Here is a 142,850-nt window from a genome sequence, read left to right as displayed (position 1 = left end):
CAAAATGAGGAAGCCAAGTCACTCTACACTGAAACAGCTACTACCAGAATCACAACCCTATCTACAACACACACTCAAAAATTAAGCTTAAAACATACACATAGCACAGCCCAGACAGAACCTTTCATTGCCACCTGGACCTTACCTTGCTGCCAGACACCAATGCTGTTGAAGTAGCCTGAGTGGTTAGCCTCCATACCATGCTGAAGCCTCCATCCAGCAGCTTTCCTACCAGCACACACCTCAGTGCTACTGTGCTTAACTCACTCCTCTAGCATGAGCCTTCCCTTTTAGGATGAAAAGGAGGGCCTGGGCTTCTCTCTGATTTCCTCTCCTCCAGTGACCCCAACTCACAGCTGAACTCAACTCCTCTCCCTGACAACCTGAGCCAGGTGGGGGTGTCACAGCCTCCTCCTGCTCCTTGACAAGGAGCTGACCTCTTTGCACACCTGTTCCTCCCCCTATATCCTTTCCACCACCCTTCCCCTCCACCCCAGGTTGATCTCAAGCACAGGTGGGTTCATGGCAAAGCCAGAACAAGCATCTCATAAAGACACAGCTTTGCACAGAAAAAGAAATCAAAGGGAGACCTAGTTTCTCTTTCACTTGAATGATATGTCTATGAAGGGAAAGAAGATTCTCCCTTCCCTTCTCCCCAGCTGAAGCCAAGAGCAACATGAGTTCCTCCTTCCCTTCTAACCTGTTCTAATAGCTGTGCTTTGCCTTGAATGGTTCCTGTGTAGCTTTGGTTGTTCTCCACATTGCTGTAATGCTTGTAAGATCCCCTACTTGTCCCAAAGAGAAGACAAGGTTTGGTGTGGGTGTAAAAGTCTGGTTGCTGTTGACTGTTGCAGGATTCGGATGACAAAAGATATATCCAAATATACAGAGCAGAAGGCCAACTCCACCACATGGCTCTCATGATCTCCCGCTGCAGACAGTAGGGAAAAGTCAAGACCTAATTTATGTACTGATTTTTCAGCCTGAGAATTTCCATGCAGTCATTTTAATTAACTTTAGGCCAGACCAATCTGGTTTTGGAGCTGGACAGACTCAGTTACTACCCACACAAGGCAACCAATGTATGCAAGTGTGTGGCCAGTGACTCTGCAGACTGGCCAGTGGGTTCAAGCTTCTCCTTCCCAGGCAGGTTCAGAGAAGATGATGGGGTCTGTCTCTGCAGTCCAAGATACTGCACCATGTAGGACCCAGACCAGATGGCAAGCCAGATCTGAGCTGAGCATGCTTTGTACAATGGCACCAAGCAACTCACACAACCTTGGGAAAACCTTAAAACCTGCAGACACCAGAGGTGACCAACAGTAAATAATGAAGCGAGCAAGTTGGCAGCAGTGAGCCCTGGGAGAAGTCCCCTGCTTTCCAAATGCCACCTGCCTTCCTGATGCAGCTGAGCCAGTACAGCCTCCCACATTAAGATTCTACCCTGTGAGGCCAGGACATGGACATCACTGGTGTTAGCAGAAATATACCAGAAGTCCTACAGATGTTCTCAGGAACCTTTCTCACAAGTCTCCAGTACCTCCTCACTAGCTGTATCTCCTTGGTACTGCAACCCAAGCAGGTGTTTTTTTCAGCAGGGTTGTACTTAGTCTAAGGATGCTTTAGGCAAGTAACTTAGCCACTGGATAGCTCCCAATCCACAGATTTGACAAATGCACATTCTCTTCCATCATCCAGGTCATTAATGGAAATGCTGAACAAAACCTAATCTGGCACAGATGGCCCTGAACTTCACTCACAGAGCCCCTTCCTTTTCAACAGTGAACCATAGATAATACTCTCTGTATAATAATCCAGTGGGTTTTGTACTTACCCAATGTCCCCTCTCCATCACACTTGAGCCCCACTTAAATGGCAGCCAGGGCTCTTCTTCACCGTGCCCCTGCCCTATAGCGGAAAATCAGATTACTTTGACCAGATCCTGTTCTTGACCAGTCGATATGACTCCCACTCACCCCTGCTGCTTACAAGTAGTGTGGTTACATGTTTCAGTATTTTTTGAGCCGTGGGTGGGAGAGGAGACTTATCTATTATCAGTTCCTGGCTTTGGACCCCAGCCTCCATTTTAAAGAGGGGTTACAGAGCTTGCATTTTACAATCTTTCTGTGCTTCACTGTTGCCCAGCAGGTAACAGCAAGTATTTCTGGGATCCCTTCCTGTGAAGTTCACCACATCCAGACGGTCTGAAAAAAACCCCCAACAAACCCCACTTTATCCAAACACTCTCTTATTTGTGCTTTCTTTATTCAAGGCCAGGCTTTTAGCCCTCGTGGCTGGCATGGCTTGTGCTCTCAGTCCCTATAGCTGTCTGCAGCTGAAGGCTGGCATGGCTTGTGCTCTCAGTCCCTATAGCTGTCTGCAGCTGAAGGCTGGCATGGCTTGTGCTGTCAGTCCCTATAGCTGTCTGCAGGCTAATGCAAAGCGCACCCAACGGTTGGGTTTCGTTGGTGGCTGCCATCAGCGTTCTCTCGTTGCTGAACAGCAGCACAACACTGTCCTTGGTTAGTGTCTTAGTGGCAATGCAGCAGAGCGTTGTTTTCTCGCTCGGTGCCGGTACCACGCCCCTCGAAAGAGCCCCCCATTGCAGCCTGGACGCGAACATCCACGCTCCTGCTCGACACGGTACGGACTGGGACCGGGGAGGCAGGTGGCAGTTAAGGGACGGATCTGATTTCTGCCTCCATTGCCTTCCGGAGCTGGCCACAGCCAGGCAGGGAAAGGCCGGACTCGGGGCGCGCTCCCCAGCGCCCGCCGCCGCGCTGAGGCCCGGCCCCGGCGGCGCCGCGGCGGGTGAGGTGCTGGCCCCTAGCGGCTCCGGGCCCCGCGGCAGCGGCCCGGCGGGCGGTGCGGGGCTGGCGGCTGCAGCGCTCCCGCCCCGAGAACGGGGAAAGTCTCCGGAGAAAATCGTTCGGCTCTCCCGGTGTCCACCGGCTCTCCAGCCCTGCTTCGCCGGTGCTTGTAGCCTGGGGCTCTGCCTCCTGCCGCCCTTGAAGTCTTTCTCTTCGCAGGACGTCTCCTGCCTGGCCGGTGCCAGAGCTGCAGGGCCGCACCCCGGCACCCCGCATCCTGCCTGCGTGCCTCCGGCCGCCCCTAAGCCACGCTGCTCCCGCTGCACAGGGCTGGATGCCCAAAAGCGCCTTCGGTGGGGACCACGGCTCAACTAATTGCTGTCTGCACCTTCAAAGTAAAGCAGGGCCAAAACAGAAAACAAACACAAGGTACGACCCCTCCAAAACTGATCTGCTGGGTACTGCAGCTCCCCAGCAACACAGAAGAAGGACGTTTATTCACAGAGTGCCGCGAAGAATCATCTCCACAAAGCTTCAGGAAAACAGCACCAACCTGAGGACGGAGGATGCTGTTGTTAGCTCCCTGAGCTCCAGCACACACTGCCGCTTTCCTCACACCCACAGCTCAGCACTCCAGACAACTTGCCAAACAGCAGCAGCAATATAAAACACAGGAGAAGTCAAAGTTGTGCCCTACCTAGGTCTGGGCAATTGTTATTTGTTTAGTCAGAGAGAAGGGCATGGTGAAGGGGCAGATGCTGGGCCCATGATGTGCATTCCTCAAGAAGAGAATGGGGCAGGTGGGCTGAGTCCTCCTGGCAGTGTTAGGAAGGGGTACCCTTATTCTGAGGTAGGAACGTGACCATTTAAAAAGCTGCAATGCCTCTTGGAGGGGAGGAGAGGGTCCCTACAGTAGACACCCAGCAAACCCTCCTGCTGGGGTGAAAGTTGTTTCCCACCCCAGCAGCCTGCACAGACAGACCAGCAGCAAAGAGCTCTTCTAGAGATGCAGACCCCTATCTCCAACACCCGGCTCTGGACCAGCTGTTGATGACTGCCTGTGGCAGGAAGCAGAGACAGACAGAGCCTGTGGGACACCTCACTGTTGCTAACCCTCAGGACAACACAGGATGGAGATGGAGGAAGCCACGCTTCCCTCACAATTCAGAACAAAGGTCAGGTATGAAAAAGGCATCAGATAAATTGATCCCTACATGACAGCATTTATCAGTCATTTTTACACATCGCACAGTGGCAGATGTACCCTGAGAGGAGCTGGCTCTGGGACCCTCCTGCCCTCAGCCTCCGGGGCTGGCACCACAGGCAATGCCTCACATGCTCTGCAGGGCAGAACTGTGCCCTGATCAGCTCCCAAGGTCTGAGGCTGGGGCTAGTCAGAATAAATAGATTGCTTATCATCATACAAAAGTACACTCAGGATAACAGCCACTAAAGGTTCGTGAGATTGAATTAATTGCACTGCAGAGGAAGAGGAGAGCCCGGGCAGAGCCCTTCATGACTCACTGGATAACGCCATTGCCCAGAAGCTCGTTTTAGGTGGATCACAGGTATGGGAAGTAACATTTAAAGCTTTCTGCCAGATCAGCGTTTACAGCAGATCAGGCAAGGCCATTGTTTGGGCTCAGTTCACAGTCTTGGTGCTGCTTTGCCAGCCGTATGTTGTGCACCTCTATGAGCAGCAGCTGGGATTTGGCTGCAGGAGGCACCAACGTGCATCTCCTCACCCATGGCCCTCCTGAGGAGCTCCAGGGAGTGTGTGGCACTGGGGAAGGACCTTACTGAGTCCCCCCTGGGGCTCTGGGTCAGAAACCTCCCTCCTCCCAAGGGATCCTGTCAGCTGAAGCCCAGACACCAGCAGGGACAGTACTTACCCCAGCTCTAGGGGAAGGGAGCTGAGGGAGGGACAGGGACTGAAGGTCAGCATCACTGCCACACTGGTAAAGCCCAAACTGGTGTAATCTAGAGAAGGAATGCATCCCAACAGGGTTCCTCCTGCTGGCCAAAAACCTTGAGGCTCACATGTACTGTGTCCCTGTTTGAGGACACAGGTTATTTTGGGGGTTGGAAGATGACACAAGAGGGAAGTTGTTACCCCTCTTGACTGGGTGGAAAAAGGACATGCAGACAGCTCTGCCTGTCCTGGGAATCAGAAACGCCACAAAGTGCTAAATGTCTGTCCAGCATCTGGCCACAAAATGCTCTTTAAGTAGCCCCCATTCCTGTGCTACTCCAAACTAAGAGGAGAATCTGAGGTCTAGAAATGGAAGAAAGGACTTGTGCAAGGCCACAGTACAAACGTGTGACAAGATTGGCCCCAGGGCATCTGAGTCCCTTGGCCCACATCCTGCAGTCCTACTACCAGTGTACAGAGCCAGAGCAGGATCTTCATCGCAGCCCAGGACAAAAGCAAGAGGGGCACTGGACAAGATAGGGAATGGCTCCTCCTCTCCCCATGTTAGCCATGTGTGCCTAAAAACAGGAAGTATCATATCAAACAGAAGCAATTGCTAGTTTGAAGGGGAAGAGGAGCTCTGAAGGAGCCTTACAGGTTTGGTTCCAGGTTGAAAGACTCCTCTTTCCCTCTTTCCCCTCCCTAAACAACCTGGAAAAAAAAAAAAAACAGCAGGGATTTCAGAGTTGAGTGCTGTTCCCACTGGCAACCTTCCAAAGCTGCCCCCCACACACAGCAGCAACAGGTTTGGGCTCTGCTCTCCCACCTTCCCCCAGAATTGAGGTCCATGGAGCGGGCAGTGCTGTTTTGAGAGGAGTTTCCCTACTTTTTCCCCAGCAGACATGTGGCATGTGCAGGACCCCAGGGGTCCCTGGTAAGGTGAGGCACAAGACAAATTTGAGTGATGCAGAGAAGAGGAAAAAGCAGAACCATGATTCCTAGGTCTCCACCCCCTCTATCCTGCTATCAGCCTGCAACAACCTGCACCTCAGTCTGGCATGCCACACATCAGAAGGCAGACTCACCAAAGGCCAATGCAAAAGTTCATCTGAAGGCTGTCATCCAGAGTCACCTCCCCATCACGCCTGTCCCATCAGGGAACCATGCTCCAGACAGGAGTGAGAAGGTTCCCCTTTCCCCCCCCCTCTCCCTCCCCTCCACCCCAGGCTCTCCTTCCCTCTCTGGTTTTACTCACCCCCTTTGATTTCTGTGTGCTCCTTGGCAAAGTCTTGAAGACGTTGCAGAAGAGCACCAGGACACTGATATATATCATGGTTGAAAGGAAAAAAATGTCGAGATGGTGTCCCAGACCTTATCCTCCACCCAGGTGATGATCAAGACATTATTATACATAATGTATGATCAAGTATTATTACATATACCAGCATCTGTGAAAAAGTGATTGCCATGGCAATGGAGCAAGATACCTGGAAGCCTGCAGCTTTCTTGAAAGGTAGAAGAGAAAACATGGAGGGTAAACCCCAGCAATCTGACCTGCAGAAAGAGCTGGGGGACACCCTGGCCCCATCCCCAGTGCAGAGCTGGGTAACCTCTGAGCCTGCCTGGAGCTGCAGTCGGCTTCCTGCCTCACAGGTCTGCTAGCACAGGGGCACCCTCTGGCACCTGCCACCAGAGCCCCTGTCCGGTCTCCAGCAAAGGGGCTCTTAGCTCTTTGGCCGTTAGAGGGGAGCAGAAGCCTGCAAAAGTGCAGGGAGGCATTCCCCAAAAGCAAGAGCAGGCAGGAGGCTGGCTGCGCTCTATCCTGACACTCCTGAGCTGGTTTTTTTGAGAAGCAGGGCTCTCAGGCCCAAGGAAAAGAGAAGATCCCCTGCTCCTTGCAGGCAGCCCGCCTCCCTTTTGCTTCCCCAGTCTCAGGTTAGCTGCATTTCCTTGCAAGACTCGCCCAAATAGGCTGATACAAACAACTACGGGTTAACACCTGCACCGTGTGAGAGGAAATAGCTTCCTCGCAGCTCCCCACGTGGCACTTTACTGGCAATCGTTAAGAGACACAGCTCAGCAATAACATCTCCTCTTTACCCTGGCAGCTACAGCCATAATCAGCAGCCCTCATGCCTGTACCAGACCCTCGCTGTACAGTGCTTTAGTCCTTCTGATGTTTCCCAAACAAGGCAAAACCAAAGCAGATCCACTGAGTGGGAGGATAAGGACTTTCAGACTTAGAGTCCTCCCTAGTGCTCCAGGTTATTTCTTGCTCTCTGACCTAGTTGCTTTTCCCAGTATGAAATGCCGCCAAAGAGAAAAATAATCCAAGAGATAGGAATGTCCTAAGGGTTATACAAAATGATAGTGACATCAAGAGCTACTAACCCACAGATGTCATAATCTTTAGTCACCCTTCAGATCAATGCTATCACACCTCTAAGCTAGGGATTACGAATCCCACGTGAAACTCTAATGATGAAAATCATCTCTAAGGAGCTTTGTTGTTGGCTTTGTGGTAGCATGTACCATTTACAAATTCTTTTGTTCTTTAAAGCCTAAAAGTAGGCCAACAGGTGTTTGGAAACAGCGATTAAGACCAGGGCGTTAAGTGAGCAGCTGGGATTTTGCCTAAAGTTGTGGTTATGCCTTCAGACTTCACCTTGGAAGCAACAGTTGAATACCGTGCAGAATTCAGAGAACTAGTCAGTTTAAGTCATCAGTATCTGTTTTCAGAGCTTAATAATTTAGAGGCTGAAGGAGACTGGTCTGACAGCCTAACAAGTTCTTGAACAAATGCACGTACAAAATCCTATTGAAGGACTTCTGATTAAGATCGAAGCTGTCCTTTAAACAACCTGATCAGCTACATCTTTATCAGAAAAGCTCAGGCTGAAGTTTAAGCAGGCAATCATAAGTGCACCTATTTGTGTTTTCTGAACAGTTCACTGAAGAGAGACCTCATACAAAACAACAGTCAGAATTTTTCAGACAGGACAGGTTTTGTGCTTTAAATAAGAGTCAAATAATCCATAGAATGAAAACAGCATGTTTACATTAACCAAATTGCCATTGTGATCTGTTGCCTACGTGGGTTATGGTGTCTAAGAGCTCTCCATCCTGCATTCTCAAACATAGAAAGTGTCTTCTTTGCCACTTCATCAGTGTCCTGATCCAAAGTCCAAAGTCACCTGTACTCAGAGTCAGCAGAAGTTACACCAACACCAGACACACACAAAACATAATCTGTTTCCTCCAGCTGAAGTCTCTCAAGGCCGCAGAGTCTTGGTCTATTCACCGATCCCAGGTAAAGTTGAAAGAGAAAAACAGTTCAGCACTTTGTAAAACCCACTGGCTACAGAAGTGGGACTAAAAAGCTGTTCCTGTAACCAGAGCTGAAAGTGCTGCTCGTTTCTGCAAAAGTAGAACAAAATAAAATAATCAGCATTCATCCCGACTTTCTCAGGGACTATTTCATCCCTGGTAAAGCTCTGCTTGCTGCAACCAGCTACTTGCCTTCTTTTTTTGGGTTTTTTTGCAGCTTTTTGGAAAACCCCTTGTGAGAGGGGTGAGGGCCGGGAGGGCTTTGGAGAGGCCTGTAAATGAGAGCCCACGCTTCTTTACCCAGTGCATACTTTTCAAAGAGCAGACATCAGTTATATGGGGCTGCCCTCACCTCATGAATGCCACTAGTTTTCTATAATTCCTCCAAGCTTCTTCATTGTCTTGGATTTCATAACAACAAAAAGCCATCTTGTTTCCTTTAAGGTACCATTAAATGGTTCTACATATCACCTTGAGCACGCTCACCTCTCCATGATAAGCGGGATCACGCTGGTCTTCATGGAATACCCATGACAAAAGAAAACTCAACACTGCAAAGCTCTGTACTGAAACATCTGAGCTTTACATCAGCACGTGGTTCAGACCCAGAAGAGCTTGCCTTACAGGAATACATACAGCTGAATTCAAAGGAAACAGGAATTAAATTGGTCAGTAGCATCACTACTGTAACACTGCTACATATTTATTATTAAATAATAAGCTTTCCTTAAGAAGATCGCTACAGAGCCATTACCACCACAGATACTACCAAGTGTAGCTGTAGGAAGCTGAGTAGGAGCCAGCCCCAGCTGTGTCCCACCAAGAGTCTTTGATAGCAGCAGACAGAGTAGTCCTGAACGGACTCAGCTCAAGAGTGAGAGGCATCTCACCCAGTCACAGTCCCCTGAGCGGGAGAGAAGCTGCTGAGAAAGGAAGGAGGGGCTTCCTGAACCCTAACAGACCCATCAGCTGTTTTGAGCAACTGGCTGCCATCAGCTGTCCTCACAGGCATGGTGCCCAGCTCCTGGCCAGCCAGCTGGTGCAGAAGCAGCCATGGTGTGTAATATCCCTCTGGTGTTTACAGGCGTTCGGGGAGTCCTTCCAGAGCACGGCTTGGGAGGGACCACTGGTCTTCCTGTCGTTTGAGATCTTGCCTTGCTCAAGTGCCTGGGAGAACAGCTGCTTTCCATTGCAGTGCCCTCAGGACTGCCTTCCTTTGGTCTCGGGGCGAGCAGGGACTGCTACGAGTGTCAGTGCACTGCACGAGCTTCTCCCACCCTGCAGTCTGCCTGGCCCTGTCAGGGAGCTGCTCTCCTGACCAACTTGCTGTCACGCTGGGCTCCCTGAGCCTTGCAGAGCAGCTGGTCCTTCCTGCACCCCAGATGGGGTACCCATTCACATGTCCCCCGAAGCACTCTTAAGATGGTACTCGTGATCTCTAATTTATGCTACATCCCTCCTCTCTGGAAGGCATTGATTTAAAAGCCTCAAAGTGTCAGTGCAGCCACTAATGCCTGCCAAAAATTCATTACCTCACTGTCCAAAAGTTTTTGCTCTATTTCCAGGTGGAATTTCTCTCATTTCCCATACCAGGAGGGGCCACAGATCACTGGAGGAGCTGCTGCTGCTGCTGGGTCCCCACACAGTGTGCCTAAGCTGGCTTCTGCTGCATGCCACCCACAGAGAACTCCCCTGTGCCACCACACCTGCTGCATCCCACAATTCACCTCCATCTCCCACCCCTGCCAGGAGAGGGGGAGTATTCATGTTTGTACCACTTCTGGCTTGTGTCACACTGTCCCTTACACACCTTGCTGGGAGCTCACGCTAAGCTTAGCAGCTGGCCTTTCTCTACTAGGAATGAGGAACAGTAATCTGCAGACTGATGCTGGGGAGAGCAGTGCTTTATTTTGGAAAGGCTCTTCCTGCATGTTGCCCCTTGGGCTGACACCACAGCAGCAAACATCTACTGCCTGGAGAGAACTTGTAGCTCGCAGAACCTGAAATACTCCAGCTCCTGCAGTGCAGCTGGTGAGCCAGGTAGTCCCCACTGCTGAAATGCAATTCACCCCTCCAAGGAAACCTCCCTCCACAAATAAACTAGGGTTGGGAACTTGGCACCGTTCTGACAATTCTCTGCTCCAGGGGTATTTATCAGGAGTGCTGCTGCAGGTGAGCAAGCCCTGCTGTGCAGCTCCACCTGCTGTGATACAGCCCGAGGGAGGTCCCTGCAGGGACAGGGGGACTTGCCTGCTCCAACAGGAGCCTTGATGGAAAATGTTGGGGACTGGGCATCCACAGAGCTTGCACGTATTCCCTTCCTCCATGGAAAGTATCTGCAACGTCTAAGCATCAGAGAAGGGCATTGCCCATCATCTCAAGAGTGTCAGAGATCCATGGGCCAGAGCCACACACAGGTCCTTTCATCAGCCAAAAAGAAGGGTTTCCTGGCACAGAGGTGCTCTTTGCTCACTGTCATTTAATGATGGCTTTCCTCTCAGCCAGAATGATTTCAGCTCACCTGCAGAGGGAGACGGCTCCTCTATTAGCCAAATTTTGTTGACAGAGTTTGGTGCTGCCACCTTACCAGACTAGTAAAACCAGCCACAGAGCTGACGTGTCCCTACTGCAGTGCAGGGACAGGCTCTCGGGTAGGGATGCTGCCAGGGGGACATGTGAGGACCCTCCCACAGACAGAAGTCCTGGGGATGAAGTCGCAGTAGTTTATTAGCTGTTCACAAGGCCCTGGAGGAGACCAGCATTAGAGGCAGTGGCAGGCCCCACCCTGTGCTCCAGTGCTGGCATGGCTACTGACTCTGGCCTAAGGAAGGGTTGCAACAGCAGCAGTGTGAGCTTATGGCTTCACCCCTTCCCCAGCACCAGCAAGGAGCTGCTCCCAGGGGAGGTGCTGGCCCCAGCACAGGGTTTGGGTAGAGCTGTGTGGCTGTTGCCTGGAAAACACACTAATTTGCAAACCCAGGATGTCTCAAACACTGGGATGGTTCCCTGCTTGTAGGGCTGCTGTGCCTTGTGCTGAGCAGGTTTGTGAGGAGCTGCCAGGGCTGGACAAACCCGAAAAGCTGGCTCACATGCACCCCAAACATCTCCCTGCCTGCAGAGCCTCTCAGGGCCCTCACAGGGAGCTTTGCACACAGCAGCAGGGCTGATGGTGTTTTGGTGTCCTGCTTAGGCTCCCCCGTGCCTTGCCAAGAGCAAGGCGGAGGGCAGAAGGCAGCTTTGCACTGTGCAGGGCTCAGCTGGGGTGCAGATCTTGGGCGAGGCTTCTTCAGTCCTCTGAAAAGCATTGACTCATGTCCTACTTTTCCTCCGGGGGGGGGGGGGGGGGGGGGGGGGGGGGAAGAAAGGCTGCTCCCTGCTTGCTGCCTCATAAACCACAGTCTTACTTTCTCAAGCTAAGCCACAGCCCCACCTGCCCACCTCAGTGCCTGGGACAGGGGAGGGCACACAGGAACTACAAGGCACCTTGCCCAGAGATCAGATACCAGGCTGGAGGCAGAGCTGCCTGAAGGACAAAACTCACTTATGTCCCTTGCCCCATCAAGGCTCTTACCTCATGTGGTGAGCTACTCATAATTCATAATTGAACTTAGCAACTGGTTTAAGGCTTTGCTATACTTCTGCATTCAATACTGAAAAAAAGGAGCAAAGAAACAGCTATGTGTTTAGTAGGAAGAGAGAAGATTTACAGAGGACAGGAATAAAGCTGGAAAAGACAGAGGAGCCCTCATCTTTAATGAGTGTATCCAGTTACTTCCAGAAAGCCACCCCCCTCACTCAAAGAACAGCTCCTGGCCGTTTCTAAGCCTGTACACAGCTTTTCCTGCAGAAGACCCTTTTCATTGCAGGGATACTTTTTGAATACCTACTTCTTACTCACAGGATCCTTGGGAAGGTTTGCATGCTTTACTGTTTTAAAGGTAGTTCTCACCAAGTTGTTGAATCCTTTTAGGTACACTATGTATACCTTGACTCCATAGATAGATATGCTTCCAGATTCACATCCCAAGCCTTCTTCACTGCAGCCCCTCTGCAAGCAGAGAGTTGGGGAGGGTTGTTGACCCTCAAAGGCAGAGTTAGGTATGGTTCCAACCCAGAGCATCCCAGAAGCCCAGCCAAAGTTGCTGTTCACTAGGCTGCATATGGCAATGAGCCTTTCATCTGGAAAGGAAAACACATGGAATAGCAAGCAAGAGCAGAGCCTGGAAACATGAGTAAAAGCAGCTGTGGCAGTGATGTTGCTCTTCAGCTTGTGCCAGCACAGCTATGACCCCAGCTGAGAGCATGAAGCACAGCTCTCAATCCCTGGCATGGGGCATCACCACTTGGACTTTCAGCCAATACTGTAGGTGAGTTGTGCAACTGCACCCAAGCCTTAAAGCCAGAGTGAGCAGAAACACATTGGTGTGGAGCAATACCATGTCCCCAAGCAGGGCAACGATATGGCTCTTCATCTAGAAATGAGTAGGTGTTTATGTTCTTCAGAAAGAACAGAGCATGTTGCTTCTATGGCCCATTGCCTATGACCAGATCTCCTGTGGTCCTGGAACTTGGAGATTTTATCATCGGTTTGGAGATTCCATGGGCATGGGTGTGTGCCATACCCTGGCAGAAGAAGAAAGGCACTGCCCGAAACCCTGTGGGAAGTCCAAAACAAGGTGCTGACAGAGGTCTGTTGGCATCCAGAGGTATGTGGAGACAAAGTATGAGCAGTAGGGATCCAGAGGTAGGAGCACTGACAAGAAGAAAAAGCACTTTAATCTTGCTTGAACAACATCCTGAGAGAACTACCACACAGGGGAAAGAATATAATTTTATTTAAAATAAATAATAATTTAGCTCAAACAAATAGGACTGCAGAGGGTTGGTGGAAGCAGGAAGAACAATATTTACCCGCAGAACTTAAACCAGACCTATTTCATTCTGTAATAGATGATACTTCCACTGCCCTTCCCTGTCTGCAGCTCTACTTCAGGTCCTCACCTGCACAAAGAAATCCTGACTCTTGGGGCGCTTTGTAACAAGGCAGAGGAGAAACTGTCTGCCACACATGAAATGCCATTCCTACCTCCAGAGCCTCCACGGAGATCCAAAAAGCCAGAAGAGCAACACCAGCATCTAAACCAATGTGCAATAAAAAGGGAACAACTTGCACTCCTCCCTGGAAGTCTACCTACCCATGCCCCATTCCCAGCACCCTGGCCAAGTGCTTCCACCCATGCCTGAATTTGTGCCCCCGCCCACAGGTGCTGTGCACAGAGGTGTGCACGCAGGGCTTTGCAATACTCCGCCCTCCCCCCATCTCGCCCAGGCCTGCTGATGTTTCACCTCTCTCCATGCCTGCGTGCCGTACATTTCTTGGCACAGCAACAGTTCATTTCACAGTGACAGGATGTGCCCTGGAACACGCCGAGCTGCTACTGCAATTTCTTCTCTTCTGTGAGGTGGCCTTTCATGCAGTTGCCATTCTGATACACAGGGCTGGCCCCCTTGCTTCTGCACCACACCACAGAGCGGTAGAGGACAAATCCAATAGTGGCCAGGCACAGCAAGAGAAGAGCCAAGATATCCAGGCAGAAGTACTGGTACAAGGAGAGGTCATAGACAGCAGGGCGAAGATATGGTGCCCCATTGTGACGGAGGATGTACTCCAGCCAGTACACTGTCCTGTTGAGAGCATGCATTGGTCTGTCCAGGTGCAGAGCTGAGATGAGCTTGGCCGCTTTTCTGTAGCTGCAAGGAAAGAAGACAAGAAGTTACTCTTCTGAAAGGAGCTTCATAGCTGAGAAGCGGTCCGAGATGCTTGGGACTTGAAGGCACCACTGGATGATACCTTCAGAGTGGCAAGTTTCATCCACAATTCTCTTCCAATCTTCCTCTGACAGCCACTCTGATGGCACCTGTTAGTCACAGCAGCACAAGCCAGAGAGCATTGTACTTTGTGTGCTGTTAACAGGACTGGCAGTTCAGCTCCCTGCTCAGCAGGTTCATGTGGATTGTGGCTTTCTACAGGGAGTTTGCACCCAAAAACCTCACGTAGCATCAAGCAACAGTTGCACACTTGATGACTGGCCAAATCCTTCACCATACCAAGCTGAAACACCTTAACTTACACTGTCAGTAGCTGAGAGCTCCTAGTAGCTAATGAACAAGCAAGTTTAAAGCAAGCCCTCTGACAGCATTTCTAACACGTGCACTGCACATGTCCTGTTAGGAAGAGGGAGTCACAAATCCCTGCTGCAACAGATGCAGGAAAGCAAAGAGTACCTGGTTGTCAACGGAAGGAACGCTACCTGCAGTCCAGTCAGTGCCTGCACTGTTTCTACAGAAAGCTGTTTGGACAAGACCAGGAAGATCCCAAGATGAGGCTGTGATCTCACTTTCCCTAATGACAGGCTGGCAATAAAAGGAGAAGAGACTTCTGCCTCAGCATCTCAACTTTCTAAGAAAGTTAGTCAGAGCCAATCAGGACTAGATCATGTTCTAACAGCAAGTGCTGGGAGATCCTTCTCCTGGACCACATCTCAGGATTTCAAGGCACTAACATGCCTGGCCAGCTAAGCACCATTTGAAATTCTGCTTGGTCCAGAAGCTACCACAAGCTGTGTAGGTAGGGGTCAACACAAAGACACACTGGTCCCTTCATACAGTCTAGACCAAGGAAGGGACAGATGCTTTCAGATGTCTCACCTGGGGTCAGAGATAACTCTGACAATGGCCTGGTAAAGATCCTCTTCTTTTACTTGGCTCCAGTCCATGAGGATACCCATGCCCTTTGCCTGCACTCTCGTCATGATGTCAAACTGGTCTCCATAGAAAGGAAATCCCACCACTGGCACACCGTGATAAATTGCCTCAAATATACCATTCATCCCGCAGTGGCTGACAAAGGCTTTCACGTTGGGGTGACCTGCAGGCAAAGAAATGGCAGCAGGTCAGTGCCTTCTATGCTGCAACAGGGCTACTGGTAGCATCCTCAACATACAGCATTGATGTATGTTTAGGTAAAGCCAGGCATACTAAGCAGAGAGGATATTGCCCCTTAGGAACACACCTGGCTTTTGGCAGCCCAAAACATGTTGAGTAGTGCCTGGAGGAGGGGGGAGATAGGGACCAAAGTGCAGCTTCAAGCAGGGGCTAGGCAAGGACCATGCTTTGTAGAGATCAGACTCGCAACAAGCTGCAGACCTAGATGCATGCAGGTGCTGTTGTCCTTGTATGCCTTTGCTGTGGTTTGGGCTAAACTCCAGGGATGTTGCTAGTGGCACACATAGAGCCCGGTCTTACCTAGCAGGTCGTTCTGGGGCAGCCACCCCATCATCAGCGTATTCTCACCAAGGTTTCTTGGCTTCTCCCCAAAGTATCTGTGGGAGGAGATATGGGGGGGGTGGGGGGGTGGTGGTGGAACGGAAGAGAGACACACACAGGGGACAATTATAAATTCAGTCAGATTAGAGATGGAAAGCAAATTCTGTGCTTTGAGGTGAATCACCACCACCACCCCCCCCCAACATTAATTTTCATCCAACTGAAGTTAAGAGGAATCCCATTCCCTCCTCACCTCCACACCACCCTCTGCGGGAGGCGAGCAAACGCACCAGCCATCTTCTCCACCAGGTCGTTGGGAAGAGCTCGGATCCCAATGCCAAAGGAGACAACAACAACACCTGCATCTGCTGCTTCCACCCAGAGACGCAGACCCTGCGGGTGAAACAAACACAGCTGCCTTGAAGTCGTGTTGGAGAACAGCCTTCCCCACTCACTATTGCCTCTGCCTGAAGAAAGCTCTCTATGGAGAAGATGAAGCCAAATCCACCTGGAGCAAAGGTATGTGTTTTTTACCAGGCAATGAACTCAAAACCCACTGTGATTTCTTCACCCAGCCAGGCAGAAACTACTTGACCACCCTTTGGGCTTGGGAGATTGCAGAGAGGTGTCCAAAACTTGCAGTTCATAGTGTTCCCTACAAAGGAGGCAATGCAGTTACCCTTTGGCAAGGGGGGCTCTGAAAACAGGCCCACATAGGAGTGGTCAGAGCAGAGAAGGAAATTGGAGCAAGGGGGCTGTTTTCCATCACCACTAAGGCAGAAGGCCTGTCAGGGTCTGCAGCAGTAAGCTGATACAACAGACAAAGCATCATGCAAGGTCAGCAGCAACGTCTTGCTAGAGATGCCCCACAAACTCTCCAACGTCCAAAGCTCCTGGAGGTGGCAGGAGGTTTTGACATCTTTCCAAGCAACTTCTACCCATCCTTGATAGCTTCTTGCAGGTAGCAGGTTTAGTCACTGGGCAGAGGTGGCTACAGCTCCATCAAAACACAGTCGTTTGTCCTTAGTTTAGAGGCTACCTGTAGCGCTACATGAACAGCTGTGTACCTATAACACAGTCCATACTTTTTTCAACTGGGGCCAGAAGGCTGCAGGGAGAAGTTGTCAGCCACCACAGCTCCTGTGGAGCAAACACAGACTATTCCCTTTTTATGCCAGGATGGGCTGAGCCTATGATCATTGTGGATTCTGTCCCACTTCAAGATCCCCACTTGTCACACTTGAGCATTTTAGGGAAGTTTCATAAAATCTGTCTTTCAATATGACTAGTTCATTGAAATAAACACTGTACAAGAACATGAGGCAAAAAATTCCCGTTAAAGGAGAAAACCAGGATGACTAATTCAGAATATCTTATTAAAAGTAGTCTACAGGTTGTGAGTGCGTGTCATAGTACAGAAGAGTTACAAAGCACATTTTAGTGTTACTCTCAAGCAATATTCATCCTTTGTTCTATGCTTCAGGTACTCAAACCTATCTTTGAAAAAAAAAAAAAAACAGCACTAAACTAACCCAACAACAAAGAATCAAAAAGTTTTCAACTAAGGGACTTTGGTTTCTCCAGTCTCTTGACTTTCAGATCCTTTAAGCAATACAACCACTAAAACTGTTAAAGAAGATAAAGTGCTAGTTTTACTTTTCTAAATAGAATGACTCATTAACCAAATTATTACATTATCCATTATAATTGGGCCTTAACATTTGACTCTCAGAAACAGCACTGAAGTTGCTAGGGAAGCACAGGTGACCACCAAGAGTTCTCACCATCTCTCAAATACATATTTATATTTCACTGTGTCCTAATTAGAAGAACTCACAAACACAGTGTTTCAAATATGAGGAAATAAACACCTTAATTACATAACTCTGCTCCAGTTCAGATGGGAGATTCCTTCAGCTACACCTAGACCTACAGAGGCCCTCTCTTCTGCTGGCATCCCATAACCTGGGAACACACATGCCTGCCTGCCAGCATGACAGCCACCGCCTACTGCAGAGCTCCAGACTTATCTCCATCATTCTCCCCTTAGGCACCCTGGGATCAGTTCTGGGAGCTGTGAAGCACATGAGTAATGCTGCAGCAAACAACTCCCTTCTTTACAAGGCAGGTGTGTACGTGGCCAGATTGGACCAAGCAAGTGTTTTGCAAGAGCTGTGAGGTAGCCACTCTTTGATACAGCTTTTGGAGCACCCTACGTGCGTTGCATTACCTGCACTCTGTGCCACATAGGAAAGGGTGATGTGCAGACATACACATCCTAAAGTACCTGACATCACTTCTTCCTCTTCACTGGAAAAGTATTTGCACCTAATTTTTTTTCCTCCTCTATTAAAGCTGCCATCAAGGATCTTGACAGCCCCCTGATCTTATCTGGTTTGGTCCCTTAGTTGGTTCACTAGGACAACCCGACTGCCCAAGCATCATTATACAGGTGTATTCCCTCATAAATGTGGTAAGGCAATAGGAGAAACAGCAGACAGGTCCTGCTGTGTTCCATATCATCTTTAGTTGGAGGCTTTAAGAGCTTGTCCCTCGGAATTTATTACTGGGGATATGGAGGTACAGGCCAGAGAAAGCCTCTGGAATGCCCAGCGAGTTCTCCCTCAGGGATGGGCCTTGAGGAAAAAGTAGATGATACATTTCAGTTTTGTAGACTTTGGGATTCTACATTGAATTTGATGATGGAACAAGCACAGCTCTCCCCAATGGGTTCTTAAGACTACAAGCTCAAGGCCAGAAACACCCTGAGAGAAACAGGATTAAGGAGGAAATTCTGGATTGACATAAATCAGTGATGAAGCAACAGAGACTAATTGTTCTCCCATTTCTGCTTTGAGTACAGGAATGAACAAACTATTCATGGTAAGTCTCAGGGGCAATGCTGCCAATTTAGGATACCACACACCACACGGACAGTGAAGTCCTCTTCAGGGTGGACAACTTAATTCTGCATCCTCCCGGCAACTTCTGAGTCCTCCATGCTCCCGGTCTCCCTGCTGCAACCAAGCACCAAAACATACCAGCTTTCCAGACTCCTGAGGTGTGAGAGCATCTACAAGACTAATCAAAAGTAGCTTTGCACTGAATAACTCCTCAGGTTAATGTACACTCACAGCTCAAAGCTTTCCAGCACTTACCACTGCAAGGGGCTTTGCAGGCTCAGCAAGGATTCCCCCTGTGAAAATTACATGGGGGAGCGTTGGCCGGGGGAAGTCCAGCACCACATCATTACAGAGAAAGAAGAGGCTAGTTCCATGAACCAGGTCCAACATGGATGTCTTTGGCTCCACTCTGTGCTTCTCCATGAGACGTTCAAACTTGGGCAGGATGACCAGCTTTGTGGCCACACGAGTGATCATGTAGACTATGAGATTCCAAGTCCTACCCAAGAAGCCCATCCTGTCTGTCATCAGGGAGTTGAACTCAGGGACATAGGCAATGGGGGAAGTTGCACCAATCTCTGCTGGGAACCAGAAGCCAGTGGAGATCACAGCATATTTGACACGGAGAATGTGGGCCAGGATAAAGCCGCACATCTCATTGGGGTCCACCAACAGCAGGTCAAAGTGCTCATGCTGGAGTTTCTGCAGAAGCGTAGAGTTTCCCAGCACTAGGTCACAGTTTTCCAGGTACTTCTCCAAAAAGGAGAACATCTCCAGAGAGGTCATCTTCCCTTGGAATACGCGCTTTATCTTCTCCTGCACCCAGGCATCTGCGCTCTCTGTGCTGAAGATACCCCAATACCTCTGCACACGGAAGCCAGGCAGGTAGGTTTCCACATCCCGACCTTCATGAAGTAGCAGCACAGGGTCATGGCCCTGGTCAGTCAGTGCCTCAGCCACTCGCATGAAGACTCGCAAGTGGCTGTCAAAGACTATGGTGGGCATGATCAACACCTTAGCACCATGAGATGGCTCCAGACTGAAGGTAGCCACGAGGAAGAGAAGACCAGCAGAGCATGATAGCACCTTCATCTTCATCACTGCCAGGAGAGAAACATGCTGTTAATATAGTATGAAAAGCTTAGTCAGGCATATGGGTAACTAGCAACTGGGATTGTAGCTGCAAGCCAGCAGCTCACAAACTGGAAGATGAGACAGTCTGAAGTTCATTGCTAGAAAAAACAAACAAACAAAAAAGCCCCCCCAAAAAAGCTCAGCAAAAATAATGAATAGCCCCCTCTCCACCCCAAAGTCAGATATCAGGCTGTATCAGGGGAGTTTTCTAGAAATTCAGAACCTCTTCTCTGTCCTGACCTGCTCCTAAGGCTCACAAACCAGTAGACTGACCTGCAGAGAGTTAGAGAGGGAGAACATCTGGAGGAGCTCTGCCAGGTCACAGCACCAGCAGAGGCACTCACTGCTCTATCCCCGGTTACCACTACAGAACTGGCGCAGCTGGATTTCATTTCTACTTCTGCCCAGCCAGAAGGGCTGGTTCCCTCCAAGCCCTTGATGTCTGCGCAGGCTCGCTGGGAGGCCTGCAGAGCCTGGTGGGAATGCCAAAAGGCATGCTCTGGCTTTAGCCCTTAAGGCTGGCAAGCCACCCTACTAGGCACAGATGGGCTGGGAGTGAGCCCAGGTCACAGCAGGCCCCTCCAAGAGAAGCCACAATCCCAGAGAGTGCAGCTGGGCTTTGGAAAGAGAGCTGCTCTGCTGTGGTTCAGCGGTGGGAGGATGGGGAGGTTCTGGGCAAAGGGCTGGGAAGGGAAAGCGGATGCCAGGGTGCTGATGCACTGGAAGAAAGCAGACTCAGAAAGCAAACCCAGAGATTACATGTAACACCCGTGGCACACTGACACCCCTTAGTCACACTCCTACGGCCATCGTCCCATTCCCAGTTTGGTGAAACACCCAGCATTTCTGTTGTGTAAGAGGTGTTGCTACATCACTGGAAGCGAACGCGCCTCACCCACACCTTACATTATTTTGGGAAAAGAATTACATGATAATTATTTGGGAACAGTCAGAAGCAGAGCTGCGTCCTGAGGACCCAGTTCAGACATGCTAGGGAGGTTGGGTGGGGGACAAATTACAATGGGAGCAATTATAAGTAGATTTTGGATGGCCCCACACACTAAGCCTCAGGGGGGCTGCAAGGATAGGGTAGACCAGAATTTGATCCAAGATTTTCTGCCGGCCTCTCCGCTATTGCTTGATCAATTAAGAGGCAGGAAACAAAGTCCTTGGTACACTCTCCCTAAATACAATCTTCAAACTCCCCTCAGCCTGATAACGAGTGGGGGTGGAGACACAGGAGAGTAGATGTGTCCCTTTGTCCCCATTGCTTTCCTGTCCCATGGGAATGGGACGGAACAGCCGCTGGCTGACATCCTCCTGTTTCAAAGGCACCTAGTGCTCGGACTCCTACCCTTCCCACCCAGGGCCAACTGGGTGGCTGTGCCTGCAGGAGAAGCATGAGAAATGCTGGAGGTACCAGGGAGGTGGCTGGGCCTACAAAGCAAGAGCTCCAAGAAGATGGAGAGGAAAGGAGATGTGCTGGAGAGAAATAGTGCAAGCAGCCCTGTGAGGAAAGTCAGGAACTCCTCAGCATCCTGCCTCCCTGCCACAGGGAACAGGTTGGCCAGTGCCAGCAGCACTGGCCACCATGGAGCTACAGCCACAAAGTCAGTCTAGGTCTCAGCTTACTTGAGAGGCTCAAAGGGGATTTATCCTGCTCAACACCAGGGAAGGCAAAGCATTTGGCTATGACATTGCACAGCATCCAGGGTACATAGAGCTTCCAGAGAGAGAGGGAGGGATGGCAGCCCCTCACTGCTGGTCTTCTCCAGGACAGAGAAGAGCTCAGGACAGGCTCCATGGCAGGAGCAGGTATAGGCTTGTTCTGGGGCAGCTGGTGGGTCATACACATGTGTATGTTGACAGAAGCAGAAGAGGTGGTTTTATATGTGGGGTGTTTTCTCATTAGGCAACAAGTAAAAGGTGAAGAAACAGCAAAGGTGAAAAGAATGGTTATTTAAACAAATAACTTGTCACCCATCTTCAGAACAGGTCATACCCTGCCACAGACCTAACATGCTAGGCACTGCTGGGACCCTGAGCAGCCTACCAAAAGCCTAGTGAGAAGCACTCAGTCAATCTCAGTACTCAGGCCAGAGGCAAATGCTGACACAGACTCACAGACTGTTCTTGGCAGCTTCATCCTTTCCAACCTCAGGAGCAATCCCTAAAGGTGCTGGCTCAGGAACCCCTTCTCCCTTCCCAGGCAACGAGGGAGGCTGTAAATCTTCTTAAGTGGTGGGAGGATGCCAGGCTGCAGGACCTTTTTTCTTACCCAAGCTCGATACTTCCAGAGCAAATCCCTGCTCTGTCAGCACCCAGATAGGTACCCTGGCCAAGGAACCAGCTCCAGCTCTAGGATGCATCAGGCAGGTTTTCAACCAGGAACACCCCTGCCTTTCAGTGCTCATGGAATACAGGGAAGGCAAAATTACCAGCTTAAAGGGCAGCACTCTGTTGGCTCCATCCCTTGTTCAGGAACTAGTCACTGTTAGGATCTCAGGCTGACAGCAGAGAAGAAAGGACGCCTAAACCTTACGCACACAAGGGCTACATGAGGAAGGGCTCAAAATCCACCTGCTCACCTCCCCTCTTTACCTTTTTCCAACTCAGGGCACGTAGCTGCAGCCACAAGTTTTGCAGCAGAACTGTCCAGAGCTCTGCCTGCAGCATAGGGTACTGGCTACTAGAGCTCAGCTGCCAGAAATCCAAGTGAATGGCAGATACCAGGCTGCATGAGAGAGCAGAGCAGACAGGACCACCTCCTCCTTTGTGATCTGAAATCCTGAGCTAGAGGCTAAATCAGATAAATATTGCAAGAAACAGCGTTGCCACTGAAAGGGGAAGGCTTGTAAAGGGACAACGCACCCTTCCCTGCTGGCATGACAAGCACTTGGTAAAGCCGTGCAAACTGGCTCATTCACACAGAGCGATCACCCGAACACTGCAAGTGACACTAACAGCCAGGAGGGAAGGCTCAAGAAAACCTTTAAAACAGCCCGTTCCAGGGAGGCTTCATGTTTCACTGCTGCAGCATGCAGAGCAGGCATCACTGCAGGAGCCAGGACCACCAGAGCCTGCTGCAGGAGGGGTGGACAGGGGAAGCCCTCACCTGACTGCCACTGCGGGCAACAGCATCCCCCCTGCCCTTTGAGCCTGGCCCCCATCAGCTGCTGGGAGTTTGCCTTCAAAGCCACAGCAAAGCATTCAAATTGAAATGGGGTGCACCAGAAAGGGAGCAGAGAGAAAACCTCTCTCAAACTTTTGAGAAACCTTTTACTGAGGTGGAATTTACCCCTTGATTTTACCCTATTTAACATGTTTGACAGGGTATGATTTTGATATCATTAGATTACATTTAGTGAAGTAATTGAACAGCTACAGTTCTAAAGATAGAGGGTTTTTTTAATTCAGGTGTCCTTTATTAGGTTAAAGTACTAAAACCTCTGACTACCAGCAGCTTAAGCAGAGGCCCATGAAGAAAGGGCAGCAAACAGACCCCACTGCAAGGGCCCTGCCTTTTACACCTCTCCCTCTCCTGTAATATTTTACACTGCTTGTTTCCTGCCAAGCACCAGGAAACCCATACCCATGGGACTGAATTATTTCCCTTGCTGCATCCTAGTCTCTATCCACCTCTTGCACACAGGAAGAAGTAGTGTTTTCACTGTAAGCTTCTCCAGAGTTAAGAAAGCATCGCAGTTCATTTGAAGCCAAAAGGAAATGGCATCTTGGCATGCTCAAAACTCTTCCTGGAATAAGAAGCCAAAGTTTGCCTCACCTGCTGGGTACGACCCAGAAAAAACAGGACCATCTACAACTATCACGTTGATGACAGCCAACCCAGCTGTAGCTAATTTATGGAAGCCAAAACTCCGTGCAGGCAGGCAGGTATACAGCTCAGAGAGCAATTCTGCCACTGCAGGAACACATCACTGGAAGCAGGAGCTTCACAGGATGATCTCTAGTAAAAACCTAGAGGATACAATGCTGTATAAAGTAAACTTAGCACAGAATATGCTGAAGCAAGCAAATCTAGCAACCCATCACATACGACTCAGTGCTTGGTTGGGCTTCTATGCTCTGGTTTTAGGTTATCACAGACTCCTGCTTCACTAGAGTCACCTGGGTAAATACCACTAATACTAAAATACTAATATTAGTATTATGACGTATGAATATTAGTATGACAGTACACTAACAACAGCATCAGTATTTTAGTACAGAAAATAACAAGCAAGAAAAAAAATCCTTTCAAATATAAGCCTCCCCAGGCAGCCTACCACCCTGAGTTTTTTAAATATTGTTCACACACAGAGTGAAGGGTGTGCAGATGGTCTGCTCAAGACAGCATCTTTCTAGCTTTGTTCTTTCAACATCTTCATGGCAGCCCACAAGAAACACAGAGAATGAAGAAAGCCCAGATCCCCACAAGCCCAAATGGGACAATCACAGCAGCAATCAGGTCAGCATGAGAATAACTCATACTTTGACCACACTCAGGGCTACTGCTTCCACACAGCGGCATCAGAAGTGCCCTGCTCATCCTCATCCATTTTGGACCAAGACTGATGTAGTCCCCAATCAGTTCCAAACTTCTAGGACTTTGGGCCACCTTCAGCATCCTTCTTGGATCATCAGAGTTTTATAGAGGAAGCTCTAGAAGCAAGGTGGAAATCTGTGGGCCAGCAGAAGGTTGGCAGTCCATAGTTTACAGCCAGAAAGCTATGGTACTAAAGGAAATGCTGGTCCACAACAACTGAGAAAAGCATGTCAAGGCATTTGACACTACACACATCTTCAAGAACTTGAGCTGGGGGATGGAGTGAAACACCACACATCAGCTCTCCCACCTGGCCTCTCACCATACATTAAATCTGCCTAAGTGGTAAATGAGATCGCCCCCACTCCATACCCACAGCCTTCCTGGTTGTCTCCTGGAAGGGACAGAGATGGTTTGTGACACTATGGTCCTCTGCAACACCAAGTTCTTCCGGACAGCCATTTCCCCTCACTTGCAACACAGTTGCAAGACAGAGCAATAGCTCCCTGTGAGCAGTCCCAGGTCTGCTGTGGCCAGGCGCTTCAGAACCTATTTGTCATCCCTGGATGCAAGAGGCAGAAAGGCTCAGGGCCATTACCAAATATTCATGTGAGCCACAGGGCTTGAGGTGAGAGCACACGACAGTTCAGTGCACATTTTGGACTTAAGAAGGGGTTATGTCTGTGCAACAGTCAAGTTAAACAAGTTCTTGAGACTGCAGAGGAAACTGGAGAGGTACAAGTGAGCCAGGCTTTAGAGAAGCAGTCAGTAGGGGTGGGGAAGAAAAGTCTTCCATTTATTCCCCTGTCCTTTCAGCTCCTTTCTGCAGAGAAGCACCACATTAAAAGAAAGAAGTCATTAAACACCCCAGAAGATTGTGAAACCTTGTGTAGGAAGCACTAGGGATTGATAAAGTCCTGACAGACAAGTCTGATCACATTTGACAAAAATTACGGTGGCAGAGAAGGCAGAGGTGAGTCTTCTCTCCAATAAAACAACTGACACCCCCACGTACACAAAAACCACCAACCCACTCCAAACAGCACTTCGGCTCAGGGCACACCAGAGGAGCGGAGGAATGAGACTTGGCTGAGCTGCCATAAACAAGGGCTGAGGAGGGACGCTCGGGAAGGTGCACGGCAGGAGAGGGAAGACTCCCGAGATCTAATCTCCTCGAGGGAAACGAAGCAAGTTACACAAAAGCGCGTTGAGCGTTTGTTCGGGTGCCAGGGCTCTGATCCTGCAGAGTTAAGCAGATGCTTCACCCGTGCCCTTTGGTAGCCCTATCGATGTTACCCAGGCTGCTCACACACGCGTCCTGGCGGAGCCAGGGCCAAGCTCACAGCTCATCCTGGGTCTCTGTCCTTCCCAGCAGCAGAGCAGCAGTCCGGTGTCTCAGCCATTAGCTCAGAAAGTTCAGTCCACCCCTTCAGCGTTCACCGCAGCGCGACCAGCGAGCCTGCGGCTGCTCCCGCCCGCACCCACCCTGCACGCCCAGCCAACGCAGCCGCGCAGCCCACCCGCTTCCCGCGGCATTCGGGCGGGACGGCCGGCGGCGGGGCAGACGCCGCAGCCCCCGGCCATGCTCGCACCGGGACGGCACCCAGGACTCACCGCGGACGCCGCGACAGGGAGGCGGCGGGACTGGGAGCCGTCCCGGCGGGAGGGAGGCTGAAGAGCGCCGGCCACGGCTGCTCCTCTGCCGGCTTCTCTGGCCGCCCGCCCCCTCCGCCACCGCACCTGCCCCACCGGCAGCGGAGCCCGCACCCACCTGCAGCGAATCCCGCCGAGAGCGCGGCCCAAGGCGCAGCGCAGGGGTGCGAGACGATAGGAGGAGAACAGCCACCGCACCCCCGTCTTCCTCTTTCAAGTCGGGCGGCGGCGGGCGGGGCCAGGCGGCGCAGCCCCAGCCCACGGGCCGTCCCGAGCGAGGTGCTCGGCCGCGCCGGGGGAGGGCGAGAGGGTCGGCAAGGGAGCACGGAGAGCAGCAGGGGAGCAGCCCCACCACCGCTCCGCAGCCCGAGCAGGCGGGGAGGCTGCGGCCGGCAGGTGCCGCTTCTGGCTCCGGCCTGGGCAGTGTGTCCGAAGAGCGCCAAAGCATCTCTCCGGTGACCGGTGCTGGACCCTATTCGGATGCTCACCGGGCCAGGACCCCCCGAGGGTGCTGCACACACGTTAGCACAGCAAAACGGCAAGGACCGCACACGGGGGAATTAGGAGGCTAGGGACAGTGTCCCAGGGCACCCGTACAGTACAGCACATGCCAGAGGGGGGATGTCCTGTTAGTCCAGTTCCAGCATTAACCACAGCTGAAACTGCACCAGTGATGCACACACAGGGAAACCAGGCCTAAGCGCTCTGCGAGGCGTTTCCTTTACACCAGGAGAGCAGCAGAGACGAAGGTTAAGCCTCCCTAACAGCTGCAAAAGCTTGTGAAGGACGCAGTTTTTCCCTAAATGTCAAGCACACGGAAGAGCGTGTCACTATGAGTTTCACAAAGCATTTCCCTCCTCCAGCAGTTGAGGAGCTTGCTCAGTGAGGTGCTAATCTCCAGCAAGACGAAAGCCATTCATCGCATCTACTCCTGAAACATCAGACAGCATGACACCAGCCCCTACACCAACACATTATCTGGCAGATGTTAATGGTTACAGGGCAGCTGACAGCCCAAGCCACCTGGTGATTCTGTTCACCCCAACCTTTCCACAGATGTGTGGCGCACAGAGTAAAAATATTTCTATTGATGTTTATTTTCCCTGCACACAAGGTGACAGAGCAGGAAGTGATTGCATGGGAGGCAGAAATTACTTCTAACCGTAACACTTTAGTTTCTTATTCCCACTGGTGCTACCTAAGTGATATTGACAGCTGCTGTACAGCTGATGTGCCAACAATACTGGGCAAGACCTAGTGAGATATTCTGGTGTAAAGGGACTCCAGCAGCATGTTTGTACTGGTCTCAGTATAAATATTCTTCCACATATTTCTCCAGATTTCTTGCAGTCACTCAGCCATCTGCACAGCGCACCTTTCATTTCTGAAGGCCCATGACATGCACATGAGCATGTAATGGAGACAAAAATTCATAGACAGGTGTTGTGAGACTTGCCTGTTAAATGTCAAAAGACAGTGCTACATTACCCCTTCTCCTTTCCCACCCACTATTCCACACCTTAAGCAATCAGATCCACTCAGATTACAAAGGCAGCAATCTTTATTTTCTGAGATGTTGGTAAGCTCACACTTAAAATACCCTCAAAACATACAAGTTTAAAAATTTTTTTTAAAAGAGAAAAGAGGAGAAATGACAAGTCACAATCAAGATGATGCTCAAAACCCCAGCCAGAAAACACTCTCTTCCCATCTTCCTTTGACCTTGTAATAACCGTGGTGTCCTGGGCCCCTCAGTACCAAAGTGATTGTGCAAGCCAGAGGGGAAGTCCTGAAAAATGCTCATTGGAACAAGTTGCAGCTCATATATATGGGGGTGGCTCATCAAGTCTCATCCAACCATCAATTAGGTGACACGGCTTTGCACACAAATGTATTTCCTGTAACAACAGGGTTCTTCTCACTGTCACCCTTGGGGAGGGAATGGAAACATGGAAATCAGGCCCAGCATAACCTCTCTTGGTGGCTCAGTTTTACGAGATGGGGTGAGCAGTTCTCATGTGCGCTCAATTAATTCTGTGCCACAAACTACAATTAACCCACCTAACAGAAAAAAGGGGTTGGGAGAACCATTTTCTACCACGTGAGTTGCAGCAGAAACAAAGGGGTGGTCACACAACCAGAGGGGAAGCAAGCTCTCCTCTTAACAGCAAAGCTGTTGTTATCTTATCTGTTGCTCATGAAGAGTCAGTTTAGGCTGCAAGTTACTGAACTTGAGGCTCCCCACACCAAACGCAGCAAGCACTTGAAACTTCAGAGCACCACGTTTTATTTGCCTTAGTGCTGTGGGGAAACTGGCACTAATCTTTAACAGGATTAACAGATGGAAAACAGCTCAAAGAGCAAGTGACCCAACCCAGAAATTTAAGGCATCAATGATACATTCATCTTGACTCCTAACAAACTGCATGGCACATTGCTGGGAGTAGGCGTAAGCTGGTGTGTTTTATGTTCAGAGAGAACAAGGAGTAATGCCACACTGCACTCAGAGCCCCCAAAACCAAAAACACAGCAAAAAGCAGAGCTTGGTAGAAAACAGGGCCTTCTCTCCTCTGCTTCATTACCCATTCCCACCAAGCCAAGCATCACAACCTCCAGGCATTCAAGAGATTCTGTGCGTCTCCACTCCCCGCCTACATTCCCAATGAGTGTTACTCAAAGGGCCACAGCACTACTACAGGCCTTGGCCTTTCTAGCAGCCCCCAACTTGCAACTGCGAACACCACAGCTACTCAACTAGTCAAGTGTATTGATTGAGACTCAACTTCTCTAAGTACTCTGGTTAGTGGCCTCAACAGAAGTGGAAGGAAGAAGGGAAGAATTTATTGCAAGGTGAAACCATAAAAGGAAACAGAAAATAGGAACCTGTCACAATGCAACAGTGAACTTGAAATGTCAGGTGTGAGCGGGGATTACAGCCAGAGGGTTCAAATCAGTTGTTGCTCTTACAGTAAATAGCTGAGGGCAAGTTACATGACTTGCCATTTCACAGGTATCAAGAGTTAAACTGACTCAGAAAGTAGAAGGTTAAAATACAGGAGAATGATTTCCTTTCTTTTAAACGGGCAGGAAACAAATAAAAAAAAAAAAAGAAAACCAACACAACAATCACTGCCAGCCTTTTAAAATAAGACTGTATAAAATTTAAGTCTTGGAGGTCACCCTTGTGGTGCCAGTAACAACAGCTCAAGGACGGTTCCAAATGAAGAGCCTAAACCAGAATTAGAAATAAAAGGGGGACCATCAACCATTCTCCCACATGCCCACACTGGAGCTGCCTGCCCCACAGTGGGCTAGGGGAGGTAGCATTCCAGACAGGCTTGACATCCATCATGTCCACATGCCCACCCAAACCACTATGGTGAGCAGACAGTTCACAAGTTCCCAAGGAAACATTCTCAGTCACTTTCAAACTTGACGGAATTAACTTGGGTGGAGATAGTGCCCCCACGGTAGCTGCCTCGTTTCTTCTTTGTCTTCTCATGGCGGAAAGATTTGCCTTTAGTGAATTTGAGGATATTGTTAGCCTTCTCACCCCAGTCACCAGCTGCTCCTTTCTGTGAGGGAAGAATGGGGAGAGAAGCGTAAAGAGAGCGTAAAGGCCACGCTTTGCATTTCATCCTATCCAGGCAACACCAATACTGTAACACCAGAGCTGATACCGCTCTCCCATGCACCTCCTGCTCACACACTTCTAACAGCACCTCCTGATGTGACAAGTTCCCACCAAAGAGAAGGCCTGCAAGCACACCAAGGCTGTTCTGCTGTTTGCAGAGGCCAAGTGTTACTGCTCTGGGCACTACTGAGCTGTACCTTTGCTTCAAATGAGTTATCAGCCACACGGGCATCCACTTCAATCTCTTCTTCCCTTACGCGGCGGAATGGAGAGGCTGGCTGTTAAAGAGAAAGAAAATGAGGTACAGTAATGGCATACAAACACAATATTCTTCTAGTGACAACTTCCTTCCCTTCCAAATATGGAGCCCTGTTCATGTCCCTTAAATCTTTAAATCCGATACATAATTCTTTCCCTTCTTCAGACCAGGCAGCTCAGGGATGCTCCTGTGCAAGCACATCCAATCAGCCTTTGACAGAACAGCGTTATGCACATATGCACATTCCCTGGGGTTCTCCAAAGTTCAAGTGCTTGAGGAAGGAACAAAATTACAAATAATCCTGTAGGCCCAACCTTCCCCCCAACAAACCCAAAACAAGCCTACTTGTTCAGGAAGCAGAGATGCCTCTCCCACCAGTCATCATAGCCCGCCCTCACTCACCCGTTTCACCTTGGGCACTGTGTGTGGTGTTTTGGCTTTGATCTTTGCCTTTTTACTGTGTGGTGTCTCTGGCTCCTGAACATCTTCCCTCTTCTGCTTCTTCCCAGTTGTGCCTGTTAGATGTACAGCAGTAAAACTTTATAGGGAGTAACTGCAGTGTTGGGAAAGGTAATAGCAGCTCTCCCCCAGAACGCAAAGCCAGTGTTGCCAGAGGTGTGAGAATCAGACCCTGCATTACCTCACCAGAAAAACAAACTGCTCTAACAGATACTAACAGCCATTCTGTTTCAGCAAGGATTTTGCCCTCCTACTAAGGGATAAAGACACCTTTCTGGAATAGGGTACGTCTGTAATAATGACTTAGTGCACTTGAGAAAGTTCTGCTGGTTAAAATTTACCAGTTCTTGGGAGTCACTCAGTATGCACTTGCACACATCAGCAGCATGTTCAAAGCTTGTTTTCCTTTTGGAGGGACAGACTAAGATTGTGCACTGGGGCATTGTCTGTGGTGTCCCACTCAACACAGACAAGGTCAGTAGTCTGCCTTGCTGTTACTAACAGTTCTGTGCATGCACAGATGGCAGCTACCAACAACTGTACAGAAATTTACTGCACATTGCCACAAATTCCATTGCCAGCAGATACACAATATGGACAAAAAGGATCACATCAAATTAAAAACCACCCCTTCCCTCTCGGTACTGCATCAGATGGCTTAATCTAACACCACAGAGAGATTGGTGTGAATATTGTTTAGGAAATGCTCCCATTCATGCTTAGCTCAGTAACAATGCCTGACAGACCCACTTCCCAGGCTGTAGGTAATACCTCCATTGACTTTTCCAGTCTCTTCTTCAGAGCTGCTTTCACTGCTGCTACTGCTGCCACCAGCTGGCTTAGTCTTCAGGTTGTTTGCTGTCGGTGTGGATGCTTTTGCCTTCCCTGCTGAAGCAGTGGTCTTAGTACTGTTCTGTGCCCCTTTTCCTGCCTTTTTGGGCTTCTCATCCTCTTCACTGGAACTGTCAGACGAGCTGCTACTACTACTAGAAGCAGCTGCCTTCTTCCCCACAGCTGCTTTTGCTGCCCCAGGAGATTTGGTGGCTGGTTTCACTGCTGGCTTCTTTTCATCTTCACTGCTTGAGCTCTCAGAGTCAGAAGTGTCTGCTTTGGGAGCTGGGGTAGAAGGTTTGGACACTGGCTTACTCACTTTGCCAGCTAACTTAGCTGGAGTGACTTTCTTCTTCTCATCCTCAGAGTCATCTGAATCAGAGCTACTTTCTTCTTTTTTTGTGGCAGCTTGTGACTTCTTTTTCACAGGCGTTGCTGCTTTAGTCACAGGCTTCACCGGCACCTTCTTTTCAGAGCTATCGGAATCTACAATGGAAAGGAAAAGAGTAACGGAGGCTAAGCCCCACTCCTTCAGCACAAAGCTAACACACAGACTCAAAGCAGTTCATTAGCTGCTTGAAATAACACTGCAGTGGGTATTCCTGTCCAGCTGTGACCTTATACCCTGCCTAGAAACACAGAGCTCTGAGCAAGCACAGTATGTGCATGTGGAAATTCTCCTTTTCTCCTACCCCAATACCTGAGCTGTCCGAGGAGGAACTGGAGTCCTTCTTTGCTTTTCCAGGCTTGACAGCTACTTTTGCTGGTTTTGAAGCATTCTTTATCGCAGGTTGTTTAGCTGGGAGCTTATTCACTACCTTCTTCTTGTCATCTTCAGAACTAGAATCTAAAAAAAAAAACCCAAACCACAACAGATGATGTTTAACTTAAAAGGCTTCTGATGCAAGTTACTTCAGTAATAGTATGTCTGTAACTCATGGGGAAGCGAAAAGTAAAGTGGGTGTGGCCCAAGGCCGAGCCACTGGATAATGGACAGCAGGCAGTATTTAAAGAACACCTGAATGGCCAGGGGACAGCTTTCATCTGTCTGTGTATCTTCCTTCTTGTGAGGAAGGGGAAAAAAAGCCATTCAAGTTATTCATTAATGCATGCTCAAGGAAGCACATATATAAAGAATACTGTAAGATAAGAGGTACAGAATAGAGGACTGGAGAAAGTACAGGTATCACCAAAACCAAATTTATGGAGAAGAAGCATTAAGAAGCTGCGTGGTAAAGGTCAAGGAACAGGCAAGAAATTAGGAGATAAAACTGACAAAACAGAGAAAGCAAGGCAGCAACCAGCACTGCGTCTTCTTTCAGGTTCCTATTTCCTGCATTGGATGTGTTTAGCAGCAGTCTGAGGAAAGACTGGAGATTCCTGCACACAAAGATGCCTTTGTATTGTGTGTCACAGTGATCTGGAATGCTAAGCCTGGTCTATTCCAACATTCCTGGACACTAATAACTGTAAATAATAATGTCAATTTGTGAGAAACTAGGCAACAAAACCAGAGAACACAGAACTCCTGTGTGACCCTTCAGTGAGTGGAAGACTAGTGTTAGCTGCTTACAGATAGACAAGCACCTACCACTCACAGTTGCTGCTGTGGCACCAGAGGTGTTGAGATACATAGCAGGAACACCTTGAACTTGGAGGGGGTAGGGGACTTACATGAGAAATACTGCCCTACAAACCTTAAATCTGGTCAAGAGAAGATACAGAGCACACTGCCCCTATTTCTAAGGTTACATTAAGAGAAAGCATCTTTTGAGCCTATTTCAAACTTGGCATGGCAATAATGTTTTTTATTTTGCAAACTCCCTCCAAACACAACAGAAACCCAGAATCTTAGGACACAGATCCTTAGAAGTGGAGCCATTAACTTTCCTGGAGAAACCCAAGACACACTATGCCCCACTCACTGCGTCCAGCAACATGCAGACCTTTCTGCACTTGCCAATGGTCTCAGTGGTGTCTCAAACTCCACTCTGTGTAGCAGGCTGCAGTTTTTCACATCCTGTTAGCCAAGGAGACTGCAAGGCTTTCAAACTCACATGCTAGGGGTCTTAGCAGGTACAGCAACCTGACCAGTGAAAACAACATACAAAAAAAAAAATCAAAACTGTATTTCCTGAATTACCTGAGTCGCTGTCAGAACTGGATTCAGCCTTCTTGGCAGTCGGAGCTTTGTTTTGTGGGCCAGGCTTTGCTTTAGTTACTACTGCTTTGCCTGCAAAAGCAAGTCCAAAATTAACAGGCTACATCCACACCAAGCCTCTGTCCCAAGATCCAAACCTCTCCAGATGTGAAAAAGCTCCCCTCCCAGTACACCAGCCATTCAGCCAGCATATCAGAAATCAGAGCAAGGCTCTGGCCGGCTGCAGTAACGGGCCTGGCTTATTCCTGCTGAACTAGATCCTGATGACTTTTGAAACCAGGATGTGCAAAGTATTCCAGCCTGCACACAGCTTGGATCCACAGGGTGTACACTGTTGTCTTCAAAATATGCAAAGCTTCTGTGGAAGCAGTTACACAGACCAAAGTCAACTGTCTTTTCCAAGGAAACCAAGACACTGCCAGAATGCTGTCCACACCACACAGTACTTCCTCTGCAGCCTCCTCTCCTCACAACATACCTGCTCCTCCCTTAGGGGGCAGCTGCTCTGCCTCATCACTACTGTCTGAAGAGTCACTGCTCTCATCCTTTTTTGCAGGAGCCTTGGCAGGCCCCTTCTTTGTCTGTGTAGCTTGAGGAGGTGGTACAGCGCTGTACTGACCTAGGGAGAGACACATGGCATTCAGATGACTGATAATGTGAGCAGCATGCGAGAAGTTTCTTGTAGTTATAATCCAGCACTTCTGCTACTTGGTTCTATTTATTCCACATCTGTAGCTACAAAGATACTATCTTGTAATCTGAAAGATTTCACCCAGACCACTGCAACCTCCTGTTTCTACTGTGAGCTTAACTTTCCTCTTGGGTTCAACTGATCCAACCATGTCTGCAAAAGTTTCCTCTGTATTTTCAGAAAAAATGGGATTTATGGTACCAAACCCTTTCAGATAAAAAAAAAAATAAATAAATCAAACCACAGCACAGATAAGAGCTATCAGTTGTTGGTAATTTTAATTTGCTGACTTCTGAAATCCTCTGGTTAGAGTATCAGCCTGAGTTTTGATGCTTAATCCTCCCCTCAGATCAGCTCTCTACTAGACTCCTAAAAGCACTGTACATTATTGAACAGAGGACCATGTAGCCCATCAGATGGATTGCAACTGAACAGCTCTGGGTACTTCACAAAAAAACCCAAAAAGCTTAAACTTCTGCATTTACAGAATAACCAAACCACTGGCAAATTACTTCTCAAATCCTGGCAGAGAGGGAACCTGCAAGAAGAATGTACTTAAAGGCTACCTGAGTAGAAGAAATGCAGCAAACCAAGCCGAGTCTGTCACAATCTCACTCACTCCCCCCCCATCCCTTGCTAAGGGAGAAGCTGGACTGCGAGCTCAGCCCCAACAACACACACGCCAAAAGAGCTCCTGTATTTCTGCTTCACCAGCAAGTACCATCTGGAACCTTGTGTGCAGCAAGACTTGTCTGTGCCCTGCACACACTTCTCCTGGACAGCAGGGCTAGCAGAAAGCACCCTCCCACAGAGCAACAGTGGCATTTATTACTTACCAGACTTCAGCTTTTGTTTTGCAGGTGGTTTTTCATCATCTGAGCTGTCAGATGAGTCCTCACTACTGGAACTTTCCTCGGCACGTTTGTTTTTCCCTGGACATGCTTGAGTGGCTGCAGGTTTTGGCAGAGGTGATTTCTTAGGAACAGCCTTATCACAAGAAGGGAAAAAATACACATTAAAAAAGGTTACAGAAATCTTGTGGTTACAGCTGGATGCTGGATGGATCTTGTTTAACTCTATGCCTCACTTCAGAGAGCAAATCTTGAAGACAAAAGATGAAATATTAATGAAGATTTCCAATTTCAAATTTTAGGAAACAGACAAGTATCATGATCTTTCTGGTCACTCTGCTGCTGTTTTCTGCTGCATGAATACGTAATGAAAAGTTCCTCTAAGGGCACAAAATTGAAGCAGCAGCAAATGCCACTTGATTAAACATAACCATGATTATTTTTGCGTTGCATAAAACATGTTTTAAACTCACAAGTTACAGATTGCTAAGCACAAGATAGTCTTGCAAAACCAAACATGTAACAGAGACTACAGTATAATTATGGGACATTGAGATGTTCTCCTGTAAGAGGAAGGAGCAGAAAAAGCAGTAAGGAGGTATAGGGGGAGAAAGGTAATGCATGGAGAGGTGCTACAACACATAATCCCACTGTATAAAGGAGAGGGAGATATAAACACTACAAATACTGCACTCAGCATCTGTGCAACCTGTGCCTTTGTCTACACACTTCACAGTCCCTGCAAGACAAATATACATCCAGTCTTACTTGACTTCTACACAGTTCATTAAGTTTTTCTTGGTCTAGTTTACCTTCTTTGGTGCAGCCTTTTCTTCATCAGAATCTTCGCTACTGCTGCTACTGCTTGATGCTTTTCCATTGACCACCTTGGTGGCTGCCTGGGCAGCTTTGCTTCCTTTTGACATAAATAAAAAGAGACATCAGAACACATGGTAGATGAGGGGCAATTACATTTATCATAAAGTATCACAGAGGAATGAATCACAGAAAGACAGTACTGCAAAACTGTTCTTTTTATCCAACTGCAAGCTTAGAGAAAGCTTCCAGAAACCTGCCTGTTCTATCTCATCAGAATTTCCAGGACTAAAGACTAAGTAAAGATCTTCCCTGCTCTTTGAGGGGAAGCTGCTGGCAAAAGCACGACTTAAGCTGTTACAGCACGCAAATAAAGTGGCATTTGGGAACACTTGTCTTACTTGCCATCAATTCTACACCTTTTCCATGTCAGCAGCAGGCTGGACTGGGGTGCAAATGGCAGTGAGAGCACATTTTCAGACTTCTATGTTAATACACACCCCTTGGCACACAGGTTCAGTCCTCCCCTGGCTTTTTTCGGTTTCACACTTCGACTCACGCTACACAGTAAGAGGTACCTGATTTAGGTGTTGCTGGTTTTGGTGTCTGTTTCTTTGGTGCTTCTTCATCTGAACTGCTTGAGTCAGAGCTGGAACTCTCCGCTTTCTTCTGAGGCTGGATTTTGGTTCCAGCTGGCTTTACTGCAGGCTTTGTGCCTTTCTAAACAAGAGGAGGGAAAAGCGATTAGCCGTCACAGCCACGAAAAGAAAAAGGCTAGTAAGTGGGGCACACACACATAGGAGTATCAACAGCTGTCTTTCACAGAGAATACAGTTTTGAGTTGTAAATACCACTGTGCCTAATGGTTACGGCCTGAAAATCCCCAGGTAACAGTTTTGCTTTGGAAAACCTCCCAGCTATTCCATGGGAACCTTCCCATGCTCCTCATTCTCCAGTTCTGTCTCCTCAAAACGGAGCAGCTTTGGAGCTGGGACTCTCCTCTTCCTTCTCCAGATCACACTAGTTTGAAGACCCAAAATACTGACTGGGCAACTCTGGTTGGTCTCCTTTACTGTACACCGACGTCCTTCTTCCTCTCTACACTTCTTAAGACCATTATGGCAGCAAGAAAAATATCTGCACATGTAGATATATGTACCAACACACACATGAAGCAAACCTGGATATGAAACAAAGTGGGTACTGGACATGAAATTAATTTCTCAAGGGACTAGTCCAAAATGGCACACTGTGCACTACAGAACTGCCTTCTGACATGGCCTTTGCAGCAGTCCAGGCACTTCACAGTGCAGGAAAAGCGAGCCTAATTTCAGGGAGAATTCTATTGGTCAAATCTGCTGTTATCCATGACTGTCAAACATGCACTGAAGAAGCAGGAAAGAAAAGCTGACCTTTGCTGGCTGCTTCTCCTCCTCTGAGTCCGAATCATCACTAGAGTCCTCACTGCTGCTCTCTGCCTTCTTGGCTGGAACAACTGCTTTTGCCTTGGGCACAGCTGCTGCTTTAGCTGCAAATAACAGACAGCAAACATTGATGATAAGTTAATTCACAGTTATATCCCACACTAGCATGTATCAGAGCAAAAAGATACACTAAGGTCATGAAGGCATGACTGCTGTTTGTAACGCTGGCAAGAGGATAAAACCAATTGTAGGTTTTATCTCTGTCACAAGCACATTAAAGTGCAGACTTCTGTCACCAAAATGGACACCGACCAGGAAGGCATCCTCACCAACTGAGATAACATTAACTGGGTCTCCACACCTTTCATCTTACAAAAGCCTACTGAACAAGTGCAGGCTTCTAAAGAGAACCACTGCAATGCTGTATTAATGTTCCAGATGTTTTAGCCAAATCTATTCCCTTCCTGCTTCCTGACTGCTTGTTAATAACATGGATCAAAAAAAAAAAAATTCTGCCTCAAGTTATATTTGCAACTGTCCTTATCAAATAGAAATCAGATCTAAGTCCAAATTCAGATTTTGGATGGTTCAAGTAGTTGAAGACCAGTTTTCTTTCTGCGTCTCTCCCTGTCTACTCCTTTCCTCTTGCAAATCTACTACTAGACATGCACAAACATGTCTACACTGTCACGAAGGCAAGGTGTAAGAACAATTCCAGATAAAAAAGGGAAAATGCAGCTCATCACATACCAAAGTTCAGGGAAGGGATGTATTTTTTGATGGCACCAGGACACTTGCTTGAGAGGAAAGAGGGCAGTAATCTCACACAAGCAGCATGTGAGCAAGGATGCCTAAAACTTCCCTGGAAATTGAGGATACTGTGTACAAATGCCCCACATCAAACATATCACACTGCCCACCAATACAGAGGTGTGTGAGAAATCCTACCCATACAGCACTTCCATGAAATCATGAGTATTTCAACAAACATGAAAGTGCTTAGAAAGCCTGAATCAGTTTTCCTGCAGTAGCAAAGTAAGAACCATTCTTTAAAACTCTCAGTGTAACTAAATCTCCCTGGAAAACGCACAGAAAAAACCCCATGCAGTTGCTACCTCTCAGGAAGACGGTACCAGCCCAGTCTACGTGCAGTCAAAACCCAATTTCACTCAATATTTAAGCCTTCTAGCACACACAAACCGTCATGTGTTAGAATTGCAAGTGGGTCAAGAGGCTGACTACACCCCAGACATCATGGGCAACAGACCTGCCAGAAACCCGGCGGGTCAATACAAACCCAGGCCCTGGCAGCTGCTGAGCCCCACACCAGCCCTGGCCTGCCCCAGGGCCGCTCACAAACCCCACCTGGTTTCTTGGCTGGGGGCGCCTCCTCCTCCTCACTGGAGCTGTCATCGCTGCTGGCAGGCGGTTTCCTCTTCGCCTGGGGGCCGTTGGGAACGAGCTTTCTCTTCTTGGCCGCGGGAGACCTACGGGGAGAAGGGCCGAGCTGGGGACTACGAGGAACGGGCCGGCCGGTGCCGGGGATCCCGGCAGAGCACCCCCCTCCCCCGAGCCCGCCGCCGGAGGGGCACTTACTTCAGCCAGTAACTGAAGATGTCCAGGAGGGAGGCTGCATTGGGGTCCTGCTCCTTCTAGACCAAGAGAGAGGCCGCATCAGTCAGTCAGTCAGCGCCAGCCTGCCCGCCGCCCGGCCCCCGAGCCCCGGCCCCCAGCCCGCCGCCCCGCTCACCACCGCCGCCGCCTCCTTGGCGAAAGCGCGCGCGGTGCCCTCGAGACGGTTCTCGCGCAGGAAGGCGAGAACGAAGGGAAAGAGATCGCTGGGCACTGCGCGCCGCTCCGCCATGCTGCTCCCGTCGCCACGTGCCGCCGGCGCGCACGCGCGCGCGGCGCCACGCACGGGGGCTGCGCATGCGCGCCGCCCAGACTCCGCCCCCCCGTCGTGTCGGCAGGCGCCGTAACGGGGCGTGGCGGCGGCTTCGCGGTGCTCGGCAGGAGCGGCCCGCTGGCAGCAGGGGCGCCCGTGAGGCCCGGCCGGCCGCTTGGCCTGAGTGCGCTGGGAAAGGCCCCGCTCAGCGGCGGCTCCCGCGCCTGGCCGAAGGCAGCGAGCAGGGCCGGAAGGCTGCGTGAGCGAGGGCGGGCTCAGGAGGGTGCGTGGGGCTGTGGAAGAGGGAAGCCCCCAGTGCGCGGAAATGCCTTCCTCCCCGTCAGTCTGCTCCTGGCTGTAATCCGCCGTCACCGAAAGAAGAGCGGTAGGGAGCAGAGCAGACCGGTACCTGCGGACAGCCTCTGTGCTGGCGGTGCCCTCGCCAGCCTTGCACAGCCCCACACAGCTTGACCGTGGCAGGTAGAGACAGGTGTTGACAAGAAGGTCAGCCAGGAGTTGCAGGAAAGGTGATCTACGAGCCAGGCCTGGGAGCCACAGGAGGAATCTGTTCAGGAGCAAAGGGAAGAAGGGGCAAGGAGATAGGCTGGGGTGAGAGGAGCACTACAAGTCTGAAGAGACTGTAGAGGTAAAGCCAGAGAGAATTCAAGACAAAAGTACTTGCCACACAGATTTGAAAAGCATTAAAGAGGTAACACTATAAATAGGACTTGAAATAGATTCACCTACAAAACAGGACAAGCAAGTGCCAAAGACCTAGGCCTGAGCTTAAATGGAGCTCCTGGGACAATGGGCAGAGGGGTGTGGGTGCCCCAGATGAGGCTGATGAGGACAAGCACATTCTCTTAGTTTACTTGGGACCCTGGTAAGATTTCATTCAGTTGTGGTATATTGCTGTGGCCTTGAATTCCTCACTTCTGTGCTAAGCTCTTCTGTGAAACTGAGTGCTTTTTGGGTTTTTTTTTTTTAAATTCTTTATTTTTAATAGACTGTACTATAAAGCCTGCTGAGAGTATGGAAAGAAGGGGGACATACCCTGAAAGTCTTGGGTTGGTCTCTAAGGGTGAAACAAGCAGTAGGTGCTAGTGTTATGTTTTTAATATTTACTCTACCTAGCCCCCTGCTCTTAGCTATCTCTAAACATGCTGTATTCTGTTGTGCTGAGGTTCTGTTCCCCTGTGTGTAATTAGGTAGTTCCCGCTGAGCATAGGCTTGGGCAGGCTCTGTACCCAGTAGAGCACTCCTGTTGTTGATATCTCTGGAAGGTGTTATATTTGCACTGCTGGGGAAATAAAAGCAGCTCAGGTAGTGATAGATTGTACAGTAGGATTCTGGTTTTTGGTACAGGTGCTGTTATCTGCAGTGTAGAAAAGAGGCATTCAGCTGAAAAATGTGTGTGTTTTGTTTTCACGTGCCCCTGGTCTGTCTTGCCCCAGTTATGTATGGAGTAACTCAAGGCTGTGTTGCAGAAAGGAAACTTTTCAGGAAGCAGTGTTTTTCTTGGTTGTTATAGCTTCCATGTGCAATAAGCTACAGCTAAAATCTTCACCTGCAAAGGTCGACCCAAGTTCTATGTTTTTGTCTGTCAGAAAGGAATAGGTGCAGCCCTTGCTGGTAAACTTAAGTCCTGCTGTCTGAAATAACTGCTGGGAGGAACCAGGGAAAGGACTGGCTATGTTTGCTTCGCTGGCGGGCTTTATTTCTTGGCTGGTTTGTAAGCATCTCCCTCTCTTCACAGGCCTCTGCCAATTAAGACTCCTTCCATATGCTGTGTGACTGCTTCACTTCAGAGGTGTTGTGGTGAGCCTGCAGCTATCCAGATAACCTGGCAGTGCAGTAACCATGCAAGGAAAGCTGTTTTGTGCTTGTATTCCCTAAGGCAGTGGTAGGAGATCCTGGGATCAAAAACCCAAGCAAATTCAATTGTATTGCTGCTTGTGAAGGCCTTTGCTCCCCTCACCTACTCATAGGCTTTTTCAGTCCTTCCCCTGGTGAATCTCTTTAAGGTTGCAGGGAGAGCTATTTGCCTCAGAAGAGAGCATTCCCAAGAGAGGAACTCCCACTCTTTTTGTGGCCAGGAAAAAAATGGAGAAATGGTGTAGGTATTAAAACAGTTATGAAATTCTTGTTACTCCTCAAAAGTACTCAGTGAAAAAAGCTATGACCCCAGAAAGAGCAATCTAGTCCTTTTCTTTTGACTGGGATAAGACAGACCCTTGAGAATAATGCTGCAACGAATTGAAGATAGGATGGTTTAGGCTTGTATAGTGAGTTTTGGGCAAGGGAGGATGAAAAGCTCCCTCTATTTCCTCATTATGGTCTTAATTCATTGCAAGCTGTGTAACTCTTTCCCTTAGGCCAGCCTAGCATTCTAAGGTGTGTAGGGGCTTTTGCCTCAATTTGTCACCTGAGACTTTAGGTGGAAGTTGCAGTGAAGATAGCTGACAAGACGTGCTAGCACTTATTTTCCTTAAGCTCCTTTGAGGAAGCATGCTAATTTCACTTCAGGAATTTAAGAATTAATCCCTAAAGAGGTTTCCTGTGGGCTTTGAATTAAGTACATAGCATTTTGAGTGCTACTGATAGTTGTGGAGAAGGTGGGTGGGTTCCACAAAGCAGGAAGCTGACTCTGCTTCTGCCCTCTGTATGATACTGCAAGGCTTTAAGGGAAAGAAAGGTTTTAAAAGGTTGTTCCAAGGAGCATGCTGAAACCCTCATCTGACATCAGAGAGATGGTTTGGTTTTAAGCTTTTTATTCTGGAAGTTAGGAGATAGAGTTTTACAAGGGAATTAATGTTGAACAATCAATATAAAGTCACGTATGTGGTTTCCCTCTGATGTACTAGTCCTTAACATATATTATTCTATAATAGGCAAAGAATTTGGCTAGAAACTAGTTTCCAGCTAGTAAATTTTTGTCCCTCATATAAATCCCAGTAGATTCTATATTTGCACACTTCTCCAGTGCTCAGGTGTTCCTTATTCTGTTTTACCTTTTTGTGTTTCTTCTCCGCATAGGTGGAGTTTCTCCTAAGGCTGTATCACCAGGAAGTACTTTTTATCCTAGTACCTTCTTCCTGTGGGAGCAAACACTGGTTTTGGAATACAGGCCCCAGCACGCAGTTTGTAAGCTTAAAGTAGGTTTCAAGTAAGGAGAGACTTGGAGTTAACAGGAGAGCTAGACTGATTTGTCAGATACGGCTGATTAGTAGGAAATGGTTCCTTAGTGTTTGTATCCTGCCCTGTTGTGTGACTACGGTGTTCTGTGTGGTTAAGCAAGCCGCACAGAGAATGTCCTCTGCTTGGGGGTGACTGCCCAGACTGGGAAACCAGATTGTAAGGAATCTGCTTTTGCTTTGCCAAAGTGGATCAATGAAAGACATCACTGGCCCTTGGCACAGAAACGTTTCTGAATGTAAATTAGTGCAAGTGTGTTTTTCCAAGTTTGCAAAGGAATAGACTGGCATAATTATTTAGACAGAATCCGTTGCTTTGTCTTCAGTGACGAAATGGAGCTGCACTTGGTGAACTCCAACAGTGTCCCACTGCTTATTTTCTCTGTACTGGAACATGAGTCGTGTGGGATCTGGCAAATCTAAGTTGAAAGACCTTCTAGAGGAAAGCACAGATCAGCAGCTGCTTCACTGGAAATGGAACAACGTGTTTTTCTCCTTGGAAGAAGCAAACTCCTTGCTCGTAGGAGACAGAGGTCAGAGCCAGGAGTGTGCGTAAAGCAGCTCTCACCTCTTCCACAACCACTGCCCTTGTTTCTCGTGACCACGAATAGGGAGTTTCTCTGTCATCCTCTCCCCGCTGCAGCGCGGTTTCCTCGGTCACCTATGGAATGTGTGTTTGGAGCCCGTTGGGAAGAGATTTCCCTCCTGTGGCACTACCCCGCCGTGTACCTGGAAGGCACCGCCGGCCTGCGCGGAGCCGAAAGCAGCCGCCGGCGGGGCCGGGCGGCAGCCACCCAGTGCCCGGCTCTGCAGGGGGCGTCGCGGGCCGCGCTCCGCTGCCAAACGCCCTCCCGCCCCGAACGGGCCGGGGCGGGGCCGGGCGGCGGCGTGGGGTGCCCGGCCGGGGTCGAGGAAGTGGCCGTAGGAGGGACCTGCCGCGGCCGTCCATCGGCGATGTGAGGGAAGGGGAGCGGCCCCTTCCCCGCCAGCACCGGACCATGGCGGACCCCGGTAAGTGCCGCGGAGGGGGGAGAGGCGGAGTTCCTCCGTCCGGCCGCGCTGCGTGAGGTGGCCGGGAGCGGCGGGGCCGGGCGAGCGCTGCCCCCCGCTCTGCCCGCGGCCGCCCGCCCCCGGGAGCGAGCTGCCTGGCGCGTTGGTACCGGTAAGCGGGGACGCAGCGGAGCGCGACGCGCTGCCCGCAGCTCCCGTCCCGCCCGCTCCCGCCTGCGGGGCGGTGCTGCGGCGCGGCTCGGCTCCCCCCGGCGCTCCGCTGCCGGGGAGTTTACGGGAGCCCCGCAGTTCTTGGGAGCAGCGGTAGCTCCTTTGTTCGCAGCCAGGTTGCTGCGCTTCTTACCTTGCTTCACTTGGCGTGAGCTCTGGGCAGGTGCTGGCAGAGCTCTCCTGTGTCTCGAGTGCACGTCGGGTTGGCAGCTCAGCTAGCTCTGAGGGAGGGTGTTCTCTAGAGGAATCTATCCCTGCTCAGCCTTTGCCACCTAAGTGCAATTTCTGTGATGTTTTGTAGAGAAGTCAACGCTACCTAAATACTGCTTTGTCCTGCTCCGTTTGAATACTTCCTTTTTCGGGGTATGACTTGATGCCCCCTACCGTAGTGGCCATAAACTGACCTAGGTTGCTATCAGTGAAGGTGTTTCAGCTAGTGTATGTGCAGGTGAAACTGGTTAAATACGGCTACAAACTCCAAGGGTAGCGGGTGTTAGCCTAGATTGTGAAAGTCTTGCTAGGGCCCAGTTTGCAAGTTCCCCTCCCCGCAGGGAAGTGTACGTGTTTTATCTAAAAAAGGAAAAACGTGCCAGTCTCACGGTGTGAAGTAACGTTAGTGTTTCACTGACGCATGTCTCCTTGTGATGTAAAAATAAGCTGAACAGATGCCTCAAGAGACTTGTGGGCAAAACTGCTTTTCTCCTTATAAACAGAAGGTGATTTCACAGAGAGTCTTAAAAGTAGAACAACTTTAGGTTCACATATCATAATGCAAATCTCATGTTCCTATCGCTGAAGTTTGGTTTATAGAGCTTTCATCTGCTTTGAGCCTGCTATTTCCTCTTGCATGTTTGCAAAAGATTTTCTATTCCAATCAAAGTGAGAGGTTTCACTGTGAAGTTGTTAATTATTGCATGTGATCGCTATTACTTTGTTATGCATTCCAGCTAGACAAATAATGCATTCATTGCCTCATATATCACTTAAATGCATGCACTTTAGAGATTGAAATATAGAAGGTGCTGAGGACTTCTGTTAATGGCCCACCAGTAGCTTCTAACACGTGTTGGAAGTGTTCTCTTTTTTTAAGAACTGGATTACTGAGACACCTTGGGGTGCAATTGTTTGTCATAGGAAGTGGCTCCTTCTCTCAAGGATCGATATTTTGGACTGCTGTATTCCTGTCTTCTCTATACACAGGAATCCCAAGGCAAACTGACAACAGGTTACATAGTGCTCTTTCATTTAGTTGGAATTTGAGGTGGATTTGATCTAGCAGATGAAAATAGATTTGCTTGCCACTGCATATGATCATCTGAATTGGAGTAAAAGATTTTTCTGTCAGTTTTTTACCTAGTCTGTAGACAATGAGAAGTCATGGTCTACTTAGGAGAGGGATGTCAGAGGTGACAGAGAAAAGCTGTGTATTATTACAGGCCCTGAATTTGCTTTATGGGGACCCACGCTTACAATGAAAAACTACTTATGGTCTGTGAATTGAAAAAGGTCAAACCTTTTGGCTTGTAGAACGAAGTAATAGGTAATAACAGTTGATGACATCTGACTCAAGTCTGGAAAGTGTTAAGTGAGCAAGATGCAGTCTTACCCAGAGCTGATATGCCAGCTTCCTGCAGTATTCTTTAGCTGTTTCAGTGGTAATCAGAACTTTACAATGTGACCATAAACCATTTTCCCGTATCTGCTCTGAACTTAAAGATTGTCACCTTGCTTCTTGCAAACATGGACCAAAGATAAGATGGATTTGCTTCCTCCTTAGAGAGCAGGCTAGGAAAAGCTTTGTATCCTGTTTTGTCTCTGTGCTTTATAGCCTGTGGGCCTTGTGCCTCAGGTTTTTGGCACTTCCACAGTACCGGTTTTCATGCCATCAGCCTTTTATCATTGCTGTACAATGGAGTGTGCAACTAAGCACCCCAGCGGCAGTTACAGCTGGAAAGAAGTCCAAAGGTTATGTTTTGTCACTGCAGACTGTAGCAGAACTGCACCTGGATGTTTTTCTATGACATAAATAGTTATACATGCCCTGAAGTATTATTAATAGTGCTGACATTTTGTACACAGAGGCAGAGGTCGCTTTTATACCCTAAGTTTAGAAATGCAGAAATAAGGTATTATTAAAATTTAGACTAAGTTACACTTTAGGGTATGAAAGACTTTTGAAACGGGTGGCTGGCATAAATCTTTCTTCATCTTGCTATTGCATATACTGTTCATATCTTTCCTAATTGTATTGAAGGCTTCCTTGGGTTTGTTTTTCCAAAGCCAGCCTGTTGAACGCATTGTGTGTTTGCCTAGGGATTTCCTTATATGTGTAAAATCGGCAAAGTGTACAAGTGTGCTTCACAAGGTTGTTTTTGTAACTGCTGTGTCAAGATTTGTGTGAAAAACTCCCCAAAATACTCTGTAGTCCCCATTTGTTAGACCTTTCCCTAAGGACCAAGCAGTAACTCGTGCTGTAAAGTGAGATATTTGTTTAGACAAATAACAGCATGATCCAGGAAAGTGAGTCCAGTGTCATTCTCCTCTTAAAAGGGGATGTTGCAATTGAAACTATTTCTAGAATTTGGTTTTGTTTGAAGCAGTCCCATTGCTGACTTAAGCTTATTTAGCTCTTCAAGACCCCCCACTTCCAGTATTTTTGCATTGAACAAGTATTTTTGAACATAGAGAGTTTCCTTGGCTCTAAAAGTGGAGTCAGTAATTTTATTTCTCAGTTCTCCTTTTAAAAGCATTGTTCCTCAGTTTATCCTAAAGTGTAAAAGGAGTTGAGGTAAGAGAGCCTGAGGAGCTGGCACAACCCTGGTAAGGGGAATGGCGTGCCAGTGCTATCTAGGGAATCAGTATTTCTCCTCAACAGTGGTAGCAGTTCCTTCCTACTGGGTGCAGAGGCTACAGTGCTCTGGGTGGTGTTGTCTCTGGGGATATAAATGCTGGCAGGGAACTTGCAGAGAGTCTGTTGAGTTTGCATTTTGTACCTGCATATTGGAGAAGGGAGGCTGTGGAGATACTTAGTTCCCCCCTAGCGCAGTGCATGTTTAAAATCAGTGACGCTCCCGCTCTGTGTCCTCTCCCAGCACAGCAGCTTTCATTTCATTGCAGAAGAGGAGGAGGGCCTGTTTGCTACCAGGTTTAGTTGAGGGAGCTATGCTCTATTTAAAAATGCATGGTAGGATTAGGTGTTCATTTTACAGGATGTTAAAATGGCCTGGAGGCCACTGAGGCTTTTCCCCGGGTCCGGAGGTGAGTCTTCTACCAGAGGGAACCAGGGTGGTATTTCAGGAGCTCTGGGCACACCTCAGAGAGTCACTGCATCATCTCCCTGTCTGATGAGGTCAGACTCAGCTAGCTGTGCAGCAGTATGTGAGCTCTGTTCTCAGCAGGTAGTTTTGCTACACTTTCCCACTGTACTGTATGTAAATCAACACGTGGCACTGGAAGCAGAAGTCGCTGTTACTCCTCCCTTTCTAGAATAAGCCAACTGACCTCTTGGATTCTGCTTGGTTTTCCTGTTTTTGCTCATATGATTCTGTTGACTTTGTCAGGCGATGTTTAGCCAGGGATGGTATTTTGGTGATAGTGTTCTCACTACTGTGAAAGCCATCATCTTTTCAAATCAGTTGCACAGTCTTAGCTTCACAGTGCCAAGGCTTTGGGTCAGGTTTTCTGCTTTATGAGTTTGCTGAATCCCCTCCATTGAGAACAAGCCTCCACCTAGGGTTCAGGAGCTGTATTCAGCACAGAAACACGCAGCTGTCCTAGTGCATACCACTGAACTGCAGTGCCTGTGTTCTCCAGAGCTAGGGCATCATCCTTTCACTGCTAGAGACTTTCCATTTATGCAGGTAATAATGCTATATTGGTTGAACGCAGAGCACATCTCAACTCTTCACTTCTCTACTGTACCAGTTCTGCTCAGCTGCACTATAAAGTTGGTAACTGTATGGTTTAGAGCCAGGGTACTGTAGCCCAGACATCATTTCAGCCTTTGTTTCTTAATGAAAATTCTGGAGAAGGTGGCAGAATAGAGTCTTTGGAGGCTGTTCAAGTTTGGTCAAATTTTAATAAGATGATGCAAACCTGTCATCTTAAATTCTGGTAGATTCAGTCTCTGCAGATGCTCTTTGTGGCATGACAAATTTTAGGCATTGCTTTCTACTTTAATTAGAACAACGTGCCTTTGTTTGCTTGCTTCTGGATGGACATGGGTTGGAAATGTTGACACTTCTAAAGAATCAAGCTGGAATTAGAAGATGACAATTTGCTAATAAGATTTGAAAAGCTCAGCACTGAAATTTACTATGGGACCAGAGCTGTAATCCTCAGATTTGGGTAAACTTTTCAGAGGTTAACGAGAAACTTAGATTTAGACTTTTCCTTGAGATTGGTGGGACAGCACTGTAGCATGTCATACTGGTTCAATCTGCACGTGATCATCTTAGCAAGCTGGAAACAGTTTTAAAAGTTCTTCCATTCCAGAGCACAGAACTGCAGGGGTGCATAGGTAGGAGAGAATTGTGGAAGAAGTCCACTTTGGCAAGCTTGTTTTGGGCTGTGCTATGGCTGCCACTGTTGTACTAGTTCTTTCCCTCTCAAGGGAAGGAAGGTATGACGTTTCTGGCAGAAGGACTCTATCACAGGCCTGCCAAGTGTCTGAGGACTGAGCGATAGTATCGCTGTGCTGCTAGCACTGGGGCTGGTGTGCCCTTCAGCTGGACGCATACTTCAGAGGCAGGTTACTTTCTGCTGCAAGGGGAGCAAACGTCTAGCACCATGGAAGCCATAGTGACTTCCTGTGAGTATTGTGAGCCCTCAGTTAAAGAAAGGCCTTTCTTATTTTAGGTGTCTATTTCTTATTTTAGCGTGCGCTCTGCGTGAGCGTGTAGTGATCTGCTCTTGTGTTGTAGAGACCCTACAGCTGCCCAAAATTATTTCACTTCGTGTGAACTCTCCTCCTCAGGCTGCTTTGTTTTAGAGACTGGGTTTTTGTGGGTTTTTTTCTTATTGATATACTTTAAATCTCCACATGTGGTTTGTTTCGCTTGAAACTACATAGGAAATCTCCTTCATAGGAAGGTGTTTGAAAATGAAAAAGGTACTTAAACTTCAGTGGGGCAAATGCAAGTAGGAGTTTGACCACACTTAGTGGGTCAGCTGTGGGTCAGTTCTTGCTTTGCATTTAATCCTCCTCCCTGTGATCATCTTGCACCTGTACAGGAACCCCAGGAGGATATGATGTGCTGATTGTGTATGCGAGTGACGCCACTGAATGGTGTCAGTACCTCCAGAACCTCTTCCTCTTCACTCGGCATGTTCGAAAGCATCGGATTCTGAGCTACCGACTGGAAGGCGACTCTGCGATCTCCTACCAGGAGCTGGACCTGTTCAGCAGAAGTCGGAGCATCATCCTTTTGCTATCTGCTGAGCTGGTGCAGAACTTCTACCTCCCTCACGTCCTGCAGAGTCTTCAGGAAGCTTTATGGCCCCCCCACAAAGTAGTCAAGCTGTTCTGCGGTGTTACGGACTCTGATGACTATTTGACCTTTTTCAAGGACTGGTCTCAGTGGCAGGAGCTCACAAATGAGGACGAGCCTGATGCTTACCTTGCGGCGGTCAAGAAGGCAATTTCAGAAGGTAAGATAGCGACTGTGGAGTTGCGCTTCCCCGGTCAGGGGCTGGAGGAGGGAAATGCGTGATACTGTTATTTTTACACTGGTGGCGTGTTTTACTGAAATAGAAAACTAAAGTGGATTGCACAACCCTTGCAAACTAGGAAGTTTTGCAAGCCGATTTTTCTGTGCCTGGTCAGTTGGCCCCTAATTTGGGAGAGATCATCAGTGACTCACAATTTCTGCTTGGAGTTTTTCTTAGGTGCCTGGTTATGGATACAAATCAAAAATAAAAGCTGAGTATCTTTAAAGTTCTGTCCATAAATATTGTGCACTCCAGTTTATCAACCCCAATTGATGAAAAAATATCTTTTCCTTCAGACTTAAGCTTCTGTCATGCCAGAACCAAAGTAAAGTTGTTGAATATATATCCTCTAGCACTGGGCCTTAAGTCAGGAGATACAGCCATATTTGCAGCAGCTCAGCTTGTTACCTATGGATGGAATGGCAGATATTAATTGGGGAATTGCATGGATGGCCTTAAAAATAACCCAACCAGCCTGAAAATGATCACCTTGTAACAAGCACAGAGGACTTGCTAGTACAGAAGTATTAACAGCTGTAAACTACAGAAGCCCAATGTGCTGAATTTTAATTGACTCTGAACTTTCCTAAACTCCAGAAGAGAGTGTGGTACTCCTTTCTTGTAGTTACTCTTGAAACGAAGGTGGAGAGCTCCTGGAGTCTTGCTGCTCAGGACGTTTTTGTGACATTGCCATACTCAGGCTTATAGTGTTGTTTGTCAGCTTCAGCGGGATTGGAGTCCTGTGGTTACATCTTGCATTAAAATTTATTTGTATTTAGTGGCATAAGTGAGTCAATGAAGTCTTTCAGTGTGTCTGATGTGTGCATGAAGGTGCTTTATGCCAGGATAACGTCACAATAAAAATAAATTTCGAAAATCAAGATCTTGGCCAAAACAGGCCACCTAAAAAAGATGGCAAGGATTGTGCTGAAGATGGCATTCTCAGGTAACTGGGTCATGACAGGTGTTTCCTATTAGCTTTTAAAAACCTGCATAAACTAAAGTTTGCATATCCTTTTGAAAGACCCCTAACATATCTTAGTTTCCCAGTAGATAACCTAGGACTAGTCTGGCTCCTTTTTTTTTTAGCATGGAAGAGGACAGAAACAGTGGCTGAGCCTCTGTGCTCTGAAAAATAAAACTGAACAGAGATTAAATTAGCTTTTCTGACACTTTCTGACAGAAGTAAAAGTTTAGTTTCTGTTTTCCTCTAAATTTGGGTCTAGAGCTTGGCATTAACATTTTATTTTCAACATGCTATTCAAAGTTAGGGGGTCTAAACAACACCTCCCTGGATTACTAGTGTTAATGATTTTACTTAACATGTACAAGGACTGTCAAGAATTGTTTTAGGTTGGAGTAGAAGTAATTTCTAGTGTAGCTGAAGAGTATGTGAGCGTACAAAGGGATCTTGTTCTTGAAATCTCTTCCTAGAGCCAGCTCTTGCTGGTTTCTTCTGGCTTCTTGGGTTCTAAGTGCACAAAGCACATGATGGGGCAGACAAAAGACTAGCTTCTTGGGCTGTGGGTGGAGTGGGAAATGGGAGAGTCTTTGTCCTCCATTAATTAGATGGACTGGTTGTAGTGGGAGGTTTCACGTAACCAAGTGGATCCCTACTATTGAGAGGCTTTCACCCATCTTGCTTAGTTTGGCTGCATTAAAAATCAAAGGGAATTTGAGGTGAAGGGAAGGGGATGGCTGTGGGCGTGTATCAGCAAGAAACCTCTCTGTATCATCACAGAATCATAGGGGTTGGAAGGGACCCCGAGAGATCATTGGGTCCAACCCCCCTGCCAAAGCAGCTCCCTAGCTCATATCACACAGACAGGCGTCCAGACGGGTCTTGAATATCTGCAGAGAAGGAGACTCCACCACTTCCCTGGGCAGCCTGTCCCAGTGTTTCCCTCACTGTGGAAAAGTTCTTCTGCATGTTGGTGCGGAACTTCCTGTGCTCCAACGTGCAGCCATTGCCCCTTGTCCTGTCTTCACAAACAACTGAAAAGATGCTGGCTGTTCCCTTTGTGTCCTGCACTTGAGATATTTATAAACATTATTAAGATCCCCTCTCAGTCGTCTTTTCTCCAGGCTGAACAGCCCAAATCCATTCAGCCTTTCCTTGAAGGCAAGGTGCTCCAGGCTCTTAATCATCTTTGTAGTCCTCCCCTGGACTCTCTCGAGGAGATTCCTGTTTTTTTTATATCAGGGAGCCCAGAACTGGACACAATACTCCAGGTAGGGCCTGATCAGGGTGGAGTAGAGAGGCGGGATCGCATCCTTTGACCTGCTGGCCACAATAATTTGCTTTTCTCTATAGAGAGAAGCTGTGTTTGTCAAAGGGAAGAACCCAAAATCTGATTTTTTGTGTTGGGAAAGTGTATCTGTTCACAGGTGTGCACTGAATGCAGAGTCTTGTTATCTAAAGAGCAGCTTTCACTCTCTGATGTTGAAAGTAGTCAATGAATTATATTAAGTTGACCAGACTCCCTTCACTTCAAGTGGTTTCATGGCAAAAGTATTTGTATGAATGTATCAGATCCTACTGCTGGGTGGGAAAAAATGACTAGGTGACCTCTTCCATTGTGTGATTCTACAGACCAAGTTTTGTGAGTGACCTCAAATGCAAATGTTCTGATAGTTCCTCTGAAGACAACCCCAGGTGTACATAGTTCCCTTTTTTTGTGAAACTGTGAAAACTTTCTTCTTGGTTGGTAATACAAAAAATAGCATCTGCCTTATAGTTTGGTTGCAGCCAATCCCAGCATGAGTGACTTAGAGTGTTTGTGAGAGCAGACCTCTCCCATAGAGAAACACAGCCTGTGTTCTGCTACTTACTAGGATTTTAAATGAAGGCTTTGAAATCAGGAGCTCTTAGAAGGTCTCAGTTAAGTACATTCTCTACAGCAGACTGAACTTTTCCTGAGTCTGGCAACCCTCAATTCCTACAGTGCTTATCTGGGAAAGTTCATGACCATGTTTGTAATGGTCTGGGTGTATTCCTCTGGGAAGTACTTCTAACAGCAGTGTCAGCACACATTGAAAAGCTAAGCCTGATGCAACATGACCGAGGTTCAGCTTCCTACTAGCTGAATCCTGAGCTAGTGGAGCATATGATGCAGGACGTGGAGAGGGCAAAATGCCTTTCCAGAGCCTGCACACTTGCCCTGCTCAGGCTGTTGCTTCTAGCGGAGCTGTTAGGCTGTGGTTTGTTTAGTGCATCATGGGAACATGACACCCCCAGACATCACAAGCTGAAAGCTATTTTAATTTTTATTAGTTTAGTATGAATTCAGAAGTGAGGAAGCACTCATCTAGCCTTGTTGAGAGCTGTGTGCTGACATTGACTCTTGCTATCTTGTAGATGGGGCATTTTTACTTCTGTGGCTTCTCAATCCTGGCAAACTCCAGTGGGCATGAAGGTTTCTGTTTGCAGGCACTCCTGTTATCTGTGGGGAGGTTTTTCAGGCTATGCAATAACTGTGCTAAGGGCATGGAAATGCCCAGGACAGCAGAGTACAAGCCAGCTGAGGTCTGGCAGTCACCAGCCAGGGTGCAGTGACCAGCCTGCTACTGAGCCCTCTTGTCTAGTTTCTGATACCACACCATGCAGGGCAGTTGGGAGTCTGTGTTGGAGTCAGTGACCTTTATCTTCCTCTTGTGTTCTCAAAGCTCAGCGGACATCTGTTTGGTACTGTTCATGTTTCAACTTCTCCAGTCTATTTCAGCCTCTACCTATGTTGTCTTGAAAAATTTCAAATTTCCAAAGTTGATGTTTCCAAAGCATTTACTAATTAATCACTGGCTTTGAACTTTCTGTACCCTAGCGAACTCTTGCAGAGGAAAACTTAGGGAAGTTGATGTGTGCCTGCCTGAGATGGGTAAGGTCATAACTGAATGTAGCAGCAGCTGAGAACCCTGCTGTTGGAGGGTGAGTGCAGCCTTGGCTGAGCAGAGGTCTCATGGAATGAAATGGATACAAAAGAAAGGAAGATCAGTACCAGCAAATTTCTTGCAAAATAGGAGTGTGTGTAAGGAAGCATATGGTAAATATGGAGGACAGCGGGCAGGTAGAAGGAAGATGATTTTGCTGGAGCCCTGTAGATGAGGAAGAGCTGTAATGCTGCCCTACCTAGTGTGGGACTGATTGAGAGATGCCAGAGACCAGGGCAATGAGCTTTAGTTGAGAGACACATAACAGAAATGGCATAAGTTGTTATTCTCCCTCTTGTACATGTCAAGGTATTTAATTAACATCATGGCTTTCTTCCGTTGCACTGATGAAAACACAAATGCAACCTCAGTGCAAAGCACAGAAACATTCTGGTTGGAAAGGACCTCATGAGATCTTTAGTCTAACCTCCCTGCTGAAGCATGAATAGATAAAGCAGGATGCTCGAGACCATATCCAGGTTTTGAATGTCTCTGCATGTGGAGGCTTAACATCTTTGAGAAACCTGTTTTAATGTTTGACCACTGTGAGTAACAAAATGTGTTCCTGTGTTCAGATGAAATTTCATGTATTTCAGTTTGTATCCACTGTCTCTTTTCCTGTCAGTGGGCACTACAGGGAAGAGTCTGGCTCATTCTTTTTCATTCCCTCCCATCAGGCAAAGATTGATAAGGTTCCCCCGAGTTGCCTTTTCTTCAGGCTGAAGAGTTCCAGCTGTAAAGATAAGGTTACCTTGAAATAGGCTACTCAGAGTTTGAGGTCAGGTTGGACAGATGTGCAAGATGTTCTCAAGTGTGTCTCAGCCCAGGGGGGTGAAGTGGCAGTATGTGGGAGATTACCTTCAGCCTGACACTTCTGTAATGCTTTGACTGCTAATGTGCTCCCATTTAGGTCTAGAGCCCTAAATTCACAATGAATTCTTAAGTTTGTCAGGAGCTGCTCCCCTCCTCCTGTGGGGCTTAATGATAAGTTATTTCTTCAGTGGTGATACATACATTCCTATTTGTTATGCACCTTGAGATTTATGCCAAAAGGCAGGTTTTTCCTGGAGTAGGTCATTGGGCAATAGTCTTTTTGTGGAAGGGTGTCAGAGTTTGTTCACTTGATTGCTCAGACAAGCTCCATGTTAGGCCTTTATGCACTTAGAATCTTCTGCCTTACGTGTAACTATTTCAGGACACAACCACAGTGAAATGCAGTGTTATCTGGTATGTTACCCTTATACTTGAGATGTCCTGAGGAATGACAAAGCAAATACCATGACCTAGAATAATGGTCTGTGGCTTTTGTGGATACATTTGAACACTCTTTCCTTTCTTTCCTCCCCTTTAAAATGTTATCTCACAATTGAATACTTTCACGGGCAACTTTTCACTAGAAACCACAAAAGCCACCGCACAGTAACAGAGCTGCACACTTTAGAATAGGACAGTGGTGATCTTATCTCAGGTGCCTACTACAACAATTCATTGAGGTGAGGATGCTTTCTGTTGTACAGTGGAATTAGTGACTATTCCCCTGACAGTAGCAGCTACTGAATCTGTTGTACTCTCTCAGTTTCTGGCAGATAGCACATCACTTGGGACTTCTCTGTCAGTCTAACACTGAGACTTCCAGGTGAGACAGGAGTGAAGGTGATGCTATAAACTGGGATCTGCAACTTCCCTCTCCACAGGTCCATCTACGAGAGGGAGTGCTGCAGTGTGATCTGCAGTGCCTGAAGAGTTTGCTGTTGTGTTTGTTGTGGTTTAGCCCCATTCAACAGCTGAGCACCACAGGGCTGCTTGCTCACTCTTCTCCCCCTCATTGGAATGGGGAGGAAAATTGGAAGACAAAGGTAAAACTTGTCGGTTGGGATCATGACAGTTTATTGGGACAGCAAAAGAAGAGGAAAATAACAGCAGTACTTACATAAAGTGGGTCATGAACAACGCAATTTGCTCACCCAGTGACATGACCCCAACCACACACTTGGCTCATCTGGGAGCTACTGTTCTCCCTGACTAGCACCTTTTTATGCTGAGCATAAATACCCCTTTGGCTAGTTTGGGTAACCTGTCCCAGCTGTCTGTCCCAGCTTCTTGTGAAAATTAACTTCTCGTGAAAATTACCTTTATCCTAGGTAAAACCAGTGCACATGGTGGAGGCAGAACAAGACCTGAATGCTGTAGCAGCTGTTCCCTGCCTTGCTTGTTAAATGTCATCAAGCATGACCATTGGGGAACATTGGGTCCAGAAAGGAATTCTGCTAGGAAGAGACATGGCATGGCTAAGTACTTCATGGGAAAGTTGTGCAACCCCCTTAAAGTATCTTTACTTACCTAGATGAGAACCTAGCAGTGTATTTTTCTCACCAGGTGATTTCTTCAAGCCCTTATTACTGTGGTCCCTTGTCCTCACAGTGCTCCTAAAGAGTTTCCAGCCCCGTGTGTGCAATTGTCATTCTCTCCAAGCTCCCCTTTGGCCCTTAGGAGTTTCTGGAAACAGCAGATGGGATGTGGATGCCTGTGCCAAGTTTGTGATCTCTGCTTGCATCTTCAGAGTCTGTTTGGATACCAGGGGTACAGCAGAGGGGAGCAAGCTGGAGGTAGGAAGGGACAGGAATTGATGTACGGAAATAAAAGGACAGAGAAATGTGAAGCTAGGGTCCTTTTGGTGTTTACTTCTGGCTCTCAGTGCTCTGTGGAGGGATCTGTTCTGGGTAATGCTAGCTGAGACTTACATACAACATTTATTTCTGCCAGCTTATTGGAGTGGTCTTGAAGATATGAGGTACAATGCTTATCTGCTGTGCTACTCGCAGTCTTCCCTCTCTTGCTCTCTTGCTCCTTTTTTTTTTCTAATCTTTGAAGAGGCAAAATTAAGTGAATTCTTAACTGTGTTTTTCTCTGTTGTATTGTGTTGAAATAGAAGATTTGCTTCTTTGGCCCTGCTCTTTGAAGAGGAACGGGTAAGTTATTAGTCAGCCCTCTGGGTGCAGTGAGAATCTGCTTCATTATATGGGAGTTCTGCAGTCTGGCTGGTTCTCACTGCCTGTCAAGGAGAGGAAACTGTGACACCCTTGCACAGGAGTTAAGGTTGAGAGAACATACTGGTAGCGTGCCCTTCTCTGCAGACACTAGTATGGTTATAAATGACTGATTTCAGAGCCGCTTAAAGCAGTGAGAGAAACTATAACTAACCCCCCAAGTGATACTGAGAGAAATGCATGAATGTCCTTATCCATCTGCAGCAAACGGGTTTGAGCATTTAAAATAGTCTTCCCAGCTGCAGGATGGATGCAAGACCTTTGTTGTGCTCTTGGAGAGTTGTTTTGCTTCTAGGGTTGCATTTTGTAGGATTGTCATGACTGTTTGTTATTGCCACAGACAACTTTGGTGTGTGTTTCAAAAGTGACTTGAGAATAACAGTGGATCTTGAGTTTCTCAGAGGGAAACTTCATACAGCTTTTCGAAGTAAAATGGCCTTGTATCTATTGAAGCCACTTGGCAGACCACACCTTCAGTCAAACAGTGATCTCCTGTGATGTTTCCAAAGCAGCAACCCAGCTTGCTCGGGTGGAATTTCAACTTTGTGGGCTTTTATGTGCATAGTCTTTTCTGTCATGCAAGTGTTACGCATTGTGCTTAAATAGCAGGAGGGAAATACTGCAAGCAGAGAGATAGTTAATCAGCAAGTTGGATGTTCGTGTTTCTTGCATGTGTTTGCTCAAGAAGACTTCTATCAGTGACAGATGTAATGTGATTCTTGGCACCCTTAAAAATCATCAGCCACGCATAAGTTTTTTCAGTATGAGTTGTCTCCTGGCACAGGGGGTTGAACTATTCCACCAAATCTTGAGATTTTGGTCATGTGTACAGTGTCTGTTGTCTGGGTGGCCAGAACCCTGTATGTTCCACAGAAGCTATTCCCCACCTCTGTCCTGTTCCCATGCACCCCAGCTACTACTTTAGGTTTGTACACTTAATCCTGTCACAAATTGATCACTAGGCCTGTGAGACCCTCAGGCTAACTGAGAGCTCGAAGAATGAAAATGAGTTGGCTTGCAGCTTTCTGAATGATAAATAGCCAGGTGTGCTTTTAGCTTGAGGTGGGCATAGCATGGTGTATGTTTGCTTGGACCTTGGTGAAAGCACTGGAAGCGAAATAGGCTTTGCATTTGTAGCGCGCTCTAGACGTAGTCAGGTGAAGTATGTTATCTCTGTGTTTTAAGGGGGACTACATTTCACCCCTGGGCTGCTACCATCTTTTCAGTAGGTATGGGGGGAAATGTATAAATGTTCTCTTCACCCTGAAGTTCAGGGGCTGGCAGTTTAGTTTCCACCCCCGTTGTCAGCTGCTGAAGCAGAGATCCTGGTCCTGCGTCTTGCTGACGCAGCCAAACATGTGCTCTTTTCCACTTGTTCTGCTGCGTGGGCCATGGTGAAAATAAAGACAAGAAGGGGAAACAGGAAGGGGAAAGAGGGCTGTGATGGATTTAGTTGCATTTTAAACTGGTATAAGTCTTTCTGTTGTGAACATCTGCCCCCAGATGAAGGCAATGAGTTAAAAAATCTTTTTTTCAGCTCATTAGGCTCACTAAGCCAGGGTAACAAACACTCCAGTGAGGTGTGTGTTTGAGCTGAATCAGACTTTTCTGAAGAAGTGGCAATGCTGTAGGGGCCGTGTTGGTACTTGTGCTTTATTAAGTAATGGAAAAAGACATTTCCTTTCCACGTCTATGCAGGCTCATCTGATGTGGTTTTTAAGAGCAGAATTTGGAACAATCTCTGAATGATATTTTGAAGGGTCTGTATTTGGGGAATGTCTGTCTATTACTAGGGTTGGAGGAAAGCCTGTGCTGGATTCAGAGTGTGTGTTTTCCCTGAGGTCTTGCAAAATGCAGCTATAAGAGTCACTGTTACCTCAGGTACATCAGGATCTTGACATTACAGGTCCTGCTCTCAGCTGAAGGTTGCTAGTGAATAAACAGAAGCTGTAAGTTTGAATGAGTTTTTTTGCAGGACACAATTTTCTCTGTAATCTGTGCCAGGGTTACTGAGTATTGTCTTGTCATCCTCAGAAATTGTTGAGCTTCTGTGACATTTCCCTCTGCTTAGATCTTTGTGTATGGTGTCTTCATACAACCTGCAGTATGATGAATCAAGAGAGTACTTTCCTGGGCTACTTGAAGAAGAGGGGCTGCAGACCAGCAATCACAAACTGAACTGTAGGAGCCCATCCAGGCAGAGGAGGCTGAGGAATGTAGCTGGGGCAAATGATGTGTGTAGGCAGTTTCCCGGCTGTTACCTATGTGGCACTGTATCCATTACAAGAATTCCAGGGTCAATCCAGTTCCCCTTTCCGTCTCTTGCTAATGAAGGAAGGACTTCCTACTAGGGATTCCTCCTACTCGTGCTTCTGCACATAGGAAGTGACGTGAGGTGTGATGGTTATATATGCAGCATTGTATATGTGTTGGTCTGGTCACAGTTGCTTCGCAACTGACTTCACCTCCTCAGTCCTGTTTCTCATCTGACATTAATAATGAGTACCAGGAATAATAAAAAGTTATCCGAGCCCAAGCAGCTAACTGGAAGTTACTGGTGACATTTGTCCCTAAACTGAAATATTCTCAGAGAAGGTATGTTTGATCCTCTGTGGTACCTTCCTGTTCTCTGCCAATTGCCCGTCTGCTTGAGGTTTTTATTTCACCACTGTTTTCTAGCATCTGGTATTTTTTCTTCTCTTTCTTTTCTGTGTCCTGTCCAGTCTTGTGGTTTTACAGGCTTTCTTTTCTTAACCTCACTGCTCTGAGCTACGTGCTGAGTTTCCTGTTTCTGGAACCCAAGTGTGGTATTTATTGACCGCTTTTTCATCTCTACCTTCCAGTATTTACAGGAGTGACATGGAGCTGCCTTTGGCATTGTAAACAGCTTTTGGTGACTCATCTTTCTCCAAATTCTTTTCGTTTCAAAGATAAAATTAAAAAATAACTTGGGAGGAGTCTTTGGGAACACTGAGTCAAGAAAAGTGAACAGTCTCTAGTTATAAAATATAACAAAGGAAGGCTGTTGCTTGGAGTTTGGATGAGATATAATTCCTTTATAGAGGAACTGTGGAGTAATGTATGGTTTTAAGTATTAAAGATATATATTGTCCTAGTATGTTATAAATATAAATGAAACTTACCTTCTCACAGTTTGCTGAAACACTGGTTCCACTCTCAGCAGATCTCTTAATAAACCAGTTGTGTTATTCGTAAGGATGCAGCTTGCCTAAGAGATGCACAAACACGTGTGTACTCTGCTTTATAGGAAAATATAGCTTTTTTCTCCAATGGACGAGGAGATTGAGTTTACCATAAATTCTGGCTTTGTGGGACAAATGAAGTGTGACTACTTTCTTCGTAGAACTGAAAATCTGTATTTTAGGTGCTATGCTTGTAGGTGAGGGGCTGGGATGACACGTTTGGAGAGAAGGGGGAGATGCCACAAACTGTGTTTGTTGCGTATGGGCAGTTTTACAAAGTCTTATATTTTCCTGTGGTTTTTCTTCTGATCTGTTGCTTTTCTTCTGACCTGCGGCTTTTCTGCATGCTGCTTCTCTCCACTGTTGAAAGGGGAAATGTTGCTACAGTATAACCCAGCTTTGAAGGCTTATCAGGAGATGTTTTACTGCTGAGGGGTGTGTCTCCTGGGTAAAGCGGGGTCTCTGAGGTTAGCTTTCTCTGACTACTTTGTCAGTATTCTGCCAGCTTCTTGAAAATACAGCTGGAGCCGTCTCGGAGACTTAACGTCCTTCCTTCTCCTTAGAAAAGGAGGCTGGCCAGTTGCAAGCTTCAGGTTATAGCAAGAGTTCTTTTGAGGGCCTTCCCTCTTGCGGGGAGTGTACTGAAATGAAAGTCCCAGGCCTCATGAAAGGTAATTGTCTTGACTGGTGAGCTGCTCAATGAAAGGGGTGGAAAGCGTTCTCAGATGCCAGCGAGGGGGGAGCCTGCACCTGCAGAACCTGTAGGGACAAGCTGTTGCCCAGTTGTGCCACTTGCGTTAATATGTGGATGACAGTGGTCTGGACAGGCTGCTGACTCCTCCTGAGCATTCACGTGTCCTGTGGTGTAAGGGCTGACTTCTGAGAAGCCACAACGGTTGGCTCCATGCTGATAGCCAGCCAGCTTAGCCAGGAGGAAATGGATGACTGAGCAAGCTGTGTGAACTGTATGGCCAGAGGTCAAAATAACTGGCTGCTTCGTATTAATTTCTAAAGCTGCTAAGTGGCCCATGAAGCACGTGCCTGTGCCTGCGTTTTCCCCGGGCTTTTCCCAGGGTGAGTTTCAGCAGGGCAGCAGTGCAGGAAGCCCCGGAGGGTGGGTGAGAAGAGGGTGGTGCGGACGCTGCTCTCAGCTACGGAACTTCCTGGAGAGGGGCATGTTCTTCAAGGGGAAATGTGGTTGAGTTTCTTGGACCGCATCTCCTCCCCTTGCTGTTATTCTCACGCAAGTGTGGCCTGAGGCAGTTCTCATTTAAAGGGGAGCAGAAAGGCCCTCCAGTCAAGACAGAGCTCTTGGTAACCAGGAGCTGTTGACAGTCTACCGCAGCTGCTCATGGAGAAGTTCAATTCAGGTATTCACTTAACTTTCTGATGAGTCTGTTGCTCTCCTCAGTGATGGCTTCTCTAGCTGGATTTTCATTACAGTGATACCGTTTCTGAATCTGTATATGCAAGTGGATTGTCATTACTCAAGTATCTTAGTAGGTAGGAAAATCTGATCTAACAACATCCCATTAGAGCAAGGATATTATCAGATGTAGTGGGATGTTTTCCTGTTCCCATGCTTGCATGTTCGCAGGTCAGTAGCACGTGACTGGAACTTGCGTGATGACCACAGCATCACATCACTGCTTATGTGGGAAGTTGGTAATTTGCAATTTCAGAATTTTCTGAATGAAGAAACACAAATAATTGGTACTCAAAACTCCTGATTGCCTGTTCTGTCAGCTGTTTATCTGATTACTGATTAACATTGCTTGCTGCTTCCCGTATTACCTAACTCTGTTCTTAAATATGACCTCCAGGCAGTCAACTCTGTTACAAGAATGCGGAAGTGCCAGACAGTATAAGGCAATGCCATAACTTTTTAAAAGTTATTCTTTATCTCCTATTTTATTTCAGGTATCAAATAACACCAGTAGAGAGATTGGCAGGCTTGTTCTGTTCTTGCTTGCATCTCATTCTTGCTTACTGTAGATGTTGTAGCTGAAATCCACAGCATTAGGTTTCATCTTTCTTTGAAGTGGACCATGTGTTGGGCAAGTGAGGTACGAATTACCACACTAATGGTTTCATATTGGGGTGGGGATGATGCCGTTAGTATCAGGATGCTGGCAAGTATCAGCTTGTGTATGTGTTGCAGGAAAATTAATGCTTTGCTGTACTTTGGTCATCTTTGGTTTCCTTACCTGCGGTGAGGTTTGTCTGATTTACTCATAGTGGATATAACCAACAGAGATTGCAGAGGCACTATTACAGTAACATTTGCCTCTTCTCCTCTTCCCCAAAAAAGGTGTTTATTTGCTATGCCTGATGTGGTAGCTATCATGTAAGGGACGGGTGTGGGACCAGTGATTTATTTTTTCTGTGCAGCTGGGCAGCCTGGCACTCCAAGTTGGGAGCAGTCCACCTCTCCGTAAAAGGAGTTCTCAAAACTGGGGTTTGACTTTTCCAGCTGGTGACATGGACAGTATCAATTAAAATACTGACTTAAGGATATTAAACCCTCAGTCCTTTTTCTGTAATTCTTAATACCACTGTCTGAAAATCCAAGACTATATTCAGTACATACACTTGTGTCAAAGTAGTTTCTTCCTGCAGGTTTGCGTTGCTGCAGTATTAAAATCCATTTGCTAAATTGCATGTACTGTTCTAGGCTTGTTTAAGAAGTGTTGCTGGTGATGCCTTACTTGAACTTTACAGAGCTGCAGATTTTTGGCTCTAGTCTTTCTACAGCAAACATTAAAGTGGCAATCTACTTGTACTCATGTGAGTAGGCCTACTTGCCATGTGGAGTGATTCACATACTTGAAAGTTAAGCATATGTGCACCACTATTTGTGACAAAAAAATTCAGCTGAATGATTTGCTAAAATTTTTTGTCTTAACCTGTCTTCTGATAGCAAAGTTGCATTGTTACAATTCATAAAATTCCATTTAAATGTATATAAATTATAAACTAATAATAAAAAGGTGCATGGCAAACAGTTTAAAATATCTGAAGTCCTTGGTAATAATAATAAAGAAATTAAATTTAAATTCCTGACTGACTTCTAGCTTCATTGTTTGAAACTAGTAGGACACAAACTCCTAATAGAAGCCTGTTTTAATAACTTTGGTGTGCTCAGTTTGTGGAAACTTGATGTACTCAGAGGTTGGGGGATTCTGAGTAAAACCTGTGGTATTGGCAGCTTTGCTGCATGGGTGATACAGGTTAGTGCAGTTGCTCGCTTAGGTCTTTCTCATCAGGACTAAGCATTCTAAACAGAACATTTCTTACTAATGTAAACCCAAAATCTGATATTTTATCTAGTAAATAACTTGTACTGCTTTTTACAGATGTGTTTCAAGAATTCATGCTAGTCTTCTAACAAGGGGGAGTCAGTGACTTTCACCCCATGTTTTGGGAGATGGGGGGAAAAATGTGTGAACCGTGAATCAAGAGGTAGAAAGTAGTTAAGAAAGTGCTTTCTACTAAGCAGACACAAAATTGACTGTTTTTTCCTTTCTCCGGTTGAGAAAAGTATTTCCCAGCAGGGGTAGGAGAACTGTAATCTATTTTAAATCTTGTTAGTTTTTTGCAGCCAGTGATAATCAATTCAGTTTGTTTGCTCTTCCATCAATATCCATGCTGTTACTGGGAAAAACATTGTTTTGTACACACAGATTGTAGGGTTATGAGTGTTTACTTCTACTCCTGGGTCTGTTTGGGTAGAGTACTGTTATTTTTCAATGCAAAGACTCTGATATTTTTCAGTTTCACTCACATACATACAGGTGCTTATCATTCTTGCTCGGAACAGGATCCCTTCAGACTACTGCCTCATGTTGTATTTTGTGGACACAATAATGAACTTGGGACTTGGAGCGAGCAACATAAGTGGGATCCAGAAAACTAAAGATGCTGATGACACGAATTAAAAAGTTGGCTTTCACTTACTTTAGGAGTGGAAGACTAAAGGCTGCTGCTCATCCTACAATCCTACATCTGAGCACAGCTGGAATCAGATGAGTCCAGTTGTGGCTGATCATTCTTCTATTAGACATTGACATACTAATTTTCCTATCTAACGTGAGAAGGGACTGTCCATCTCAGCAACGAGTGGTGGTGGTGTTTGTTTCGTAAGCAAGTTCAGTGCTACCCCAGCACTTTTGTGTCTTTGTGAATGTACCCCAGCAATCCCCTTAAGGGGGGGAAAAAAAAAAAGAGGAAGCTCTGCAGTTTCTCTTTCTTTAACTAGATCCCTTTTTCTGAGCCTTACTTTGAGAAGAATAGCAAGTTCCGCCCCCCCCACCTCCCTGGCTGTTGCTCAGGATGGATGTATATGGTACACGTTTTCAGCAAAGGGGAGTGATGTAACAGGACTCTGTATGCTTTATTTTAGACTCGGGCTGTGACTCTGTGACTGATACAGAAACTGAAGACGAGAGAAACACGGTTTTCTCCCACAGACTTGCCATGAGTGAAGAACATGGATCACGCAAGAGCACTGGGGACCATCCGGTGGTGCAGCCTGACCGCATACGGTGTGGGGTACTGTATGTCCACTTCTTGGGCTCTCTTCTTACTGTGGGCTGTTGCAGCCAATTATGTTGGTCTGTAATGGACAGCTTTACAGGCCTGGGAATCAGTCCCTAGTTCCTTTTTGTTCTACCTTCCCTCTCAGCCCCCTGTCCTCAGTGTCTCTGTTTCAAGAGCTTGGTTCCTTAGGGCCAGAAATAGCTTGGTAGCATGCAGTGCCCAGTGTTGCCTAGGCTGCAGTGTCACTTGTTGACAGATAACTTATTCACAGTCTTGACTTTGTATCTTCCATTCTGGTGAGATTAGGAGTGGCAAATGGAGTATGGTGATAGTAATGAACCAATTAACTCCGTAGCCTGGTTGCAGTTTAATATGACAATTCTGGTGCGTGTCTTGGACATGACTCTGAAGAGCTTGGATCTTGGGTTCCTGTCTGAAAACCAGTATTTCTTAGGAGAACATCCCCTCAGATGGAAGAAGTCTGTGTTCATTCATTTGTTTCTGTTTAGATTTGGGCTGTGCTGCTTGAGGGAAGAGACTGATAGAGTTGAAATTAAATAATTTTATAAACCTAGCTTTAATCAGTTTATGAACCTAGCTGACAAATCTGAATTTTTGTCAGCTTTAATGCATGTATCTATGTTAGTGCATGCTGTAACAGAAGCCACCTGCCCAGTTAGTCCATGACTGGAATTACAGATGATAATTTATGTGTTAGTTACAATGACAATAAAAGCCTGAGAAAAGGGACTTAGCAGAGTAAGTGTTCCTATATTGTGAACCTGCATGTTGTAATGCCTTTTCTCTTAGGTGCAGACAACGGTGTATATTATCATGAAATGTAAACTAGATGGCGAAGTGAGAACTGAAGTTGAATTCTCTCCAGAGAATGCCTCATCTGTGCGTGTGCTGGCTGAGGTGGAGAATGAATACACAATCTCCGTGGAGGCTCCAAGTAAGCTGGGCTGAGAATTTTCATCAGCTCCTACCCCAACTGTTTCCTTTTTGTCTCAACCTGCCTGTCCTGAAAAGTGTCAGGAGGATAAGGGTAAAGCTTGCAACCACAGGAAAATTTGAGGCCAGGAAATCTTGAACTTGCATTCTCATCTGTGATCCTTTTGTGGTGGGGAACTGAGATAGACTGCTGCTTGGGGGTTCTGTTTTCCCCTCTGCAGTGGCAGGGCTACAGTGTGGAAACACCTTACTCGGAGTTCTGAGAGCAGATTGCAGCTTACAAAACACTTTGAACTTAACTATGTGTTATAACTACCACCACATTAGCATTGGCAGGGCACCAAGAAAAGGTAAGTGCCAGTAAATAATTGCATGACTATAACAGCATGTGCTTAATGTGTTATGATCTCTTGGTGATCAGAGCTGAAACTATCCTGGCTTGCCTTAATATGTTCTATCACTCCAGATACTTGCATTTGCAAAAGTAAAAGGTTGTCTGAACTTTAGGTTCACTGAACTTTAGGGGGAAGATTTTGGAACCTTACAGATCGGTAGTAGTTTCCCGGCATGAATTTATTTAATCTGCTTTGCTCTGTCCTCTTGAAGAGTCATTATGGCACTCTGAGACTAGAGACTAATAGTCATTATAGCAACTTCGGTAAAATCAGAGAGGTGGATTGATTTAAAGGTGACCTCAGCTGCATAAAAATGTTCAACTTGATCTATCTTAAGTCAAGATTTGTAATTTACACATGAACCTGGAAACTAACTTGCACTTTGAATTATAAACATGACCTTCACACTGATGGAATGTGTAAGTATTTAAGCTGTGCAGTTTCTAACAGTAAAAGAAATAAAGTTTTAATTTCTTTTGCATACTACTATAACAATTCCATAATTTCCTGAGTTAACAGCCAAGCATGTGTACAGGGAAAGATTATTTTCAGTGGGATTCAAAATATTTGTGTTTCAAAGAGAAAATTTAGACTCAGGAATGCACACTGAACAGAAGATCAAGAAGCTTCTAAGGTACATGTAGGAAGTTAATTCTGTGCATAGGTCAAGTTGCAGAGCTGAAATTCTTTTCAGTTGATTTTGTTCACTAGTGATGCTGATGACTTGCAGAATCCCTAGTGACTTTTACTATTTCTCTTCCCTTCTTCCTCAGATCTCATACCTTAGGGCATGTTTTGGAGACTTCTCCAGAGAAAGCAGAGAGGTGTGCAGCTTTCCAGTTTGAGGTGGTGTGTTATTAGCAGCAGTGGTCCAGACTACTAGTGCTAGCAGGGGACCTAGCAGGTCACATGTTTTGTGCATTGATATGACTATGAAGAAGGTGGTTCCAAAGTACTTTACTACCTAGTGTTCAGACCAACACCATCTCCTTTATTTTTCATGACTCTTCATGAATTCAATACAACAGAAGCTGTTTTGGTATTCAGCTGCCAGTATCTCCAAACTCCTTCTGTCCTTAGAGTATTTGATGCAGACTCATTCCCGTTGTTTGTTCTTAACAGTGTTTTCTTTTCCTTCTTTTCAAAGATTTAACCTCTGGGACAGTGCCTCTGCAGATATATTCAGGGGACTTGATGGTGGGAGAAACCAGCATCACCTATCACACCGACATGGAGGAGATCAGCAGTCTGCTGAGCAATGCAGCCAACCCGGTACAGTTCATGTGCCAGGTAATGACTCGAGCATTTGGAAAACAGCTTTTCAGAGGCTAGACAAGTGGACATAAACAAAAGTCCTTGCCATGAAGTAGCTCTTCTGAACTGAAGAAATGCAAGGTTATTTAAGGATTTTCACATAACCTTAACATCCCCTTTTAGTGAAAACATGGGTGCTTTTCCTGTCTCTGGAGCAAACAGCTGGCTGAGGTGACTCAGGCTATCCAACTAGCAAAAAAACACCATCAGCTAAGCAGTCAATCAACACTCAAATTTAGACCTTGATGACTTGAAAAAACTGGAATGACAGAACTTGATATAACAGAAAGTACCATAAAAAAATAAATTGTTTAGAAATTGGTACCTAAGGGTTCTTGGAAAAGATGTCAGAATGTAGCGAAGTTTCACACTAAGTGACTGAAGTGGAGTAACATAAAATGATTTGGTTATTCTTAGTGCTTATTTCTTTAAAGACACTCCTCTGTTCTCTCATTACCTTTTGCACAGCTGGGTTACCAGAATCCTACTAGAGGGGTTAAGCTTGCACAAGCAAGTTCTCCAAATGTGTTGTCTGTGCTGCTTGCATGTCCCTGATCAGCCATGTAGCAGCAGCCTACGGAGTAGCATTAGTAGTCACCAGCATGCGTGAGACAGGGGAGACTGCTGTTCTCTTTCTTCTTGGTTCAGGTTGACTGGGCTGTGCCTCTACTTGGGGAACAGGTATGCTTCTCAGTCTTTGCCTAAGAACCAGTCCAAAAGCCAAACCAGGAGTGTACACCAGACCAATTAAAATTGGTTGAGTTCATACTTAGAACAGGAGCAACGCTTCATTGGAACAGTTTCAGAAGTGAGATTATACCCATCAAGGAAGTAGGAAGTAACAGTTTTCTGTGCTTTCAGTTACGTGGTGACTTTCTCATTGCACTCTGCCTTCTTGTGGAGTGTACAGTTCTCATCTGCACAGGTAATGATACTGTGTTTCTGGACCAGGAAGCTGTTCATGTTCTTTGCTTGACCTGAACGTTGCTACTTTGAGTGTTCATGCCTACTGTTTTCTGATGTATGCTAAATCACAGAATCACAGAATCACAGAATCTTAGGGGTTGGAAGGGACCTCAAGAGATCATCGGGTCCAACCCCCCTGCCAAAGCAGGCTCCCTATCTCATATTACACAGATAGGCATCCAGACGAGACTTGAATATCTCCAGAGAAGGAGACTCAACCACCTCCCTGGGCAGCCTATTCCACTGCTCCGTCACCCTCACTGTGAAAAAGTTCTTCCGCATGTTGGTGCGGAACTTCCTATGCTCCAGCTTACAGCCATTGCCCCTAGTCCTGTCCCCACAGACCACTGAAAAGGGGCTGGCCAAATCCCCCTGCGTCCCAAGTCTAAGATATTTATAAACACTAATTAGGTCTCCCCTAAGCCTTCTTTTCTCCAGGCTGAACAGACCCAGCTTACTCAGCCTTTCCTCATATGGGAGATGTTCCAGGCCCTTAATCATCTTCGTGGCCCTTCTCTGGACTCTCTCCAGGAGATCCCTGTCTTTTTTATACCATGGAGCCCAGAACTGGACACAGTACTCCAGGTGGGGCCTGACCAACGCAGAGTAGAGGGGGAGGATCACTTCCTTCGACCTGCTGGACATACTCTTCCTGATGCATCCCAGGACCCCATTGGCTCTCTTCGCCACCAGTGCGCACTGCTGGCTCATAGCCAACCTGTCATCAACCAGGACCCCCAGGTCCTTCTCCACAGAGCTCCTTTCCAGCAGGTCATCCCCCAGCCTGTACTGATACAGTAAAGAAACACCTTATGAATCTCATATTAACTGAATCTGCAGACTCCCCCAAACAAAATCACTTTCCATTTATCTTTAGGCCTTTAAAATCGTACCATATAGCATAGAAGCACTTGACAAACTGTTGACTGAATCACTGAAGAAGAACATTCCTGCCAGTGGCTTACACCTTTTTGGAATCAACCAGCTGGAAGAAGAAGATATGACAACAAGTAAGTTAAACAGGTTTTCAGTCTTGTTATAAACTTCCTCTGGATCAGCTGTTCTACTTTAGAGCACCACAGTGCATGGTACCTGCTCAGGCTGTCTCAGCCAGGAAGCTAAATCTCTGATGATGTCTGTAGAAGGGAGATTGGCATTTGGATTGGTTGACCCTTTTCTTTAATTGCATCAGCCTTACTTCCTTATGGTGTGACAGATGCAGCTATATAGACAGCTTCAAACACAACCGAAGTGAAGTGATGATGCTCCACATCATATTTTTCTTGATTCCCTGCCCCCCAGTGGTATTTTTCCCCACCCCAGTCCTTTTCCTCCGACCCCATGACTCTCCTCTAAGGCGTACAGTTGGATTGGTGTGGCACCATGACATGGTTGCCTTAAAGTACATGGATGCTACTGGAATGATGCAAACCTGTGATCCTACATACATTAAGCTATGACCTTGCCAGATTCCTCACTAAAGGTCATAGTACTCGAGCCTGGAGCCAGTTAATTTATGCAGGGTTAACTCCTTTTTGAAATGGTATATATACTTTCCAGGGCTTTCACGTCTACTGTGGTCTGTGTGTTTGCTAGGAATTCTGTTTCTTACTTACTGGCTCTGTTGCTGCTAGTGAGAAACTTAGATGCTAACAGACTCCTTTTCTCACAGATCAGAGGGATGAGGAATTGCCAACACTGCTTCACTTTTCTGCAAGATACGGGCTGAAGAACCTCACTGCCTTGCTGCTTACATGCCCTGGAGCACTGCAGGCCTACAGTGTAGCCAACAAATACGGCCACTACCCAAACACCATAGCAGAAAAGCATGGCTTTAAGGACCTCCGCCAGTTCATTGATGAATATGTGGTAAGAGGAAGCAGCAGTCCTGCATTGTCTCACAGCAGGTGTGGGCAGTGGCACCAAGCTTGGTACCTGGTGTTGTGGGAGCAGGAGAGAAGGGGTAACAAAGGGCTCAGTGTGCTGTGGTAGGGTGTAGGTGGCAGATAACCAGCCATGCCGAAAGCTTCCTGGCTGTAGGGTTGAGTATATCTCTGGAGCCAGGGAAGTTCTTGGGGCTTTTGCACAGAGCTAATAAAATGGAAGCAGAGACTGCCATACTGCCATTCCTTGTCATCCATCCATCTAACAAAATTTCTGCAGGAATGTGGTTGGTGCCTGGTATCCTTTTCTAACCTCTGGCCTTGGCAAAACTACAGATCCTTCATCCCACTTGCTTTAGGGAGTAAAATGGGAACAGAATGGAAAGGTGCAGTCGGAGGTGCTCTCTGATTAGTCATAGTGCAGTTTGGATTGATTATTAGCTCATTCACAGCCTTTCTGCTCCCACTGAAGTCCATTTCTTCCTGTGTTAGGATAACTGTCTGTTGTCTACTTGTTCTCTGTGGGAGCCCAGTTCAGTTCTCTTTGAGCTGACCCCATTCCCAGAAAACAGCACTTTTCCAGATTATGACTCTGGCTGTACCAGGCAGTTGTTTCTGTGGAGTCCTTGTGTGTGCATGGGGCTTATGATTTCTTTTCCATTTAATTTTTTTCCAGCTTGTATGCATCAAAATAACAAGCAGCTCCTTCCTTCAGATCATGTGAATTCTTGAGCAGATTTTAGTTGCCTTGGCTTTCTGTTGAAAAGTTGTGCATAATTGTCCCTAACAGTTGTCTGAATGGTGGGTGATAGATCTGCCAGCCTTAATGTGGTTCTGCCAGCCAGTTATGGTGGTGTTTAAGCCCTATTTAAAAGGCATGGGTAATTCTTAGACTTGGGACTTGCTTCTTGACATAAGCATGAATTTAAGGTTACATGTTTGAGCTAAATAAACTTCATTCTGTGTTCAGGAGGGCTGCAGAAACTGTAAATTGTGTAATGAAAATCTTTGCATAGCGGTGAGAGAGGCTTAGGAAGTCCTTCCAACCTCTTACTCTAGTACTGTGCTCCCCCCACATTACAAAGTTGTGATAAAGGGTTCTCCTGTCCTGTGAACTGAAAGTTGTCTGTACTACATGAACAACTGCCTGTTGTGAAGTTTCCTGTTAATGTCTCAGGAAAGGGTCTGTGCACTCCTACTCTGAGTGTTATGTGCTGCTACTCATGCCAAGAAACTGAAACTGAATCTAAACCAAAGCTAAAACTTTGCTTTGTAAGTGCTCCAGATGTAGCAAGCTTTCCCCCTCATGGTCAGCTACGCTTACCCCAAAATAGCTTTTGACAAGCGTTTGTATTTTTAGAATGAGCTATGCTTATGTTCTATGAGTTTGCAGACATCAGGTAGACATGAAGTTGAGGGGAGTCTGTAAAAGCTATTCAGAATGTCTTGCCACCAATTTATTTCACCTTCATTACCTGCTATTAAAATACAGATCTTGAAGGCTGGGCCCACACAGCTGGGGAGGGGGTTTAATTCCTCTGAGAAGCCTTAGTCTTTGTGAACATTTTGTGTCTAGAGGGTTTTTTCCCTATCATTGATGGGAGAGTGAGATTCTTTTGCTTGCTTTGATTCTCCAGATTCTTTCTTTAAATGACTTTAACATTTTTTCTTGCCCTCCTTCTTCTCCAGGAAACTGCAGATATGCTGAAGAGTCACATTAAAGAAGAGCTGATGCAAGGCGAGGAGGATGAATCTGTTTATGAGTCCATGGCTCATCTCTCCACTGATCTATTAATGAAATGTTCCTTGAATCCTGGTTCAGATGAAGAACTTTATGAATCCATGGCTGGATTTGTCCCTGGTTCTTCAGAAGATCTTTGTATGTATATTCATACAATCGTAATTGTAGGATAGTTTGCATTGGAAGGGACCTCTGAAGGTCGTCTGGTCCACCCCCCCTGCAATGAGCAGAGACATCAACTACATTAGGCTGCTCAGAGTCCCCATCCAAGAAGCGTAAGCTGGTCTCTGTCTCTTAGATGTAGTGACACCTTGATTGGGTTTTAGAGTAAGGGCTGCTTATAGCTTCTCTGTTCTGACCACAAGGAAAACCACACTCCATTTCTGGTGTTGGCTGGATGATGAAATTGTTCTGAACCTTTGACTGCCAGTGTACAAAGTCAAGAGCTGGTTGCTCAGTGCTTTGAGGACTTCCTGAGCAAGTGAATTAGCATTTGGAAGAGAACATGTTTTCTACCATGTCCTGCTTCTACCTCCTGATATCCAGGGATGTAGGCACACTCTGACTTACAGACACTGGTGGAACAGAACACTGTGTAAGATGGGATTTTACTGACAACTGGGAAACTGAAAAACGAGAGCTGAGCTTCTACCAGAACAGCTTGAGAACAAAACAAAGTGAACATCTAGAAATATATGTACTGAAAAGATAATTGAAAAATTATTATTCTGATCTACTTGGTTTATTGCTAAAAAGAAAAAGCGAATTGAGAGATGTTTAACTTTTTCACCATGCTGTTAATATTTAGTGAGGCCAATGGCAAATATCAAGTTAAGTACCTATGTTAAACAATTACTTATTTGCCTCATTGGTCTGGCTTCATCCCACTGATATATTTTATGATTCCCATGATGAGGAGAGAATTCAGTTTATTATAGTTTAGGTATATGCATAAGGACTTGTAATGTTTCTGCAGTTTTGAGTGTTCTCCCCCAGGGAAAAAGCTTCTTAGTGAAATGCTTTTGCGTATAGATTATCTGTCTTGGGCTGTTCTTCTCTTTTAGATGAAACTGTGTTCTAAACCACATTTTTGTTGGTTATGTAGTCCAGAAGACTTTGTCAGTTCTCTGTCTGAAATCATAAACTCTTGTCTGCAGAGTTTTTCTGGCTGCTGCAGGAATAGTTTTGCTACCAAACCCAGAATTATTCTGCTTCAGGTGGAGATAAGCAGTGTGGGGCTGGTCGGACTCCTAAGGAACAAAGATGCTGTTGTTCACAGTAATGGGTGTGAGAGTTTCTAGATGTTTGGAAGCCCTGCTTGGGATTTATGTACCTAGGACTGATGTCAATTAACTAAGTCTAGAGTCCATCTGCCGTCCCTGCAGGACACTAGGAGAGCTCCAGAAGAAGCAGGAAACACACATTTGTATGGTCCTGCACACAAATGTCTTGTTTTTTCTTATGCAGTCTGTTAGTCTTTGTCTGAAGAATACTTTCAGCTTGTGTGAACAGTGCTTAAAATCTGCCTGTGTTGTAACAGTTAAGTTGGCACAATGCTCAGCACTTAGATTGGTGTTCTCAAAGTGAAGACATTTCAGTGTTATTTATAATACCAGCATACAGGCCAACCATCAGTGAAGTCAGTGGGAGTGCTGGCTAGTTTAGAGCTACCATCACAAGTAAAAGCTTTGAGCTTTGTGAGGATGAATAACTTGCTAGCAAATCATAATCAACTTCTGTGGAGGTACATTCTCCAGGTCAGAGCAGCCCTTTTGTGAGTAGTTGCGGCAGTGGTGTAGAGGACAATACCTGCACTGTTTTATGTGTAGCCATACTGTGGCAGCTTGCCCATTTATTGTGATAAAGATGTGCTTCCACCACAGTTGTTCAGAAACTGATCAATGGAAGGTTAGGTTACCACAGGGTCAGTTTGTCTGGGAGGAATTGGTTTGAGAATAAGGTAGCACAGGACTGCAGCCATTCTAATGAGTTATAAGTCATAGAAAGTACTTGAAGTATTTGAATACCAGAATGTTCTGTTAGTTCTTGTATTCTTTGTCCCACTTTAGATTTTTCAATGTATTTTTGTGGTGGGTTTTCTTGACTGTTTATTCTCTGTATTTGGTCCTGGAAAGAGATTTAGAGGGGAAGTGTAGAAGCTGTGCAAGAGCTCGATTTTGCTTAAACTGATTCTGCATGAGAGTTCGCTGTTGAGTTGCTAGTTGTCCCTTTAAGTTTTGAGATAAAAGATGGAATTAAAAACAATTATAAAGGTTTTGTTCATCTACAGAACACTGCTTCCCCTTCTGCTGCTGGAGGGGAGGGTTCTTTCCCAGGTAGGTCTTAATGTCCTGAGTGGTGTAGATCATAAAGTACTCTTAAACAAATCAGCTAGCTCCTGCTGTTACCTTGTTTGCTGTTCTTTAATAATAAGATTGAATTGCCTTATTTAATTTCTTATCATTAATCTAACTGTTCCCTCTTCAGAGGAGCACTTCCCTCTTAATACACTTTTCAAACCCCTGTAAAGTCAAACATCATTTTCCAGAATATGCTTCAGGTGGCAGGTAAATGCCATCTAGCTGAGTCACTCCCCATTGTAAAAACCAGCAGATGAATAGCAAAAGGAAGGGTTATCGCCCTTGTATCAATCTGGTGGTATGAACTACAGCATCAGATAAAGTGCTTTGCTTTTTCTGCTTTCCTTTCACCAGCACCTCCTGCTGATTTTTGCAAAACATTTTGAGTAGGCTGGAGTTGTGTGCAGGAGGGGTTCTGAGAGCAAGGACTCTTCAAAGTGCTGCAAACCTGTTTGGTTTGTGTGAAGATTAAACTGCCTGGTATGTGTGTGTGTGTGTATGTGTGTGGTGGTGGTAAGCTATTTCACTTGGGGAAAGAGACTGTCCCAGGTAAGACAGTGGCAGAGGCCAAGGGCTGCTGGAAACAATACTGGATTCTCAGCACTGTTTCCACATCTGTGAACTGTGTGGACAGTCAGACTCTAAATAGTGTGTGTTTCATGCAGGGATTTACTCTTGTATTATTGAGAGTTTCAGCTGACTAAAAATCTATTGTGTAATTTGCAGACCTCCAACACCTAAAGAGTAGATGTTAGTTCCCATATAAATAAGTTGTGGTGACCTTATTCTGGTCTCTTTTGTATCCTCTCCCTCCTCCATTTTTATTCCCTTAAGACCAAGCTTTCAACAGTGTCCTTATTGATGTTCAATTTTTAATGCAAGAAACAGCAGCCTCCTTGTTATCCTTGAGCAAACTGAGAGAGTTGTGCGTAAAAACTAGAACTGCTTGCAAAGTTCTGAGTTGTGATTTATGCCAACACACTGAAGCCTTTGTCTTGCATAATAAAGAAATGGTCTTTAAAGAGGCAGCTTGCTTCATGTGGAGGAATACCTGGCTTGCAGTATGTGCAGACATTTGAAGGGGGAAAGGTGTCATTACTTTCTAAAGGGTTTCCATGTGTGGATATTTTAGTTGTTGGGAAGGGTCTGTAGGTCATAATTTGTCTTTTGTATGTCTGCTTGTTTGCAGGTTGATCCCTTCTGAACCTGCAACAGAAATCTAAAATTCTTTGAGTAAATATATTTTAGCTACTAAATTCTGACATCTAGGAACTAAACTCTCTTCCCACTAACCCTTCAGACCACCTTTCCTCGATAGCCTTGGGAAAATCTGTGGACCTTTCCTAAAGATTATGTGTGCCCTCTTCTGTCACTTACGTCTCACCAGCCTCTTGTTACAGGAAGAGGAACGGGAGGTGCCATTGATGAAGTCGAGAACTTCTTTTCAATTTTGATACATGGATGAGGTGTTGGGTGTCATCTATCTGCAAGACAGGCTGGTGTGCAAGAGGGTAGTGAGATGGCAATCGCATCTTCGAAGGAGAACTAATTAGTTGATGAATTTAACTACATTGACTATGTGATAGAATACAAACATTGCAGTATCACATTGCACTGCTGGTTGAGTAATTCTGCAGAGCACAGCCAAAACTGGGAAGGTACTATTCCCTCTGCAGAGAATGGAAGGAACTTTGCATATCTGTCCCATTCTGTTTTGCTCCCAAATCCATAAATTAGGGGCTCTCCTCTGGGCATGTTTTTGCTACAGGTTCATTTCTAAAAGCTACGTTAAAAATAAACAAGATGGCCATAAGGTGGAAAAAAAAAATCACTCTGCAGAAAAAGGGAGGCTTGTAGTGTTGATTCTTTAGTATGCTCAAATGTCAAATCTGTGCTTCCATGTAGTGCAGTGATACTTAAGTGAGCTTTCTGTTAAGTTGGTGGTGAGCAGGTTAGCTTCAGCAGCATGCGACTTGGTACAGACTGCAGAGCTCTTGAAAGGCTGATGGTGTGGTTAGTTTACACAGTGTGCAGTAATGCTGTGGCGATGCTGGGGGTATTCCTGTGAGGTTAAAGCTCGGCTGTGTGCACTCACGTAACTGTTAGTGGTAATTACTTTGGTAATTATTGCTTAAAAAAACCCCACAGCATTCCAACAGACTAAAATCTTGCTAGCACATTGTTAACCCTTTTTCATGATCTCAGTTTTCCAGGAAAGAAATAAGAAAGGTCAGCAAATATTAAAAAGATATTTATAGAGAAATATATTCTCTCATATAACCCAAACCATCTAGTTTGCACAGTAATAGCTATTTCATAATATGCCTCAACAATTCACCTATATCACTCTTGTTTTTATATTGTTAGCAACATGATTACCTAGCATATTTTATTTCAGATTTAGGGTTACAATGAGGTTGACTGACTTATTTTTTAAAACCAGAATTGTTTATGTAAAACAAGGACTTAACAAAGTCTTATCATTTGCTATCACTCCTTTCTCAATTAACTGAGCCAGCTGTTTTGACTTTTATCCAATAAACAAAACAAATACAATCTTCTGTGTCATGGGCAAATTGCCCTTAATGTCTTCTTTTTTGCCAAGTCACTGAATTTCCACTCACTTTGGCCTCTCAGGAGCACTGTGCAGAGGCTAAAACCTTCACCTAGCCAGCATATGCTCTAGTTAATCCTCAATGCCTGCTTGAAGCCTTGTCAGAAATTCTTAATAAGCAAGGCTGGTCACCCTCAAATGTAAGCATTGGGCAGCTGGCAAAGATTTGTGCAGAGTGGACTGAACATAGTAGCTTAGGAGCCTTTCTTGAGGCAAATATCTAGTCTGTTCCCTGGTTTTCTCTTTGGTTTCACCATAGGCCGAAGGTCCAGTCAGGAGCATCACATCATTGTGATATGATACTATCCTGTATGTTTAAAGGCAGAATCAACAGGTACATGTTTCTGATTTTTTTCAGATGTAGAGATGCTTCAGTCCAAACCAGACACTCCAGTTGCCGGAGATGATGAAGTTTCTCTAACTACAAAAGACTCAATGCTCCGCAAGTTTTTAGAAGGTGAGACCTGTTTGGAGAGAGGCATGGCAGTAGCATAGTTAAAGCAATTAAATGGAACTGGATTTCTCCTTGATCTGTTAAGGATAGGAGCTAATCCACATGGACAGCTTTCCCCCAGTGGGTACAAACAAGGCATGCAGAAAAAGTGGCTTGTAAGGAGGTTTCAAAAATGCGTTTAGTTTTTTGCTAAAGAGGAGTGATTTCTAGTTCCAATCTCTGCCTACCAGTTAGTGTAAGTACACAGCTGGTATCTGTTCAGGAATGGCTGCCTTTTGTCCTTATCTTAGTGACAGGTATTAATTCTAGTGTCTTGACATGAGGGTGCAGGCTCCCCATATGGGCAGAGGCTGAGTATAAGGTAGAACAGCACAAGATAGTGGTGGGTTATAATATAAATGCTGTATTCAAAAGTCCATCTATTGGAAACAGCAGCCTGGAAAGACAAAAAGAGCCTGATCTACACTCTGCCTCTTCAGTGCTTCCTCTGCCTTCTCTGACCAGAGCCAGACTTGAGCTCCGTGTTATCCCCATTGAGCATGGTTATCCAAACCTTTTCCTGACTCCCCAGGTTTCATGGAATACAGACTCACCTTTTGTGGGTGACCCAAAAGGACTCAGGGCAATGTTAAGTCAGGGGCTCTCATAACATCCTGTGCTGTTTTCCCTGCCAGCTGTGATGCTGTGGCAGTCCCATGGCATCAATTCAGCGAGGTGTTACAACATCACTAAAGGAAAGTCAGTCTAGTGGCTAGGGTGTTCACTTGCGACGTGGCAACAGAGTAGGAAGTTAACTCAGAGGCTCTTAATTTTTTTTGCTAGCATGCAAAGAGAGAGCTTTTAAGTCAGATATGACAGCATCTGATCATTTTGCAGTCATGTTAAGGGTGAGAATAGAATGGGGATGATGAAGTGGTATAGTGGTAGCTGGGCTTGCAAGTACAGATGTGCATAGCCAGCTCCCTCTGAGACGTGTTGTTCTGACATCAAGTGTATTGTCAGCTCATGGTGATTGCTTATTTCAGACAAAGGAATAATTCTCTGTAGTACTTCGTAGACCACTACAAGTAGCTTTTGCAAACCAGTGTTTTGTTTGATTTCTTAACTGTTATGATATGTTAATTAACTGGAATTAATTGAACTAGTTCCTCTAGTTCTTGAAAGCAGTATAGTTTCTTCACCAAAACAGATGGTACAGGCTTAGTGGCAAATACATACCATGCATCTAGGGTTAATGAATTTTATTAAGACCTGTTTTGAACAGGTTTGGTACTTAAAGTCAGTGCAAAACTGAATGTTTTTGCCTGTTAAATGGCCAGCTTGGTAAGAGAGTGGTACATAGTGCATCTGGAGGGATCCAGTGTTCATCGAAGTGGCCAGGTTGTTTTTCTTACAAACTCTTTTCTGTTGTAGGCAGTAGCGTGGATTTGCCAGATCCAGAGGAAGGAGTTTACCAGCAGTATGGTGAAGATGTGTACTACTCGGTGGAACAAGATACTCTTCCACAGGAAATGGCTAGCAGACCTCCTGTTCCTGTTCCAAGACCAGAATCCAGCTCTCCACAGCCAGACAATGAGCTGTACATCTCCAAAAGTGAGTTTTTCATACCAGGACCAAAACTGTAGGTTAGTCAACTGTAGAATAGCCTTGACATGGGCTCCAGTTGACAAACACCAAGAAAATCTATGTGTTTCTGACAGCTCCTGGATTATTTGGCCCTTGAGTCTTTCTCACTCTGAGTTACCTTTGGGATCCCAATTCAGATCTGTTTTTCATCTTCCGCTGCCTTTGAAAATGTGGGAATGTTGTGTCTTGGTCTGGTTCTGAGCATGCTCTTGCTGAAAGCAGTAGGACAACAAATTACCACTAGATGCTATAAACAAACCCAACTAAATAGTAAATATTCTGATATTATAAGGACACAAGCTAATTAATCGAGACATTGCTTCTCTGTAATGATATAATTGAGTCAATAGCGTTTGTGTACAATGTGATTCTATACCTCAGTACCTCCCTCCGAGGTGGGATTTAACTGAAATTGAGAATTGTGTGCCTCAGCTTGCTAGACAGCTTTAGAAATCTTGGTCACATTTCATATACGTTCCATCAAGGACTACAGTAACACTTGAGAGAGTAATTTCAGTGACTCCTCCTTCACCACAGGAAGGACTGTGGAAAAGCATGTCCAGATTTCTCTTCGAGGTGGCTGAGCTAAATTCTTTGAGGTCAATAGAAGGGGAGTTCTGCTGTACATCTTATCTTTTCTTCAGTGTACTTAGTAGGATATCAGAAGCTGTAACATAGTGCAGAATTGTGTGGGCTTCACATATTCATCCTTGTTGTTTCTGTCTTCATGAGATGCACTTCAGTATCTAAAGAGTGTTTGTTTTACAGTTTTTGCACAGAAAGCTCAAAGACCTGAGAATCTGTATGTCCCTAGAGGAAAGGTTAGGAAAGGTAAGTCAGAAATTCACCTTGAAAATCTTTCCAGTAATCCAAAAGCAAATCTGCTGAGGTAGCTTCATTTGTGTGAAATGTGACAGAGCAGTCAGTTTCACAAGGCTCTGGGTACAGTAGCCATATATGAATGACTCAACCTTTCTGGCCTTATATGACTCAACCTTTCTGGCCTTATGTGACACTGGAAACACTTTGTAACTACAGAGTGTGAGGGGGGTACCCCTTTATTATATTTTGTATCCTGTGTCTTGGATCATAGTGATCATTGAAGTACTTTTTTTAACGTTGAGATCCATATTACTTCATGGTGAATTTTGATCCTGCATGTAGCCACTGCCTGCTGATTGCTGTTCTTGTGATTTAATCTTTAGTGGACTATTCACCATTGATCTCTGCACTTTCAAAACTGAGCCCTTTTTCTTTCGCCTCTTATCTTGTGCATAATCAAAGTGACAAGGACAACATCTGAGCTTTTATCTCATGTATTGGTAGCTCCTCTGTGTTGCAAATGAGTTAGAGAGCCAGCATCAGTAGGATGAGTTTTCACCTTTCTGTTTCTAGACTTGCTCTGCACAGATTACCTGGGAAGAGTTCAGCTTTGTGACTGCCCAGGTGAAAGCTCTGGTTTGTGGATTGCTGATCAGAGAGGGATATTTGCAGTGAAGCAGCAGAGCACTTTGAGTACATCTTGTACTGTTCACTTAAATTATGTTTTTAAGAACAGAGATTATCCCTGGGACATATTTGCATACAAGGCTACCTCTCATTAGCCCTGACAAATAGCAGCATGGCATAAGGACAAGACATTCTTGTAGCTTGGGAAACATTCAGTCTGTAACTGATTTTTTTTTTTTTTTTTTGCTTGTCTGCTGTATCAAGGGTACTTTGAGTTTCTTTGCATTCATTGAGGAGGGCAGATGCCACAAGTTCAATAATATATTTGGTGTTCTTTCTTCAGAGACAGTAGTCAGGCCTGTAAGAGACCTGTCTCAATCAAGCATATACGATCCATTTGCTGGAATGAAAACCCCAGGTCAACGGCAGCTGATTACATTGCAGGAACAAGTGAAAATGGGCATACTCACCGTTGATGAAGCTGTACTTCACTTCAAGGAGTGGCAACTGAACCAGAAAAAGAGATCAGAATCATTCCGATTCCAGCAGGTACAGGTCTATTCACCTGTTTGAGAAATACAGCTGTCTCTTTAGGTGTATGTCACAAGCTGTTTGGTGTGGGGACATTTCCTTCCTGGTTGGAGCAGGAATACTACTGACATGGTAGCAGAGTTCTGACACGGGAGGGGTGTTCCCATACAGCAGCAAGCAGGTAGCTGTTTTACAGATCTGTTTGTTTTGCAGTAGTATTTTTAGGTTTTAGAGACCTTCACACTAGGAACTGAGCCAAATCCAGTTGACTGAGTTACCTTTCTAGAGGTCACCTAGTACCTACCTACTGGCAGAGGTCTCCTGTGATGAGCATTTAGCTTTTCAGTTCTCATGCGTTCCAGATCGATGAAGACCCAGTGTCCCAGGTGGTGTAATGGCTTTAAAGCCTGATCTTGTAGATGGTCTGATCCCTAGATGGTCTCTAGGACTTATTACCTGTTCTTTACAGCTGGGCAAGGTCTAGCAACAGTCATTAGTGAAAGCACGGTGTTTGGGTGGATTATCTGAATGAGGGAGCTGACCAAGAGTATGTAGGTCAGGATTAAAGAGAGCACAGGGAATGGGAACAGTACGGTGGGGGGTGTGTCTGATGAAGGCCACCCAACCAGGGAGACCGAGTGGATGAGGTCCTCTGTAGACAGGTAGAAGCAGCATCACATTCACAAGTCCTGGTTCTCATTAGGGACTTCAGTCACCCCAGTATCTGTTGGAGGGACGACATCACAGTGCACAAGCAATTCAGAAAGTTTCTGGAATACATTGGTAACTTCCTTCTCTCAAGTGATGGTGCCTACAGGAAAGATGGAGACAGACTACTACTGTGTAGCAGTAGGACAAGGCATAGCAGGTTTTAACTAAAAGACAGTAGGTTTAGATTAGATATAAGGAAGAAATTCTTCCCTGTGAGGGTGGTGAGGCACTGGCACAGGTTGCCTAGAGAAGCTGTGGCTGCCTGCTCCCTGGCAGAGTTCAAGGCCAGGTTGGATGGGGCTTTGGGCAACCTGGGCTAGTGTAGGGTGTCCCCGCCCATGGCGGGAACTAGATGGTCTTTGAGGTCCCTTCTAACCCAAACTGGTTTGTGATTCCACGATTGTGTTGATAGTAACATAAAGACAAGTAGATGTAGCAGTCATAGATAGCTTAAGGTCTGCATCCTTAAGTTAAGAGTGGGGCTCCCTCTTTAAAAGGACTGCCTGCTTCTTTTGGTACCCTTTATTCTGCTGCAACAGTCTGCTCTCACACTTGAGGGGCTGGTCTTTGGTGTGTGATGCTGCTTTGGGACCTGTTAGAAAAAAGTCAAGATTTTTCTTCTCCTGATTCGCACTTGCAAGGGCTCTCTCTACCCAGAAAGAGTTAGAGGAACCCCTCCTTCTGTCAGTAAAGAACACAGTGCTGCTTTAGTAGACATCTATAGCAGAGATGAGGCTTTTGAAGTGTCTGCTCCAGACCTTGTTTCTTGGTACAGCAATTGTTCTCTCTGCTTTTCCACCTACTCAGGGTTTTCCTCCTCTTACATATGTACATAGTTCCCTGCTGGAAAAGTTCTCTGTTTTTTTTTTTTTATCTCCCCATCTTTTCTTACTGTAAGGTGCAGTACACTGCCACACAATGGTGAAGAGACAGCTCCCAGTTACATTTCCAGGGGTCTCCTCTTGCTTCAGCGGGGACATCTTGAGTTCTTTCTGAATTCTCCCTCCCATTCTGGGATGCACTGCAGTCTCTACTGTCCCTACATTCAGATTTATCTGTTGATGAGTACAGAAAGGACTGTGCAGTTACTTGAACGTGGGTCTTGTTTCTGTGCCAGTGTCACAGTGGAAACAGAAAATAGAGGGAGTTCTAAACCAAAAGTGCTGCTTATCTGTAACTGCCACTGAGTCGGTGAACTTGACCTTAACATACACAATCAACTTCTGAAAAAACTTGTGTTCTGAAAGGCACAGACAGGTTTCTGAAGGGAATAGATTAAAACTTCTTGACATGGTTTGGGCTTCAGCCAGGTCTAGCAGGTTTTGTTCAGCGTGCTTCCAAAGTTAGCTGAAATATATTATTGGTATTGTCAGAAAGTTGCTTGTTCTCCTTTTATTCAAAACCCTGAAGAGAATGTCTTGTGGTGTTTTTAGGAAAATCTGAAACGGCTACGAGACAGCATAACCAGGAGGCAGATGGAGAAGCAAAAAAAAGACAAAAGTGCAGGTAAGAGTCTTTGATTCTGACATTCTCTGCTAGTGAAGCAGCTAGAGGCATTAACAGGCTCCTCAGGCAGAAATGTCTCTGTGCATTGTACTTACATATCTTAATATTCACATTCACGTGCCTGTTGGGTAAAACACAGTGAAATTGCTTTACTCCTCAATTTCCCAGGCTGAAGGAAGGATGCCTACGTTTGTGGTGTGAATCTTGAGTCACTCATGTACAATTATGATTGCCATTATGCAATTGTGTTTAACTTTGTTCTGGGGTACAAAGCTGTGTCTCCAAGGCTGTACTTGCATAGACCCTTCTGAGCTGTTCATTTTCCCTTCCAGATCTGGAAATTACAGTACCCATTCGGCATTCTCATCATACTTTGGGGAAACCAGAATGTGGAATATATGAATACGCCCCCAGGAAAAACATTTTCCCACCAAAGAGGGAGTTAAAGCGAGGAGACTGGAAAACAGAAAGCACATCAAGCACAACAAGTAAGAAAACCCTGAGTGTCACCCTCTTTACAGAAAAGCTGGATGGAAAACAATTCTCAGACTGACTCTGGAGTCAGCTCGCTCAGGGAAAAGTTCCCGGATTCCAGTACTGATACCATCACTCCAAACCCCTTGTTCCTTAGGCTGACTGTTCTCAAAACTGCAAAAGCAACTCCACTGAGGTGGTTTGGCCCTGCCTAGAGGTCAAATGCCCACCAAAGCTGCTCTATCACTCCCCTTTTCAGCCAGAAAGGGGATAAAATATATAGTGGGAGGCTTAGAATTCGAGATAAGGACAGGGAGAGATCATTCTGCAATTAGTGTTATGGGCAAGACAGACTCAACACAGAACAAAGGAAAGAGAACTAATTTATTACAACTACACTACACACCCAGTGGCACCAAGGTCGTGTAATGAGAAGTGTGGCCAGGTCTTAAAGCACCTTCCCCCCACCCCTCCCTTCTTAGCAGACTTCACTTTGGTCATGATTTTACTCTCTTCTTGCCCCCCACCCCCCGTGCCATCCCACCTGCCAACATGGAGCAGGGAGGGGCAGGGAATGGGGGAATGGGGTTTCAGTCAGTTCCTCCCAAGCTGCTTTTCTCCTCTAGATCTTCAACCACCTCTACTTTCCCCCACCCCTCCCCTCTTAGCAGACTTTAGTCATAACTTTGCTCCCTACTCCCCTGCATTGTGGCATGGGGAGGGGCAGGGAATGGGGAGTGGGGGTTTTCAGTCAGTTCCTCCTGAGTTCTCTTAGCTGGGGGTGCATTCCACACACCCCCTTCCCCTGTGGCACCGTGGGGTCTCACCCATAGGAGACAGCTCTCCACGAACTTTTCCAGTGTGATCATCTCCTCACCAATTGCCTCAGCACGGCTCCCATCCATGGGGTGCGACCATCGGGCCCAGACTGCTCCAGCCTGGTCCCTCCCAGAGTCACAAGTCCCCCAGCAAACCTGCTGTGGTGTGGGTCGGTCTCTCCACAGGCTGTAGATGGTCTCTGCTCCCCGCCATTATCCATGGGCTGCAGGGGGACAGCCAGCTTCACCATGGTCATCTCCACGGGCTGCAGGGGAAGCTCTCTCTCTGGCACCTGGAGCACCTCAATCTTCCCCCCACTCCTCCTTCCCTGGCCTTGGTGTCTGCACAGCCCCTTATATCTTCTCAATCCCTTCTCTAGTGGCAAAATGCAGCTGCTTGCTGGGTTTTTTTCTCCGAAATGTGACTCTCAGAGGTGCTGTGACCACTGCTGGTTGGCTCGGACCTGGTCAGCAGCAACTCTGGCCTTGAGTTGGATCATGTTTACTCTCTGGAGCTTCTCACTGCTGCTTGCAGCAGCCATCTCTGCAGCCCCCCCTTCTCCCTTAGAATCCAGCTATGCAAAACTGCGACATCCATGTACATCAAGTGGTTTGGTTTGTCTGCATCTCTGCAGGAGAACCGCCTGAAGGCTGAGTCAAAGAGCTTCCCTTGGGCCTTCTCAGAGAAGGTGTAGCACCCATGCTCAGTTCTTACAAGTAGATGGCAGCTGCTCCCTTATAGAAAAGGATGCTCCCCTGCTGTGACTCTCAACAGGCAGTGTGCTTTTCTGGTCTGCAGGGAAGTTTTATTGCAGGCTGGGACCAGTCTCTGCGTGGCATTTCCTCAATTCTTGTAGATAAATAGGACAGCATTTTTCATTGGCAACTGTGGTACCTCAAGTGATTTGGACAGTCTGCACATTTTTATTATCTTTGGGTCTTACTTGGTTTAATTTGTGCAAATTAAATCCCTGCATTCTCACTGTTAGTGCAGACTGAGAAATTATTTCAGAAATCATTAAGATCATCTTGGTCCCATGAAAGGAGAGCTGAGTCCCAGTAAGGTTACTACCTTTGTGGCTCTTGACAAGATATAGCTGGCACAAGTCCAGAGTAGGTGCCAGAGGCAGCTGACGAAGCCAGTAACTTGTGTATAGGCTGTTGTGAGAGAAATGTTAATGAGCCTGCAGAGTTCACTCTGTGCAGCTTGGCTCTTTCCCATGGCCTGACTGTGAGGACGGACCCTAACACAGTGTTTAGCACTCTTACCTGGCTGTTTGTACCAGCTGATAGTGAGAGTTACCTCGCCAAGGCCAGAGAGGGACTGCATCATGAGAATACGTCTCTGACCTCCATCTCAGTGTATAGGCTTCAGAACTTTAGTGTCCTGCCATTGCACAGCCCTAGAGAACATGATGTGTTTGTGACTTAAACCAGCCATAGTATTGTAGGATATGCTTGTGAGTTGCTGTCCCCTTCAGATATGGTATGACTGATTGCAAAAGCATTCCCTCTTCTGAGTCCATGCAAGTTAAATGGCTTTGTGTACATGATTGCTGAATGTTGTTTGGACAAACTTGTCACTTTTAGCTCTGAAGTAGACTAGGAAACGTGCCCATAACAAGTATGGATTGTTGTGAGAGGAGGTGGTGAAGGGCTATTGGAAACAATAACCTCTCAAGCAGTCACATGTTTTGGGAATGAATGTGTGACAGTGCTCAGAGCAACATAGTTGTTAAGGACAGGGGGACAGGTAATTTAAATACACATAAATGTTGAGTGTGTAACACTTGTGGAGATATTTACCTGATTTGCCAGCTGATACCAGCACGGGATCCTTTCAGTTGTGAGTATTTAACCAGAAGCCTGGATCTAGATACAGCAGAAATCTGCTAGAAAGAAAGCAAACCTGAATGATCTGGCCCAGTGGTCTGTGTTGTGTAAAATGCCATGGTTTGGATCCTGAACGTGTGAGGAGTAACAATGGAAATAAAATAACCTAAACAAGCATTGAATTATGTGTGTGAGAGGTAAGCCTAAAGCTAGACGGAGCTCTGAGTTAAGTGATTTGATCACCAGGATTTAATAAGCAGTTTGTTTTCTCTTGCTCACTCCAGGTAGCGCGAGTAACCGCTCCAGTACACGGAGTGTATTGAGTGTCAGCAGTGGGATGGAAGGGGATAGTGAGGTAAGCTTTCACCTCTGCTACATACTGGTCCACTGCTGTTAAGTACATGGCTTTGTTTCCATGTAAAAAAAGAGGAGCTCAAGGATGGCATTGCATTTGCAGAAATGGCAAAATGCAGCTGTTCCTGTTGTGAAGCCAACAAGAAGTAAATACTGCTGATACTCTAACTCCTTTTCTTCGTTATGTAGGACAATGAAGTCCAAGAAACAACTAGAAGCCGCAGCCCAGTTGCCCACCAAGCAGACAGGCTGCTTTTCCCAGAAAGGCCTCCCAGAGTACCTCCTCGAGGTGCAAGCAGGTAAAGCTAAAGTGCAGCTCTACAGTGAGCTGTCAGTGAATTGGTCCGGAAGCCTTGGGCAGGAAGTGGACATGTCTTTCAACAAGGGCTGCCAGACTATTACCTTTAGACATGACTCTGAGCTGTAGGATCCTTGTTTCTCATCTGTAGAATTGGTTTCCTGGTAGGTAATAAGCCCACTGCAATGCTGTGACTGCGATTCACGCACCACAAGGGGCAGCAGTATCGAGGCACACACATGATGCTTGCCTGAAGGCTGACCCGGGGCAGTAGCATCCTGCTCCTGGCAGAGATTCAGTACCTCATCCTCCTGAGAAGATCCTCTTGGAACATACAAAGTGTAGGGCAGAGAGAATTCCCTTTTGGCATTCCCTTGGACTTTTTTTAAAACTAATTTCGGATCTCTCCAAAGCACGCCTGTTTACATGTATGATTGGCCTCAGTAAGAACTGCACTGGTTTTATAAGGTGTGCAGAGGGGGTTTGCCTTCATCTGATCAGACCACCACAAACTAAAGTAACTTAGGAACATTTCTTTGGTCCAGCCAGTTCGAGTCTATGAAGCCTGGGTCCCAGAGGCTAATAAAATTCTTCATCTATTAAAATAGTGATTGTTAATGTGTAGGTGCAGTAAGTTCTGTGTGTTGGCTTGACTCTGGCAGGAATAGAGCTGGAATTTATTTGTAGTTAGTTTGAAAAAAAAGATTTTGGGTCTTTTAATCTCTTCCTATTGTTCTTTATCTAATTTTCAGGGGAAAGCTACTATACTACCAAAGTTTTACTCCAAACAAGTATTAGAGCATCTCTTTCTAGTAATAGTAGAATTAATGCAGCTGAAGAGCAGAAGAAATAATTTGGACAGGAACAGGGCTCTGGCATCTTGGCATCTGCTCTGTTCTGAATCGCTGATAGCCTGTTTTCTTCTTGTTTGACTATATTGCCTGTACAGTATTCTTAGATATGGAGTTATTGCATGCAATGTACTGTTCCAGAACCCTATACTCCACTATTTTAAAATGCATTTTTATTCTCTTTTGTAGGCCTGCAAGCTGTGAAGGATTTTATCCTCCACCTGTGCCCCCAAGAGGTCGCTGAATCTCTCAACATCTGTGGAATATGCGATTTTTCTGTTTGTATGCATGTTTGTACAGATATTTTTGGGTTGTCTTAAATTATTTATAACTAGAAGCCAAATGTTTTCTTCCCCATCTTCCTCCCTAAAGCTCCAGTGACTTTTCCCATGATTTTCACTGAGACTTCTTGGCCTTCTATAACTTTCTTGCTTGAAAGAACTTTGGAGCTTTGGGACTTCAAGAAAAAGTATCATGTTTGGGAAGGAGAACACTGATGTGTGTCTTGGCAGCCCTGCACCAACACGAAGTTTCCCTTTGACCAAGAAAGAACACATGTCCTTTTAGAAAGTAAATAAGCATTGTTACCAAAACCCTTGATACAACCTACAAGGGCTTGACTGAAAACATGCCTGAAAAAGTAAAGAGAGCAATTTGTTTGAAGACTTTGTTTGAAGAACACTCATTACAGCAGGAGTAGGTGAATGTACTGCTGTTTGGCGTAACATTTGGGTACGGACATACTGACCTTTCAGAAGGTGCAGAATCTCCCTCAAGCAATCATTAAACTATGGGAGGACGAGATGTCCTCTTTATTCAGGAACTTATTTTGCTCTGAAAATGCATTTCCCTTTCCCTGTTTGAAGAGGACAGACATGAACAAGGTGTGTGTGTGTGTGCTGTATTTACCATGACAATTCACAGGACAGCTGGTAAAGGACCTGCCGTATCACAAAACAACTGTACTGAAACCTTATTTGGGGAGGGGTTGGTGTGTTGTTACTTGAAATCACATGAGTGACCTCTCAAATTAGAGGAAGGCATTGGCAGTGGTGCTGTGATGTACCTCTTGCATGTGTTCATTGTAGAAGCAATGTGAAGGCGTATTGCTTCATGCTCTGGCACAGCACAGTGATCTCCAATTATAAACACACACACCTCGCAAATACCAGGCACGTGGTTAGGCTGCTGCAGTGGAAACAGGCAGCCTCGGGGCTGGGCTCTGTGTGCTCTACTCTTCCTTTCTAGCACTGTGAATCTACAACAGCTGGGTCCAGCTTTTTTTCAGCATGAGGGCTTACAGACTTAAGGACAGCTTCCTGGTTTGGCTTCCTGTGTTCCAAATGTAGAAAGCATGTAGAGCGAAAATTAATTAGATTCCTTGTCTCAAGGGAAATGACAGTACTGAGGTTTTTTGGGGTTTGTGGGTTTTGTTCATGTTTATCCTCCAGGCCTTGCAATCTCCTGTACCTATCCTGGTGCTTGGGTGACAAGCACGGGCCTCTGCTTGTCCATGAGTGATGCAAATGGGAGTTCTGCAAGATAATAGTCAGGGCAGAGAATTAAGTATCATTACCAACTTCGTTTTCAAGCACTTCCACTCCAAGAGAGACATAGATAACGTCTGTATGAGGTGATCCCTCAGTTACAGGCAGGACTTGTAAAGCTTCTGTCTGGTCATGTCATAAATTCCCCATGTTGTGAACAAGAGCAGGTTATTAGAGCTGCAGCTCCTTTCTCTTGCAAAGCCCATGTGTGGAGCTGCAGCAGTGGCAGACGACAACTGTGACTCAGCCAGCACTAAGTGGAGAAACCCCTGCTGCTCCTAGGGGTATTGGTGTAAGCTAAACACCACCTACACATGAAACTCATAGGGTACGACTCAGTGCAGTTCATATAGCCTCTCCTTTTGATGGCAGAGGGATGCAGGTGATGTGCTGCAGGACTGTAACTACAGAGGTGACGTTTGTCTTTCAAAAAAGACCTCAGTGTCTTCTCCAGTAACTCTGATACTGCAGGCTCTTACTGACAGTTTGCTCTTTGTTCACAGTAGCCAGGGGAATGGTGAGTTTTAGGAGCTGCCTTCCTGTGCTCTTCAGGAACAGAACAAAGGTCTCAGCACTGTCAGGTCACATTGGAAGCAGGGAGGGAGGTTTTGGTGCTAAAATGAGGAAAATGAGTAAGTGAAGACAAGAGTGATAGAAGAAATTGAAAGAGGAAATAAAGTGGCTTGATAGTCCACAGCTGCCACACATGCTTTGGTTTGCACACAGCTCCCTGGTTTTGTTTGAAAGTTCCCCATCTGCTTAGGACTAGCTGCAGCTGTGCTCCAGAGCTTGGGGCTGTGATGTGATATGGAGAATTTATTTGCTTCCACATCTGCCAGGTACAACATAAGGTAGAAATGTAGGATGTGGTGAAAACTGTAACAAGGCAGGAAGGGAAGAGCTAAGTACAAAAGTGTGTAATGCAAAAGATTTCCTTTCGAAGCTGTTGGACTGAAGCTGCTGAGGGATCCGTCTTCCCCAGCTAATACTTAATTCTGCACCCACTGCATGTGATAGCCAAATGTCTTCTGTAGGAGGAGTTTATTTGAATGGTTTGTGTTTGCCTTTTCACAGCTGTGAACTGGATTTTTATGGCTAGTACTGCAGTAAGATGCTTTCTATCTAATTGTTGAAAAATAGCTCATAAACAGCCTTTTAGCGCCCATCCTCCTCGCTGTGTAGATGCTTCCTTCATCTGACCTGGCTTGTACATACCCAAGTGCCTGTGGGGCTCTTGGAGGAGAGATGGGCTCGTATAAGTGGGGCTGAGTAATGTTTTAGGTTCAGTCTGTTCAGGGCCCTTCTGCGCTGCATGAGGGGAGGCATCCAAGACAAAGCTGTAGTCTCAGGCATTGCCTTCTCACGTTATCCTTGTAACTTGGGGTCAGTGAGGGATCTTGCTGATAAGCAATTACAGCAAAGCTATTGCCCTGTCAAGGAGAGAAGAAACAGCACTGAAGTGGCTTCACTGCTAAATGCAGGTTATACAACTGGGGAGTGGGCATGACTTTCATGTCTTGCAGGTCAGCATAGATGCACCTTATTAGCTGCTAGAACATGTGTTCCATATTGGTTTGATTTCGTTTAGTTGCTTTAAGCCTCCCGTGGCTCAGCACCTGGAGTTCTTCTATGTGTAGACTTGAGTTGTGCTGGTGAGCATGGACTTTGTATTGCTTCGGCCCGTGATGAGAAGTGCTCTGAAACTGAAGCTGGGAAGAGGCTGGAGAAGAAAACTGCATGCAACGGGATTGCTGGCTACTCAAGAATATGTTGGGAGGGGAGGAGAGTGGGAATGAAGTGTGTTTCCTGCTAAGACCAGAGCTCAAGTACTGAACAGATAATGAAATTGCTGGTAAAAAGTGAATGGCCTAGACACCTGTGGGGGCACGAACTGATCCACCGAGCTGAGGCGGCAGCTGGCTCACAGAAAGCGTTTGCTCTTTGTACAGTGTGTGTCTCAGAGCCTGCTGCAGCAGATGGCTCTGGCTGGCCCTGTTGTTGACTGAGAGACTTAAGTACTGAATAAACTGAAGATGCTGAAGCCTCCTCTCTCTGTCTCCCAAGGGTAAGCTTGCTTCTCTGGTTTGGACTGAGATGCAATGACTAGAAAGAAACATATGGTGTTATCAAAGCTGTCAAGACTTTGTTTTTTTAAATGTAAACAGGGGTTATGAATGGGTTTTGACAAGCATTTCTCTGTACAGGGACCTTGCTTCTATTGAAAGCAGCAGGAGATTGCAAGCATACTATCTGGGACAGAGTTCATATGAATGCAGCTTGTGCCTGTGTGTTCAGGGAAGGCAATCTGAAGGTGTAAGACCAAAAGGGGAAGAGCTTTCACTGTGCAGGCATGGTGGTCAGAGGTAAATGGGGGTTTGAATTGTCCCACACAGCGTGGATGGCATCGAACGGCACGGAGCAGCTCCTGCACTCAGCTCACGGTCCCCACAGTTTGGTGGGGCCTTGTGTAGTATTTGAGAAGATGATGTAGCTCCCCCCGCCTTTTATCTCCCCTTAAATAGGCCCGATCTCTAAAACTTGGGTTCGTTCAGTTTCACAACTGCCTGATCGAGGAGCGCTTAATGCCGCCAGCTTCCCGCCTTGGGCCTTCATGCTGGACTTGCAGCTTGAGCTGGCTCCAAGCTCGCAGGCGGGGCTGCGGGCTTCATCTCGGCCGGTACCGGCAGGAAACCTCCCGCCTGTTACGTCCAGGTGCGGCTGCTCTCCCGGCGGTACGCGCCGCTTGCGCCTGCGGTACCTGCGCGCGTCCCCGCGGTACCTGCGCGCGTCCCCGCGCCACCCTGGCCTCGCGCCTTTGCCGCTCTGAGCGCCGGCACGCCGCTCAACGGCCGCCGCGGTGCCTGGGCGCCTGGGGCCCGCCCCTTGCTCGCGCAGCTCCTGTCCCGCCCGCCAGCGCCCACCGGCCCCTCCCGGCGGGGGAAGCGCCGCGGGGGAGGCTGGGCTCCCCCTACCCCGCGGCGTTGGGGCCCGCCGCTCGGCTTGGCTCCCGTCGGCCGCCGTCGGCGCCGCGCTTCCGGCGTGCGGCCGGATGACGTGGCCGGGCGGAGCGGAAGTGGCGTCGCAGGTCGGCGTTGGCGGCGGGGCGCGGGCCGGCTCCGCGGCGGGGCCTGCTGCGTGCGCGGGGACGCCGAGGCCCGAGATGGCGGCGCCCGGGCTGCAGCTCTGCGCGGCCGCCGCGCTGCTCCTCCTCCTTCTCCTGTGTCTGCCGCTGCGCGCCCGCGCCGACGAGCACGAGCACACGGTGAGGCGGGTCCCGGCCTCCCCTGGGGGCGCCGCGCCGTTCGGGCCGCGGCCCCGGCCTCCCCGCCTGCGGGCCCCGCTGCCGCCGAGGGGCGGCGGCGCCCACCGCGGCCCGGAGAGCGCGGCCCGGCGGGCGGGGCGGAGCGGCGAGCGACGGGCCGCGACCTGCGGGGGAGGGCGGGGGGGAGCGGGCGCGGCGGGTGGCGGCGGCCCTGGCGGCAGGCGGGTGGCTCCCGCCCCGCGGGGCTTCCTGCTCGTCTGCTCTGCCGAGTGCGAGCTGAGTGCGGCGGGGAGCGGGCCCCGCTCTGTCTCGTTCGGTGCGCGGGGAAGCGCTGCCGGAGCTTTGTGATCCGGGTCGGACATCCTTGCGCTGGCCGCTAGCGTGGCAGCTGTGCGGGCGGGTTCCGTAGCGCTAAGTGCGGCGTGTCCCACCTTTTCCTGGAGCAGATAAAGCCTCGGCAGGTATGCGTGCGCTGTGTAAAGAGGGCTGCCTCGCTGTTTGACTTGGGCGCTGCGGGGATAGGCATTTCTTCCGGGAGGGTGTTTGCATTTGCTCCTGAACAAAAGCCGGAGCTGGAGCGCGGTTCTGCGCTGACAGCCGGGCGGGCACACGCTACCGGGTGACAACTCGCTGCTGGGAGAGGGAGGTCCAGTGCGGGCCCAGGATGAGGGTCAGAGCCTGGGGGGGTGAGTGGGTGTGCGTGTCAGACGTGGAACACTGGCGTAGACCCTGAAGAGGGTGGGTGTATAAAACAGTGCTGGATTGAACACTCACCTCTTGACACGAAGGTAGTTTTTCTAAAGTGTTTACAATATTGCACCAAAAGAATCTCTAGGAAGCCGGTACCGCTGCTTCACCGGTTTCTGATTTTGCATCAGTGCCATTTCCCATGTCTCTTGGTGTGGGAGGGTGGAAATCTGTGAGACGAGCTGAGATGTGATTTTTGGAATGAGACTTAGCTGAAAATCATCCCTGATTCCTTAGTGTGGCTGTGATGAAACACACTGTCTGTCTGTGGGAACTTTCATGTTCTCGAGAAGCACTCGCTCAGTTTCTTAACACGGCTTTCTCTAGGGGTGGAATGGTAAGTTTTATAAGTGCTTTTAATTAAATAAATAGCACCGACAATTTTTGTTTAAGCAGTAATTATTTGCCTAATTCTGTGCATTTATGATAGGTGAAAACTGTTTAGGATTGTATTTATTTTTAAAAAGCTAGTAGAATTTATCAGCACTGCAGTTAATGGCAGAAAAGCCAATGTTGAGTACTTTCAAGGAGCAGTTTACTCATTGAACTGACTTAGGTCCCAGTTTTGTTGCTGAGCCTGTATTTTAGGGTTAGGTTTTAGTGGAGTTGAGATAGCTTTCAGCACAGCGCTGTATTTAATTTAAAGGCTGTTCGATTCCTAATTACTTATTTAATAGTGGAAGTGTTCAGGGAACAATAGGGTTTCCTAAAGCTGTCATGGAATTTATTTATTTTTGAACTCCCCCTTTAAAAGTGAATTCTGATGGATTTTAGGTCTTCTGAACGATTACCTAAACAATTCCAATGGAAATAATAAATTCCTTTTGAAGGGTTGTAGGCTTTTTCATCTAAATTGCACAAGATTACAGCTCTGTCTCTTTGTTTAGAATCCTCATTAACATGGTGTCCCGTTTAGTAATGTCCAGTGACAGGTTAGGAATAGTTGATGTAGGAAGACAGCTACTCCCTTTTTTTGGAAGACTGTCGTCTTGCTTAGATATTTTGATACTTTGTTTTATGGGAGACTGGAGCAGAAGCATTAACAGCATGAGCGAAGCATGACAGCGTTTTGCAGCAGTACGGTGACTTTGAGATGAAGAACCTGAAGGAAATTCTCCTTAAACACTGCATTTTAATGAATTTTGTTTTTTAATATGGCAGCAGTTGGAAGATTGATCTTTCTCCAACCAAAGTGTTTGTTACAGTTTGGAGGCTCTCCTTGCTTCTGGGGAAGGGAAAAAGTAGTGTGCCAATTCAGGGCTCGGTAGCTTCACAGTTAGTGGGAATTTACATTTAAGACTTGAGCCCTGTTGGTAGGAATCCACACTGTTATGTGCTGCCATTTCCTTCAGTGTGCAGCTTCTCATGCCCAAGCACTTGGTTATGCCTGGGTGAAGGTGTGTGGTTACATCTTCCTGCAGGTCACTTTAACTGCTGATGTACAGGCCCTTATCTGTGCCGAGCATGCTGAGCGTTTCAAAGTACCCACTTAGGTGTTTAACACTCATTTAGGAAGTTGATTTTTAAATTCCTTTGCTGCTGCGATAATATGTAATAGTATACACTACCTATAAAATCATACACATGTATACCACAGCACATATTTCTGTATGACTATAAAAATGGCTTTAGTGTTTTATATGTGTCTGTTATAACTGTGAGGCTGTGTAAACAAATGCTGTAAGAAGTTCTTGTGAGAAGACCCTGCACGAAGCTCTCAGTCTGTAGGTACTACTGTTTCTGGAGTTGTTAAGCATGGATAGCTTCATTGGATCAATGGCTAGATCTTGTATCTTAAATTTGAATTAGGCTTTAAAAACTGTGCCTGCACTTTAGGGACAGAATAGTGTCATTACAAGTATAAGCTAAAGGTTTGGGTATTAAAAATCAATAGTAAGCAAAAGGAAGTTGGGATTTGACGCAACCTTTAATCTCTGTTATCAAAAGACAGAGTAGCAGTGTAACTTCAGACCACAAGAGAAGAATTTATCAGAAACTAGTTTAAAACTTGTCTCTGATTCTTTAACTTGTTTTCATGCTTCGGAGTATGTCATGTACCTGCTTTTGCTTGTACTCTGATACTTGCATCATCTTTTGACAGCCTTTTACTTGTGGTAGTATAGATGAGATTTTGGTGACTGTATCACAGTATACACTGCTCCTGTGGAAGCAGGGTTAGTGAGCTCCTGCCTGGCCTTTGCTTTCACATCTTCTCTTGCTAGCTTTGTTGGAGGTGATGATAAAACAGACAAATCATAAAAGTATTCTCTAATATCCGGGGGGGGGGGGGTGGTGGTGGTGTTGTGGGGGGATGGTCTAGGGAATAGGTAGCATTTTAATTTTAACATTGCTTCAATTTAATTATCAGTGCTCTGTAAGCAGAGAAATACATGACAAACATTAAAAAATAAATAAAACCTAACCTGTGCTGCATTACATTATAATGATTGAGAAAAACATTTTTGTTTGACTTTTAGCCTGATGAAGTATATTAAAACCTTGAGCCTGTGAAGCTTGTTTAAAATTAATGCATACACTTGAGAAATTTGTGTAGTATCTGTAAACTGTCTATATAGAGAAACTGCAGAAAACATTTTAGTGCATGTGAAACAAAGTCCCCCTTTGCATGCCAAGTTGTGTGCAGATGGGCAGCCTGATTCATTTTTGAAGTTCTCATACTTCCATTTTGAAGAGGTGAAATAAATGTCACAGGAGCCGAACGTGATGTGCCTGGGCAGCCTCCTGCATCTGGGAAGTGTGAGAGTGAAAGGACTGCTTGTACAGTGGTTCAGACTGTGCCGCCGGTACAGTTCTAGCCATGTTTTGGTGAGACCTGTAATTCAGAGAGATGTTACTGGAATTAACCTGCTTCATCGGAAAGAGAGCGTGAGGGTGAAATCCACAGTTTAATGGACTGTGCAAACATTGAGAAGTACTGCATAGATAAGATACACGTAAGATAGTGGGGACTAGAAGCCTGTGATATGACGTGCCAGTTGAGTATTACTTGCTGTCTGTATTTCCTCTCCTGTTTCTGGTAGAGCTTCTTTGCTCTACCGGGAAGATATAATGTTAGTGCTTTTTCCCGTGAAAGATATGCTGGTGTTCAAGGAATTGGATTGTGGAAAGCCTTGCTCCAGGCTCCATCTTGAAGAAAAGGAGTAAAATTGAGTACTTTCTGAAACAAACTATCTTGATTTGAATTTATTTTGCTGAATCATCACACGAGGTGTGGTAGTTGTAATCCTTTCCCTGCCTTCATCATTTTTTACAAAGTGGTTTCATGGTTAAAAAAGAATATCAACAACCTGCCAGTCTCTCATACTTTTTTGTAGCCTTTCATATATTGACTTAATCTAGCCTTAATTGTTTTATAGAACAGTTAATTTCTGTGGCTACCATGCAAATTTCTGGGGCTGTGCAAGGAGAACATTAAGTTGCTTTCCACATCCCAGCTGTCCCATTGGGTAACCGGCCAGAAAGATGCATGTGCTGTGCTGACGATAGTATTGCAATACTTGAATAGTTTTTTAAAACCATATAGCTGTATGGAAATAGCTTTGTATCCACAGACCAGAGTGTTCAGTAGTTGTATTGCCGTGGAAGTAGTCTATGTTTGGCTGGGTCAAACTGTGTAAGCTTTTTGGCAGGGGACTAGAAGAATAGTGTTGCCTTCTTCCAGTGTAGGTGGGTTTAGGGTGATTTTTAGCTTGCATATGCACAGCATCTCTGTAGCCCAGTGCTCTGAACAGGCAGTGTGACAATGCTGTGTTGCGTTGGAACGGATGTTCCTATCTGTGAGGAGGGTTGTAGCTGATGTGCGGTTGCGCTTGAGGTGCAGATTGGCCCTGCATTACCTGGGTGGCAAGCGTGGGAAAAAATATCTGAATATTTACTTCCTGTTAATCAGACTGTACCAGTGTATGGCTGGTAGTATGTGTTGCTGCTGAGACTTTTTCAGGCTGCTGCTGTGGTTTGCAGAGTTGAAATAGATGGTTATATACTTCATATAGGGCCTGAAATTGCTGAGCTGATATTAAAAAAGATGCAGAGGCAAATGTTCTATGCTTACAGAGTGAATATTGCATTTGTCATAAATGACAGTAAGTAAAAGGTATTTAAAATTGTGTTTTGTAGTCTTATCTCTTATTTGGAAGTAATGAACTCTGTCAATTCTGTCACCTTTACCATGGTTGTTAATTAGGATCTCTGAGTTATATGCAGTATTTTGTCCTTTCATATGAACCAAACCCAGAAGAGTTTGCTGACGTGCACCCAGATAGAGACTGCAGCATCTCATTTGTTGACCTTTATTGCCTTGGCAATTACAGTGTTCTTAATAGGACATGGGTGCCCATCTTCTGGCATGTGAAAAGCTGCCTTTCTACCATCTAATTCTGTGCAAACAAGTCAGGAAAGAGAGTGATGAACAAAAAAGTGTTTCTGAAGTAGCAGTACTTCAGTACAGCAAAATAAATCCTTCATGTTAGGAAGAAGTTTGGCACTTGTTTTCATAAGGGATGAAGATAGAATTGCATTGATGCATAAGTATAACTCTAGATATTAGATTTCTGTCACTCAGATTATCTGGAGTCTACTCTGTAGATCATTAATTTTACTTCAAATTATTTTACTGTGTGGCGTTATTTCATTACTACTTGCCTCTCTTGCAAGCCTCAGTAGTTACAGCTGGTACAGGAATATGTTTGTTTCTTTTCTAAAAGTCCTACAGCAGCACTGGGTCAAATAGTGACTCAGGACTCTATCATATGTGGAACAAGAGCAAGAGGTTTTTATTTAGATCTGTTATGGTGACAGCTATTCTTGGAGATTTAAGTCGTTGGATGTGTGATGTGGATAATCTTGCACGTTGCAGATGAATTCCTCTTTTGTTTGCTCTGTATATGTGTATTGATATGGAGATTTTGATAGGGAGTGCTTAGTACTTTTTATGTTTTCTAGCATCTAGCAGAATCTCAGTAAGTCAAAGTATTTTGCTTGCTGATCATGAAGCAGAAGATAAGGAAACTGACGCTTACAGTTGGTTATGCAACTTTTATATTGCTGTATAGCAATTTTTGCAAGAGATCACTGGACTCTTCACATCCTGTCTTACTCTGTGTTAGTTTTGACTATGAGTTATTGCTGACTCGCCTGCTAAGGTTAACACAAGGCAAGAGGAGTTTTATTTGCTCTGTTGCCTTCAGAGGTAACAGTTACAGATGCTCATCAGAAAAGTAAAAATTAGAATTGAGGGTTCTTCTGCCATATTGCCTAATGTGGCTAAGACTGATCAGTTCCTGATGAAATGAGAATGGTTTCTTCAGCGTGTTCTACCTGCTGAGAATAAAAGATGGTGCCATGGAGCCAAAACTTCACGTTTTCAGTGGTTCGAGGTTTCCCACAGTTTTCAGGAGACTCCACATATGCTGAATGAAGATACAAAGGAGCAGGATAGTAGTTGAAACTACAAGACTGACAATGAATGTGCTGACTAAAATACAGCATACCTGAGTGCTGTAGCTCCCTTGGAACCAGTGCTTTCTTTAGCAACTTATTTTCTGTCTCTTGTAGGGTCACATTTTTGCTGGAATCTTTGCTGTATGTTAGGCACCTCTGAACCTAGAAGTCCTCATACAGAGGTGACAGAACAGTCCTGCAACACACTCTAGTTCTCTGTCTTGCCTAAGTAAGAATTGTTTTCATGCGTACTGACACAGTTATTTCTTGCAGATACTTTGATATGTTAAAGGCAGTGATGAAAAACCCAAACCATCACACACTTGGACTCTTCGATAGCGCTGAGTTCTTGCCGCCAGATTTACCTACCAGTAGGGTTACATTATAAGGGTGAGGTATGTTGTGACAGGGAAACATTTAAATGTGGAAGCTTATCTTTATAACTGAGAATGAGCAAACCCCAACAAATGTAGGGAAAATAAAATACATGTGATGTCCTACTAGACACCACCCCCACCCCTAAATTCAGGTTGAAGTTGCTTAAGTTTCTTACTACAGCTTTCTTAATTTTGGGAGGGTGCTGGGGGAACCTGATGGACTGCAACTTGTTGTGACTAGCGGATTGTGAGTGAGTAGCCTGAGATGTCTAAGGTGTACTGTTGATTTATGTAGCAGTCCTGAACAGATTTCTCTTGTACTGTTCTGGGATGGTTGTGAGAGAGGAGTAAATGTAGACTGAATTCTTTGCTTGTGTTTGGTTTGGTCCGGTCCCTTTTCTGTCCATAGCACACTGGTGGCATGTTGGAGTCATTGTGGGAAAAACTTCTGGCCCTGAAGGAGGGCCAAGCACATCATGTGGACAAGAGACAAGCAGAGATCAAATTGCACATGTTGTAATTACAGTGTAGTTACATTATTAGAAAATCTAATGATATTTTGAATAGTTTGTTCTTAAGAAGTTTGTTTCTGTCACTTGAAAGTGATATGGTTCCATCTGATGTTTCCAAAAGTGCAGAGGTCCCAAGTTGGTATGAAGCACGTCAGGAAACAGAAACTAAGTAAAGCTGTGGTCACTGCTTTCTTTACTCATGCATTGCCAAAGATGAATTCACAGACCTAAGGGTGTCGTCATATTCTATTGCTGAAGGCTGAGCAGAGACATAGCTTGGTTCCCATGTGAGCTGTTGCATTACAAGGAGTAATGCTAAAGTGGGCTCTTCACAAGTTAAGACCATTTTGAGAAAGGGCTGAAAATATGTTCTGCAGCTGTTCGAGGAAGGAACAGAAGATGTGCTAGGCACAACAGACTAGAAGAAGATATGGACCAACTTGTCCCTTGCTACGTTGGCAAGAGCTAGAGGCAGTATCATAGTGCAGATTCCACTGGCTGCTGCTGAGGGGGCTGGAACTGTGATTTCTCTTTCTTCTTTCCCAACGTTTTTGAGGTTGGACAACTGTGCTGTACTGGTATTACCTTTCTGGTTGCTCATAGGGAGGAGGACTGTCTACTTTCTCTGGCTGCATTGCTTACTCCTTGCTCCTTCATTGACACTTGTTACCTCTCAGAAATGTTCTGGTGTGCTCTGCCAACGGGCAGGTTTGTGGAACTGGTGTTTTGTCTCTGCTGCAGCTCAGAATTAATTTGGTGAGATATTTAAAGTTTCTAGTTGGAAATTGCTCACATAACAGGCTAGAATGACCCTTGTGCATCTTTGCAAACAAAAAAGATGAGGCTTGTAATCGAGATGGTGTGTTAGCATGAAGGGATTAAATTATTTCCAGAAGCATGTTTGTTTAAATCATTGAGTTTAACTTTTAAACACTTAATCTGAAGAATTTATTGCATTCCACATGTAGCTTATTATTTGTGAGTTAACCTGTTGGTATGACTGTGATTATTCAGAATAAATGAAGAACCTTTGTTCATTTGCTAAAAAGGGAGGTGCAGAACCATATTGAGTGTTTCAGCTGTGCTCTGGGAAATAGTTATGGCTAATTAACACTTTTCCTCTCCGATGTGTTCCGAGTTTGTGTGTTGGTCTTAAAATAGTACTTTATTTCTTCTGTACTTAAAAAACCCAGGCCAGTCAGGTCTGTATGGTGATTGTGTTTGCAGACATGTACAGTTACAAGTAGGGGTTTTTTTCTGCCTTCAAAGTTAGGTCACTGCCCCTCCTAACCTGTTGAAATCATAGTAGGTGAAGGAGTTGTCTTGCATTCAGATGTAGTTTAAGTAACAAATTCAGATCAGTCCTCCTGAATTCGTGTGTTACTTGAATGCAGGGAGGTGAATGGCTTTAAGGACTTTTTTGTTATAAGGGCTTGAAAAAAATTACTGGCTCCTAGCCAAGGAGTGAATATTTCTGGCTAACTGTAGCAGTGGAAAGTGGAGGGTGGATGTTCCAGAAGGAATTTCATGGCAGCCACCAGACTCCTTGCTGTTCTGTTTTTTTCTGTGAGAATGTTGGAAATGCATCAAAATGCAATCCTTCTGTCTGACTTTTTTGTGTCTTGGCTACTGTAGGTATGGCACAGTTTAATTTTAGCATGTCCTGTGAGGCACTGTGCTCACCTGGGAATTCTGAATGGAATTTATGCCATTACAAAAATGAAAAGGAACTGCATTTTAGGAAAACACAGTATACCTGTCGCCACGGGTAGATTGTCTGATTTCTTTGCTAAAGTCTTGTTTAAGAAGATATTAGTCTGATACTTCGTTTCTCTCAGTGGAGATAAATAGAGTTTTGCTTTTAACTGATGCGTGTTTCCACAAAATTTGTAAAATCTTATTTTTGAGACTTCTGCTTTTTTCACTTCAGCTGTCTGCAGCTTCAGCTTCTCTTATTAATTTCATGTGAATCCCCCTCTTCTGATACTTCAGCAATAAGAAACTTAGAGCTGATACTTCAGCTCTAAGAAACTCTTAGGATTAGCTAAACTTTATTATGTGGGAAGGGATGAAAGTCTTGTCCTAGAATCACTGCCACCCAGAAGATGAAAATACTGAACTGTCTTTAAATTGTCGCCTGTCTTTAAAGTGTCTTCAAAATGTTGCCTGAGGTTGAACAGTCCTGCCTTGCTAGTTAATATGAATGAGAGAGTTTCTTGAATATTTTTATTCTACTGGTCATTTCATCTAGCTCAATATCTTTATCTTTCAGTACCAAGATAAAGAGGAAGTTGTTTTATGGATGAATACAGTAGGACCCTACCACAATCGCCAGGAAACATACAAATACTTCTCTCTTCCTTTCTGTGTGGGATCAAAAAAAAGCATCAGCCATTACCATGAAACCCTAGGAGAAGCACTTCAAGGAGTTGAATTGGAATTTAGTGGTCTTGACATCAAATTTAAAGGTAAGCAATTGAAAGTTTACTTAGTCACGTAAAACTCACAAAGCCTTAGCTCCTGGTTTTGGGGTTTTTTTTTTTTTCTTTTTTAACTAGAAGAACTGAAAGTTTGCCACTGCTAGCAGGTGAGTATTTTGTATTGTTGCTTGAAATGCCCTGCAAGGTTGTCTACTACCTTTCCAGTTTACAGTACAGTTTTCATCTGTGTGCCTTTTAAGGAAGGTGCTTGCAGCAGACACATGCTTCTGGAGTAACTGATTACATTTTATGAAGTAAAACTAAGCTTTCTGTGTATGAATGATTAAAATTGTATTTACTGGAATTAATATTCTGGAATTATAAATCATGAAGATGTACATTTTTTCTTTCAACTTTGAATACTTGCAGCCTGTCTGCAGTTCGAAAGGAGTAGCAAGGCTCAACATCTTAAAGTTCTACCTTAACACAAAGTTAATTATTGCATCCTTCTGGTTACTGTCTATAGTTTAAAATACATTTGACAGATATTATTTGCTTTAACTCATCTAATGCCATGGTCAGGATGGAGATGGTCTCTTTTCCTGTTGTTTCCTGCCCTCTCCCTCTTTCCTGTTCCAGAGATTAAAGTTAACTACTTCTGCAAATACAATTTTTGGTGTTATAGACTGTTTTCTATTGCATAATTTCTCTGTGTGTGTGTGTGTGTGTGTGTGTGTTCATTGTTACCCAATGACCTTTCACATGTTCTAACTGGTAGTTAGAGCTTCAAACAATAACAGTTTCTTTTTTATCTGTATTGAATTTAACATCTATATTTTTAATCAAATTCAGGTTTCTGTATGTATGTATTTTTTCCCTTAGGGGGCCATGCTTTGTTGCATCACCAGTGCTTAACTGGATGGAGAACTTGAGCATAATCTTTCTTGTCTGAATCAGATGGGACTTAGTTTTTGTGAATTACAAAAGTTTTATCCAAAACCGGACATCTGCAAAATAAGACTTAATGATGTTTTTGTTAAAAGTAGGATGAGTGGAATAAAAGACTAAAAGTTTGTTAAAACCATAAATTCTTCATAAATTTGTAACTTAACATATGGATTAACATCCCTGCATTAGAGGAATTTGGAGTTGAATCTTTCCTCACTTGTAGCCTGCTGAAAATTTTATTTAGAATGGGAGAAATTGTTTTCCTGTCAAACCTCATAGAATATGCTCACAAAATGGGAAGAACAGAAGGCAACTGGCAGCAATTTGTCATGTCTGTGAAGGCTGAGTAAATCTCCTATTGTCAGAATCTGATATTTATTTTTACAGACAATTAATGTGTAATTTTTACTTCCTTTAATTGCCCCATCTTTACAAAGTATTCTGGAATTCAGAACTGCAGGGAGACAAAGTTGTCCTGGGCTAACACATCTTCCAAATGGTGGAAAAGTGCTGTAGCATTTGTTCCTGGTGATTGTTTTGGTATTGGTTATGTCCCTGCCGTGGTAGTTTATCTGTTGTCTTCTGTAGTTCTGTATGACAGGTAAAGCTGTTTTCCTTAAGTCTTACTTTGTTTTCAGATTAAAAGTTTCAGATTCTTGGTTGCAACTGATTGTGCTGATGTTTGACACAGAAAGCTTTAGATGTTTATAAAGTAGTATTTATTGTAAAAAAAAAAAAAATAGAGTGCAGTTTCTTCAGGGTTTAAGGTCTGGTCTTCCACTCATACTAGTGTTTTTTCAGGTGCCTTTTTGCACCACTGGTGGCTTTACCAGCTAGGTATGTAGTGGCCATGATGGAGTATATTCTTCCAGACAGACTGGGCATGATGCTGTTCAAGCAGACTTTGAATGGGTACAAAACTGTAGATATTTCAGAAAGAATCAGGTGTTTATGGCTTGTAAATGTAAAGGATTGATGTATTGTACATTTTCCAGCAGGTGGGGAATTCCTCTTCATCCATGGCCTTTGTTTTTTGGTTTGGTTTTGTTTTTGTTGTGTTTATTAACACACCAGAACTCTGTGCTAATCTGTCTCTGAATTCACTGCAGGTAAATTTAACTCTTAAACAAAGTGGCTGCAGGTCAGATGTTTTCTACAAAGCAGATGGTACATGGTAGCTGGTTGATGACTAAATATGTGTACATGAGCTGGGAAGCTGTTCATGTGCATTTCTAGCTTTTCCCCTTACAATCTGTGTCCTCTGGATGAAAGATGAAGACAGTAATCTCTTTGTTAGCTGTCATCCAGCAGTTTCTCTGTCAAGAGGTGCTTTAGTATTTGTGAAAATACTAATGAAATGAAATCTGAATGGGAGTAAACTTTATTGTACTATTTTTAATCTGTTATTAAAAGTACTAAAATGTCTTTTTTCTAAATTTTAGAGTAGCAAGGATATGCATTATTTGTATCAGTAGTTATTAGTACTTAGTATAAAAATATGTAAAACTTGTTGAAATCCAAATCTCCCTGATCTACAGGTTTTTAAAGTTTAAAAAGAAAAAAAAAAAGAGGATTGCTATCAACAATTAATTTTTACAGACTTAAAGGCTGTTATAAACCCAGTACCATTTATATCTAGTGTGTGTAGGAAAATTTAAATTTCATAGACCAGCCCTTGAAAGTTAGCATTTGTGTAAAGAATTCTTTTTAAGTTTGGTTGTTGAAATACAATGTTAGCTCAGTTTTTGGTGTCTCTTTAATGGTAGATCTTGTTCTAGGTTGAAATGGTATTTACTTTTTTAAAACAACTGTAACTGGATTGTATCAGTGAAATTGAATTTTTTTTTTTTGTAATGGATAAATTTCATCTTGTTATTGATCTATGCAGCCACCTCTGCACCAGTGGTTCAGAAATTGTTCCAATGAAATTGAAACAGTTGTTGGTGACTTGTGGGTGGTTTGTTGTATGGGTTTTTTTCTTTACAAATAGTAGCTTATTTTTTGGTACCAATAGGTCCCTGTGTTCTTAAGGAAAAGATACAGCTTCAAGGAGTGATAAGTATCTAACATCTACAGCTGAAATAACAAATAACTGCTGAAGTACCTTTCAGTAATCATGTAGATGATTGTGCATTTAAATACCTAACTATAGGGACCTGCATTTCAAAATGTTGACGTGAATGTCTGAAAGACTTGTAGAGATTTTATTCATTAATATATGAATCAGATCTGAGTTAACAGGTAATTGTGTTTTTCCTCCTGTGTTTGAGATTATGGCAAGACTAACAATTACAGATATTTTTCCTCTTTAAATGAGTGTCATAAGAGTTCACAAAATGAAATTAGATTTGAATTTTATACTTAGAAGATTTTTGGCCTCTGGAATAAGTAAAGGGGAATTAGAATTGTTGTAATAAAGTAGCTTCTGCAATAAAAAATAGTACCCTTTTGAACATAGTTTGGCTTGACAGCAGTAGCAGGTAAGTGTGAAACTGCATGTTGTTCATCGTAGTAGAATTATCGAGGCTGTAGCTGTCAGTAACTGAGGTACCATCGACTGTGTAAGTAAAACTGTCAGATGAATCAGTGGACCTTGCCTGTATTTTTGAAATAGAATAAATGGCTCTGCAGAATTGTGTTCTGCTGAGAGTTTGCAGTTGAATTCTTGTTTGCACTTGAATGCTCATAGTAGTGACTGGAGGGGAAAATCGACAGTATATTCAAGAATCCATGAAGTAGTGTTTCTTTTTGTATTTAAAAACGTGTAATGTGAAAGGGTACCTATGCCCATACAGATAAGATGATTTTCCCTACCATTACAAATATGAGCAGTGCTGTTCTTGTATTACAGGTATCAAACCCGTATAAATACATTTGTGAAGGCTGTAATGACTTGTTAACATATGCTTAGATTGTAATATAACTGTAAAATTTTAGTTGGCTTTATTCTCTTGTCAAGATAAATCTAGAATAATAATGCTTTTTATGTAATATGCCAAGTTCTTTATTCAAGCATTTGAATTGACATCCTTTAGATTACACCTGAGACCCAGTGATTTATTAAATGTATTAAACAATGGGATCATAGCTACTTCTATTAGAAAATTAAATTGCAACATTGCCATACGGTATCAATTAGAGAAGATTAATTTAAAGGGTGAAGGATTTATTGACATACTTGAATTTTGTGCATAGTTAGAAATATTGTTAAATGACCACACATTCTTCTGTAACACCTTTGGAAAATGTGACGGCCGTTCAGGATGATGCTCAGTGTTGTACTAGGAGGTGGTCAGATACGATGAGTTTTCTATGGCTTATGTTTGAATAAAACCCAGTTGATCTCACTGTTCATAGGAAAATTGAAATCTGGTGTAAGCACACCTGCTTTTGTAGTGAGTCTTGCTTTTGTGCTCGTTTAAAATTTGCTGAATGAGCTACTGACATTACTGAAGCTGGATTATATAGCACACTACCTTTTTTGACGTCCCAGCTTTGGACACAATGGAAAACATAACTCTGCCTTCACACTCGATGTAACCACACTCATTCCTTGGCTAGGAACTGTCTAACCTACACAGAACTTTAAATATGTTAATGCTGTGATGAAGTACACTTTGGCTTCCCCAGCCACTGAATCCTGTTCTAAGGTACTTTCATTTAATTATTTAAAACAGTGGATTTAACCTTAAGCATCTAATCCTGTCCTGTAACTAAAGGACAGCTTCAGTGTTCTCAGGGGCTGGAGAGAAAAGTACTTGTCTTCATTCCTTCTGCCTTCATTCATTTGTATGAGGGGGAGGTGAGAGGAGCCGTGCTGTGTAGTATAGCTGAGGGTGAAATCATACACACTGTATGTAGGGTCACGCCTGTATTTTGCAAGAGTTGAATGAGTTTGTTTCTGATTATTCTGATGGGGGTTTTGTGTGTGTGCACTGGAGTAATGGGTAACATAGGTGATCCACAGTAATTGTGATACCTTTGTGATGTCTTCTGGTATTTCGAATGCCAGGAGTGAGATCCATAAAAAGATGGCTTTTTTTTTTTTTTTTTTGGTGGCGTGCTGCTATCTGCAGCTGTCTGAGATGTCAGTGCAGTCATTCCACTCCAAGTGATATTTCAGAATATTTTGGTTTACTTTTTGTTTGTTTGTTTGGCGGCAATAAAAGCCACTGTTTGCAGTGTAGAGTATTAGATGGACAATGGTTCATTTCAGTCAGTTAAAACACAAAAACATGCCGAATTCCAGTAGTCAGCCTGTGGAGTAATTTCGTCTTAGATTGCAATCGAATACCAAATTTGTCTTGGTTAATAACTGCAAACAAAGGCTTCTGTATTCAGGCTATAAAATAGGAAAAGGAGCACTTGCAGTTCATGTGAGTTTTATTTCACCAGTAGCAGTTGCTCCCATCCCTGTGTCGTCTGTGCCTCAGTTGTGCTGGTACTGCTGGGGGAGCGGGGGTGAGCCAGTCCGGAGAGAGCCATCTAAAGCCAGACCGGTCCCCATAGCGCTTCTCCAGACCCAGCTCTAGGCAATGTATTTCCACTTCACCTGTGTGTTGAGCAATCCTTTGTGAGTGTTTTTTTTAAAAAATCAACATTAGAAAGGTGTTATCCTTTATTTGAGTATAGTATGGAACTCCAGGAGAGTGACAATAGAGAGACAAGTATTTTGGAAAAAAATAAGCCCTACTTAGCAACAAATCCAGAAGATAAGGATTTTGATTTCTTTTCCCTTATAATTAATGTCAAGATGACTCAAAAAAATCTGTTAAAGTGGAAAAAGTGCCAAGCAGAGGCATTTTTGGGGAATCTAGTCCAAAAAAGTATAGCATCAAGCTCAGTAGAGGCATAGATGCAAGCAAGCCTGGATTTCCAAGTCTGTGTTTCAGCCGTGGTGCTAGCTTTAATTGCTTCCCTCTTCTGAATGTACCTGCACAAGTCCATCCTGAAAAGGTAATCCATGGTCCAAAAGTCATCTTGTGACACTTGTTTTATTGCCGAATAAGTCAGACTGAAAAATTAGTGTTTCCTCTCCAGTGGGTAAGTAAAGCTCCAAGTGAGCTTGTATGGTCTTGGAAGAAACCAAAATAGAAATTATGAAAGTTTTGATAAGAAATAGGAGAAGGAGATGCATCTATTCCAGAATAGCCAGGAGCACTGTTTTCTCTAGGTCTATAGGAAATCGCTGCAGCTGTGCAGGACTCTTGTTGTCTGGTTTTGCTTGACCAGATGTACTGTGCATCTTTATTTGCCTGATAATGACAATTTATCAAAACAAAATGTTTTGTGTTGGAAACATGTCTCTTGCCAGTGCTTTTTCTGTGCAGCTGATCTGGTTTTCGTTTTATTTTATTACAGTTAGTATAGAGGAAAGTAAGCTGAATTTTGGTATGATTAGTGCTGTACTTGGGGCAGAAATTACATACTAGAAATGTCTCCTCTATTCCAGTGATGACAAAAAGAAGTGTGTGTGGGGGGGAAAGCTGGAATTATTTATGCTCACTTTGTTTCATTATTTGCAGTATGAAAACATTTACTAAGCAGCAACTGGGTGTTTGTGTTTAAATATAGCTGCCTCAGTTCTTGTAAATATGAGTCCTTTTGTACTTTTTTTTTCACTTGAAACATTAGGGAAGGAAATTAGGATATGGAAGAACTGCTAACTGAATTACTTATGAATGAGGTGGATCTATTTTATTTCCAAATGTAGTTTCCTATGCACTCTTTGTGTTACTCCCATTTTTGTCTTGTGCCTTTTTTTCCTACCTGAATCCTGATTGCATTGTTTGGTGGCTTTTTGTTTGGTGTTTTGTTGTTTTTTTCTTTTCAATTGCTGTGAACTTTAAAAAGTTTTAGTTTTTATGAATGGTATTCGGAGAGTGTACATTGTACACACTTGTAGGTACTTGTTAATTTCATACCTCTCTTTAAATGAAAAGACTTCTGGTCTGTTCAGGTAAAGCCATCAGCAAATCAATCTTAATTCTGTGTAGGTGAAGTAGCCTTGCCTTATCCAGTCTGTGGGAAGCTTCTGCATGTGGAAGGGTAGAATTACAAAAACAATCATGTAATTGCTTTAATGGTTCCTTTTTAAATGTCCTTTTCTGTTATCTACTTGAGGATAGCCAGGAGGGGTTGAAGACTCCAGCAGCATCTGTTCCTCCCTTTGCATTGTTTGCCTCTGCTTTGAGCCAGCTCATTAATAAATCATTAACTGTGCTTTAATTTTTTTTTGCAGACGATGTAATGCAGACTACTTACTGTGAAATTGACTTGGACAAAGGAAGAAGAGATGCATTTGTGTATGCTATCAAAAATCACTATTGGTACCAGATGTATATTGACGACTTGCCAATATGGGGTGAGTGATACTGTGCATTGGCAGCTTGATTACAGCTGCAGGAGTCCCGTGCTACTGGGTTTCGTAGCGTCACTTAATGACTAAGCTGTGTTACAAGAATCTCACAAGTATGTAGAACTTACCTAACCAAATAATACAAATAAATTGAAGGATTATGGCATTGGAAGAACAGTAGAATGGCTTGTACTAATGAATTACAAGAATAGTGAAAAGCGGTTTTGTTTCTCAGGCACTGCTTTAATAATACCAAGTTCTTAGCGTGGCATTTTTACATGTTCAAGTGAGTGGTCATTAGATAGGTCAGATAGAAGGTCCACGTTAACATGATCATGAATAACAACTTTTATGAAACTTTCAATATTTAAACTTTATTTTGCTAGTTCTTGTGTTTATTACTAACACAAGAGCTGTTTGATTTACGGTAATTTGGTGGCTTTTAGCCGTTAGGTGTATGAAGCCAGTAGTTCTATGAATTAGCTTTATTTTACTTGTTCTATACAGGTCTTAAAATTGCTCTTGCAGAGTATTATTAATCTGGGTTTGGAAGTGCTTGTGTCTTGATTTAAAAGCTCTGCCCTTATAGCCATTGTCTTCTAAGCTCTGTGCTTTTTGTCACTCCCTTGTAACTGATCACATACCTAGTAAAGAGTGCTTTGGAGTCTGCACTAGTGGCAGTCAAGCAAACCCCCCAAGCCCTGATCTCCCTGATATACAGGGAAAAGAACCATAAAGCTGCCTAAAATAAACAAAATCCAACAACACCTGCAGAAATATACAGGTCAAGCCACATGACAAAAGCCCTTTGCTGCAGTAGCATGCTTAATAATGCTACCTGACATTCATTCTGTCACAGGGTGGGCTATTCTAGCTCTTTAAATTTTAATGGTTTTTGGAAAGTAGCTGTTCAACAAACATGAACCTCAGCCAGCCAGAAACGCTAGTGGGTTTTTATGTAGTTATATATTATTATTTAACAGCTAAGAAGACTCTTGCTTTTTTTCTTTGCTTTTTTTTTTACTTAGTGTATCTGTTTTTGAGACAACTTTACAATGCCTGACAGGAGAATTACTCATGTCTGTTCTTTTCAGCTGAATTGCTTAGTGCGTGTAGCAGCTCTGTGGCAGAGCTTGGAGTAGACTCTAATTAATCTGTGTGGCCTTTACAATAATTCTTGCACAGTTGTTGGTAGGCTTTCTAAAGGTATGCATGAATGACAGTTGTTGCTATGATTTTTTTAAAAAATTTTTTTAAAGCTTTTGACCTTTCAGCAAAAGATCAACAAATGATTTTCTTAGACTAGGGGCAGCTATATAGGCTTTCAACTGCCTGAGGATGACAGATGATAAGCTGGCTTTGTGGCTAGCAACTCTTGCAAACTTTCTTTTTTAGAACTGATTTTTCTGATCTTATTTGGGAACGTTTTTTACTTGCCTTAAATACATAAGAACAAGTATACTTACTAAATCTTCTCCATACTGACTAAATGTTATGCTCTCAGCTGAAAAATCAGTATTTTTAATGTTCTTCAGTACTACGCTTTGTGGGCACAAGAAGTCATTCCTAATGCCGCATTGAACAAACATGTTGAATCATCTTCAAATGATATTAAGAAGCTGGTTTTCATAATTGTTTGGAAGCAGAACCTCAGTGCATTGTTAATATTATGCAATGGTAGAATCTGACATCAGGTGTGAAAGCAAGTGGTGCTGAAGATTTTGGTCTGTGTCTCCTGAGGGCCAGGTAAAATTAGCAGGACTGCAGATTGGTCAGAAAGTATTAGCCTGGGCTTTATTCAGAAAAAAAGAATCTGTTCTTGATTGGGGCTGAGCAGGGAGTGGATGCACCTGAACTGATCAAAAGTGTTTATCTGCAAGATTGAACAAGTTTTTATGACTGTTGTGTTCCAAGTATGCTGTAGAAAACTGTGAATATAGCTTATCTGGATGAATTCTGGTTTTGCCGAGTCTCTGTTCAGCAATGGGAATATTTTTGGGCTCCAAGTGCTGCCTAAAACTTAAAGCTCTGAGACTTACTGCCCACTGAACAGTTTTTATTATAAATAATTCCTGTTATGTATATGGCATGAATGATACTGTACAGATGGCTCCTCCAGCTTGTTGGTGTCTTTGGCTGTGCTGCATAGACTTGCTTAGTACCATGCAATGTGGTAGAGATGCTAAGAAAAAAATCTTTTGGTTGATTGAGAGTCAGTAACTGCAATTGAAAACATTAAGACTGTTTAAAATATGCAAGAGTAACAACTTCAGTAATTATGATGATATCTCAAATAGCCTGAATACTGAGAAGGTTTTTTTGTTTGTTTTATTAAGATAGTACCCAGAACTGGTTACACTCACCTTGCATTAAGACTATCTTGTGCTGAAACAGCTTTTTTGTTACTATGTGTGGGCTATCATGTTGATCTACTTCACCCAGATCACCCTTCCTAAGAACCCTGCTAGCCATCATGTATTGTGTGTACTGTATCACCCAGTCCACTGTTTTTTTCCATCATTGACTTGTGTCTTGTAGCTGAATTAAACCAAAATTTTGTTCCTTAAGTGTAAATGGCCAGAGTCTTTTTTTTTTTTCCTCTTGTGCTACCAAAAGAAAGTGAGTGTTCTCTGACGAGTTTGAAAGAAAAGGATTCAGATGGTGTTAATGTTTGCTAAGAATTCTAGGTAACTTCTGGTCAATTCTTTTCTCAGACCAGACCACTTGCTTCTCTGGGTTCATTCAGATGGACGTGTGACATTCCTCCTTTCTTCTGGCAAAATGTAGTTATGTTCTTTATGGCTTTCCACCTTGGTATGGCTTACTGATGTCAGTCATATGCACAATTAATAATGTTTTAAATTCTCCTTAGGAAGTCCTTAAGATGTCCAATGAGGAGTACTCTATTTTCAGTAAAGATTAGGCATTAAATAACTTTCCTAACTGCTAATAACTAAAGATAATTACTTCAAACTGCTGTTTGAGTGCTTTGGAAGGTTTACACTTTATTTTCTGATCTTAAAGAGGCAACTAGGTCTTTTAAAATGCATTCAGATAAAATTATTTCATTTTTACTTTTTCCTGAATTGCTCTCCCACAGTGGAGTGGCTGGGCTTGACTCTCAGTACACCTCCCTAAGTATGTGTTACGCTGTGTTAGTTCATTCCTTCAGGTAGTGAATGATCAGAACGTCCTTTAAGTAATTTAGAGGTCTGTATTGTCATGATTTTGGATACTACCATGGGAACAGATGGTGTGCCAGGTGCTAGGCTGTATGGTACAGGCACAAACTGGCACGTGTTTCAGGTGGATGGCGTATAAAAGGCAATCCTGACAGATGAGCGTGATTTAAAAACATGACAGAGAAATACCACCTTGAAAGTTAAAAAGTACAGGTAATGCACAAGTGCCATTCCTTCATACACCTGCTGCTTTGTCATAACCTCTTCAGTACCTTCTCCTATTTGTTAGCCCACTCCCCCCACCTTAGTATATCTTGTGTGCTGCTTTTATTGTGGCTTTCTATCTTGTATGTGATCTTCAAAGGTGATGCTTGTAGCCTGTGAACTTGGTGACTGTTGGACTGAACTTCCCCAGCATAGTATGTTCTTTGGAACTGTTCTGTAGTAGATGAAACACTTTGTAGTAAGTTACTGAAAAGTAAGAACTGGATCATTGCTGAGGTCTGCTCTGTTTGTCCTGTAGCTGTGTTGCTGCTGTTTTAGCTGGTAAAGCATTTATAGTGCCTCTTTTAAAACAATTACAGACTATTTGAAAAACATGCCTGTAATAGATGCTTACGCTTGTTTCCTCTGCAGGTATTGTTGGAGAAGCAGATGAAAATGGAGAAGACTATTACCTCTGGACTTACAAAAAACTTGAAATCGGTTACAATGGAAATAGAATTGTAGATGTCAACCTGACCAGTGAAGGAAAGGTGAAATTGGTACCAAACACAAAAATCCAGATGTCATATTCAGTAAGTAATTTGGTGATGCATCTGTACTAAGAAACTCTACTTGGAGAAATGATCAAAAGTAGGTACTCATGCACCTACTACTATGTATTAATACATCAGGCTATGCTAGAGGAAGGTGCATTTTCACTCCTTCAGGGATTCTTTTTCATTACTGGAAAACCTTGAATTGTTTATTAAGAATAAATATCTAATTATTATTTTGCAAACACTTCAAACAATCCGAAGCTTTTGTAATCTGTAGAAAAATGTTTTGTGGGAAAGGGAGATATCCTAAAAGGGGTGGAGAGTAGGACTGTAGGAAAGCCCCCCAGTAGGTACACATTTTCTGAATGTTTGGAGCTCTGACACTCATCATAGACTGGCATTTGATTTTGAGCTAGGACCAAAACCCACTGTAAGCCTTCATACTTTGCTGGCAGTTACTATCAAATCTTATTTTGGTTTTGCAGTTCCAGTAGAAATTTGTCATGTTTATATAACCTTATTAGTAAGGGTTGTTTTTTTTTTCCTGAAACCCTTTGTTATTACATTGAATTGCTGTGATAAAAGGTAACGAATAAACATGCTTCCTAATCTGAGAGATAAAAAAAGTCACATTTTTGTTTCCCCCCTCAATCATTTGATATCAGTTACATTTGAAATTGTTCACTTCTCATGTTAACCACGTTTGTATACTGAGACTAATTCTTAGCAATGTGTTATCAGTAGGTGTCAGCGTAAGATTTTGTTTCAGCGGATTTTCTTGCCACTATTACATTTGTCTTGTGCTGTATAAGGTGTATGGTTTGAAGTGCAGATACTTGGTTTATCTGTGCTTTATAGAACTATATCTACGCTAATCTCCCTATTTCTATTGCGAAATTGATAGTAGAATTTTTAAAATTTTCTATTTCAAATGCCATCAGCATTGTGAAGTCCATTTACTCTGCAAATTTTGAAGTGGACAGCACTGAGTAGTTGCCAGTAATGAAAATAGCATTAGATGATTCCTTAAAATAGTTTCAGTGTGCAGAGTGCAAGAGTTACCTTTCCAGTTCTGTTGGCACCACTGGGCAGTGTCTGGGTTGGCATGTGTGTGGTGGTTAATTCCTGGATTGTCTCTGGTGGACTTGCTCTATGCAGCACTTCTTGGTGGCAGATGCTCTTAATGAGAAATCTGTCTGCTTCAGTGTTGAAAGCTCTTTATGTTTTGAGCTACTAATCGTGGAGAAAACCATAATTTAAATGTAGAATATGACTGTCATACCTCAAAGTCAGTAATACTGGGGTCTTGGGGTTTTTAATCTGCTTCAGGACTGCAGTGAGTGTTAGGACTATTCAATCTGCATTTATGCTCCTCCTTTTGTATTGAGTAAGAGAACGTATGCTCGAAAGGATAGTTCCTTGTCATGTGTTTTTAACAGATATGCAAAAGGGGCTGCGTTTGTTTCAAGATCACAAAAAATTCTGATATTTGCTGATCTCGGCATGCTTTTGAAAGGAATTTAATGTAGATTTGTGTTTCATTTCTGAAATGTTTAAAAATAGAAATTAAAATATTGCAAAAATTCTGAAAAATACTTTGTGCTACCTTATTAGCATGATGTAGGTAATTAGTATGATGAAGACTTCCAAATCTTAAGCAGTCCTCTCTGCAGCGAGTGAAGTAACTGATAGCAGTAATATGCTGCTACCCTATGACAGTATGGCCATAAAGGCATAGTTTTCCAGCTAGTTTTGGAGTTATTCATTGGCAATTAAAGTGTCTAGATTGCAGAATCCTGTAGTCTTACAGAACCTAGGCTGCAGGTTTTAGCTTATAGCTTTCAAAATTTTAATGGCTGGCTCTTAGGGTCCAATTTGATCCTTCTTATCCAGCTAGCTTGGATCTCAGTGTATGCCCTCTTCTTTCCTACTGGCATCTGTTTTAAATCTGCTCTCATATCTTCTAATTTCCCTCACTTCTGGTAGACTGCATCTTTTTACTTGGACACTGTACTTTGAGAACATAGCTACAGGTGATTTTCACTGAACACCAGTCTCAGTTCATGGCAGTAAAGCAGATCTCAGCTGCTGTTGGGTGAGCAGAAGTAGAGGGTGTTGTCGTGGCTTGATGAACACCAGTCATGTTCCCTACAAGCCTTTTTTCCTACAATGCAGCACAATGAAATGTTGAGAAAAGGGAACGTGGTGTCAGCAGAAAAAGTCTTTGGGAGAACTCCAGTGCTTTCCAGTATGTCATTCTTGAACGTATTTAAACAGATTTTTTTCTTTAACCTTTGTTCTCAAATCTTGGGCAAATTTGGGAGGGTCTCTCAAAGGCACTGCCTGAAAGTGGTTCAAGAAAATTCACTGTTTTACAAATACCTACTATGGGGAAAAAAACATCATCTTTGAACTCTGTGTTTCGCAAAACTGAAAAATAGGGTCATTTGATGGATTTTGGTTTTGGCATCTTCAGCATGAGTATCTTTGAGCTGCTTCTGTAGTAGTGAAAAGTTGTTTTTGACAGCTAAAAGTTTTCATCTTTGGTTTGTCTTGCAGAGACAGCAGGAGCTGAGGCAGTGCAAGACTGATTCTTCCTTGTTCTTAAAACATAAGCATAGACAGGATTAGATGCCTGAGGCAAGGTGTCCGTCTGTTCTGTCTCATCTGTAGATACCAGTCTTTAAGAACATCAGTCCGTTATTTTTGCCAAAACCTGGATTCATACTGAAGGATACATCTGAAGTGGATGATTTTAAAAATGTGTTTTGGGTTTCTACGTTTGAGTGTAGCTGAACATACTATAATGACATTTCAATTTTGTGTCTCTCTAGGTGAAATGGAAGAAATCAGATGTGAAGTTTGAAGACCGATTTGACAAGTATCTTGACCCATCTTTCTTTCAGCACAGAGTGTGTATTGTTCTAAGATAACCTTACAAAACATCCCCTTGAAATGGTTGCTTTAGTACAGAAGATGCCATGGAATTTTTAGATGACATCTTTGAGTCTTTGGGTGTCCCAGGTTTTCTGGGACAATGAGACAATGAAAGGTCTAGGACTGTGGGTTTTAGATGATAATTCTGTTGCTCAAATAGAATGGCTTCAGTTTTTTTTTAGAGTGCCTCAGTAAGTGTTTGCCCACAAGCTTCTAGCCCCCAACAAATAGAAGTAAACGTGTTCATACAGTTGGGAGCAATGAAGTTTCAGGGACACAACTGTACAACTTGTAAGCTGAATAACTGCAGTTGGTCATATGTACACTTTTTACTGAAATAAATTCAAAGCAAAAAGCTGTAGTCAAAACCAGTTGGTGATACCAGTTTGTGACTGTTGAAACCCGTGGTTGTAACCTCCTTAAAGGTAGTATCCTGAGCTGTGCTGCTTTCTGAAATTAGGAAGTTTGGATTCTGTTTGGAGCTCAGTGGAAACCAGACGTGCTTGTCATAAAGCAAAGTAATTTTACTGTGAATTTTTCTCCTGTGCAAAGGAATGGTTCCTTTGGTTTTTTTGTCTCTGAGCGTTTCTTTTACTACTTAAACAGCAGTACATCACGTTGCCTTTCCTTTACCAAGGGAGTGTGTGTAAACAGTTGTTCCAGCTTTGCTGGCGTTGAACTAAGATATGGTAACTTAGTCATGAACAAGCGGGGCTGTTGAAAAGCTTTGTGTGTGATGCTTCACAGGCCACTTTTAGTGGGACTTCATACTGATGCAGCGTTGCTTACAATACAGGTTTATTGTTAGCTGGTGCTGACAAGTTGTCTTGCCAGGCAATAGTTTATCCTAATTGGAACAAATTTGAAACATGTTTCTAGTTCTAAACCTTAAGGATGTGTTTTTTCTTTTTGTAGATTCACTGGTTTTCAATTTTCAATTCTTTTATGATGGTGATCTTTCTGGTTGGCTTAGTGTCTATGATATTAATGAGAACTTTGCGAAAAGATTATGCAAGGTACAGCAAAGAGGAAGAAATGGATGATATGGTAAGATCTGCATGCATGCTTTTCAAGGGTTTTTTTTTTTTGTTAAGGCTTAGTGTTTTCTCTTTGTACCTTCATGGTGTTAGCAGCTTCGAATGGCTTCCTTCAACTGGGCGGGAAACTGTCCTACATCTATGTGCCTTGCAAGTGTTACTGGTTCTCTGTATAACAGGCCTATAGTTTGCAACCCGGAATTCTGTCTGTAGTCACTGTGTTAATGTTCATATCCACACGTCAGTTAAGTGAGGTCCATTCTGAGTGTGTGATAGAAGCCAGTGTATGCTCCTAAGCACTTCAGAGGACTTTAGGTACAGGGAGGGAGTCTGAAAGCTTTTACCGCATCATGCGTTCGGATAGTAATTTCTAATGTCTTAATAAACAGCTGAAAAATAAACTTTTCTCCTCAATTCTGTGCAGTCAGGAGAGGAGACGTAATTGCATGGAAAGTTGCTTTAATAAATCAAACATTTAATTTATGCCTAGCTTCTGTGTGTCATTAATTGTCATGACTAGACTTCAATTTAATCTTTTTTTGTTGTTCCTAGGACAGAGATCTAGGTGATGAGTATGGGTGGAAGCAGGTCCATGGAGATGTTTTTAGACCATCCAGTCATCCTCTAATATTTTCATCGCTTATTGGTTCTGGTTGTCAAATTTTTGCTGTGTCTCTTATAGTCATTGTTGTTGCAATGATAGAAGATTTATACACAGAGTAAGTGTAATTGTGCCATGCCTTCTGCATATAAATGCTTAAATGAACAAAATAATTGCGAAAATGAATGTTTTAACTGGCCTGGAAAAAAGTGGGAGTCGTTGGCAAATGATGAGATGTAGTGTTCGGGAGGTTTCTTTAATTTGTAATGAAATTTTGGCCTATTCTTACCATATGAGTTAGTGTCCTTTAATTTTACTGTTTTAAGGCATGCTTTTTACATGATTTATTATGAAACTAGTTTGTTCTTTTGCAGCATCATGGGTAGATTATATGGGAAATAAATGTTAAAAGGTACATATTTCACATCCTGATTTCATTAGAGTGACAGGATACCCCTATTTTTCTTACCCTTCCCTCCCCTCTTGTCCTGTAAAGACTGTAGTAGGTGTGTGTTGTGTTGTGAATGATCCTGTTTACTGCCGAAGATGCATGAAGCCAGTCTTACCCACAAGTCTTCTCAGGGCTGGACATTTAACTTCTTAAGTTCTTTTGAACAGATACTGCTCAACAGGTGTGGTGTGTAAAACGTCCCTCCTGCAGGTGGGCTGTGGTCCTGACTGGAGAGAATTAATTTAAAACAAACAGTACTCCAGTTTAAGTTTAGGAGACCCTTTGTGGTTCACCTAATTATCTTCCTTCCTTTTTACCTGTTTGAGTTTTTTGGTGTCCTGGATGGACTTCATCTGTTTCTGTATTGATTATATTTTTGATGCTGTGGGGGTTGGTGTTTTTTGGTTTGTTTGTTTTTTTTTTTTTTTACAAGTGCTTTGTTTTTTAGGCAATAACTAAAATTTCTGGCATCTATTCTATTTTCCCTTGCATATCACCTGTAACTTGATTTTAACAAGTTGTAGTACTTCTAATGTGCCACTAGAGAGAACTCTTGTTTTTTAATTTAGCCACGTTTTCCTAGTGTGTTTAAAAAGCTACTTGGTAGTTCCAGTATCTTGTCACATTTTAATTTTTCATATCATGTTATTCCCCCTTGTGCTCCATGGTTACATTTCTGTGTAGACTTGCATACGCATTTTTAATTGTGCAGCATAGGAGCCCTTTAAGGGAGGGAGTGAAATCATCTCAGGATGTTTGTGTGCTGTGGGGAAGCTGTCAGCAATTGTAAAATGTGTCAGAACAGTACTTTTAAAAGATACATTTACATTTACTTAGTCTTTTATTGTAATAGGACTTTATATCACTTTGAAAGTGCATTTCATTGTGGGTAACTGAACAGTTGACTAAATCTGGTGCAGAAAATAAGAATTTTCTTATTTCCTAAGAAATGTCTTGGAGAATTTTCTTATTTCCTAGGCTAAAATAGTTTAGGAAAATAGTTATGTGAGTGAAAAAGACTGTAAATCAGCATTACAGGGATGATTTCCCATCATTGTTCTTCAGGTCTGTTAAAACTCTTGGGGATCATGTAGATGATGCCAACTAGAAGTCTCAGTGAAATTTGGTTATGTCAGCTATTCATTTATTAGTGCTGGTGTGTGTTTTGAGGGTATTTGAAATGTGAGTAAACTTGAGAATAAGAAATCTTGAGATAGTTTTAGATGAACATCTGCTGGTCACTTTACAGGCAGCCTGGACTTAATGTGGGTCACTTCAGGCTGTGCATGGGTTTCTGGGGTTTGGCCTGCGTTCCTAAATTGGCTTAAGATAGAGAAACTGTTAAAATTGGTTACTGTCTAACAGTTAACTTTCTGAAGTGGCATTATTGCTTATTTTTGCTAAGAAGCCTGTGTTATGATAATGGTACTGATGTATGCAACCAGCAGGTATATTTCAGTCCATACAATTATGGAAGCAGGTTGTACTAAAGGCTTCTATTTTGAGTAGGGCAGGTGTCCAGTAATGTCTCATCGGATCCAAAACACCAAAGTCTGGAATCTTTCAGAACAATTCAGCAAATGGGCTGAAAACCTTCTACTGCTTTTTGCTATCAAGTAGTAGCAGAGGGACACAGGGAAACAGATCCATTAATGAATAACAGTTACATTTTGCTATTCTTAGATATGATTTTTAAAAATGTATTTGGAGATGGCTTTTGTGATTTAAAATTATTAGCCTTGCATGTGAAATTTCAGAAAAATTATGCCAAAATGAGTACTCCAACATTTAATGAGGTGATAATTTAAAAATGACTAAACTGTTCTGATTGGACTACTCCATGCTGATTTGTGACTTCATTATAGTATTTATAGTTTCTAAATCAGGTTTTCTAATTTTCTGTAAGATGAACACTTGCAATCTTAAAAGTTAATTTCTGAGGGATGGCAGAAACATCATTCACAATCTTGGTGTATGTTTTTTTGATACTGACCTTTATATTGAGCAGAGAGTACCTTTTATCTATAACAGTTAAATCTTGCACTTAATGTGTGTCAGGTAAATAATTCAGTTCTTTATAAACAAAGGTACACAGATCAAAATGTCAGTGTATTTTGGACAGAGGAGATTTTCTACTGTGATGAAAATAAATGCGTGCTAGGAAAGAATGTAGTATATCAGAACTCTTCTTCCCAGATAGAATTAGAAGACGCTTTAGATACAAAGAATCCTTCTTATGCAGACTTTAGAATTTAAGCACTTCAAAAATTTTACCTGAAAATATTAAATAGCTGCTTATTCTAAATGTACATATTTTACTGTAACGTTTTGCATAACACTGCTTGGTTTTCTATTTCATTTATCAAAAAACCATTTCTTGTAGGAGAGGATCTATGCTGAGTACAGCTATATTTGTTTATGCTGCAACATCGCCAGTGAATGGGTATTTTGGAGGAAGCCTTTATGCTAGACAAGGAGGTAAATTGCTTTTACTTTTCACCATTTTCACTATATTTTTAAATGGGGAAGTTACTATTAGTTTTCATCAATATAGAAGTATCCTCATGGAGTTAGGTTGTTCAGATAGAACCCACTGGATTTTTAATGAACACAAAACATTCTGAGTCTATTTAAGTTTCATGTTTTTTCCTATTCAGTATTGACTGCATTTTCTATCTAAAGATAGCTGAAGTCTTTGGTTAATTTGAAAGCGATTTGAATTAAATTTGGTTAATTGAAGAGCTAAAGAACTTTTAACAGATGTATCTTGTGAATTACTTGTTACACTTTTGTGTATAATTGTTTGGCTTGAGACATTGAGAGAGTACAGTAGTTTCTCCCTCCCCTGCCATGTGCTGTTAAACAGCCTGTGTCATCCTCTGTGGATCGCTCTGGCATAGTCCCTCCTGTATAGGTTCTTGGGGTGTTAGCTGCCTAGCACAGAAAGAATGAGTATGCAGTACTTACTAGACCATTAATTGTGGGGAACTGCTCACAGCATCTTTTAAAGAAGGTTATTCTACTTTTCAGTATGTGCTCTGCTTTATACTTAGCAAATTCAAAATGACTATCAGTGGAGAACAGAAGCCCAATAAAACTGACATAATAGATTTGGACAGGCTGTCTTCAAGCGCTCCCCGCTATGCCTGTGAGTTATGACCAATTACATCCTTGCAGTCCAATAGCCTCATCCATTCCCTATGCTGCAATAAAAGAGTAATCAATATCCATTATCTTCTACAGTGCTTTAGGACAAATAATTCTGGTAAAGTTTGCAAAAGAAAATTTCTGTCTTTTTAGCACAACATACTTGTTAGTATTCAATCTCAGCTGCACTCTAAGCTGAACTTGGAGGTTAGCTGTTTCTTTTCATGTGGCTCCTGTATAAACCTAGAAAAACAGATCTAGGTATATTAGGGCCTTGAAAAGCATATGCTAATTTTCTGGCTGTATTTTATTTAGTGCATATTACAGATGCACCTACAGTGTATTAAACTTAAATATAGACAGTATTTAAGAACATAGAAAGCTAAAGTAGAGAGTGAAAATTCCCAGGGTGTTGCTCAAGAAGAGGGGGTTTTTTTGAGCTCCTTAGGGAGCTCTAAACTTAGTAATAACTACTAACAAGTGTTGCTGTTCCCTTCATGCCTGGGGTTTAGAAATTGCTTTCCTTCTACATCTGAGTTCAATTTTGGTGTATATTAAATACTGTGGCATTTTGCTCTAAACCAGGGATAGCCAGTTCCTTAATGCATCCTGAATGTATGGAGTCAGTTTAGTTGGGTCAAGACAGCCCAGAGCAGGTGCTGCTTGAAAGCAGCTGTAGTGCAGAGTTGTCCCGGGAGCAGTGCTGAGCTCTTGTGTACTCGCAGGGTGTGAGCAGGCTCTGCACAGGGCCAGCTCTGCTATCTCTGTCTCTACTACTAATCTGTGGCTTGCATATACACTTATTTTTCATATCCCAGTTTCTTTGGCCAGCTTAGTCAGCATATGCAGTTCTTAAGCTGAAATGTTCTCACACTCTATCCCTTTTCCTGTCTTTTCACCTGGCCTAATAACTTGATTAATATGCTGCATCTTGTGAGTTGCCAGGAATCAGATGAAACCATTAGTTGACTCTTGGCTCTTGTGTTGATGCAGTATGTCCTTACTTGTTTCACCTTTTTGGGGGAGAAGTCAAACACCTAAATTCTGGAGAGCTTGCTGATGACTTTTTAAACAAAGGACGCTGTAATCTCACCAGTCCCATTGGAATATCTGTTACAGGAAGGCGATGGATAAAGCAGATGTTCATTGGAGCCTTCCTTATTCCAGCAATGGTGTGTGGAACTGCCTTCTTCATTAACTTCATTGCCATCTATTATCATGCTTCAAGAGCTATACCCTTTGGAACCATGGTGAGTCATTTTACTGGAGAATTTAAATACCATACAGGAAAACTACCTTTTAGTCTAAATACATTTGTGAGTCATAGCTTTAGCTTCCTAGTTAGAAATTTTATTCTGGGAGGGTTTTAAGGTGCTTTTTTAATTTAATTGCAACAACAACAGCCACTGGATGCCAACAATAATCTTTCTCTGCTTAAAATGGAACTTCTGCTTTATATTCAAGCTTAGTCTTAACAACATGAAGTTAGCAACATGAATTTTCTTCTGGATGGCCAGTGCAAACTGGTTATTACCTAAAACGCAATACAAAAGGATTTCACATGAAAGCTACTTCCAAATCATTGCAGTCAAACAGAAAAAATAAAAGATCAGCCAACAATATTAGATGAAAAGTCCTGAAGAGATACAGCTTTATGAAAATGAATCACTGTTTTCCCTTTGTGAAGTGGTATTTAGTATCCAGTTATGGTCTTGTGTCCATGTATCAACCGTGTCACTTGGAAAACAATGCTGGGTGGATTACTTTATCATTTAATCATGATGACTTCTTGTTTCCCATGGCTTGTGTCAGGATTTTGTTTGTTGTCATGGCCCTGTCAAGTAACCTCAAATAACCCTGTGAATACAGTGTAGGAAATAGTCACTCAGCCCTTTGACAGAGTTTCTGTTTGAGCTTGCAAAGGGTATTGCTTGACAGCAGATTTATTTATTTTTTTAAAAAAATCGCTTTTCCTAATTTTATTCAGTAGCTCTGTTAACTTAAAAAATATCTTAATACAGGAAGACTTGTTTTCTCTTCAGTATCTAGAAAATCCTGGGGTTTTACCTGTTTTTATAGCCCACTTCTTTCCATATCAGATCTTACGGTGTGTTAAATTGTTTAGTCTCTTCAGAGATGTTTGAGTAGTCTTGGATTTCTTCTTAGTTTACCACAAAAATTAAGCTTAGTATCATGAGTTCTGTCTTACAAATTGTATTATTTGGGATGTAATTATGTTCAGTATGTGACTGAAAATGCTCCTTAAGAACACATTGCTAATGAACGAGAGTGGTAGAAATCCTAAATTGCAATAAAAAGACAGTTCTCAGTTTCAGGCAAAGGCTTTCAATATTTTTCTACTGATGAAAGAGTCATTCTGTGTACATTGCTGTACATACTTTCAGTGCATGCATACAACTTTTTACATCAAATCCCTAATTATAAAACCACTGAACATAATAATATCGAGCTAAACAGGCCAGAGTTAACCTCTCCAAGCAGTCAGCACAGGTGAGCTGAGTTCAGCCCCAAACAGTGGCTGAGCACCACAACCATTCACTTAATTTTTCTCATTTTCTTCTTCAAGAAATCAGTGTAAAATTGTATCTTTAGATATTACTCAGTATTAGCTGGTCACTGCCCCAAATACAGGAACACTGTATTTTTTATTTTTACTTTAGCAAGTAGCCATGCACAGTGCAGTCAGAAAAGTTTTCAGCATTGATATGATATGTGCAAAGAGGCTCTGTTTTACTGCTGAGCAAGCATTTAGGGTATCACATTTCTCACTTGTTTTTCCATTTGGAGGTCAGGAATGCTGAGGAAAGGGAATTCCACCTGTGCTGAAGTTTGTCTTGTAAATCTGTTGAACTGATTCATATTTCAAGATCGTGGAAACATGTACATGAAAAAGGAAATGGGAATATAAATCTTCAGGGGTCACTTAATCAGAATGTTAAGGCTCTTTATACACAGTGATTTTAATGATCTCAAGGTTTTATGAATGTGTTTGAATCATTATGACTGTAGCAATAAAACTTCAGTAGAGTTAGCAGACTTTTAGTAGGAGCAGGTTATGAATCGGAAACTTCATCAGGGTAAGTAACGCTCTAATGACCTCACATCAACTAACGAAGCTGGTTTGTGGAAGGAAATTAAATTTGTTTAAAATTACCGTGTTATGTGTCAGGTTGAAGCCCCCAGGAAGCCCTCTGGCTTTATGGATAAAATATAGTTGGGTCTTTTCACCTTTGTTTGCAGTGTAGAGAAGCTTCCAGAATTATCTGATGCAAACTTGTTGCTGCTTCTTTCTTGTGGAAATAAAACCTCTGCCATCTAAGCATAGGACACAGAGATGACTTCTTTCCCCTGACATATCTGGAAACCACCCTCCTTGATTTAAGTTACTGGCACCAACTTGCCACTCTTTCTTGACTACTGTAAATCTGGAAAAAGCAGAAACAGAGCAGCTGAAGAAAAGTCTTTGAGCTAAAAGGTTGCTAAAAGACTATGCTTAAATATGACACTCTTTGCCCGTTTTGCAATGTCACTTCCCAGTGCAGCCTCCTTTCTGTGAATTAATTCTGCCCTCCTGACAGACTTTCCTATGGAATCTAGGCATGGGCAGCTGATAGTATCAAAGCCACGACATCCGAGCTAACCTACCTGCAAGATGACCTACCTGCTATCTGTTCTTCTACGTTTTGTCTTGAAATGCTAAAACTGATTGGGCTCTTCAGAACCTCCCTATACCTCACTGTCATTGTGGTCTCCTTTGAACTCCAAAGCTTTGTTCACCTTGTATATTTCATTGCTCATGTCTGGGATCTCCTCGAATATGTGGCAGGAACTGGGAAGATCCAAAGCTTGTTTCTGAAATCATTCTGTAGTCTTGGGACTCTGCCTTTAGCCTTTTGGATATACATGCAGACTCTCTACCTATACTGTGACAAGCCATGAGCCTGAACAAAAGCTTAATCTCTTCCCTGGGTTATCTTTCAGCTGCCCTTCAAAATGCAATAAAGAATGTAGCAGATTTTATTCAAATATGAGAGCTTTTTAAAACTTAATGTTTTAAAGCTTTCAACTCCCTAAGCATATGAGGATAGTATGAAAGTCTGGGTTTTCTCTCATCTCTTCAGCTTTATAGATACTTTGGATACTGTTCAATTCTTTATTCTTTTGGAGCCCAAATTTGATTTGGGGGTGTATTTTGTTAATTTCCTGTTACTGGTGAACAGAGTTTTTCTGAAGGTGCTGTACACCTTGACTTGACTTGCCTTCTGTTGATTGTTTTTCTGTTGTCTTTTCAGTGTATATATATCAATCATTTTCGATTTTGTTGGGTTTGAGTTATATGCAAAAAACAGAGCATGGAGCAATTAAAAGCATTTTAAATGATGGCAAGTGAAGTGACCTCTCCATGTACATTTCAGGAGGTAGTGGTAGCTCTGTGCAGGAATTTCTACAGAGTACAACATGATGGAGTTTGAAGGGACTGTCTTAATGCCATTAACGAAGTTGTGACTGGTTACGCTGGTCTCTGTGTGATACATAATTTAAAGACTTCCATTAAGGCTACTATGACTAATGTAATACTCTGACTGCAGAATCCATGAACCTTCTATTAAACTGTTAAAGATTTTTGTTGTGTTTGACCAGTGGGTTCCTGTGTGGCTAACGTTTCCAGTATGCATTCATAACGATTTAGTTGAATAAAGTTACATGCACTGAATTTCTCTTGGGATGGAGAGCCTACTGTTTGCTTCTTTTATACCTTGTTTAAACTAGAAAAATAGTGTTTTCTCCATCCAATTGCTTAATCCAGGCTGCAGCCATCCCTGACAGCTTTAAGTTGATATGAGTACTGGCTGCCACTGAAAAATGAGGTTCTGGTAGTGACAAGGATTTTCATGCCTTGAGACAGATAAGGAAATACCCCTGGCTAAAAATAGAAAAAACCCCTAGTTGTATGTATACAGCAGGTGCTTCCCCAGATTGCTTGAAAGTAACCGTGCAACCCTTGGCCGAAAACTTCATTTTTGGGGAAAATAGACGATTTTCAATAGTTAAATTAAGCAGCACCCCTTGGTTAACAACTTAGACTGTTACTAATTTTATTACAACTGTTTTGAAGCCTTCTCTTCTTTTCCTGTTCTGTGTAATGTTTGGGCAGACGATGTGCAGAGAACTGTTTCACTGTACAGATAGATTCAGTAACCTCTGTGTGGGGGAAGAGTCTCATGGCTGAGAGTGCACTTTTGGTAGCTGACAGGAAGGATCACGCTGCTGCTTTGACAGATATTTTTTTATTGCTTTTCTCCCTCGTGCATTAAGCAGTCAAAGCTCCACAGCCTGCCAGTAGCTGTTTAATATTAGATATGCTCATAAAAATTTTAATTATCACCTTTGAATGAAGTTTAATCTACAGTTGTCAGAAAATATGAAACACATGGCGCTAGAAACATAAATTATATCCCTCTTGACAATGTTTCTTTTCCAATAAGGAAAACTCAATCCTGCGCATTCAGTCAAGGACAGTAGAATATTCTTTCCTCCTCAAAACAAAAAGGGGTTAGAAAGAATGCAGGCTTGGTGAGCTTGACAGTTTCTCTTAAGGCAACTAAAACTTGGAAACTAAATCAGGTCCTTGTGTATAAATAAGATATTTTGTACAACAAAAATGCAACAGTCAAAATGAGATAGGTATGTTTTAATGTACTGGCTTGGTAGAACAACTCATGTAATTTCTCTTCAGCAGTATGAATCATGGAGAGCATGTGCTTGTCTGCTTGCTGGAAAACTGGGTTTGCAGATGTAGCAGATTTGCCTGTTTGCATAACTTGTGTTTTCTGAAGTGGTGGTTAAATTCTCTTGGCTGATGTTACAGTAATACTTCTCTTAAAATGCTCATGAAGGAGCATGTGGACCCTGGTGCCCTGTGTTTGCTTCAGTTCGGGGTTTTAAACTCTCTAAGCTTAGCCATTGCCCAGCCTGTGTCATCCTTGCCATCTGTGCCAACAGGTAATCCCTGTTCAGTTTGGGAGGGAGTGGTGTCTTTACCTCAGATCTGAAATTAAGAGGAACATGCTCAAGAATGCAGAAACTAGAAAAGCAAGTTGCCTCTTGTCATCTCTCACATCCAAGTAGGACTATTACTACCAAGAGGGAAGAAAGTAATTTTCAGCAAGCATCAGGCCGAGCAGGTAGACCATCTTGGGGTCAGGCAGCTAGTTGAAAGCAAGAAAAAAGATGCTGTTGAGGTCAGCACAGGTTGTGCGGGTCGTAACTAGTACCAGTTATGTTGGTCAACAGTCTAAGACCAGCAGGTTGCTGACACCAGGCTGGGGTTATCTCAGAAAACAGAACATGGATGTTTGTATCCGCTTGGACAGCTTATCAGAGGCAGGTGGGAGTAGGAGGCATTCCTGAGCCTTGTCTGCTTGCTTGCTTAGTTGGATCTCCTTTGGACTGCAAAATCGTATCAGGTAGTTTTTAGACTCCTGAATGGCTCTGTGAAAAAAGGAGGAAAAAATGAACTTCAGTTCCAGCTGTCCTCAGAAAGTAGCATAGCATTAAGACAGGCAGTTCATTGTTTAACAAAATGTTGACCTTACCTAATGCTGCTTACTAGATTTCACTGAAGATGCTAACTGTTCTGTCAGAAATAAATTCATTTTTCAGCCAAATGGTTAGTGGAATGGAAGGTGTTACACCATTATCAGTCATGCTTTGACTGATCTGATAATGAAACCACAAGTACTCAGGTTTTTTGATGAATGCCAGTTATTAGTGTATTTGGGACAGGTTGGCAGTACTTACTGAAGACTTTATTTAAGGATCCTTGGTCTGTCTCAGCTTGTTTTACGCAGATTTGAGATTTCAGAGCAGCTGCTGAGTCAGCCTCCCAGACAACACAACAGCCATGCCCTGCGGGAGCAAGTTGAGCCTCCTCCTTACCCACCTGGTTTGAAGCCATTGAGCTTTGCAGTTGGTGCAAAATGAGATGCTATTGGTTGCCTTTCTTCATCTAGGAGTTTGCTAGCCTATCTGTACATAGGCCTGGATGGACCTTGCTTGGTTCCTCCTCTGAGGTTGTATTCTTTTCATGTGGATTCCCTATGGTAGGGATGTTTTGCCAAAAATGACGGTTGCTAGCATTCTGACGTGGCTTTGCAGTTCTTGTTTGGGCTGCTTTTTTTTTGGATTGGATTAAAAAATTTGCACCCAGTAGTTGTAGTGTTGTATGCAACTGCCCAAATGCTAAATGTTAATTCCCAGGGATAGAAGAGTCTGCAGAAATTTAAGGGAAGCTGACAGTATTTTCAGTGATGAAGTATAACGAGGATTTCAGTTTCATTCCCTTGCGATGTATGGGGTCTAATGAATAGATTAAGACAAACAAATAAAATCTGTAATGGTTCTGTTCTCTCAATTGATGCAAGAAAATAAACTTATTAATGTTTATTAGGAAGCTTCTCAGGAAATAAATACTCCACTTGATAAAATAAATACGAACTGACTAATGTTTCATAACTAGGAGTGTAATTGTACAGCGATAACTGCCAAGGAGTACTACGTACTGAGCGTGTTGGTTATCTTCTTTGGTTGTTTTACACCTGTTCTTTTAAATTATTATTCAAACTTTTGCTTACAGGTGGCAGTGTGCTGCATTTGTTTCTTTGTCATTCTTCCATTGAACCTTGTTGGTACAATCCTTGGCCGGAATCTGTCAGGACAGCCTAATTTTCCATGTCGTGTCAATGCAGTGCCTCGTCCCATCCCAGAGAAAAAATGGTAATGAGAAGTATGCATGTTAACTAGATGTATTCACTTTAAGTATATTTCAAATTACTTTTCAGATGTGTTCAATTAAAACTTTTTTTATTATAACATTTTCTTTAAATTTGAGTTGTGTCTAGAAGAACTCCTCTACAGATATTTCCTTGATATCAGTATTTGGTTGAATAAAAGCAAGTGCAGTAAATGATTAATAGCTGTAGCAGATTTTACAGTCCTGGATCACTGATTCACAGTTGGCCTGAAATGCTCCTCAGCCTCTTATGTAAAAGAGATGATCCCAACCCAGTTCTTGAGTGAGTATCTGGAAAGTAAACCTTTCCCCTCTAGTTGGTGCCCCTTACAAATTTAGGACTGAGCATGCTTTGGAGGCAGAACTGTTCTGTTTAATGGTCTCTGTGTACAAGCTGAGACATATTTGCATGGTGATAGTTGGAAGAAGCATGAAATGCTCTTCCAAATTCTACACTCTTGGTGATGTCACAGAGCCTGAAATACTCCAGGTATATGGTTTGAATTGTGAATAAGCCTTTATTATTTTTGAAGTGGGTATAAAGGGGTGGGTGCCAGTGTCAAAAAGTAGACTTGGTTTTTCAGAAACTCATGAACATAGTCACATTTTCCTATTAATTTAGTTCTGAGATGGAAGCAGTAAGGTATGGAAATTAAAATATCCTCAGAGGATTTTTAATAGTTTTTTCTTGCTTTCCCTGTTCAGAGGAATGGAACAGACAAAGTGAAGGGGGCACTGAAACGTGTATGCCCATGATATCCAGGAAGTGCAGCACACTTAGTCTCTTTTTAGTGGCAGGGTGTGCAGCTCAGATGCCAGGATTTGATTTATATTGTGACCTGTATCTTGGGAATATGATGGATTTTTCTGGATCAGCATGACAGATAAAAGAAATAAGATACATCTCTTCAAGATGATGAAATTGCACACCGTCAACTTAGACAAGTCTCTCTATAAATAATGAAAGAAGCTGCAAATTAAATCACTGGTTACCAGTTAGATTTAGCATCACTGCAAGTGCGACACAGAGGTCACCTTTAATAAGTGACAGTGTCATCAAAAGGTACCTGAGGGTTCATTTTTGGCCATAAGGTCATGACTTGGTATGATGTTAAAAATAAACGCTAGTTCTTAATTATGTAACCGTTGCCCTGCAAAATTTTCTTCTGCTCATTTTGCTGTATTTGTAGCCATCAATAGCTTTGAGTTTTCACTGCCTTCATTCAAGGCTGGTCAGTGTCATGGGGTTTGACTGCTTAGGCCCTTTTTGGGCAAGAGAGGTCCTTTCAGTAAGTAGCCTTTAAGGCTAGTTAGATGCCTAGCCTTTAGGTGATAGACATGGGACTTATATTTTGCTTCAGCTTTCCCCAAGAATAACTCCTCCATAGACATGACATCTTTGGGGGAACCTTCTTTCTAGTATGCTGGTATGAGACAGAAACCATGTTAGCATACCTTTTAAATAATTCTCTGTGCTGTATTAATTATCTGGTTATATGTCTTAATATGCTTATAACTGAAAGATTGTTCCTAAAATAATGTTAATATCTTTCAGGTTCATGGAACCAGCTGTTATTGTTTGCCTAGGTGGAATCCTTCCTTTTGGATCAATTTTTATTGAAATGTGAGTGTGTCAGCTAATTGTCAATTTGGATAAAAAAGTGTAATAATTTAAGCTCAGTTACAATATCATCTGTATATTTTGTTTACTCTCTTCAGGTATTTCATTTTTACTTCATTCTGGGCTTACAAGATCTACTATGTTTATGGCTTTATGATGTTGGTTCTAGTTATCCTCTGCATTGTGACAGTTTGTGTGACTATCGTTTGTACATATTTCCTGCTAAACGCAGAGGATTACAGGTGGTAAGTGTTGCATTATTTGCATAGTTAACCAGATTGTGGGAGTTCAGTAGACAAGTGATGTACTTCAGTCTAGATGGGTCTCTTCCAAGCATATATGAAGTATTAAAAAAAGGCACACGGGATTATGGGGAAGGATCATCACTTTGTATCAGTTGATGCTGTTCCCATGGAAGCTTTTGTCACTTGCAGCAAATCACATGTAGATTTTGTTAATTTTAAGTCTGTTGAACCAGTACACTTTATTTTCAGGGTAAGGTTTTGGGTGCATTGTGCATCTCCTTGGTAGGCCTTTTGGTGAGTTGTATGACGGACTTGTGTATTCACTTCCAGGCAATGGACAAGCTTTCTTTCGGCGGCATCGACTGCGATTTATGTTTACATGTACTCCTTTTACTACTACTTTTTCAAGACAAAGTAAGTGGTGGTTTTCTTGCTTGGATTATCAGACTACCTTATTGCCAAATAAGTTTATTGAGGGAAAAACTGGGGAAAATACCTAGCATAAACTCCCATTTTTCTTTTTCAGGATGTATGGCTTGTTTCAAACATCATTTTACTTTGGTTATATGGCAGTATTTAGCACAGCTTTGGGAATAATGTGTGGTAAGTTTCAAATACATTGATGATCTTCTATCAGAATTTCTCGGCCTGTCATGTTTTTAATTTTAGTTCTGTGTTTTTGATGGTGGAGTGTGTATGCCTGCCAGATGTGCTCAAAGCAGCTTACAGTCTTTAAAAAGAATTGTCGAGTTTCCTGCTTATACTTGGTCCTCCCTAATGTAGAAGACTTCTGAGGACTGTGTCTCCTGATAGCAAGATAATTTATGTACTCTGCAATGAATTTCACCCTCAGTGACAGCTTGAAAGACTCAAATCTGCAGAATACAGTCCAAATTGAGTCCATCCTAGCATTTTTGTTTCAGTTTTTACTGCTGCTCCAGGTCAAAGAGCTAGGTACAATCCCCAGTGGTATCACAGTACTGATGGTGCTGCCATCTGTATCTTGTGGTGTGTGTGCGGGTGATCAGAGCAGCAAGGACTGACACTTGAAGATAGCATTTGTGAAAGAAATATTGGGAGTATTCACAGGTGAGGAGAGTGCAGAGTGCTGCTGTGTGCAGCTGGATTTCTTTGCTTTTTAAGATGCTGTTCTGACGGATGTTTAGAAAAGAGCATAGTTTTTGATATGATGAAGGTCATCTAATGAAGTCAAATTTACTTGTTCACCCTCCAGCTTTATTTTTATCCTTTGGCTTTCAGAAAGTGCTACTTGGTTCTTTTTCACTTTCCTGTGATGTTACTTGCTTCTTCTATCTGATCCGTATGTAATGCTTTCCTTCCTCGTAGTGAATGATTAGTCCAGTAGACCCCAGTGGAAGGATTTCTTTGAGTTAGATATTTGAGACACATGATACCTTACAGGAGCTTACTTTGTAAAGTATACATTTCTTGTTATCCCAAGAGGGTGGTTATTTCCACAATGCTTGATAAAGAGGGGAGGGAAATCCTCTCTTAACTGCTGAGTACCTGTTCCCCTTTTTCCCTCATACAATCTAATCTTGCTTCATCAGGTTCTTGGCACATTACAAGACTTCCCTGCTGTTCTGGTAGTCTTGCAGACATTTTTTTTTCTTTAATAGGCTTATACTTTTCAGCTCTAATCTTTTCTTTTTAATGTGTTTGGGCTGGTATTGATTAAAATGTCTATGATGCAGAAGCCAAGCTTTCCATACCAGTTTCTGTAATTAAAATGTTTTTTAAAACATGGAAAAAGATTGTCAAATGCTTTCTTGTCGTGGTAGGACACTACTTGATGGAATATCCAAATTTATTCAACACCAAGAAATACTTCAACACATTAAACATTATTTCCACAGCTCCATTGAGATTTCCTTTTGTCTTTTTAAGTGTGTTGGAAGAGAAACTGAGATTCCTTTTTAGTGAGAACTCCCCGTTTTCAGCATGTGGAGGGAAGAGGAAAAAAAATCCCCTGTCAAAAAGCATTTGTCTAAGGAACTTGCTGCCATTGAGGCCTGACAAAGACATTTGTGTTAGAGAATTGTTCACTGTGTGTGCTACTGACTGTATGTCTCCTGTGTAAAGTGTGTAGAGCTGTGCTTGGGAGGCTCACGTGAATGGGCGTGTTCAATATCACACAGTCGGATATAGAGAGGAGCTAGTCAGGCTCCAAAGCAGCCACAGGGAAACTCGCTGTGGGCTTGCATCATCCAACTCTGGGTTTAGTGCCTCTGACAATGCCTAGGGAACTCAAATCCCACATGTAGTGGGCTGCTTTGATCCACAAAGTCTGCTGCCCTCTGCAGAGCATCTAGTTCAGGACTGGGCAGTAGGGAGCCCGTGAGAACTTCCAAACCTTTTGAGCTTCTCGTTTCCCTCTTAGTGATAGAAAGGAATAAAACTCTCCCCAAGTCAGTGGAGGGCTTAGGACCTAGGTAGTATAGAAAGGCCGCTTGCAATTACCACGCTTCATCATCCAGATAAGTTAAGTATGATTGAAGGGCTTTTTAAAACAAAGTAATAATCTGTGCTTACACTTAGTAAGTGTTAAATTGGTTTGAAGTAATAGGTGGGAATTAATCTTCTGTTCTGTGGTTGCTCTTCTGCACTATTTTTTCTCTTTATTTAAGAGCTTGTTCTGCTGAAATATGCTTGCAGTCTGTTTCTGCTAAACCTATATAGGCTCTAAGTAAGTTATAAATATAATCTGATAAGGTGTTTAATGACTAAACAAAATAATTCCCTTTACTATGGATTCTTTTAGTCTGATGAGCCAACTGTTCCTGCACTTGTTTCAGGAGGACGTTCTTTAGTTGTCATTATTTAGAGTTTCCCCTTTCTTGCCGTATGCTTTATTCAGTGACTGTGAAGTAGCCTTGAGGCTTAACCCCCGCCTTGGGTATTGGCCATTAGTGGCATTCATGGATGGATAAGGCTCCTGTGATCCAGAATAAGTTACCATTTGTGTATGGAGCTGAGAGTTTGTGGTCTCCTGTGACTGGTACTCTGCGCCTCCCCCTCACTTCCATCTCATGCACGCATTCTCTAGATCCCAAGTGAAACACAATTAGTGCTTTGTTCTCCCAAATCTCTGTGAAGTGTGGCATCACATCACTAGAGAAACCCTCAAAGAACAAGTTCTGGAATGTATCTGAGTTTAGCAACTATGATGGACCTTGGATCTGTTGACAAAACGTGATGAGTCTTAAAACAGGAGTCCAGTGCCATTATTATTATGCCCCTGCATAAGGCAGAGGATGAATTTCTTGACAGGCTAGAGAGGCATCTGCTTGTGCTCCTGTGTGACTCCAAGCTCACAGTGCCACCTCTGTGCAGCCTGTGCTTGGATCTGTCCAAATGCTGTGCTGGTCTCTCCTTGAATTGCCAGACCTTCTTGCCGCTGTGTCCTCAGCACACTTGACACTTGCAAGTGGCAACCTGATCTTGTGCGTGCTGTATTTGTTTTAATCAATCTCTACTTTGTCCAAGTTAGTAATACAGATCCCTCTTTTGCTGGCTACTGGAATGGTTGCTGTGATATTTATGCAGCTTGAAAGGCTAGGCAGCACCAAGGCTGACTCCACAGGCTATTCACCACACCAATAACACATCAGGTCCCCTTGTGCAGATTTACTAATTAGATCTGAACGTTGGGCTTTTGCAGGTCTAAACCAAAAAATTTTCTGAGAATTTAAGGGCAGACCTTATGAATTATGCGATCAGTCCCCAGGATTTAAAGAAATCTCTAGGTTCTGAATAGCTCTGTGTTAAGCAATGCTAGCTGCAGGTCTGTATGACATCAGTTTCTAAAGCTAAAAGTACATTTATTGGAATGTGAAGTTTTGGCAGAAAACTTTTAACGTTGGTTAGGCTTTTATATTTAACATGCCTTATGCAAGTCTGGTGCATCCCAGATCACCAAAACTATGGTTTCCTGCTTTGCTCTGGCTTTTCTGTATTGCTTCAGGGAAGCAAAGGTATCTTTTCTGATTAAGTCTGTTCTTTACTCAGCATCCAAACACTTAGTGTTAGAGTTCTTTCTCTTCCTCGAAGTGAGTTACAGGCCCTGACTTCTCCATCCATTTCTTTCTGTATTTTAATGATGGGTTATTCTGGCAAGTCTTCTCCAGTTCTTGCTTAATTTTTCAACTTCTCTTCAGCCTGAGAATTAACCAAACTGGCCTCTACAAGGCTGAATTACTCTGATTTTGCTTGGAAGAGATGAAGATAGTCCCTGCAGATATTGTAAAACAGCAGCATTTACGGAGCCTGGCAAACCTGAGGTCCTGGGTTTTACCTGGCAGGTTGCTGAACTTCTGGAAAGAGATCTGGGTCCCGTGCATTTCTTTCATTTTGCTAGATGTCCTTAGTCCTGCAGTATTTTGAGTTTAGCATAAACTGTTGCCCCTATCAAAAACTCAGTGACCTGTTATTTTATTACTGCTGTGACAATGCATACTCTGCTCATGACTCTTACAAATTTGAAAACCACGGGTTGCAATTTCCTTTAACTACTAACTGCTACTAGTTTAATCTCTTTGTACAGACCTCCTTGGAGTTTAAGACTCCTGGGATGGGGATCTATTATTATTTGTGCCTTGTGGGAAGGAAAAAGCCATCTGCCAATAAAACACTCATCCAGAAGGCATGTAACTTATAATAAAATCCTGCCCTCCCATCCACCTTCCCTGCAGAGTGGGTGATTGTATGGTTTTTACCCTCTGTTCAGAAAAAGGGACCCAGTTATTGGCAGCGGTAGGGGGGCTGCTATATTTATCGAGGCCAAGTGAGCATGGCCTCTTGGTAAGATGGCTTAATGGATTTAGATTGCTAGAGTTAGGGGAGTTCTTGCCAGACGTTCACTGGAAGCATGGATAATTAGAGTTTGAGAACAAGTATTGCAGGTAAATCATTTTCTGTGCACAGCGCATGCTTTATGTGACTTTCTCTGTTTAAGTGTGTGTGGTTTATATTGCTGGCTTATTTTGACAATCAGCTCTCTAACGTGGCCAGTGTTTTTGGTTTGTTTTGCAGGAGCTATTGGTTACATGGGAACAAGTGCCTTTGTTCGTAAAATCTACACTAATGTGAAAATCGACTAAGGAAGTAAGAAAATTGAACTCTGGATCAGCTCCTGTTTTCCTGGGGATGAACTTGCACAACAAAAGCGCGAGAAGAGATTTGGGTTTTAACACTGGGCACTATATTGGTCTCCATTTTGTGGATGGCTTAAAGTAACATCTATTTCATTGATCCTAGGTTCTTACTGACTGCTTTCTCCAACTGTTCACAGCAAATGCTTGGATTATATGCAGTAGGCATTACTACAGTACGTGGCTAATCTTCCCCCCCAAAAAAACCAACAAAGAAACAAAAAACCTAGCTCATTAAAGATGAATAGACTAGCTCTCTTCAGTGAAGAGGACAAACGGTTTATTTAAAGCATTTGTTCCATTCAGTAAAAAGAGGGAAACTTGGCTGCTAAAACTACTTGATTAGTAGTCTTCCTGGTACTTAACATTTCTAAATTATGTAAAAATGCTGTTCCAGAAAGATTACTCTTCTGATTTTTACTGCCATTGCCAGGATAGGTGGTGTGTTTTATATTTTGACTCCAGGTGCTTTTTGGTTTATTTGCGATATCAACTATACCCTACACTCATTTGTTTAAAAAAATAATTAAAAAATATATAAAAATCCCATATGCATGTAATATATCAGCTGTTGTTCTAGTTGGACCAACGTCCCTTTATTTATCTTTAAAATAATATCCAGCTACATCTTAAATCCATCCAAAGAAAATACAGTCTGAAGACGGGATGTGTTCTCTGCAATGCAATTTACTGTACAGTTAGAAAGCAAAATGTTAAATGAAGAGGATTGTTTGTTTTTTTAATAAGCCCTTTGAGGTCTAGATTAAAACAAAACCAACATTTTAATGTCTAAAGTGATTCTCCTTTTTTCCAACTTAGTCTTGCAAATTTTTTTGGGGGGGGTTTGAATGAAGACTTTCCTTTAGGCATTATACAGGGGGTAATAAATGTATATAACATTAAATAATGTAACTTAGGTGTAGATCCCAAAATGTATTTGGATGTACAGATTTACTACAGAGTACTTTTCTGATGATTCGGTGTAAAAATGTGTGAATTTGGGTGGCTTTTTACATCTTGCCTGCCATTGCATGAAAAGTTGGGGTTTCTTCACAATGTGTGTATGTCATGCTTTTCTGTTCTATTTCCTTTCTCAAGCTCTTACAGAAATTAAATTTGTAATTTAGAACATTTTAATTTTTGTTAATCCTGTCTGGACACTTGTGTGACATCAAAAGCACAGTTGCTTTAGAGTGTTCAGAAATTGAAAATAAACTTTTCAGAGAAAAATGTTCTGATTGTGAAAATAGATGAGTTTGCAACTGGAAATGTTTGAAGAGGCAATACTGCTGAATGCCAGTTTCTGTATACAATATTAATGTGGTTTTCAAATATCAAAACCCCATGCTTTGAATTCAGAATTTGATTACAACTGTATTGTACAATACAGCTCCAAAGTGGATGACCAGCCCAAAAAGATTCTTCTTGGCTGAACTGTTTGTGGAGAAATCTGTTTTGTGATCCAGCTAGTGTACTGAGAAAAGTGGGGGTAAGCGTGGGCTGAAATAAATGGGCAAATAAAGGTGGAGTCTTTCTAAGATGACTGTTAATTATGCACTGTATTTAGCTAGAAATATCCTGAATGTGTTTGTGACAAATTTGAGAGCCAGTTGGCTTGATTATTTTTCTTTAATTTTATTTTTTTAGGCATCTGCCATATAGGGACGTTTTCACCAGTGCGGCTGTCTGAAATAGAGCACCTGCCATGGAGAAGGCAACTTCCTGAACTTAAAAAATGATCAAAGTATTTGTATTGATTAGCACTATATTGTCTCTGACAAGGCAGTAGCCACAAGGAGAAATAACCCTGCTTTGGCAGGGTCCTTTGGCAGGAGGTTGGGGAAACTGAACTGACAGGTGGATAGTGAGAAGCAATGCATCCTGCTCTGTCTTCTGAAAAGTACATGAGCTTTCAGCTCTGATTTCCCTGGCCAATTTTAACCAACCTGTCAGAACATAATTAAGTTTTGCTTCACGTGAAAGGTTGGTGTCTGTAGCTGAACGTTCTGCTGTTTAAGAGAAGATAATTTCTTTTTTTCCTTTATTTTCTTTTTAAGTAAAGGCTGATTTTAAGATGAGCTTAAAAACGGAGTCAACAATTACTATTCCTTTGCACCAAAACATGGAGACTTAAAGCAAAGAATGGGGTTGTACTAGTTCTTGCTAGTATGTACACAGCTTTGGGAAGCCCTCTTTCCATCCATGTTCTTGTAAATCTGACGTGAGAAGCCATTATCTCCACAGAATAAATACATTAAGTACTCTGCAGAGATACAAGTTTTTTAAAGGGAATATTTTGATAATGGGTCTGCTTCTCTATTTAGAGTATTGCTATGTGATTAGTCTATCAGAAATGTCACTAAACTGTTTGTGAGTTTCATTTAATCTCTTTTTAATGCCACGGAATGGTGGGCTGCCTACTTGCTTTCTCTATCCTCTGGCATTATTAGCTTTTGCATATCCAGATAGGGTTGTATAGCTTTTAAAGTGACAGTGAAAAGATACTGCACAGGCATTGCTTTTGTTTCTGCAGGCACGTTCCTCTGGAGAAGTACTGTGTTTGAATAATAGACATTTTTATACTTGCACCCTGGCACGTCAGAAAGCTGGGGGCTTGTTTTATTCCTTCCCCTCCACCCCCTGCCTTGGTTTCTGAAGGAGTGCTGTTTGGGGCAAGGCTATTTATTTGCCCCCTAAAAAACCTGTAGGTCTAGCTTGAACCATCTTGCTTAATAGAATTCAGAAGCTCTCTGCTTAGATGATGTAGTCCTTCCTCTTTTATGGAAGAAATAAAGATCTTGCAGCCAACACTCCTCTTTCCATGGTTGTTTCTTAGGAGTTTCTGGGTTTTGAAGTGCTTTGATAACTCTTCGCTTAGAGGCTCAGCCTTCTCTTCCCACTTCTGGTACGGAGGCCAGAGAATTGGGTAAATAGTTTTGTAGCAATAACCAGTCTTATCAAATGTTTAATGAAAATAACATTGTAAATCTTTTCAATTCAGGCAGAGTGCCTATAGAAAGCACCTCTGGTACTTCATGTATGAAAAGTGGTGAGCACTGGATTGGAGATAATGGAGACTGCAAATAAATGTTACATTTATGCTCTTTTTTTTTTATGTCTGAATGTTTTGAAGCAACAGTGTCTATTAATTCCTCTCCAGAATTATCCAGAATTACATTCCAAAGTGTGTAACAGGCACACAAATTGTTTTCTGTATAATAGTATTTCTTTAACAAGTTTCAGGTTTAGAAAAGCACCAAAAAAACCCCCAAAACCTAATTCTACACTTTTGCCACTAAATCTGAGTAAAATTGGTAGCACATTCTTATTGCTATCCTTGCTGCAGAGGTGACAGATCAGTTACATTTTGCTCTGGTTTCATCAGTGGCAGCATCCAGCCAAATTCACCCAGTGCAGTATATATACACAGCTTCACTGGAGACAGCAGAATTGCATAGCTGAGTGCATCAGCAAGATCTCCACTGGAATGTGTCCAAAAAACAAGCTCAGGCAATAAAAGAAGTCCCCTCTCCAGTCTGTGGGGCAAGCAAACTGAAGGGTTGGAGCTGGAGTTTGAGGGGTCGTTTTCTCATTAATTAATCCTTGCCTGCACACCTTGTGGTTCATTCCCAGGGTCGGTTGGAAACAGAGGTGGGAGAAGGATTGTGTTTTTGGACTTCTAGCACAATGCACTGTGGTGGCAGCAGTCTGGCCACGGCTGTGGTAGCGCTGCTGCTTTCTGAAGCGAGTGTCTCCTGCCAGGGTTAGCACTGAAGTCACAAAAGCCACCGCTGCTGGAATAAAGCCACCTTTTAAATTTGAAAGCAGCATATTTTTGGCTTCCATTCTTCAGGAGCATCTTTTCTCAAAATAAAACCTGTTTTGCTGCCATTTGTCTCCCAAAGGCAGAAGTACAGAAATGGGCCTGGCCAGGGAGCGGTTGCTGTTTGCTGAAGAGCTTCAGTGAGAAAAATGTCGTTTTCTGAGGAGACAGCTGCATGCAAGGTCTGCAAGTAGTTCTTCACATCTTGAGGTTTTGATCCAGGAGGTGCTTTTCCAGTATTTACTTCATGACTAATTACAAGGTCTGATTTTTCTTTTTTCAATTTTTGTGTTATGAATGAATCTGGAATGTTTTGTGTGGCTCTGGTAACTCCAAGCAGTTCTTTGAGAGAATCACTTTAAAGGGCAATTAGGAAAAGAATAATGAAGGAAAAAAAAAAAAAAGCTGGTTTATCTGAGGGACTAACCTTTTTCAAAGGCAAGTCTCTGGAGACAGACTTGCAGCCAGGCTATACTTTGCCCCCAGTCCCACAGCCCTTTTGTTTTCGTTGGTGTATTCGCCATGGTGCAGGGTTTTTTACAGTAAACTGAGGGGGTTATCACAAGCAAAGAGGATGCTGTTCACTGTTACAAGTGGTTTTGGCTCGCCAGTAGGTTAATTTTCTCACCGGCTCCTAGTACTACACTACAGAGCAATATGTCAAATATCTCTGGAGGTTCTACCATGCTGAGGCTTTGCTTCTTAGGAAACCCAAACCTGTTGGAGCTCTGTTCTGAGCAGAACTCCTTAAAGACCTTGTGCTTGGAGCTGTCTAAACTGTAACTGTGTAAGTTCATACGTAGCCTTCAGCTGGAGTTGTGTGGCTACAGCGTTCCACAAAATACACCCCTTTTGTGAGTTGGGGGGTTACCTGCCGTGAAACACCAAGTTTTACAGAACTGTTATTTTAGGGTTTTCTAATATTGGGAGACATGCTTACCCATGTGATGCAGTACTTAGTTTGGCAGGTTCCAGTTCACCTGAAGTGTGGACCTAAGCCCTGTAACCTTGAAGTGCTGGATCTGTGCCAGAAAGACCAGTCTCTGGTAGCTCTGTCTAACAAGCTGGCCGACCTAGAAAAACATGCTACAGTTGGGCACCACGCTGTGAATTCTTTCTTCTCTGAAAGCTGTAAGGCAAGCTTTGCTGGGCTTGTGAAAGGTTTTGAGAGTTACAGTAGCTACCTGTCTCTGAGAAGCTTCCAAACATGGTGAACGGCCTCTGCTCTGGTGCCATCCCACCTTGAGTACTGCATCCAGCTCTGGGGTCCCCAACATGAGAATGATGTGGAGTTGTTGGAGGCCAGAGGAATGAACAGAGGGCTGGATCACTTCTCCTATGAAGACAAGCTGAGAGAATTGGGCCTGTTCAGTCGGTAGAAGAGCAGCCTCTGGAAAGACTTTATAGCACCTGGTACCTGATGGAGCTTACAGGAGAGATGGGGAAGGGACTGTTTACAAGGGCATGAAGCGACAGTACAAGGGGTAATGGCCTTAAGCTGAAGGTGGGGAGATGTAGATGAGATAGAAGGAGGACATTCTTCCCTTGGAGGGTGGAAAGACTGGCACAGGCTGCCCAGAACAGCTGTGGCTGCCCCCTCCCTGGCAGTGTTCAAGGCCAGGTTGGATGGGGCTTTGGGCAGCATGGTCTAGTGGAAGGTGTCCCTGCCCATGGCAGGGGGTGGAACTAGATGGTCTTTGAGGTCTCTTCCAACCCAAACCAGTCTGTGATTCCATGCCTAAGATCATCATGTGATACTGAACTCAAGGAAGCTTTTGTGGCTGCGCAGTCTCATTTTCTAAGGGTCTGTCTCCGAAATCTGGGAGCTGTGTGATGTACTGAAGCACTAGACAAGGTCTGGTGGATTTCTGGGCTCCTAGAGATGTAATGCTTCCTTTGAGTTCATGTTGTCCTACCTTTTTCACTCTGAACCACTACTCTGGTTTAGCCATATCACCTTATTTGGCTCAGAAAAATTGTTTATCTTCCTAGCTTAGCATGAAGCTTTTTCTGCTTTGCTACAGAGGAATAGCTACAAGAATAGAATGGAAATTTTCTCCTCACTTCCCTTCTAATATCTGGCCAGAAATTCACAGGTGAATCAGTGAGCATTACTCACTGTTTTAAAAAGAGATCTGAGAGTTTTAGAGACAGACACCCATTTACCTGCAAGAATTGGAGGCATTTATTATGAAAAGTTGAGGAGATGCTATTAGGTTACTTAAGTTCTGCTCTGCAGAATCATTTTTAGTCATTTGAATTGTGTAGCTGAAAGCTGATTTTTCTGAGACTTTTTCTTTCCTGTTTATCTTGCTACCAGAAAGTGATTGAACACCCACCTTTGTCTGAATCTGAGCTGTATCACATTTTTTTTATGATATGTGTAGTGAAATAAATAAAAGCAAGGCAATCACTATTCCTGGTTTTAGGAATCTAATCGATATCAGTAAGAGTGACGTGGAAGATGAACCTATTTGAAAGCATCGCTTGCTAGCGACAGGCACTACCCGCACGGTCCGTGCTACAGCCGGGTGTGTGGTTTGGATGGAGACGTTACTACGGATAAATCTACCTACAGAAATCCTCTCCAGAAACTGCAACTAGGGAACTTCTCTGAGGCAATTCTTCATGAAGCAGCGTCTCTGCCTTTTTTGAGAGTTTCACTGAATTCTACCCACTGCTGTGGAACAGCCTAAACTGGGGCAGCATACGCCACCAGCCTCTGTGAGGGTGCCTGTGGGCGAGCAGGTAAGTGCAGCTATCCCACCTTGGTCTCAGAGCAGACACGTGGAGACCCATCCCCCTGTGGAAAGAGAAGAAATATTTAAGGCAGATTTTTTTTCCTAAGGTAAAAAATACTTTGGAAAGACTGGTGGATTCCCTGGATTCCCCCGTCAGAATTTTGAATTGAAAGATGCTTTTCCAAAGGTGTTCCCATTCCCTCCTGCTTAACCTTGCAGCAGAGATCACCAAACCACCAGCTTTGCTTGACACTTTCCAAGCACAACTAACTCCTGTATGAACCTGGATTTTAAGTGAAGTAATGAAACATCAGTTTGACATACCTCAGTTTGGGAGCCAGTGGTCAAGCCAAAACTCATAATTTCAGATAAGACAGATTACCCTCCCTCCATTTGCCTCTGACTACAGCTCAGAAATACCCCAGAAGTAGCTTGATGTTCCTCACACACTTCAAGCCCTCTACACAGCGGATGTCCAAATCCCTGGAACATGTTTAAGCACATATATGTCAGCACCTTTAGACTCCTTTTTGGTAGTGAATCATTTAACCTTATGAGAGGTATTTCCTCAGCTGGAATGGAACAGATGATTTAAAGAAGAATCGCTCCCCACCTACTGCAGGGGAGACTGAAATGGTGATGGGAGGGAGAGCAGGAGTCAGTATTCATTTTGTCACCTGGATTTGTCAATGACGGTAGTCAGGCTGGTGAAGGGATGTCCTGAGGAGTGATAAGGAGATTTGAGAGCTATGAACTGTTAGATAAAACCAGATAGAGAAAGCGAAGATGCTTCATCAGGGTGGGAAGCCTGTAATGTACTAACAGAGTAAATGACCCTTTGACAGTGTGTCCTGAAGCAGAGGGAGGATGATGGCTCTGCCGAGTGCCAGGTGTTGCTGTGGAAGTGATGCACGACACGGCAGGTTACACCTGCAGAAGGGTTGTTTCCTACCAAAAAGGAAGCAATGAAGTAAGACTAAGTGGAAGCAAGAGGTACAGGAAATGCAGAGGGAAGAGGAAAGAGAATGCTCGGAGCTTAGAGGGATGTGCTCCAGCTCCTCAGGGCTCTGTCTTGCAGTGCTGATGTACAAGGAG

The 142,850-nt window shown here is 44.0% G+C and overlaps 4 protein-coding genes across 4 annotated transcripts; 2 read left to right on the top strand and 2 right to left on the bottom strand.

Annotated features, from left to right (window-relative positions):
* Nucleotides 1-13,484: 13,484 nt before the first annotated feature.
* LOC311192947 (2-hydroxyacylsphingosine 1-beta-galactosyltransferase-like) lies at nt 13,485-19,376 on the bottom strand (the record flags this gene model as incomplete). Its single annotated transcript, XM_084265634.1, has 5 exons — nt 13,485-13,800; nt 14,758-14,977; nt 15,355-15,431; nt 15,629-15,768; nt 18,534-19,376. 5 exons carry the CDS (start codon nt 19,374-19,376, stop codon nt 13,485-13,487), a joined length of 1,596 nt encoding a protein of 531 aa, XP_084121760.1.
* A 7,791-nt stretch (nt 19,377-27,167) lies between these two features.
* Nucleotides 27,168-38,617, bottom strand: NOLC1 (nucleolar and coiled-body phosphoprotein 1). Its single transcript, XM_084265584.1, has 14 exons — nt 38,488-38,617; nt 38,334-38,389; nt 38,103-38,224; nt 36,726-36,841; nt 35,892-36,033; nt 35,310-35,413; nt 34,483-34,633; nt 33,434-33,574; nt 32,938-33,027; nt 31,495-31,641; nt 30,735-31,280; nt 29,907-30,019; nt 29,443-29,523; nt 27,168-29,186 (listed from the first exon to the last, which is right to left on the bottom strand). Exons 1-14 carry the CDS (start codon nt 38,599-38,601, stop codon nt 29,028-29,030), a joined length of 2,082 nt encoding a protein of 693 aa, XP_084121710.1. The 5' UTR covers nt 38,602-38,617; the 3' UTR covers nt 27,168-29,027.
* A 3,867-nt stretch (nt 38,618-42,484) lies between these two features.
* On the top strand, nt 42,485-87,545 carry PIK3AP1 (phosphoinositide-3-kinase adaptor protein 1; the record flags this gene model as incomplete). The annotated part of the gene is made up of 17 exons (XM_084264609.1): nt 42,485-42,827; nt 48,270-48,686; nt 63,326-63,474; nt 64,273-64,417; nt 65,959-66,101; nt 67,969-68,101; nt 68,764-68,960; nt 70,664-70,853; nt 76,048-76,146; nt 77,557-77,736; nt 78,538-78,600; nt 79,562-79,767; nt 81,894-81,966; nt 82,299-82,454; nt 85,376-85,446; nt 85,635-85,744; nt 86,784-87,545. The coding sequence occupies 17 exons, from the start codon at nt 42,485-42,487 to the stop codon at nt 86,836-86,838; spliced, it is 2,730 nt and encodes a 909-aa protein (XP_084120735.1). The 3' UTR covers nt 86,839-87,545.
* Nucleotides 87,546-91,190: 3,645 nt separating this feature from the next.
* Nucleotides 91,191-136,421, top strand: TM9SF3 (transmembrane 9 superfamily member 3; the record flags this gene model as incomplete). The annotated part of the gene is made up of 15 exons (XM_084264314.1): nt 91,191-91,403; nt 100,772-100,967; nt 108,109-108,231; nt 112,044-112,204; nt 115,003-115,080; nt 116,021-116,152; nt 116,695-116,861; nt 119,578-119,672; nt 121,461-121,591; nt 127,999-128,138; nt 129,710-129,778; nt 129,874-130,020; nt 130,351-130,434; nt 130,547-130,623; nt 135,073-136,421. The coding sequence occupies 15 exons, from the start codon at nt 91,191-91,193 to the stop codon at nt 135,138-135,140; spliced, it is 1,881 nt and encodes a 626-aa protein (XP_084120440.1). The 3' UTR covers nt 135,141-136,421.
* Nucleotides 136,422-142,850: the final 6,429 nt, after the last annotated feature.

Source organism: Gallinula chloropus (assembly GCF_964237585.1).
Source record: "Gallinula chloropus genome assembly, chromosome: 5".
Classification (NCBI taxonomy): Eukaryota; Metazoa; Chordata; class Aves; order Gruiformes; family Rallidae; genus Gallinula; species Gallinula chloropus.
This window is presented reverse-complemented; position numbering and strand designations above follow the sequence as displayed.

Excerpts from the sequence above, each read along its gene's own strand:
- NOLC1 (XM_084265584.1), bottom strand. The coding sequence starts at position 38,601 with ATGGCGGAGCGGCGCGCAGTGCCCAGCGATCTCTTTCCCTTCGTTCTC. Across the intron at positions 33,028-33,433 it reads GCCCCCTAAGGGAGGAGCAG|GCAAAGCAGTAGTAACTAAA; the intron begins GTATGTTGTGAG and ends TTGCTTTTGCAG. Across the intron at positions 29,187-29,442 it reads ATAACTCATTTGAAGCAAAG|AAAGGAGCAGCTGGTGACTG; the intron begins GTACAGCTCAGT and ends CTTCCCTCACAG.